Below are 144,179 nucleotides of genomic sequence, written 5' to 3' on the forward strand. Positions count from 1 at the left end.
ACACGCTGCAGTTGATAGTGCAAAGCTCAGTTGATGTTGTAAATCGTAGTCTGGAACGTTGTAGCGTTTGTAGTAACGGCCATGCCCGGGTCAGAGGGACTACTGGAACCTGGAGTCTTCACTTCATGCGTTACAGCTCATGTAAGTTTGTACTGCGGCCTGTCTGCACTGACGTTGAGCAAGTCAATCCCTGCATATTCATATTAAATGGCGCGCGTGCCAGGGAGATAGGAGTGGTGTCCAAAACGTGACAGACGGCGCCGCGAAGTGGATTCTGAGTCTAGGAAAAACATGGTTTAGCGGAAGGTGAAACTGAAGAAGTTATTTGTTTTCGCATATCATCCAAATATCTGTAGCTGTGCGATTATCCCCTACCTCTACGAATGCCGACTACACCACTGCATGGTTTGTGCACAGAGCCCGGTGGAAAAAACCTTTCCTAAGAATGTAATTATAATCACGTCTGACAGTGCTTAGCAATACCAAGAGTTGTTAAACTCGTTATGCAGCTAGTCAGGCTGGTGGGCCCACAGTGAACGGCCTGCAGCCGAGACACTGTGCCATGCAGGGAGACCTCAGAAGGTGAGGAAATGGAAAAACAAACTGGACCAGCAGTGTCCCTTCCAGTAAGCCGGACGTGGATCCTATTTCCAACATGCATGTTATTTATAAAGAAACTCTACGTTTTCCGTCAGCACAGTGTAATAGTATAGGGTATTGGCCAGTATACCTTGGGCGGGGAGAGGAAAACCTCTACACAATGGATCTTCCTCTCCTAATCTATTCAAGCGAAGCAAACAGCGCTCTGCGCCTCCTCTCGTATGCTGCCTGACGATGCTCAGTAATTGCCAGTGGCAATATCATACCAATATGGCGACTAGGTTCCACCAAGAGATGGGTATGTGCTCCGCTAATTAATCTTGTCGGCTAACCAGGGACGGAGAAAATTAGTTATGGCTCCTCTGCTTGGTGGGTGCGTGTCACACCACTCACACGTGTAGGACAAATCAATTGGACTCATTGTACCCAACGTTTGTTCCCCGTCGGGGCTACATCAAGTTCGGGGCAGGTTGTGACTTTTCGCCGACATGAGTGTATTCAAACGTGATTGTATCGACTTAACGATGTACACGGTCACTTTCAGTATGTCCGCCACGTGTGGTGCAGACCAAGCCACTATGCACTGTGCACTGTGGTGTATGTGATCAGTGATAACCGTCACTGCTAGCCGAAGTCAACGCTCGGGACACGCACAGCCACTCAGATCCACCCCCAACTTATCGTGAGAAGACGACGTGGAGGTTGTGAATTACAAAGTGTACGTACTCTTGATCCGGGTTGTCGTTGCAGCCATGTACGAACGCTGTTAACGTTACCACTGATGGCTTACACCATGTTTAGCTAAGCCATGGTGTTTGCAAAAAGCGATAGGTTCAGTTTGCACGACAGACCTGCATGGTAGTGACGTTGGAATTGGAGGCTGGATAGGGGTTAAGAGAGTGTGGAGTTCTACTCTAAGTCTAAATGCACTGTGTGAGCACCACACGGATTACTGGGTGCTGGGGAGACGTCCCTCATAGGCGAATCTCTTCGTCGCTGAGCGGCAGATAACACTGCTTGAGCGATAGGACCGGCCGTCGACGGCGCAAGCTTCGTACATTGTGCGATAAGCCTACCTGTATAGCTGTAGTGTTCCTATAGGACGATGGTATCTGCAGAACGAGGCGCTGATGGACCCTTCCTCTGCTGAAACCCTGCCAGCTTGACGCTTCAAATGCCCATATTGCGACTGCTCCGCCAGCGACCCGAAGGCTATGTAGGTGGCCTGCGTGGCATATCGCGCGAGTCATAAGAAGAGGGTGGAGCCTTTAACGGGCAACCGTAGCACCCAACCCATAACCTGCGGTCCTTACGTCATTCCCGACACCCACATGTACATTATGTACACAGTAGATCTACGTGACGCTTAGCGAGTGCAGGTAAGACTAGAGTAGAGAGACGATAACATAGCGCTATAACAGCGGGTGTTGACTTGCATGCCGTAATTTATGCAGTGCTTGGTAAGCGTACCATGGCTCAAAGCAGAAAACAGGGTGTGACAGAGCGCAGGGCAGACACAAAAATAAGCTGAAAAACTTACTCAGTGCGTGCATGATTAGTGCCATTGCCACCCACCCTCTCCGTAAGGGTTCTCCTGTTAGTGTTAGACCGACCAATACCAAGCAACGATCGACGAAGAGACGGCTTCCACATACGACATGCGTAGCATTGCGAATCCTGTGTCTTCATCTACGTTTGGTCTTCCGTGGTGTGGGTGCATTGCACATCATTGCGCCTCGCTTCGGAAACTTACATTGCCATTGGGAGGAAAAAGAAGTCGAATCATCGATCATTAAACATGTGTATGTACAGTGTATGTGCATTGTTCCCAACCTCTCCACCTACCCATGTATACGTCTATGCACATGTTTTCCCAATGCTGAATGTCAAGAATAGAAGAAGTTGCATTCAGCTATCCGCTCGTACCTCCCCCCCCCCCCCCCCCAAACCCCCTATGTCAACGGCTGTCAAACAAGACGCACCGCGCGGTCTCCTGCGCATAGCCGATGGCTTCCCCTAATGTCCTATCTGGCGACGCGAGCTAGCTCTGAAAGATGGAAATCGAACTCGGAAGCTGCGCCGACATTTGTGGTTTGGCGATCGACGGGGCTCTGACCGACGGCAGACCGGTCGATGGTTACTTTCTTCTTCACGTGTGCAATCAGCCCCCGCTCGTGTTCCATTTGCACCTGTCCCAACCAGCCAATAGCGTCTAGTTGTAAGCGATCGTGCACATGGACGTGCAAGTGAACAGCAAGTGTAGATACAAGCTCTGTTCGAGAGAGGAGTTGTGTTCCCGTGTGCGTGTGTGTGTGTGTGTGTGTGTGCGTGTCTGTATGTGTGTACGTACGCGTATGTCCCGGAGCACCGTAGCCGTGTAGTCACTTAACGCCACCCTGACTATCTTATCAGCTAACGTTTAGTAGGACATCATGTAGTTAGCTGAATGAGCGTATTGTGTTCTGCAGAATACGCGCTGCGTATGTACATGTACGGTGTACATTGCATGCATGGATGTAGCACTTGAGTGAGGGTGTCAGGTAATGGCCCATGCATGACTGGTCTCTGCACAGGAGGTATGTCTTTTGAGCGAAACAAAACTGAATAGCATATTCACGCTTGGTTAAAGCGACTGACAGAATCTCGCCTCTGCTAGTGCACTTTCCACACCGGTAGGGAGGAATTACGGCTGAAAGCCTCCCTTTGACTGGAGCGACAGCAGAGGAGAGTTGGGGGGACAATGAAGGGCGGCCATTGAAGATAATTGTGTTCCACAGATTTAATCGTGTTGTGTTCCCATTTCAAATACACGCACGGCTCTTGTGAACGGATCTTCGATTCTGCGCATGCCTGCGCGAGTAACACACGCACGTTCACTCGTCTATTATGAGTACGCAGTCATTGCTCCAGCCGAGGACGGACATAATAACATTGTGTAATCTGCACGATACGCAGCAGTAGACGTCGTGTTTCAACAGCGATATCATCGCACATCGGACTCAGCGAGGATCGTCCAGACCTTGTGGAGCTCTGCAACAGTCACTCTCCTTCTGGTCGGCTCAAGCTTTCATTCACCGCAGAACACCAGCAGATGTGCAGCGGAAAGTGCTCGCGACTGATGAAAGCACACCCATCAGGATCGATACGAATCAATGCAGTCGCAGTGTACGTGTGTGTCTTGGGCAGTAAACACTCTCAACCTTTGAAGAAGACGGGCAGCGGACTGGATTGCCAGGTCTATTAAGGTCCCTTCTTGGCAGGGCTCCAGACCTTCTTGATCTCAGTCGTGATAGTGACTCTACTGTGTTGAACTTGAAGGTAGTCGGTTCATACACATTATTAGTCTTCAGCGGAACCTCCTCACCTCCAAGCCTGGGTCTATCTGACGTGTATACGTGAGCCAAAGCCTATCGCGTAAGAAATCCTTGCGATACATATAGACAGCAACCTAATGCTAACATACTCTTGATTGCTTGGATGAGTGTGACATTGGTGGGCGATACAATACTCAATAGTGCTGGGCAAGGGCATCATGTTTAGACCATCATGATCTTGACTGGAACACTGCGACTGCAGTCAACGAGTGTGAGGTTTGAGGATAGGGGTTAGAATGTGATCATAAGCTGGGAATAGTATTATGGTGTACAGGGTGAATGCATCTATGTGTACTACATGTACATGTAGTATAAAACTGCCATGCGCTGGTAGATATTATCTTGGTACAACAGGACTGTTGGTGAGTTGCTTCTCCCCCGGTAGAGCTTCACAGGGCTGGGGTATTTCCGCTTTGTCTATGCTTTTCCACATGGACTGAGTACAGTGCACTAGTGTATCGTTGCATCATGTCGCGGCAAGTAAACATTTTCCTGTCTGTTGAATAGGTTCACCTCCTCCGGACTTACCCTTACTTCGTCCAAATGCTCAGTATTTCGTGGCTGGATGCACTGTTTCACTGCCCCTATCAGTTCAGGCTACAATCAGTACAAATGTGCATGTAGGTTGAGGGTCTCTCTGGCTAATCAGGCTATTCTGAACTGACACGGAGCACAGTGCATGTACAATGTAGGTCTTCCTCCAGTATAGGGAGCCAGCAATACTCATCCCTTCACGGCTCTCCTGGCCCTAGGCCCTGGAGTCTGGGTCAGACAGTCTTTGTTCACCCTTTCCGCCTTTGGTTTCGTCGCGTGCCGCGCTACAATGCAGAAGCAATCGGAATGTTTGTGCATGAACTTGTGTTAGCATTCTTCCTCCCCCGCGAGCGTGCACGGGAATCGCACAGCTTTGAACCATGCTGGTGGCCTGATCTCATAATGGTTAAACCACCACCACCTCAGGCATTTCGCAAAGTCTGCAGTGCACGGTAAAGATTAGCTTGCGTAGGTTGCGCTGGTTTTCACGTATTACCATCATGCGTACTCGGAGTCATCTTTATGGTGATGGTAAACTGCAAGGGGACCCTGAAGCCGTCTGTGGAGGTTTACTGACATTAGCTGTTTTCTCGTTTCCCATGTTTTGTTTCGTGCAGGACTTCACCCTTGCTGAGTCTGCAGCAGATATATACCGTAGCCGGTGAGCTATGCAAGTGTTAGATGCGTTCTCGTCCAGTTGCTCTCACAGTGGACCAGCAGGCATGCATCACTATACGGACAGAGGCAGCCCTCCAGACCTGCCACGCCATTTCAAGTATCCCGGTGACCTCCTGGATCAGCCCGCACAGCCTGCTGCTGCTGCAAGTATGATGTGCTTGCCACCGCCTCCTCCTCAGCAAGACCAGCAACTGCAGCAGCATCAGCACACCAGTGCAGGAGTAGCGATGCGTGGCCAAGACGGTCATCACTCTTCCCAAGCCCTCAGTGCCGCAGCTGCAGCGGTCTCCTCCGTTCCGAGTTCAGCAGCCACCGGAGCTGTGACAATGGCTACGCCAGCTCAGCCCACAAGTCTGTCCATAGAGCAGACCCACAGCTCTAGTAGTGATCTTCTGTCGCCGTTGACTCCGGCTGGCGATAGCCTGGGTTACTGTCAAGAGGTAGTGCGGGCTTATGATCGAGAAGTGAAACCCAAGAAGGGTCGCTCGGCACAGTCCAGTACCAAGCCACCATACTCGTACATTGCCCTCATCTCCATGGCAATCTCTTCGACTCCTGACAAGCGCCTAACACTGGGTGAGATATGCGACTTCATCATGGACCACTTTCCCTACTATCGCGAGAAGTGGCCCGCCTGGCAGAACTCTATTCGCCACAACCTCTCACTGAATGACTGCTTTGTGAAGATACCACGCGACACTAACAACCCAGGCAAGGGTAACTACTGGGCCCTAGACCCAGCCAGCTCCGATATGTTCAAGAATGGCAGTTTCCTGAGACGCCGCAAGAGGTACACCAGACGTCCGACACACCGGATGTTCCTGGGTGACGCATCAGCCTACAACAGTGACATGGCCATGTACTACGGTGCCCTGGCTGCAAACGGCGGCGCAGGGGCCATGCCCGGGTTTCCACCGCCTCACCTCTACCCGTGCCACGGTATGCCCGGACAGCAAGGCACTGGCGGACCGGCAACAGTTCACGAGCACTTCGCGCAGATGGCCCAGGGGCACTGTTCGGAGTGGCCTGCGTCCGTGCTGACTGAGCATGCTCAACGTCGCCTCGATGCCGAGGCGTGTGGACCGTGCTATGACCCTAGCGAGTGGGCTGCAGGACATACCGGGTCAGCTACACAAATAGTGCCTGATGCTGCTGATAGTGCTCTGCCAATACTGGTGGATCCATCTCCTGCTCATCTGCCCGCTACCAGCACCAGCAGTGATGTGCTGTCCTCTCTGATGTCAGGATGTTCGGAGGGATCACCACCACCACTGAGGCCACTGTCCAACCACAGCCTGGTAACGGCACCTGATAGCTATCATTCGGATCTGCTGCTGCAGGGGATTACATCATCGAATAGCAGACTTGACGCCGGCAGTGCTGCAGGGCCACTAGGTCGTCCGGAATTTCATCCTGCCAGTGTAACGTCTGCTGCTCAGCTGCATTTGGGCACGTCTGCTGCTGACATGATGCCCTCCACAGCTCCGACCAGCGTGCCCGCCTCGTCAGCAGCAGCAGTCGCGGCGGCGGCGGCGGCTGCTGCTGGCATGTCCAGTGGTGGCCTGCCCGCGTCGATCAGCCAAGTCATGCACCAGCAGCAGCAACAACAGCAGCAGAGCATGGCGCAGTCGTACCGGAGTGTATGTCTGACGCCTCCGACACCGCTATCGGCAAGGGACGTGTACGGCGTTCCAGAGTATCAGCTACCGGTGTCAAGCAGCCACTCTGGCGGTTTCCACGGCGATCCACTGCCACCCTACCCTCATCTCCACCACTGCACCGCCTAATGCAAGTGTGTTAGCACCGCGTACGTGTCCGCTCTACTCAGCCTGCCTGGAAGACCTCACTAGTCTTGCTCTTGTTTTCATTGACACAGCTAATGCAAGAGTGTTAGCACCAAATACTAGTACTTATCTCAGCTTGCCTGGAAGCATTCAGTCTTGCTCTTGTTTTCATCGACACAACCTTGATCCCACCCAGTGTTTTATATGACAACATCGCACTGCATGTTGTGTCCCTACAGTCCTAATTGCCTTGATTGATTAGAATGGTGCGCTTTCACTTCGACTTTCCTTTATCCATGCCACCACGCACCCTGATGATAAACACGTTTGAAGGTAATGGTGAACTTTTTGAACTCAAAATGACATCATTAGTTGTAAATGATGCAATTTGGGAGATCCATCAGACTCGAACACATTGACTTCACTTCAATCATGCATTATTTGACCATTTACCGTGACTGTTGATAACGTTTACTGCGGAAGCCGCATGTGAGTAGCTAGTGATTCCGCTCACGACACCAGCTAGCCAGTGTCAGCATCATTTTCACATACGAGCACTGCGGCCTAGCCTTGCGTGCATGCGTCATTTGCCTCCTCCTCCACCTGCGACTGCACATGCCATACGCAATCCTATCATGGCACTGATATGATGCATCCGACAATCAATAATCATTTCCACCGCGACGCAGCATTCCGGACCCATGGCGCAGTACTATTACTGTATGATGATTGCAGTCACCATGGTCACAGCATTCGCTCAGTTTGATTTTGCTAAACTTCCTCCCTACCCCGCATCTTTACCTGTATGATCACAACTCATGCCTGATACTGCCATACCAGCCAGCCTGCTGAGTGAGAATAACCTGCGACTTGACCCATCTGATCAGATCAACACAGTGATGGAAGGACAACAGTCAACACTGCTTTACATGATAACTCGGTGCACTGATAACTGACGTCGTGTGGTGTCTCCCGGGTGTCCTGGGTGAATGATAAGTCAGTGGGAATGATCCAAGGCAAGCAAGAAGAAAACACATGTGTGTCGGAATGCATGCGGACAAGCATAATAATGTATATTTTGACACTACTAGTGACACAAGAGTCCATGGGGGAGGGTATTGATTCTTGCGAGGAACCTTGACTTCAGATCACAGACAGTGCTAAAATGCTTTGGCAGGGTGTGATCATCACACGGCCATCCAGTGGACAAAAACAGGACCATTTCCCGATCGCTGAGGCAAACACATCGTTATGCTTCTCACGGGAACTGATGATAACAACAGGTAACAGTGGCACAGAACACACTGTGTTGCGAATAGTGTTCCTGACTGCAGCCATAAACCGGTTGATAGCGTTGCTTTAGTCTATAGTACCGGTCTTGTGACCGGTCGGAATGGATGCATGCATGAACGTATGGGGTCAAGCCCTGGGAGCAGGTCCTCTGTAATCTAGGGAGAGTAGGCCCTCTCAACACAGACTCAGTGTGCCCTCCGCCTTGTTTCGTATCTAATATTGACTGAGTACGAGGTCAATATAGGAAATAAAAGCCGGGTAAAAGACAGAGGTGCAGTCGAGGTCTTTTACGAGGTTTGTATTTCCTATATTGACCTAGTACGAAGTCAATATTAGATTTACCACGACTAGCCAAAGCATTGTGTTCAATCCCTAAATAGGAGTCAAATATAAGCAGTCAATATAGCCCTAAGCAGGGCCGGAGGCTGCTTTCCGCGGGGCGGTGCGGCCGAAGGGCCATCTTTTTTAAGGGGGTCTGGGGGTCCTGCCGCAGAAATATTTTGGAATTTAGACGGCAAATCCTGCACTCTGGGCGACTCCCTGTACAAAATCATACATCGAAACTTTTTCTCCCCGGTTTTGGACGTTCCACGTGGACCTCGTCAGGTTGAGCATCTATCCGTTTTCATGGTTTTTGTTTCGCTCTGTAAAGAGCACTTAGGGTTCCCTGTAACAAGACTCTCCCGCATCATACAGGGAAATGCCTCCGGCATGCCTACGGTGCTACACCTGAAGCGCGAGGGGTATGATCTGTCTACAAAGTACGGAATTCCTGGATCAACTTGTCATCCGCTATGGTCGGCAGCCGCTTGCCCTGCCAGCGCAACGTGATGGTTCTGGGAAGCCCTTCTCCCTTCAGCATGGCCTTGACTGCCCGAAAGGTGGGCTTATCAACTACAAGCGAGGCCACAATGATCTGCGTGATAGCGATGCAAAGCTAGATGACAATAATTATGATGGCATTCGGTGGTGTTGTCGTCGAGCCGATCATGGTGCCGGAGGGTGATCGGACGGGGCAGCCTGCTCTTCGGGCAGATTGGCTTGCCCGGGGTGTGTGGGAGGATAACAGGGTGGCGTTTTTTTTTTTATAGCCGCAGCATTGATGCCAACGCACCCACTCCCACTCATCCTGGGAACCTACTTCCAACCGTGCTGCCAACGCCAAGAAGAGGAAGTGCAGGCCTCCGAGGACCTCTGTGGGTCTTTCACACCATTGGTGCGTTCCACGGACGTGGTGCTGCATCGAGAGTATGCAAGCTACCAGAAACGACTTACTAGTACTACTGTAGTCAAAGAACTTTATTCGAAATCCAAGATGATCCGGAGAAGAATAAGAGTAGTGGTAGCAGCAGAAGCGACTTGCTGGTCGCCTCGCCCTCAAGTGGGACAAGCCCGCTTTTCAATCATAATGGCTAGGGTGCGAATTCGTACCCGATTCGCAGTGTTCCACGCAGTCGACCTCCGGCTACACAGGTCCAGAAGGCGCCTGACTGGCCTGGCGATGCAGGATCGATGGTGCTGGGGTAGGCGCGCGCTAGGCATGGCCCATTGAGAACTGAATTCCGGCTGTTTTACGTGGAATTTCTTGGAGTTTTCCAATGTACCTGTACATCATGCATTGTACTGAAATATTAATTTTTATATATTTATATTTATTACAACATCTCAAGACTCGGTGGAAACACCGGTCAATATTAATGATTGCCAACCACGGCGAAAAATAGAAGTAAGGAGGGGAAACAAAAAAGTAGCAAATCAAAGCAACAACAACTCAGTAAAGAAAGAGAATGTCAAATAAAAACAGTGAAAAGCAACAGAGACGCAAAGGACATGTGGATAATGACCTACTTTATGTCGTAGTAAATAAGGGGCGGCACGGATCTCTTGGAATTTTTCTTTGTATTGTACTGAAATATTAATTTTTCTTTTCTTTTCATGGTGCTTTTATTTTATCACATGATTCACATCTATAGACTTCATCTTGCCCTGAAAGAAGCGGTTACCCGAAAAAAAAGGAAAAGAATAAAAGTCCACTGTACCCAGTCCACTGTCTGGTCCGTACCCAGTCCACTGTACTCAGTCACTGTACTCAGTCCACTGTCTGTACCCAGTTTACGGGTGAACAAAACACGATTTGCCATGGCGGAGGATTGGAAAACAAGTCACACATAATGATGACGTCACACGTGATCAGAGAGCAAGAGAAGCATAGCATAGTCCGCACAATCACGGGCCAAGGCTCAACGGGACACCTTAGCCTCCACGACAGCCAGGGAGGCACAGCCATCCATCGGAGGCTGCCAAACTCGGCGAGCTCCACACAGACACATGACACTCGAACGCAGCAGGGTGAAAGCCAGCCTACAGCGGAGGTGGGCAATAATATGCCTCCCTCCCACGTAGCGACTGGAGGTGTGCAATCCTGCTCACCAGTGCAGCAGCACCCTTGCCGCATCCTCCGGTGGAAGAGAGCACAAAGGGGAGAAAAGTGGATCGCTCCACTTCTCGGACTCTCCGATCGTATCGACGCCGTTTCTCTAGCTCGTGGTGCCGGTACCAGGCGGAGAGAGAGGAGGTGCGGGTCGAAGAGACGAAGACGCATAAGGGTTGAACACCCGTACATCAATAAAAGTGGGTTCGAACCGAACCCCCCCCCCCAAACTCCACTGGCCACCACATCCAAACGAGCTTCAACGGATCCTCGGTTGATGCTGACCGGAGCTGGAACTGCTCCCCAGTCAGGGGTTGGAGATGTGGCTCCACTGCGACGTAGTGGGCGACACCCTTCAATGAGCTTGCCAGTATGTCACGCACCTCGTTATGGCGGATCGAGGGGAACCCACCGAAGGGACAGGACAGGACGTGAGCAGTGGTGAATGCCTTCTCACAAACACACGTGGTGGGCAGGCGAGAAGGGGTCCAACCGTAGCGGAGGCAGAGGCCATCCCGGAATTCCCCCTTCGACACTTGAAGCGAAGCCATGGCAAGCGATGGGTCGGCAGGTGAGCCAGCTTGATGCTCCCTTCTCCTCTGCCAGACTGATAGCGAGATCGAGTTCGCTGTGCTCGGTGCGGAACGTGTCGGCAGCAATCTTCAATGCCTTTCTGGCCTCAGAGCGAGCCTGACTCTTGGCCCTGCGAACACAGGCAAGACCATCATCGAGGTGCTCCTCTTGCGCCATGATCTTGTCTGAGGGCAGTGGTGATTAGCCTGGAGGTGCCGTACTGTGAGCCAAAGGTGGTAGGGTTGGCCACGCCAAGGCCTCCATGCCGGCAGGGGAAAGTGAGCAAAATGCACTCAGCTTCACTGGGCGCCGTCTGTCCACTAATGGCAGGGATAAGGCGGCTGTGGATGATGTCCTCCAGGGGTGCCAGCTGTTCTGCAGCACTATCGAGAACCCGACACAGGGAGGACCACCGGTGTTGGAGGCTGTTCACCAGTGCAGAGTATGCTGCTTGAGACTGTGATCGGGCGAAATCCGTCAGCTTGCACAGCTCCTGTGACCAGTTGGCCACCTTGGAAGCCACAAACTCCTGCACGAACTGATCAGTTCCGATGGCTGGTCCAAGGTGGCCCCGTCAGTGGTGATAGACACACCCGTGCCGGCGAAGATGGTCTCGGCCGCCTCTTCTTATCTAGCTTGTCCAGCTTGACGACGAGGACGGCCAGTCCACTGACCACTATACCCAGTTCACTGAGTGACGAGTCCCAGGCCCGGCGGAACTGGTCCGGTTGGTCAGGCCCGGATGATGGCCGGACCAACATTTTGGCCACCAACGTGTGTTTATTGCTGAGGAGGTCATGTGTACACCCTCCATATCATACACAACTGAGTAGCATTATGAAAGGTTAGGGTGTGGCCGGACCAATCACAAACTGTTTCCGCCGGTCCTGCTGACCACTGTACCCAGTCCACTGACCACTGTACCCAGTCCACTGACCACTGTACCCAGTCCACGTACTGTATCCAGTCCACTGGTCTGTACCCAGTCCACTGTCCACAGTGACACTATAATTGTAACTCCGACTGGCCTGAGACCGGGCCGCTCTACCCTCTCTTTCCTGTTCGGTTCACAAACCAGGGAGTCCACAACTTCGCACAATACAAGACATGATAAAAAAGTTTTTAAAAAACAACATGCATAATTATGACGTCACAGGTCAGGCAGCACGATTATTTTTGGGCTTCACAAAACAATCATTTTTCAGTTTGAATCGCGCGATATTGTATTGAAAAGAAGAAAAGTGCCAGCTCACTGGAACATTATTGGTGGCTGCAATTATTTGTAGAGGCCTATACTGGACGTCAGCTAGCTGGACCTCTCGTCGAGGAATGTAGTCTTCAGTTTACGAAGTATGATTTCTAATGCGGATAGACTTTGTAATAATCGTAATAACTACCTTTTCAACGTGCGACACGCAGATATGCGTTTGACTACCTACAATTGTAAGCCCATTTAGGCCAGAGCTTCTTACATTTGTTTCCCTCTTGCCGCCGGAGAATGCCAGGCAGCAAGAAGAGAGTCTCCTACTTCTATGACCCTGATGTGGGCAATTTTCACTATGGTACGTACTACCCCCTGAGCCAGACTGTACCCAGGTTGTATACGGATGGTGTACATGTAGGATAGGTGGAGCCCACTTGCAGTTTCTCTTTCATACATAGTTCACAGTCTGTATCGGCTATAGAGGGACCATGGTACCAGGTGCAAGGTAGGATATATCGGCTAAGGTGATATCAAAATAAAGTATCAAAAGCAAAGTGCATATTTTTACCATTCAAAATTTCACTATAACCAATAATCGGTTGTAGTACAGTCGAATGTCACTTATCCGACCACTTCGGGAATCAGGCATGTTGGATAACTGGAGATGTTGGATAACTGATATCATTTTTATGTGCATATATGGCTGGATTTCACTGATTTATGTACACAATACCCAAATATATTCATGCATATTCATGAATTGCTCCATGTACACATACATGTTAGCATACTTGATCAATTGACCGCATCTACTTCAAGTAAATGCATATTACACCGTATAATATACAACAATTTAAAAAAAGAATTTTACTGTTGAGAGTCATAAAATTACCACTCCCGGGCTTGTCGGATAACCGACGTGCTCGGATAACTGGCGACCGGATAAGTGACATGCAACTGTACTGTATCGGATATTACAACGGTGCACCGGAATCAAAACATGCATTACACACTACAATAACGACAGCTATAGTGATAGTAGGCGATACGTACTTCCTCTATTCCCTTTCGTCTTCATGCGGTCCGGTGTGGCAATGGTCCATCCATGGTTATCCACGTGCATATGTGTGCATGACTGTGCACCTGAAAGGAGGTACAACGTGTCCACAGTACAGTACAGTACATGACTGTGCAGTGCATGTACAATGCCATTTACATGCACACATCTACACACAGTCATGACCTTGCTGTTGATGTGTGTGTGTGTCTCATGTACTCGTACTCGTACGTGTACAACCTTGTACATGTACAGTGCATGTAGTATCAGTTGTTGTGATGGATCAGATATAGAGTTGCGCGTCAGGTGTCCGGCCCCCTCGGAACCAGACACTGTTGGATGAGAGAATATGCTGGATAACTGAATCTGCGTAGCCATCTTGTTTTTGACCATCAACAGAACAGTGAAGCATGCCTCTACGATATTCCTCTCTGTATGTTTTGATGCTCTCTTACTGGCATCATCCTGAGGCAGTCACCATACTCGTCTCTAGAGGCCGACTTGTATACTAATGTTACATACCGGCAACGGTCATGTTGCTCACTGTCCACATTTACTAAGCTAGGACTATACATATGCAGTGTATGAGCTGTCAGTGCACTGTTGGATAGCAGGCGTTTCAGATGACTGAACGCCGGATAAGCGACATTCCATGGTAGTGATAAAATCGCAGAAAACGAAAAGGGTATGCTATAGCTGATACGGACTGTAGCAGTCTACATGATACTGTATGTCTGTGTCTGTTTCGATGAGAGTCCGTATCTTTCTTACTGTACTTGTGTGTGGTGTGTGTGTGTACGTGTGTGTGTGTGTGTGTGTGTGTGTGTGTGTGTGTGTGTGTGTGTGTGTGTGTGTGTGTGTGTGTGTGTGTGTGTGTGCATGTGTGTGCATGTATTGGTGATACACGCAACCCTGTAGGCGTTGGGCATCCTATGAAGCCACACCGCCTGGCACTCACCAATACCTTGGTCTTCAGCTATGGACTACATGAGAAGATGGAGGTAGGGAGGTTTGAACGCTGCTTGACAATTGGCTGGGTGCCTTTAGATGATGTATAATCATACCTCGGATATCCGGACCCCGAAGTTACGGGCACTTCGGTCAACCGGTGCCCTTTGGGCAGGTTTCAGTGGGAGTAGTGACGTAATATGCCACATCTATGACCTTTCCCCATCAAAATGTATGTGATTCGGAGTTACGGACATTTTAACCCTTTACCGTTTTAGGTATTTGTACAGCAAAAACCGACCGTCACTGTTCATGCCGTAACTTTTTTATTTTTCACTTTTATTATGTACAAAATGGGGTGATTCTGAAAGTAAAAACCCTCAGGAATGCGATGCAACAACTTTCAAGTCCAGAAAACGAACACAGATTTCACTATTTAGCACTAATAATTATTTGGATGTATTGCCGATCGGGCAAACTGTTGCAATATGCAATAAATCAGATCCTTGCACTGGAGTGGCTCTCTCAGGTAAGTGGATACCAGGTTCGTTCTCTGGGTGGAATGCAGGAGTGTTACCAGTCACAGCGGTGTCAGCATTGTCCCAAGTATTGCAAATATCGACTAGTGCAGATTGCACCGCTGGCTATACATAGTACCTGTACACCACGACCTCTACCGTGACGACGGCCTATTCCAAGGCCGAATCCTCTCTCTCTGCCACGTCCCCTTCCACCATTAGTGGCACTCATCTCAGCGACACTGTCGTCGTCTGTGACATCCATGGCACTCTTACTGGCGCTGCTTTCACTCGCCATGTCATCGTCGCGGTCGTTGTCAGAATAAATATTTTCAACAGGATTGTCTGGCTCCACAAACTCATCTTCGCTGGATGAGGCAGCGACAGAGTCGTCAGGAAGGGTCTCCAGAAGCGAAAGAGCTTGCTCCGCGTCCATGGCTTGCACAGCAGGGCAGACAGTCGTGAGGCCAGCTCAAGCAAAGTCGAAATAATCTGCAGGCAGTACCAAAAGTCGCAGGGTACGCACTTTTCCCCAAGCGCATTTTTCAAGTCGCGATTTTCGCAATTTTTTATATTGCATCACGCAAAAAAATTGTCGGCACCCTCTGCGCGTACATCTTGGCTACCAGTAGGGAAAATCCCAGCTCTCTGCGGTGAACCAGTCCAGCGCTGTGCGCATAGAAGTCATCGACCGCGAGCGGTCGAAATTTGTACGTACAAACGGTAAAGGGTTAAAGGGGAAGTTAAGGCAAAAATTAAAATTTCACCAGTTGTAGTCTTCGGGGTGCTGAGTCGAATGGTCGTGGTCCGAGGAAGCTGAGACGCTCCCTTCCTACTTGAATCCCAATCGAACTCGCGCACTTCCACCGAAACTGGGTGACTGCGCCCTACTACATGGGGATTTGTATACAAAATGTCACTAAAAGCGCCATTTCGTTCTTATAAAAGCATGGATGACCGCGATTGGCCCATATGTTGTAGTCTTTTGGACGCTGAGTCGATTGGTTTTGGTCCGAAAAGGCTGCGATGCAGCGTTCCTCCTTTATTCCCAATCGAACATGGTTGAACAAGCGGTCACGTGCTCCTGCGTACGCCAGTCACCTGGTCACCGTGCCTGCAGGGTACAACTTACTAGCCTGTTTGACCTTTTTTGGGTGCAGTCCTGTCACTCGAGTTGAACTCGAGTTGAACCTTGGTGTGAAAGTTGTCGCCTGCTGGCGTGGTGACCAGGTGATTTGGGCACCCAGGAGCACATGACCGCTTGTTCAACCATGTTCGATTGGGAATAAAGGAGGAACGCTGCATCGCAGCCTTTTCCGACCAAAACCAGTCGACTCAGCGTCCAAAAGACTACAACATATGGGCCAATCGCGGTCATCCGTGCTTTTATAAGAACGAAATGGCGCTTTTAGTTACATTTTGCATACAAATCCCCATCTAGTAGGGCGCAGTCACCCAGTTTCGGTGGAAGTGCGCGAGTTCGATTGGGATTCAAGTAGGAAGGGAGCGTCTCAGCTTCCTCGGACCACGACCATTCGACTCGGCACCCTGAAGACTACAACTGGTGAAATTTTAATTTTTGCCTTAACTTCCCCTTTAAAGTTACAGGCAGTGCTCGGTCCCGGACTGCCCGGATAACCGAGGTATGAGTGTACACTACTGATTGTAGTCACATTGGCAGTACTTTTCAGCAGTACAGTGTCAAGTGTACACGATGCGCATACATTTCAGTTCATATAAAGGTGCACAGTTATGTGGGAAACACAAAGAGACCTTCTGTTTATGTTTGCAATGTGCCACATTCCATCGCTGCTGGGGTGACACAAGCAGCTCTAATGTTGCACTGGCTTTGTGTGATGTGAGATACTCTAGCAAACATCAATAGTAATCTCGGTAGCACTGCAGTGTATATGTACAGTGAGTGGATCAGGTGTGAATCTAGATGCCTGGCCCAGTGGGTGGGTTTTCTCAAGAAGATGCTTGGCCTCATTCATTTCCTATGGCTCCATGGGCTTTTCTTCCCACCAACGCTTCAGTTTGCCGTGATCATGTGGAAGTTGAATGCCATGGGTGTATGTTTTAGTGGTCTTTGTTCTACCGCCCTAGTGTTGAAAATTGAAATACATGACGACCGTTTCATGTAGACTCATGTGGTGGTAAAGATACACCTGGTGAAATGACGGTAAATGCACGCCTGCCCACACGTGCTGTCTCAGCTGCGAAGTTGCAATCTGGCACAGAGCTCTCCTTCCCACCAAGCGCTACCTGATGTACCAGCCCGCTATGTCAGATACCACTAGCCATGCATCAACTAGGCGCCATGCACAAAGCGATCGTGGTGGTGAGAAGGAGAGCTCTGTGCCAGATTGTAACCTTGTACCTTATAGAGCATGCGTGGACAGGCGTGGATTTACCACCTTTTCGCCAAGTATATCTTCACCACCTTAATGAGTGTACCACAAGTACAGCTGTAGTGGAGTATTCGGCTTCATTCTCCCTGTTTCATGTAGAAGGACGTCTTAGTCACTCTCAGGCCTTGTCTTTTAGGCTAGTTTTAGCGTATTATATTTTGCTGGGAATGCAGTAGTCTCCACCACTATAATGTAGTATGAGGTATTGCCTGTTAGTGCATTGCAGTATTCCAGGGCTGTCAAGCTACTCGTCAGTTATATAGCTGAGGGTATGATGTGTTATCACGTAGAGAGGTGAAATTGCTCTGTGCTCTCAGGTTCATCCAAGTGCATTCATTATAGCATGGCTTCCACCACCAATGCTGCTGCAGTAGAACTAACTTAACTTGCTAGTGTGAGGGGTCCTTGCCCGAGTTATTGGGCTTGCTTGTAGTTGTGCTGTTGCTTGTTGGTCCTCGCCATAGTCAGCTCAGCTATTACTTCTGGCATAGCTGTGCCAACACTGCTTGGCCAAGACAGACTGCTTCCAGCACTTTGTTTTTCAAAGTGTGCTTGTAGTAACCTTGTACTGATGTGTGTGTTGGTTTGTCTGTGTATGATTATTGCTGTACTTTGGGGGTAGATTTGCCGGCCCTACCACGCCTCCCAGCAGGATATGTGTCGCTTCCACGACTCTGACTACATCAAATTCCTCCAATCGTGAGTGAATACGATGTTCTTATTCTTGTTGGCGAAGACAATGTGTGCTGATTGTGCTAGGTACCCAGCGGCGGCGTATGCTTTGTTTTGGGGTATTTTTGTGATGATATACTCATGATGCTGTAGGCACCACTACAGCTGCGCTCGGTGACATCCGACCCAACGTGCAAAGCCGCCGTCCTGGACCAGCTCCGATCACATCGCTGTGCTTGTACATGTGTGCACGTGCGGTCGCATTCGTATCACTTCCAGGGCGTCAAGGGCCGTGCCAGTTGAGGGCACCGAATACTAGTATGCACTTTGGGTCGGATTTCACCGAGCACAACTGTAGTATGTGAGCATGTGTGTATATGTATTTATAAACAGTCTTTTCTCGTCTTTGTTGCCTGCTTTTTGCTATGTTTCCATTTTGTGGTGGTGATGGTGGTCGTGGTTGTTGTTGTGGTCGCGTGGTGGTGGTGGTGGTGGTGGTGGTGGTGGTGTGTGCATGTGTGCATGTGCATGCCCACGTACGCACGTGTGTGTGTGTGTGTGTGTGTGTGTGTGTGTGTGTGTGTATGTGTGTATATGTGTGTATATGTGTGTGTGCAGCATAACACCGGATAACTCGCAAACCATTTTGAAAGATACCACCACGAACTTTTGTGTCGGCGAAGACTGGTAAGATGCTGTTGGATTCATACAAGTGTTTTCCCAGTACTTTATTTTAATGTATGTAGCTTGGTATTTAACAATTAAAATTATTTTCATGACTTGATGTCCACTAAAGATATGGTCATGGCATTTAGAGCTAGGTAAGAGTGATGTCGGGTACCAGAAGCCAAACAATGTCATAGTGCTTGTTTCGTTGAGGACCCAGGAGAGAATCTCTGTGGCAAGTAGGTGCAGAAAACAAACACATTGACATTGTAGCCACCACGTGCCCTTCGGCAAGTCTGTTGACACGAGCTACCTCAACTAATCCAGTTGGTCTGGGGTTCATTAGAGGAGACAGACAGACAGACAGACAGACAGGTAGATAGAGAAAGACAGAGAAAGACAGAGGCAGAGAGACGGGGTAGTTTCTAAAGAGCTGAAGTGACGGCCCCGAATGTATTTTCAACAAAATCCCCAGACTGCATGAGCCACACTCATGAACGTTGGACCACAAGTACATCCACTTGCATGTGGCGTGTGTTTCCAGAAATCTCATGGACGCAAGTTTTCGTGACTGGCTTTGTGCTAAAATTATTTTCTGAATTCCCAGAATGTGCAAGCAATCTGGAATTCTCAGATTTCGCAAATGCGCGGAACATAATATACGCTAGTATCTTCGTGCGTATGGATAGGGGCTTGTCTTGGAAAATAGACTTCTGCAAGGAGCCAAAAACACTTGATACCTTAGCCAGCCGCACTGCTACCTCGTCATCCAGTGTGCCGGTATCGTGAGGAGAATCATCGAGGTAGGTGAAACTGGCCACTCGTTCTATTTCTTCACCGCCCGAACAAGATTGAGAATACGGTGGTGCAAGCCTTCCCCGCCGTAGCGAAGGAACTCTGGAGCAATCTTGAACTCCCCCGCAGCTGTGCCCAAGTTCAATTTCCGCATGGCATGTGATAGTGACGAACCGGGAGCCCAGTTTGCTCACGACAAAACTCACACGACGACATTGATCTTTTCTTACTCTCAACTAACTTTAAGAACTCATCGCGAAAGCAGAGAAAATTCAAACCTTTCACAGCTGAGGTAAAATAGAACTGTACTTGTACAAAAAAAACTCTTTCTAAAACTCTCTACTTGTTTCTGTTGTGGATCTGGATCCATATTTGTGATAGTGTTTTGACCTTTGTCCATACATAAGGTCACTAGACTCACATAAATGTCAATGGGAGTGATCAAGGGGTTCATATACGACAGCAGGGTTGGTAACTTTCTACACTACGCTACGGAGGGGAAAGGGGCAGCGGCTATTGCTATCGAATCTGTGTATGTTTGTGTCTGTGCATGTGTGCGTGTGTGTGTGTGTGCATGTGTGTGTGTGTGTGTGTGTGTGTGTGTGTGTGTGTGTGTGTGTGTGCATGTGTGTGTGTGTGTGTGTGTGTGTGTGTGTGTGTGTGTGTGTGTGTGTGTGTGTGTGTTTGTTTGTATGTATGTAACGTCATGTACAGTCCCATCTTCTCGGGTATCTATGAGTTCTGTTCCATTTACACCGGTGCATCTCTGGAAGGAGCAAGCAAGCTCAACACTGGGGTAAGCTAGCTGTCTTTTTACAACAATCGTATGTTCTGACAATGATCCTCCAGCCTTGCCTAGGTGTACACATATTATGTCTACACCTAGGAGGTATTTTTACAGATTAGTAGCCTGTACAAAGAGTTCCAATTTTTTTTATACAAAAGTCCACTATATTCCCGAATATGTGCGAGAAGTGGTGGCGGGGCCAGGCTGCTCTGCCGACCTTAAAGGTCTCGGCGTCTACGCAGACAAAAAGCGCGCCATAATGCAGTAAAACCATGAGGCGGGGAGGAGGAGGGGAAATGAATAATAGTGAGGAACGAGGACAATGGGTAGATGGTCGTGAGAGAAGCAGAGTGAAAGATAACAATCATCACATTGTGGTAAGGAGGGAGGGAGGATGCTAGTGAGGTGCTGGTCTAAACCGTTTCATAGGGCGTCGGTGGCTGTTTGCCAGTTCAGGTGCAGCAGATACTTGCTGCACTTTCCTTGAAGGACTGGAGCTGTCTGGGTTGTGGCCGTGCTGGTAGAATGGTCGCTGGTAGGCTGTACCACAAGGGAATAATGCAGTTTGGGTAGGAACTCTGGAGGCTGCTACGAGTGTGCACGGGCAACGTTGACTTGAGCTGGAGCGGGTGGCAGTGGGCAGTCTCCGTGGCTAACCTAGTGGATCGACCACCCACTGGGCGGGGGTTGGGTGGAGGTGGGAGGATGGGCTTCAGGGGGCTTGTTGTTGGAAGGTAGGACAGCTTGAAGGTGAACGAAAGCGCAGCAACCAGTCGGCGGCGTTTCAGGTTGGGGAGCCAGGCGCCTGGGCCAATAACCTTCAGTGCCTTGTGCTGGATTCTGTCCAGCCTGGATGTGCATGAACACATCCACACCAGGCAGCAGTATTCCATTGTTGGCCGCACGAAGCCTTTGTAGACTGCCGTGCGGACGCTTTTCAAGAAGTGTAGGCGTTGGGCAGCCTTTGAGGCCACGGCCCGGAAGTGTGCTGAGTGGGACAGTTGCGAATCGAATGCTACACCCAGAAGTTTAATTTCCTTCTCTTCAGGAACAGTCACGCCATTGAAGAGCACCGATGGGAGCGCTGGGGGAGGCTTGCGGTGGTCAATGATGAGGGCCTGAGATTTGGATGGCTCGAAGGTGACCTTCCACTTGGAACCCCAGTGGGAGACGGCGCCCACTGCTTCCTGGAGTTGTGTTGCAGAGTCGGATATGCTGGCGGTGGCAGAGATGCACAGATACAGTGTCGTGTCATCTGCATAGGTGGCAAGCTCAGCCCCAGCAGGCAAGGTGTCCTCGCAGTCAGTTACATACAAGAGGAATAATAATGTAGGTCCAAGGATGCTACCTTGTGGTACCCCTGCTTGAATATGGTGCAGGGAGGACTCTTGGCCGCCCACAACAGCCTGCAGGCGCCGGTTGTGCAGGTAGCTTTCCAGCCATCCGAGAAGCGGGCCGTCTAGGCCTTGTGCAGCAGGCCAGCATGGCTGACTTTATCAAAGGCGCCTGCTATATCTATCGCCAAAACATGGGCGGCTCCTCCAAGGCCGGCTGCTCTGGACCATTCACAGTGGAGCTTGGTTAAGACGCCAGCTGTGCTCAGGCCCTTTCTGAGCCCCGAACTGTTTCGCAGAGATGACATTGTGGGACTCCAGGAAACTGGTTATCTGACGATTGACGATCGTTTCCATCACTTTGGATATTATAGACAGCAGAGACACAGGTCTGTAATGTTGAGGCAGGTTCTTGGATTTCTTCTTGTGAATGGGTGTGCCTCTAGCTGTCTTCCGGGATGTCGGCATAATCATGCCATAGAAGCTAAGGGAGAACAGTTTGGAGAGTGGCTTACTTTGGGGGTCAGCACACATCTTCAGAACTCGAGCGGGAATGCCGTCCAGTCCAGTAGCTTTCGATGCATTTAAGCGCCGGAGTTCTTTCTTGACCGTGGCAGGGTGGAACCGTACCGTTGAGAGCTTTTCAGCCGTGCGCTGAGCAACGTGGGGGAATCAGTCGCAGGTTGGTTGGCGGGGAAGTCGTCGGCGCCCAGGCTGCACTTGAGGCGAAATACTGCCTAAAACACTCAGCTTTTTTGGCATTCGATACGCATTCCAAGCCAGGCTGCGGCGTGAGAGTTGGGATGGAGGTATTTCTGCTGCTGCTACCTGCTTGCTTGGTGGCAGATCACCACGAACGGTCACTCAGGTTGGCTTTGGAGACCTTAGTGCGCAGGGTAGCCAGGCGGGCCACCTTGGCATGCTGGAGGATGTCATTACAGCGTAGAGTTGCTGCCGAGGCTGTCTGCCGCGCTGCTGTTGTCTTCTGCCTTATGTACTCTCTGTACAGGCTACTCATTCCGTAAAATTACTGCTGGTGTTGATGGCCAATGGCCGGAATGTTGGGACTATAGTAATAGAGCAAGTAGTAATTGTAACTCCATTGTTTACCATACTTGTGGAGTGTGTTGGCTTACAACTGCACTCAAACTTCCCAGAATTGTGTTTCCAGTGCTGTTCTATGCATGACTTGTTGGTTGACATTGTACAGGCATGTGATACTGTGTACATGTATTGTTGGTTGACATTGTACAGGCGTGCGATATTGCTATCAACTGGTCTGGTGGACTGCATCATGCCAAGAAATCAGAGGTGAGGCTGGTATTCACTTGATAATGATTCGATTGGTTGTCGTTTGATTTCTTTACTTCGCAAATTTCGAACGGGGGATGCCAACCCAGTAAAGTGTTGGCCAGGGAAATCATACGCTAATGAGAGATATACCACAATGAGCATGAGAGTGTGCATGTTGACAGTGGGTGAGGTCTAAGACGCTCTTCAGACTACGCACAGACACGCGTAGAACATCCAGTAACAAAATCACATGTAACCTAAACTGCAACCTTTTTCCCAAGTCTGCATTCCGACTACATTTTACTTGCAACACACAGTAAACTTTGCGGCGTAACGCGCGACCAGGCTAGTGCGACAAATTTTCGTTGCGTTCGTAACGCGCGTCCGGCGGGGTGCGGCGATCTTTTCATTGCAGTGCAAGGCTGAAAACTGTGAAAGCACGTGTACCGCGTGGTGAAAAGTTCAAAACTGGACGCAGCAGGAAGTCCTGCAATAGCAAAAAAAGGACTGCGGCAATATAGAAACCTGTGTAACGGCTCCTGTGCGACTTTGCATGTAACGCCCTGCGTGCGGTAAACATGTGCCAATGTAACGCTTCATGGCCTCACTGCGACCATATAATTATATTGCCAGTACGGTACTGTTCCAAAACCCTATGGTTTTACCCATGTGTGTGGATGTGGGTGTGCGAATCCCCTATTAGTGAAAAATTGAAAATAGCTTTGTTTTGCTTTTTTCTGTATTCTGAATATTTCCGTGACGTGTGTTGTGTGTTCCACTGTGCTATCACCTGTAGGCATCAGGTTTCTGCTACGTGAATGACATTGTGATTTCCATCCTGGAACTTCTAAAGTGAGTAGTAATAACGTTTTGATTGTCTCGGTGTGTAATGCCCACTGGCAACTACAGTTGAACATCGATTATCCGACCACCTCTGGGCAGACAACTGTCAGGCGGTGTTCAGATAAGGCAAATGTTCTGGATAAGAAAAAACTGTCACTCACACACTTTCAGTGGTTATTACTAGCCGCACGACCTTTTTACTTTTTACTTTTCAAAATTTTCGTATTTTTTGAATGGCTCACTACATGCACAGTGCGTACTCTACGTCACGTGCGCCCAAAAAAACTGTTACGGATAATCGAATGGTCGGATAATCGATGTTCAACTGTATCTACAGTCCATTTCAAAACTATAGACGCGTAGGGTTTTTGAAATATTTCAAATTTGGCTGGACCTTTTTGAGAATAGTTTTCGGAATATTGCTCAGGACCGCTCCACAATTACTCTCATGTAGTTTCTAAACGATTAGATAACAGACGCCCAATTTGGAAAAAATTATGCACAAAGTGATCACAGATTTTATGTGGTATAGATGCTGGCATAACGGTTTTTGCCTAGGTACGCGTCTATAGTTTTGAAATGGACTGTACACTGTATTTGATTTGCTGAGTACATGTACTATATGGTTGTACCCTTGTGCAGTGCCAGTAGTGCATCGTCCCCCGATTAGTCCACTGAGTATAGCACTGATTCTAATGTTATGCCAGTTAGATGTTGTCATGTAGAAATACTAGAAATCGACCAAGGAGTGTGTTCTGCGACTGTGTGGCGCATGAGTTACTGCTGTCTGCACTCTGTCCACATTTCCTGGATCTATTGGCGCGTACTGGTGGCCATGGTGCAGTTCTGTCCGTGCTGTGTACTAGTACTTGTTCTCCAGTTGTAATTGCATTGTACTCTCGTGCCTACATGCTTCCCCACAGAGAACTATACCACCCTGTGCCTTTGTTTTGCCAGCATGCGTAGCTGTTAAGTTTGTACCCGCTGGCCATCATCAGAACCCATGTCATTGCATTGACTGTATTGTATGTACACATACCACATTGTAGAGTGTAGATATCATGATGTACGATCACTTCTGTTGTCCTGACTGCTAGGTACCATCCCAGAGTGCTGTATATAGACATTGATATTCACCATGGCGACGGTGTACAGGTAAGTCATGTGACAATGGCAGCTGGTTGCTAGTAGTAATGATCACACACTGCACATGGATGGAGCATGTTTTTCAACTGAACATGTTTTTCAACTGCTGGTCATCAGCGGTTACACTCTGCGTGGTGACTGTTGCATGTGCTGTGGAGAATGCGTGTACATGTACTGGTGCTTGCTTAGCTAGTAGTGTTTGGGTTCTTTGTGCCACTGCAGTAGCTCTGAGATTGTCGATTCCCGAAGCGGTGCAGTAGTAGCACCTGGTGCTAGCCAGGGTCCACAGCGCTTTTTTCCCCGGAGCTAAGCAAAGGACGGTACGAATAGTAGCGTCTGGTGCTAGTCTGGGTCCACAGCTTTATTTGTATCACGTGACTCGCCAACTGTGTAGACTCTGCATGTATGCGACATGCATCGAGGGACTGCATGCATGGCAAAAGTGCGGATTTGAATCCGATGTTATGCGTGGAAAAAAATTAAAAAGGAAACAAGTTAGGATCATAGTTTGAAACGTTTTATGCTATGATCCTAACCTATTTTCTTCCCTTCCTTTTCTAATTGTTTCATACTATGATCCTAACTAACTAGAAAAGGAAAAGAAGAAGGAAAGTTAGGATCAAAGCGTGAAGAAACGAGAGTGTAGAGAGCTGCCAGCTCAGGGCCCTCGCTGTGCTTCATTTTACCTACATGTACAGTCGTCTTTTTCACAGTGTGCAGACTCCACTGCAGCCAATTCATGTTAAAGATCGCTCAAACACACATACATGTACATACGGTCTCTGAATAAGTCTCAGTTCAGAGAGCGTACGTGTGTGTGTGTCTGAGCGATCTGTACAGTCGTCGCCGAAATAATCCGGCCAGTATTGATACCATGGATACTGTACAGTGGTGCATGTATGATACGCGTCCACGGCGGTGCTTCATGGTGGCATGGTAGTGGAACTTGGTAGCATGCATGCGTTTACTGTACCAGCACTGACTTACTGAGTGTATGCAGAGGGACATAGTCATTGCTTCTGCAGTGCACTACTACTAGTGGTAGTGCATGCGCACGGCCCATGTAACGTACAGCTAGCATAGCATTGGCCAGATTGTTTGGCGACGACTGTAGTTCATCATGCGTGTTATTCGAACTGATAGAAACGTCTTTGCATAGCGGTTATCGGGTACATGTTCTTGTTTTGCAAGGACGTTTCTATCAGGCCGAATAACACGCATGATGGCCTTGATAAAAATGAAGCATAGCAAGGGATTTGAGCTGGTTTCCTATCTGTGTGTGTGTGTGTGTGTGTGTGTGTGTGTGCCGTCTTTGTTCGCACGTCAGGTGTCACATTGTTCGTCAGTTTGAATAAGTCTTATGTTATGATGACCATACGGGGCTGGCTTCAACTTCCGGCAGCTTTGGGTTTGAGACCCCATTCCCGAACTTGTTCAGCAACGTAACCAGCTGCTTCGATCTAGCTAAGTGGTGTACAGCCACTTGGTAGGGCCACATGTTTGGGCGTCAAGATCTGACCCGAGGTTGCCGCATACACGATATCCTGCCCAATGGCAGACACTTTGGCTCGCATGTGGTCAGGAACATGCATCCTTGTGGAGGCGCTTGAGTAGTAGCTCTGCACCTCTGACCCTTCCACTAGCCAACAGAGCAAGTTGTGGAGCTCAACTGGTACACGCTGATCAGCGGCCTTTGTAGTCAGACAACTCTCTCCAGGGTAGGATGGCAGGACAGGCTTAGAATGGATCATATGACCTGGTGTAGCCCGAGTGGCATATGGAGCGACTCGCTGGACTGAGCAGTCTGAGGAGCAGCTGAAGGATGGAGGAACACGGCGTCGGCACCTTCCATATTCTCATCACCATCCAAACCCAGTGATTCCTGGGTAGTGTGCAGTGTACCTTCGATGACCCGTGCAAGATGGTCTTCACCGCTTGTTATCGGTCGCAGGAAGTGAGCTTGGGTGCATTCCTTGAGGTGAGATGTACGGTACTGCGGGTAAACTGTACCTCGTACACTGAGAGCGTGCACATATCTGTGCCTCAAGTCACGCGTTGACAGTGCTGCCACTTTCCTGTCATCATTGAGTTGCTCAGATATCTCTGATGCCAGCTCCTGAATTGTGAGATGGTAGGACAATGGCTGGGGCTCACATGACTTCGTGCGGGTATCACTAACAAAGTGGCGGTAACACGTGAAGTGGTACTTGACCTCCCCAGCAATGCAGTTGGGTCCACCACTCTCCAAGGCAATAAGGACAAGACTCTTTAATGGCAGATCCTTGAAGCGATGGGTGGCTTCCAGAATATTCTCACCCGCCTCGATCGAAGGTGCTGCACTGTGTGAGGTACTCATCTGCCTTTCGCCTCCTACGTTTCCTTTGGTGCTGGCAGAAAAGGCATGCATCCACACATGACCCTGTTCCTTGTCATGGGCCTTCTTTCACTGGTCACGGGCTCCGGCTCGGCAGAGTTGGAGCTACTATGGCTACTGTAAATCATGAATATGTAACGAACAAGTAAATCTAACGAGTTAACGAGCAAAGATTTGTCGTTATTTTAAAATTCGTTAGCAAAAGTCGTATGATTTGGGCCTCGCACGATTGAAATCGATCATTTCACATTATGGCATGCAGTGCGTGTTCAACGGATCGTAACTCGGTCAATTCTCAACGGAATTCAACAATCGAAAGATCTAGATGATAGCAGAGACGCTCAGCAGTCGGCTCAAACAACTCCGAAGTCTCTCAGATGAATTTGGACGAAGCGGCAGGAGATCGACAAATTTGAATTGTTTACGCTCTTACGCAGGATTAATTTCATTTTCTTTATTCTCCTGACATCGAGGTATACTGTGATGGACAACAATGAATGTTCTTGACGAGCATTCCTAGTATTATTGCATCTGTCTGAGAAAATCGTTAACTTTTCAAACCGTTAACCTTCGAAAATCAGAAAATCGTTAACTTTGCGGGTCGTTAAAATAATATGATTTACAGTACCTGTGACACCACCTTCCCGCTCACACTTTTCTGATCGGCTCTCAGTCTCGCAATGGTTTTGTGTGTGTGTGTGTGTGTGTGTGTGTGTGTGTGTGTGTGTGTGTGTGTGTGTGTGTGTGTGTGTGTGTGTGTGTGTGTGTGTGTGTGTGTGTGTGTGTGGTGGTGGTGGTGGTGGTGGTGGTGGTGGTGGTGGTGGTGGTGTGTGTGTGTGTGTTTGTGTAATCCTGGTAACAATTTCGATGATACCAGCCTTGTGTCCGGTAAAAGCGACCTAGGACTCTGGGTCCTAGGGCACGCAGGTGTGGCATAAACAATCTTCCCATGTGATGGTGTTCACCTGAGCAACTCTGTTCAGCGTGGTCACAGCCAGTGAGTGGCACAGCACCAGCAACTTTTCATAAAACGCGAACGGAGTACAGTGATATTATACTAAGTGACAAACACATGTGTCGGATTCTAAGACTATTCCAGGTGGAAATTAGAGGCCACATGCCACGTACTGCTCTTTTCTCTCCGAAACTCAACACTTGCAAGCCAGATATGAAACTTTGAAATTCTCCGTGAAGTCCAAATTTGAAATTGTATTCCAGGTGGAGTTTTTGAAATCTAAAAAAATCCAGCCTTCATGGTGGTCTTACTTACCATTCCGGTGCTAGTGTGGTTGTGTCTTGGTGCTAATGTGGTTGTCACTGTAGGAGGCATTCTACCTGACGGACCGGGTGATGACCTGTTCTTTTCACAAATACGGACGCGGCTTTTTCCCAGGCACTGGTGAGTTCAAGGTATTCCGTGCCGTTTCCTCCTCCTGCACGGTTATCTCTGCTGCGGTGTGTCTGTACGCATACGTGTGTGCGTATGTGTACGTGCGTGTGTGGGTGGGTGGGTGGGTGTGGGTGTCTGTCTGTCTGTCTGTCTGTGCTTGCGAGTATGCATGATTGTGCGTAGTGTTTGCACTTGATATGATGCATTTATAAAGTGCATGATCTGGTGCTGAGGGGAGCTAGCATGTTTGGTGGGCCTACCTTTTCGGCTTACAGCTTTGCCAGTCTGGCACAATACTGGTATAGTTAACTGCACACACTAGTGTTGAGGTGGTGATCTGGCCAACGTCATCTCATCTTGCCTGGTATATCAGACCTGTCGCAGCCCCTTTTTGATAGGTCCGGCGAGATTCAACCTCGATGAGCCCTGTCACACACAGATACCAGGCAGAGTTAAGTCATGTGTTGATTTCAAATAACAGCCGAAAGGGTAATGTTAGCCCAAATGATGATATAACATACCGGTAATTGCAGCCTTAACTATTAAAACCGTCAGTACCGTATTTCCTTGAACACCCGCCGCCCCTTGATTACCGGCCGCCCTTGAATAAGCGCCGCCAGTTTCTTTGAACTGAGGGTTATTTGTACACAAGTGCAGAGCAGTTCACAATTTATACGCAATTTCACAGCTACGAGATGACTTTCGGCTACGATGTCTTGCTCCTTCACATGCAGCTAGTGCTGCTCTCGGTACGGACAAAGGACTCAAAGGCGATCTAAAGAAGGGAACAAATCGAACACGCCATGATGATGACCTCTCACAACGTAACGAAGAGCAAGACGAGTGATTTTATCGACCACCAAAAAAGAAAATAGTACGCAAACAAAGTAAACGGATGAAACCTAAGACGCACTGAAGATTGTCAAACCTGCAAAACCAAGAACTCAGATCGGAGAACTTGTCTAGGAGAAAGTGGACACTGACGCTGTAAAAGGAACGATTGCAGAAACTGAAATCAAACGGGAGAGGACAAAACTTGCGGCGTCCATTATTATTGCATCCAAAATTTTCAACGTCGACGTCTTCTTGACTCTCCTCTACTTCATCCTCGTCGCCATGAGGGACTGCTGCTGCTGCTGAACATGCAACTAACATGCTAGTCGAGCCTCGAGCTCCTTCGCCATGATATTCTTTCCAGTGCAACACGAAAAGAAAAGAAGATGCACTAGCCTACAGTGTAGCTGGACAACACGGGTTCAACAGTGCGCCTCGTACGTGAACTCTACGCATACAGCACGTACATTGCGACGTACAAATATTTTTCAGGGTCGCACCCGTCTTGCTAGTTTTGAATACAGGCCGCGGCGGCTGTTCAAGGAAATACGGTATATATGAAGAAATTTCGTCAAAACACATGAAATAATTATGCCACATCAATGGATGATTCCGTCACGCCAACGAAAGCCTTCGTAGAACTTTCCAAAGCCAGAGGTGTGAATGGGGAGAACAGGAGGCTCATCGAACGGGCCAGCCGTATGCCCGCGCTCACATTCCTGGCGGAGATAGTCGTCGACTATTTCTACATTGTCAGCAGGGGAGGACAAATTACGTGACAAAAAAGACTCAGACAGACAGTTGCAAAAAAAACGATGCGAAAACCAAATTCAAGATCATGCAATAAAGATGCGACCAACTGATCATCAGGGTGTGGCTCTAATTCTATTTTAAGCGTGCTAATAATAATGGGTGTGTGGGGTTTATGTGCAGATAAAGGAAGATGGGAGGAAGGTGTACTCATGGACCTACTTGCAGGATTGGCATTCCTTGGCCGGGTGGGTGCCAGAGCAGAAGGAACAGCAGTGCTTGAAGCGGCATTGGTTGAAAGAGCAGCTGCCCACGTTGAACTTGCGGCAGATGGTGGACTGTCTGGGCGCGTGAACGCTTCCTCCACCTGTTGTGCCCGAGCCGGAGGTGGCAGGGAGCGTCCGGCTGTCGGAGCCACAAATAAGACAGTTGTTGGCCGCCCACCTTCCGGCACTTGTAACATGTGTGCAGTGCCTGGCCCATGAAACACTCTGTGTAGAGCACCATGTCAGGCGATGAGAGCGGGGTGCGTGCACGAGCCACCGATTGCCGAACCTGGATATCGTACTCAAGTTCCGCAGTCAGGCGGTACTTTGCTGCGGCTTGCACAATCCGTAGCTGATGTTCTGCCAGGCTAGCAGCGCAGGCCGGGTCGTTTGTGGCTATGATGGTGAAGATAGAGGCAGAGATCAACAGGCAATCGCCGTCCTCTGCTAACTTGACCCGCTTGGAAAGAGGCTGATCGTCAGAGGGCCTCTCATACTTGACGGGAAGCAGGAGCGCCAGATCAAAAAAATGACTCTGCAAATGTTTGCTATGGCTTCGTGGCTAACATGACATACGCATGCAGAGAGTGCGGGGGCCGAATCTAAACTCGCCCGCATATCAGCATGAACAGAATTCAGATACGTACCAGCTTGGTCTGATGGCCCATCAGACGCTCCCCGGTCAGGTCCTCGAGTCGCGGAGTGAGCTGACAACGCTGACGTGCCCGAAACCGAAATCATCTCAGCAAGAGACCACTGCTGATCAGGAGTGAAGGCCATCCTGAAATTGCGAATTCGTTCACAGGAATACAACTGTGGAAAAGCTGACTATGCTCCTCGGCAAACTAAGGAGACTAGAGGAAAACAACTGGAAAACAAGTTGATGGTCGAAAACAAATTGATGGTCAGCAATGACAAACTCAGTTGCAGCGCTTTCTCATTCTTGCCCACAAACTCATTGGAGACAGCAACGCGATCCAGATGGTCAACTAGTTCCTTGTACTTCAAAAGAAGTAGATCAACAGACTGTGGTATAGTTCAAGCAATCATGCCGCATAGCACTCCTCAAGTACGCCTTGATGTGACGCAGGGTTGAGAAGAAACACTTCCTAACTACGCTTGTAGCAGGCATGCCAAGTAGTAGCTGGACAGTACAGATGATTTCACAGTAGAATATCGGAGCCTCAGTTGACGAACTGCATAGATACCGAATTCAGTCCTTCGGGCGTATACCAACCAGTGAGTTGCTTTCAAAGTGACTTGCTAGGGCCTTGAGCTGAACAGTAAGAGCACCCGTCCCCAGCTCGTGATAGAGACCCCAGGGCCTTGAGCTGAACAGTAAGAGCACCCGTCCCCAGCTCGTGATAGAGACCCCAGGGCCTTGAGCTGAACAGTAAGAGCACCCGTCCCCAGCTCATGATAGAGACCTGTCACTTGCTTCAATGCTTCCATGTAGTCATCACCACGTGGAGCTTGAAGTAGTAGTTCCTCGAGGTTGCGGTACGTTGCGTATCCAGGCTGATCAAAACTCTCCTGTGTACTGGACACCGCAAGATCCAGAGCTTCAAAGTGTGCCACACAATATAGATCTTCAGCAGATGCCGGATGTGTACCGGCAGCCTGGTCGTCTTCAAACCTTCGAGGCACCTTCCGTCGCCGGGGAGAGTACACCCTCATCAACATCTAGCTTTTCCTGCTGTGCCGTTCCGAGAGCGTACAAGCTGGACCAGCACTCACCAGATCTCGCGTCTTGCACGGTCTTCACAGTTAAAGATGCCACATGTTGAGCGTCTGCTGCTTACATTGACAATGCTCAGATTGTCAGTGATCTTCAAGATTGTCTTCGATGACTTCAATCCAAAGGGGAACTTGAAGTCGCCCACCACTGCCTTCACCCCAATGATGCGAGCCTTCACTTTGGGCTCCAGGTGAGCTACAGACTCTAGGCACTCATCCCACAGCTGGACCAATGTGGTGTACATGTGGTGTGTTACAATTAGATCTTAAACGGTCACAACTTTTGCATGACCAGGTATCCTCTAAAGTAACGGTCGGATAACCGGTTATAACCGGTTATTGAACTTCAGCACATATACACAAACATGAGCCACACACCATTTTATTTTATTTTAAACACGATTAAGACATATACATTGACATCAAAACGAGGCTTCCTCAACTTCAAGCTGAATTGTGGTGACTCTCAAGGGGTATCACCTTGCACTGTCCGGCTGCGTGGCCGAACGGCAGTTGGGTGTGGTGTGTCGTCGTTCTGGCCAGAGCGGGTATTCTCAAATGCTGCTGTTCTCTTCGGTGAGAACTTGATCAGCCGGGTGATGTTAAAAGCCGTGTGAAGAGAATCGAATCCTTGCACAGCTTGGATTTCTTGATGGTGTCAGACGCAGCGAGGTTCTATGCGTGTCCGCTTCAATATGTGCATGGCCCGCGACTCTCTTCCGCGGTGACTTTGCTTGCTAACCCCAGTGCAGGCACCGCTCATATGTGAAGCTTTGTCGAACCATCGTCCACGGTCCTTGTTCCAAGGTTAAATTCAAGCGAAGCAGCACATCCTTGATGGCAGAGTAAAGTGAGGTGGCATCAATTGTGTCTACCTGCTACAGGCCAATGAAGTCGTCATGCTCCATGAGATCGTGGTCAACCTAGCGCAGGGCACAACTAACAGCCTGTTTGGGTGCATTCCTGTCACTAGAGTTGAACACGAGTTGATCCTTGGTATGAAAATTGTCGCCTGCTGGCGCGGTGACCAGGTGACTGGTGTACGCAGGAGCACGTGACCGCTTGTTCAACCATGTTCAATTGGGAATAAGCCCCGAACGCTGCATCGCAGCCTTTTCGGACCAAAACCAGTTGACTCAGCGTCCAAAAGACTACAACATATGGGCCAATCGCGGTCATCCGTGCTTTTATAAGAACGAAATGGCGCTTTTAGTGACATTTTGCATACAGATCCCCATCTAGTAGGGCGCAGTCACCCAGTTTCGGTGGAAGTGCACGAGTTCGATTGGGAATAAAGGAGGAAGGGAGCGTCTAAGCTTCCTTGGACCAAGACCATTCGACTCAGCACCCGAAGACTACAACTGGTGAAAATTTGATTTTAGGCTTCCCCTTTAAGGTCATAACATTGATAAACTCTTTTAAAATGTGCATTTTCTCATTCCATATTTCATGACCAGTGTGCTGTGGATGTTTGTGTGATGTAGATGCATATGTGTTGTGTGTTGTGTGTCCACCCAGGGGATATGTATGAGACCGGCTTCGACTTGGGAAAGTACTTCTCTGTCAATGTACCACTAAAGGACGGCATTGATGACAACGGTACGTCCATGTCGTGGTGTTGCCGGACGGTCCTTGTTGTACGGTGTTTCTTTCTGGTATTGTGTTTTGGACATTTTCTTTCTGTGTGGGTGGGTGCGTGCGTGCGTGCGTGCGTGCATGTGTGTGCCCCTTTTATTTTCAAAGTATACTGGCACATACCTGATACTGCCGTTGCTTTTAGATCCGTGATTCCGTGAAGCACCCATTTCGTCCTAACTGTGTGCATATGAGATCACGGTGGCATTTTGCTGCACATTGCCCTTTGGAATGTTAGCCACACCTGCAGTGATGTTGGTGTTGGCTCGCACGAATAGCAACTGTGCAATGGTCCGTGGGCGTGCAATGGTTCGTGGGCATGCAATGGTTTGTGGGCGTGCATGTGTGAATGTGTTGCCTGCAGGTTTTCTGTACATCTTCAAGCCTGTCATCCAGGGAATCGTGCAGCATTTCCAGCCCTCCGTTATTGTTCTACAGGTCAGTGCAAGCTGCAACCAGTGTGTGTCTCTCCATAGTTGTTGTACAAGATGTGATTGCCCGTATGCAAGCATTGTGTCTTTGTCTCTTTGTGTAGGATGTGATTGTCTGTGTGGTCGGGTTGCTTTTATAGGCAATTATTTTTCATTCAACTCGTTGTCCATGACCAATTGGCACACAAAGTGCGAGAGAGGGGTAAAAGCCAACCTTCAACACTATAATGCTGTGTCAGAATCTCCCAACCGATGTGTTAGCTTAGGTTGGGTGAGATTGAAGAGGCTCACGTGAAGCACAAAGGCGGGCAGATTGCATGGTCATAGAACGTTCATTTGTGTGTTGGTCGGAAGATGTGCACGAAATATACTGAAGAGAAACACACTATGTTTTACCAGCATACATGATCACCTGGAGGCTTGGGTCTCCTTGAAAACGTGGCTCAATTCCGTTGGTTTGGACTGTTTTCCCGGGACACCAATCTGTTGGCGTATCCATCATTAGCAGGGATATGTTTCACTCCCCCTAAAGTGAAAATGCATCATGCATTCTTAGTATCCACATACTGGTGCTCCATGACTGCAGCTCAAGTTTTCACAGAAACGGATGTTATTGCATTGAGCTGTAGCGGCACAAGTAAAATATGAATAAATAACTGTGCAATATTAGTACGCGGTATTCCACCTGTCTTCTATCTACATCATGAATAACGAAAGGAGAATACGGTTAATAGTAGGGACCTTTCGCATTTGCTACGAATTGAATGCGAAACGAAAGTTTGACTAGACTCGTAATCGTTTCGTTGAAAACGGATTCAGGTTTCGCAAGTCGTCATGCAAATGTGCATGGCAACTACGAATACGGCCGGTAGCTTGGCGTACGGGTGTTTTCGCCCACACGTGCATGGATCATGGAATCAAGGGAAAAATGTGTACCTGGCAAAACATGTGTACCTGGCAAAAACATGTGTACCTGACGGATTCGGAGTGTGCCACGAATGAAGAGGCTTCCATTCGTGAAAACGAGCTCTCCGCAGGGACTCTGACGAATCCTCGAACCCAGGTGACGAATCAGCATTCGTTTCGTATCCGTACGCGTGGTGCGAAAAGGTCCCTAGTAATAAGAAGGAAATGGTGTAGAGCAGACTCGCTCCTACCCATTCACTCTGCAATAGTGTCGAACTCCTTTTTTATTTAAAATGTAAAAAAATCCTTTTTATTTATTCGGATGGAGAGCCAAGGATATATTAATTTTATAATAATAATAATGACAGTTCGCATTTCACTCATTGCATGAGGTCAACGCATCTGTTAACAATTTCGAGCCAAGCAGCTCTATCAGAAGCAGATTGCACAGCATCCAGAAGCGACAGATTAATGCATTGTAAGTCTTTCTTGACAACGTCGATCCATCTCAGACGTGGCCGTCCTCGGGGTCGTCGTATGTCTGTTGTGTTGATCGACATTAGGAGGGCTTGGAAAGAGGACGATTCTTCGCCTTCCCTCACTACATGGCCGAACCACAGCAGTCTCCGTTGCCTGCAGACTTGGGATAGTGGGGTCTGCTCGGTTCTGGCATACAGCGCTGTGTTCGAGATTCGTTGTGGGTACGTGATACCAATGATGGTACGTAGTTTCTTCCGGTGCCATACATTGACGACGTCGGTTAATGTTTGCGATAAGGTCCAAAGCGCACAATTATACAGCAAGACAGGCAATATCAGGCAGGAAAACATACACAGCCTGGAATTCAGGTTGTGGCGTTTCCATGGAATGCCTGCAAATGCCCGATTTGCAGCAGACACTCTGGCTGCTATGTCTTCTGCTGTGCCTAGCATACTCCCCAGCAGCTTCACCGATTTCCAGGAATCATCTTCCTTGTTCACAGTGAAATATTGAGTTTTTGCCACGTTCAGCTTCAGATTGTCATCCGAGAAAACGGGTTCACACACACTTTTTTATAGTAAAGCAAAAAGGACCAAAAAACTACAAGTTACGCTATAATGTCCACTAACACCACCAGTTACTAAACAATCAGCTCATGCGATAACACGGTCAGTGTCGTGCAATGTTATCGCATGAGCTGATTGTTTAGTAACTGTGGTGTCAGTGGACATTATAGCGTAACTTGTAGTTTTTGTCCTTTTTCTTTACTAATTTTTTATTTTATTTTTTTATTCACATCACGTGGCACTAGCCAATGAAAAGGTGATGTGGGCGATAACCAGCCATGGCGATAATACAGGGAAGAAAGAAAAAGAATGAAAGGGGAACTGAAAAGTAAGAGAAGCGCGGGGGGGGGGGGGGAGAGCTAGGGCAGGGCTGGATGTCAACTAGTATGTTGCATTCTGCAGTAGCTGTGTGAATGTATTGTAACTTTGGCAGGATTTCAGATTTTGTGGAAGAAGAGACCAGTGGCGGTAAGCAAGGAACAGAGGCTCCAAGTGCTCTTTTAACTACAAGCTGAATATCACCACCAGAGAGTAGTGAAATAGGTACTATTTTCCTACTCTCTCATACTTGCGTGCATCGTAATCGTAAACGTAAAAGTCTCGTGTGAGCGTGCTAGTACTTTTTCTCGCTCGCCGTGCAACCTTTCTCGAAAGTTTTTATCGTCGTGTGAGCGCAACCTAACCCGGCACTTGAATACTTGAACAAGCCTCATGCATGCATGTGTGTGTGTGTGTGTGTGTGTGTGTGTGCCAGATAGTGTTGGGCCTGTTGCCAACGGGCTTGGCTGCTTGAAGGTGTATTGTTGTACCTACCACCTTTGTTGGTTTCAGGGTTCATATACTTTCTATTTGAAGTATACATACCTGTTAACCATGGACTGCTTCTGGCTAGATTAACTCTTGTGTAATCAATGGTGCTAGTGAAGCTTGTATCAGATCCACTCTGATTTAGCCACCCACACTAGTACCAAGTATTACCTTCACTGGGGGCAGGGGGTACCTGCAGTTGGATCCCGGGACGGATACCCTGATGCCGTCAATCCTTTTTCTGCACCTTGTCCTCACCCACTTACTGAGGTGTAGTGAGCCCATAAGTGGGATCATTTCAAATCCACCCTAGTTTGGGGATTTCAGGGGGTGTCGGCCGTTGGGTGGTTCAATGGCCAATTGAGTCATCTTTCCAACATTCCTTTTGAGTCTCCCTCCCCTCTCCCGGGGAGACCCACGAGACCAGTTTTGGCAGTGAGCAAGTACAAGTGTGTGTGTGTGTGTGTGTGTGTGTGTGTACGTACGTATGTGCCCTTTGCAGTGTGGGGCAGATTCTCTGGGGTGTGATCGCCTTGGCTGTTTCAACCTGACGACAAGAGGCCACGGGTCAGTCCAGTTTCCATACTGCTCTACCTGTACTAGTATATTTGTGTGTGAGTGTATTCTAGTTTGTGCAATCTATATTCGGTGCTCTTGGACTGCAAGTTTCTAATCTGGTCCTGCCTTGGTTTTTCCAACGTACAGTGGATATCATTCATATCATTCCGTTGGTCTCCGTTGCCTATGTGTTTGTTTGTCCCCCCTGCACTGTAGAGAATGTGTGTCTCTTGTGAAGTCATTTGGAATTCCACTTCTGGTTCTGGGCGGTGGGGGCTACACTGTCCGCAATGTTGCTCGCTGCTGGTAAGTACGATACACTTCCATAAGAATGTGCTTGTCCATTGAATGGTGTTTCGGCCTTTTTCCTTCCCAGAGGCTACATGTACTAGCCACCAGTTTATCGTCAGTGTATACGTGTGTCCAGCAGCACCTGCAACACTCCCCAGGCTTCAAGGCCAAGTGCATAATATGCACTTTGGGTTGGTTTTCACCAAGCACGACAGGACTTTTCTGAGCATACACAGCCCAGAAACATCCACTCTGGCTCTTGGCATACTTGTGGTGACAGTCCTGTCAGTGAAGTATTAAGTTTGGCCTGCAACACCACGGGCGATAGGGAAACGAAACCCTGCTAAGATGAATTGAGTCCTGGCCATTAAGTGTTCTGTCCACAAATCAGGGCTTCCTAAGGTGGGTGGGTGGATGGGTGGATGGGAGGGTGGGTATACGATTATGCATGCCGAAGTGTATGCACAGTGTACATGATTGCATGTACATTACTGTATCGATTCATGTGTGTGTGCATGTGTGTGTGTGCGTGTGTGCGTGTGTTTGTACATGTGCGTGTGTGTGCGTGTGAGAGTGTATGTGTGTGTGTGTGCACACTAATTCGTTGCATGGTGTGTTGACACGTGTTGTGCCTGTTTTGTAGGACTCATGAGACCGCACTGCTGCTTGATCAGCCCATTGCCAATGACCTGCCATATAATGGTGAGTGGTGACCTGGTGTACAACAATACACATAATTTAATTATTTGTTATAAGTTGTCCCATGTTCATTTGGCATTTGGTTGTCATGGTTATACTCATAGAAGAAGGTAAGCGGCAACATTCGGCAGTTGATAATTCTCTGAAGTCGCCAGCAGTGCTCATTTTCAATATCACCGGCTTTGTGTACCCGGACATGTCTAATGCTACCTACCCATTCCAGCTGTACGTCAATCATGGGTTCTTGATCAAACACATCTGGCAGCTCCTGGATCTTGCTTACATGTGATGTACTTGCTTGCCGTTAGACACATTTTGATTGCTTAAATATGTCCTGGATTTGTGTGTGTGTCGTTTTGTGCAGAGTACTGCGAATATTTTGCGCCTGACCTGATGCTTCATCCGGAAATCGGCAGTCGCATTGAAAATCAAAATCCGCGACAGGTACGTGTGTGTGTGTGTGTGTGTGTGTGTGTGTGTGTGTGTGTGTGTGCGTGCGTGCGTGCGTTTGTCTCTCTCTCTCTCTCTTTCACTGCTATTCAAACCGTAGCTGTTATGGGTTAGGATAGGGTCCATTGATGGCCAACATCACCCTGAGAAAGAATCCAAAAATTTGCTTCCCATCAACTGGATGCTGCATTTTGAGGGTGTGCTTCCTGCTAGGATGTAGTTTTGATGTCAATAGTGCGCTGCCTGTGCACAGGTTGGATGGAGTGCATGAACAGCAAACCCGTTTCGCCCCGATACATTTTCTTCGCCAATTACAATGGATGTGTGACACCTTTCAGCTATTGGTATGTCGTTCTGGTCACTTAGTACAGAGACCTTAGTTCTTCTCGAGTATACACATACTTGTACTTGGCCATTGTTTCCGTGTAGAAGCCATGATGTCATGATCCACAGGTCAACACATCCTCGAAATGTGATGAGGGAAAAGCATTTTTGGAATGTTTCAAGACTGGCACAGTGCAACGTAAATCCTGGGAAAATAGATCAGAAGAAGAAAAGAAAAAAACATCTCAAGCTTTCTCTAGGTGCTTGGTCACACTCTCGTGAAGAAAACAGGGTACCGTCCTGAGACAAACACCGAGCATGCAAGAAAGATGGCCTTCTCAACTTAGAATCCAACCTGCGGTCTCTTTACCCTGAACACATTAGTTGAATAGCTAGCTTGGTCACACTCTCGTGAAGAAAACAGGGTACCGTCCTGAGACAAACACCGAGCATGCAAGAAAGATGGCCTTCTCAACTTAGAATCCAACCTGCGGTCTCTTTACCCTGAACACATTAGTTGAATAGCTAGCTTGGTCACACTCTCGTGAAGAAAACAGGGTACCGTCCTGAGACAAACACCGAGCATGCAAGAAAGATGGCCTTCTCAACTTAGAATCCAACCTGCGGTCTCTTTACCCTGAACACATTAGTTGAATAGCTAGCTTGGTCACACTCTCGTGAAGAAAACAGGGTACCGTTCTGAGACAAACACCGAGCATGCAAGAAAGATGGCCTTCTCAACTTAGAATCCAACCTGCGGTCTCTTTACCCTGAACACATTAGTTGAATAGCTAGCTTGGTCACACTCTCGTGAAGAAAACAGGGTACCGTCCTGAGACAAACACCGAGCATGCAAGAAAGATGGCCTTCTCAACTTAGAATCCAACCTGCGGTCTCTTTACCCTGAACACATTAGTTGAATAGCTAGCTTGGTCACACTCTCGTGAAGAAAACAGGGTACCGTTCTGAGACAAACACCGAGCATGAAAGAAAGATGGCCTTCTCAACTTAGAATCCAACCTGCGGTCTCTTTACCCTGAACACATTAGTTGAACAGCTATTAGCTACAGTAAAACCTGGCTTCTGAGCACACTTCGGCCCTGTTGCAGGGCGAGCACACAGAGAAAAATGTCAAGGCCCTTCCAAGGCCCATTTTCCCATCATTTTTCACTCAAGCTCCACAGTCGTATCAGCCTTCCGCTTGCGGCTCTCAGAGGCTACTGCCTTCTCCGCCTCGTCTCTCAAGTACTGCTCGTAGTTCTGCCGGCCAGCTTTGGCGGCAGACAGCAGATCCTCGGTAAGAGGGACCTTCAGAGGATTACCATCATGCAAGTGGAGAACAGTCCGTTCGGCCACCAGCGTTCGTTGTGACATGTTGTCGGCCAAGGTCAGCTTGTTAGCCGAAAATCCACGTTCCACAGATGCCTGACCATGGCTCAGTAGTAGCAACACACGGACAACCTAGCAGTGTAAGAGAATACAGAAAGGCACACACACCGACCAATCATAAAGGGCTTGTCAACAGTGTTAGATCGCCCAGGAAAAAGAGATGCATTAGCAGTATAACTAGGAAAAGCTCATCAATAATGCGAAAAGCATGCCAATAACACTGTCCAAGAAACAACAAGAAACCCACTCACCTTCCATAAATCCCTGTACTCATTGGACCCTGCCAAGCGAGAATGGAACAGGACGTCCAAGCGAGAATCATCGCTGTCTCCAAAGTGGATGAACTCTTCCTCTTCCGAGGCGGCACGCAGGAAGGAGCGATACTGGCAGACAACGTTGTCACACTCAGCTGGCAACACGTGATTAGACTCGCATAGCTGGGACAGGCACCGCTTCAAAATGGCAATCAATGACTCGTGCTCCGATACAGATGAAATGCGCGTTGGCACGAGCCACCCAAGACATCGCACAAGTGGATAGTTAAGAGGGCATTTGTCCTCCAGCTTCTTAACTATGGCAACAAGGAACTCTTTCATCTCAACACGCAAACCAGGATCTGCTGGTCAGTACATGCCTCAGCTTTCAGCGTCTCCCTAGTGCTGACGAATTGCACCAACGTTGAACTTGGAGCAGCTGATGCTGCAGCAGCTGCAGTAGACGACTGCGACGACGGCTGCTGGGGCAGGAACGATCTCATGCCAACTGATGAGCTGGCGCAGGAACGCATCTCACGATGTTTTTTCCAGTCAGCATGGCTGCTAAGGGCAGCTTCGCCCATGGCGGCGACTGAGAAAGTTCTGCACAGCTTACACCAAGCACGGTGTTTATCCGAATCGCCAGCCAGCCATGACTGGTACTTCTGCTCCTCGAGCCACTTCGCTTGAAACGAGCACTTGCCCATTTTCTTGGTGTCACAGGAAACAAAACAAAAGTGATTGATGGAAGCCCGAGTCGACCAAAAACTGTTTTCAATGTTCGACAAGCGCGACGTCAACGGAAAAAGTAACCGTTTTTAGAAGTCCCGCCAAAGACATGTGTGACCGCGGTCTGAGGTGTCATTTTTGAACAAAAACTGTTTTTCAAGGCCTTTCAGCGCTTTTTTCCAAAATTCAAGAACTATTCAAGAGCCTTGAAGGAGTTTTCAAAATTCAAGCACTTTCAAGGCTTTCAAAGCCCTGTGCGAACCCTGCGCCTTAGGGCCAGGTTCCACTGCGGCTCCCCTGCTCCGCGTCACTTGGCTGCATGCAGCGGAGCAGCATGGTTCCACTGACACTCGCCATTCGCAGTACCGCGGTCATACTCCATGTTTTTTGATGAAATCAAAAAAATTCTCGTGTTCTGCCTCGGGCAACGAATTAAAATTTGAATTTTTAAATTCTCGCGTATAAAACAATGCAAAGTACGGGGAAAAGGTCAAGCCGCGACAGCGGCTCGTAGTTTTTGATCAAGAATCATAGCAAAAGCTCGTTGCGAGCCGCGGCCTCGCTGCACCAGCTCGAGCCGTGGTCACTATGATGGTAAAGATGACATTTCATGCCGCGGATGAAGTGCATCGGAGCAGGCGAAGCCGCAGTGGAACCCGGCCCTAACCCAGGTTTTACTGCACTATGTGTGCTGTCTCGCCTATCGGAGCATCTACTCTAGTACTAGTACCTGTGCATTGGTGTGTGTTGGGAATGCTAACTTCTAAACTGGTCGATATTCCCTTGTCCCTACATGACCATAGTTGAAGTCTGTGTTTTCTGTGTTTTTCTCTCTTTCGTGGAGGCTTGCTTGTTGTATCCTTGGCTTTTGGCCGTTACTTTATCGCCATCATAATAATATTGGGCGCCATTGCCCGTTTGGTCTGCGATACAAAATAAAATTTCAACAACAACAACCACCATGATGACTGTAACATTCTCTTTTTCTGTGTTGTGTGTGGAGTGCACACAGTACCTTGGCCCTACAGGACGGTAACACTCTTTGGATTTTTTCTGTGTTATGTTGTTGTGCACACACGCAGTACTTGGATCAAATCAAGAGTATGATACTGGATAACCTGCGTATCCTGGACTGCGCACCCAGTGTGCAGATGCAGGTCATTCCACCGCCCCTGCTACCTCCCAAGGAAACCGATGACGAAGACAGAGACCCGGATCAGCGCGAGAGCACCGCCGACAGGGACAAACGAGTGGTTCCAGAAAATGAGTTCTATGCGGAGAGTGGCGATGGGGACAGGGAAACCTTCCCGGTCGATCTTGCTGCGGCTACTAAGAGCAAGTAAGCCTACACACAGCTGCTGCTCTGTATATGATTACGTATATGAAACGAACAAAGAACAAATAAGCAACAAAGAGCAAATAAGCCTAGCTGCTGCTCTGCAAGTGATGATATGATGTATATACACGTGTACCATCATGTATATCTACTACATATGTGCACTGCATTCGTTTTTCTTGTAATGCTTCGGAGCTGCATCCCCAATTGCACATTATTTTGCATGTCCCGCAAGCAGATTTGTGTACATATTTTGATCCCAAGTGTCATTGTGTTCTTGTGTTGTATATTGTTACTACTTTTCTCAACCGTATTCGATTATTTACTCAGCAACTCTGCTTGTACATTTCTACGTGTAAGTACTCTTTAGTGGAGTATTGATCCCCCAGCCTATTGTTCACCCTGAGATCCAGTGTGCGACTCCCCCAGTGTGCTTGACTTTATTTGGATTCTATTCTACACATGCTTTGAGTATCATGAATGTGTTTGTGTATTATATGTGTGAGTTTTCTATTGCTATTGGTTTGGATTTGATTCGACTCTTTTAGCAGCACTGCTTTCACCGTTGTTGATGGCGGTGGAGTTTGTGAACAGTACAGTCATGCTGTAATTTCCTTTCCACTCACTCAACCCTTTTTTCTTCAGGTTAACGAAGCGGACATTTGAACGTTAAAATAGCACTGAAATGCAGTGTAGAGTGCCCATTATCCCCACCCCTTGGGGCGCAGGGCTGTTTCCAAGCCGTTCGGAAAAGGTAGCGGTCACACATCCATCTAAAACATGCCGATCTCCTTATACAGTAGGTATCGGTTATAGCGTGGGTGTACGAAAAACTACTTTCCATTCTCATTTCCGATATTTCTTACACACGATAAATCCAGTGTGACATAATGATTATTATCATAATCATGCATGTGCACAGAGGCAGGAAGATCATCGTACATGCCGTTACGTAGTGCTACTGCATCGTACATGCCATCACGTAGTGCTACTGTTCATGTGGCTGGTCATAGTCAGTAGGCTTTTAATGTGGCTATGCAACATGAGTTACATGACCACCACAACAGTTGAACCTGCAGCACTACGACCCAACGCGAGTCAGGTCGGAACTGCATTGGACGGATGTTATTACTACAGGCGATACACTTTGTACTAATCTGGCATGTTTCGCTACACAAAGTCCATTCTTAGGACCGATCTATTCTACTATGCGATGAAATTGCTTGTAAGAATAAAATTAACGTGCACTTGAAACCCATGTTCTGATTATGAAAACATGAGACTTCATTCTTGTAGGCAGTATTTTCTTTTACACGACCACGCTATAACCGATACGCACTGTATTTCCATCATTTCTCATTCTCTTTGGCAGTACCACAGAAGTCCATTCAGAAAAGGATGAGCGCTGGCTCTGGAGAGCTCCCGATGATTTTTCGTGATTTCATGGTACACTCACTGTGCAGTGGCGCGAGATTCGAAACTTGAACAAGGGTCCAAGAAAGGTACCTCAACTGGGGATCGAACCGCAAATGTACTGTTATGCAAGTGGAGTGAACGGCCTGGATTTTCATGGTTTTTCCCCAATTTCAGTGCTTTGGGGGCAAAACCTGGCCGAAATCCTATTCCTTTTACGGCTTGCTCTTTGGAGAAATAGGCTTCAGAAACATACTACTTGTAGTAATTGGAAGAGCATTTCATGGGGATTGCCAACATGTGTGTCACAAAAACTCAAAATTTGACCCATTGGCCATTCGTGGCCAAAAGCTAGGATATCATCTTTTTTTTCTGAATGGACTGTAGACACACACTTTTGGTGATTTTTTTGTCTCCAACCTGTTGTGATACATCTTGTGCACTGTTTGTATGGTGCTTCAGGTAAGAAAAACTCTACAATTTGGCCCTTCAATTCAATGCAAACTGGCAATTCGGATAGTTGAGGTCCGGATAATCGGCATTCTACTGTAGTATTATAACTACCATGTGCGGTTCATCCACCGTCCGTCGAGGGTTCAATTTGCCGAAGGCAAAGAGTGGAATACACAGACAGAAGAACGAGCAGTTGCAGCTTTGTAACTCCGAGTTTCACGGACTGAATCGATCATCAGACGAGAATAGTATTATTATGAATGAAGTTCTGATTCATGAGTTGATTCAAGTTATTTATAACTGCACATGAATAATGATTTCACCTCCAGTGTTCACAACTAGTTATTCACAACCCTCTATGACCACCAAGCCTATTTCAAACTTAGTAAGTTTGCATGTTATCACCAAATCCTAGATTTTTGTAGCATGGGAAATTGTGGGCACAAGTCCACCAACTAAACCAGATTTTGAACAGTCAGACGTGGACAATCTAGCACAAAACTGACAGGAAGTACTGAGACATTCCACGGCATGAAAGTCTTTGGAATTAGCCCTAATATCCATGAACCTTCCACTGAGTTGGAAGGCCGTTGGTTAGCGCTATCAAGCAGTGCTCAAGCTGACTTTCATGCCGTGGAATGTCTCAGTACTCTCTGTCAGTTTTTTTGCTAGATTGTGCACGTCTGACTGTTCAAAATCTGGTTTAGTTGGTGGACTCGATCGCATAACTTGTGCCCACAATTTCCCATGTTACAAGTTTTTTTCTTTGGCTCACCATCTGAGTTCTAAATCCTAGATTCTTTACACTTCACACTTTCTTTGCGTACCTTTTGCTGTGTAGCTGGACATACATGTACAGTGCTGCTCAATGAAATCTGGAGAGATTTAGACAGCCATGCAACGCTGAACACTGTGAAGCCCCTGGCTTATGAACACTGCGTCATGGTCATGGGCTGTACATGGGTGCAGGGGTGCATGGTGCTACCTTACTCATGAGATTGCCGCTGGGATTTTATGGAGCATAACTACAACATGTAAGCCTGGTTGATAATGCCCTGCCTCCGCTTTTCAGCTAGGTGGCTATGTGTCTGAAAATAGCTGTTCTGATTCAAGAAACTCTAGTAAGGCCAAACTAAAGAAGGTGTGTGGTTCGACTAACATGGACATTTTTTTTACGGGCGGGCGGGCGGATTTTTTTTTTTTAATATATTTTTTAGTACATGTAAATACACTGTATACGCGTATCGAGTAGACTCTACTACCAGCACAAGGCAGCAGTCGTACCACTCACTGCACTGCACTGCAGTACAACTACAAGTCAAGTCCAAAAGGAGCCGCCTGCGTCCGCAGACTCACGCCGCACAGCACGTAGACGTGGACGTGTTCAGTCCACGTACGTCAGTCACACGATAGCCCGCCGAAAAAAAGTTACGGTCGGGCTGAAATTGTACGGTCGGTCGGGTGAGTCGAACCACACACCTTCTTTAGTTTGGCCTAACAGCTATTATTTCTAGGGGTCAAACGGGTGTACCTTTAACTAACGAAGGGGTAATTTTCTTAACGAGCGGGTTAACGGGTACCCTTTAGCACCCATGCGCAATTTCACGTAAATCATGATAATATTTAATTTATCTGTTCTCAGGTTGAATTTTGATATCACATTATGATTCGCAAATTGATTTGTGTCTGATAGTTGCAGAGGTAGATCTACTAGGTTCACAAATGCAACAACAATGCAAACATCCAGCGTGGAGTTGTAAATAATTGACTCTCGCCTGGAATGCTCAATCCCAGCAGTGTCGTTCCGTACTGACTGGATCACCGAAATCCAAACGGGTACCCTTTTACTAACAGTACCCGAGATTAACGGGCGGGTACCCGGGTACCCGGAACACCCCTTTTGACCCCTAATTATTTCCCTGGTGACGACCCAACGGCATTCAACTGTATCGAATTTCTTTTAAATTGACTCGCCCTGTAAACCTCCAACCACAATGGCTGGTTTGGCAGGAGCCGTCCCTGTGCCATGTGTATGTGTCACTAGTATGCCCAGTAAACCAAAGCTACGTGTTAGGTAATGCAGTATGAGCAAATACACAGGGTTGATAGTTCATTATCTTCAGACTTCACTCACCTCGAAAAAGAGTCAGGACTCAAGTCGGCTGTAGAGGTTATGCGGTTACATCATCGGTTGAAATCATCGCTTATTTGGCAAAGTTGTGGCACAGTGCTGTCCTGGTGCCTCACGCTGCAAACATAGCGCCCACGGCCACTTCCGCCGTATACTTATCCTCCATAAGAAGTTCCGGCGCTGACTCATCCCCATGAAATCATTCGCATCACATCTACTGACTCCGCTGCATGGCTGCATGCTAACTTGCATGTTGTTCCACACCACATGACATGAAGCGGTGACATCGCCGGACAATGACACTGATAGTTTAGGTGATGAAGCTATGATACCGCCAGGACATTGGTTGTTAAGGTGATCATGGTGACTACTCTGCGCCTGTCCACATACATGTCTTTTTCCTCTGCTGTTGCCATGGGGACTGCTACCGCTCCGGAACACGAGCTTTCTTGAGACTGTTGTGTTATGTTGTGAACGCGACACTGCCCTCGCCCTGTCACTAGGGTCAGTCACGAGTAGAGAGTTGGTCCACACTGATATCGGAGAGCTGAGTAAGACGATCATTTTGTCCTCGAGCTGCTGCACAATACAGTGATCAGTTTCCTACACGAGAGCACGCCCTTCCCAGTCTCAGCATTGTCTTTCTGCCGCTACCTTCTCACAAGTGCTCCCTCCACCCCAATACTCACTCCGTGTTCACTGTCTTCGGTCACCTCGCTAACTGTCTTCGGTCACCTCGCTAACGGTCTTCAAACGTGGCCGCTGCCAGTGGTCGTCCGACAAAGGGCCTGGCGCTGTATCCGTATAGCCGTGAGCTGGGAACATAGACTAAGACTGAGCCAAAATGTCTCTTTCAAGTCTTTGATACTGTACTTGAAATAGAGATACAAAGCCACGAAGTTAGCCATGGTAGAGGTGGTCTGAGCATTCAGTCGACGAAGCAAACGCATAATTATTATGACAGCACCACTCCGAGACTGAGTTTCCGAACGCAGCGTGCGGAGTATCCAATAATGACAGTTGCCCAAGGAAGAGTTACTTCAGCCTGCTTGACACGGGGCGAACAATTCCTGACTGGCTGTACTGGTGAATAAGACTGCATCCGCTAACTTTTAGTTCTCTTCAATCACTGGTAGCGAGCAATAAACGTGGCACCTCAACCTGGAGCGCAAATCAACAACATTCACTACGAAATTTAATACAGTGCAAACTGAAAGAAAGAACCTGATTTTGACGTGTGATTTCACACTTCCCTTCCGAGCTGTTATCACTAGTGTTAGAGATCGATGTTAGATGCCCTGGCGAGTACGGACTTAGTTGTGTCATGTGTAGATTTTACATTGTAGCAGGCCTGACGCGCTTCCTGTCGTTTCCCACCGCCAGTACTAGTAGATCTACTAAGCTCATTAGAGTACGAGTACTTCCCAACACTATGAACACGCGTTGGGTGATATCTTCTCAGGTTTTACTGCAACATGGACACGGAGGATGGTGATGAAGTCTTTGACAAAAACCGCTCCTTTTTGGGATCCGACAGCACACTTTGTAGGTGTTTGGTGGCATAATGTGCACACATGTGCTGACAGCATGGCCTGCTGGAGTGCTGATCACCTCTGAGCATGAGGCTCAATGCAACCTACAGTACATTGCTCATTGGTAATAGTGGCAATACTAAAAATTAAAATAGCCAGCAAGGCAAGCTGGTGTGAGCATCAGTACTGTAGTGGGTTAACTGACCCACACAACTTTTTACCACGACCATGCCAGCCTCATTCTAAAAGCCACTCTGTCAGTTTTTAACCAGCATTAACTCGGATACTGAGGCAATAAGTCTAATTAAATGATGAGAGAGAGAGAGAAAGGGAGAAAGAGAGAGAAAGCTCAGAAAGGGAAAGAGAAAAACAGAAAATATTTTGTTTACACTCGAAAGCAGGTGCATTGTTTTAACAATGCACCTGCTATGTAATAATAATAATGATAGCAGGAGGTGCGGAGAGAGCCTGAGAGAGAGAGAGCCTGAGAGAGAGAGAGGTAGAGAGAGAGAGAGAGAGAGAGAGAGAGAGAGAGAGAGAGAGAGAGAGAGAGAGAGAGAGAGAGAGAGAGAGAGAGAGAGAGAGAGAGAGAGAGAGAGAGAGAGAGAGAGAGAGAGAGAGAGAGAGAGAGAGAGAGAGAGAGAGAGAGAGAGAGAGAGAGAGAGAGAGAGAGAGAGAGAGAGAGAGAGAGAGAGAGAGAGAGAGAGAGAGAGAGAGAGGAGAGGGAGGGAGGGAGGGAGGGAGGGAGGGAGGGAGGGAGGGAGGGAGGGAGGGAGGGAGGGAGGGAGGGAGGGAGGGAGGGAGGGAGGGAGGGAGGGAGGGAGGGAGGGAGGGAGGGAGGGAGGGAGGGAGGGAGGGAGGGAGGGAGGGAGGGAGGGAGGGAGGGAGGGAGGGAGGGAGGGAGGGAGGGAGGGAGGGAGAGAGAGAGAGAGAGAGAGAGAAAGAAAGCGGGGGGGGGGGAGTTCTGAATTCATCGATCACAAGCAGACGCACGCCATGAGCATATGAACAAAGGTGTAAACACCTGAAATACATCACATTGCTGTCACTATGATTGTTATTATTATTTTATTAAATTTTGAATAGGGCATTCCCACAGTACAGGCCCACGGCTTTCTTACGGGGTACCCTATATGTTTTGTACGGATGAGCGAAACTCTGATAGCGTGGAGCACAGACGTACAGAAGCAGAGAGTGAATTCCAGCGATTTGCACCAAAGAAGCTCAATGCATATAAGCCATAGTGGTTATTAGCCGAGGGAAGAGCAAGAGACAGAGTAACCTGCGAGCGGGTGCATGACGCTGTGTGTGTGGCATTGACTCTAGTCACAAAACAGTCTGTTAACAGCGGGCTACACATCTTATGCAAAGATCTATAATTAACTACAAACAATTTGAATCGCAAACGTAAGGAGATAGAAGCTAGGTGGTACCTAGCTAGAATAGCGGAAATATCACAGAACCTAGGATAGCCAAAAACAGTTCTAACTGCATGGTTGCTAAGACGGGTCAAGCGATCTTGTTGCCCAGCCTGTAGACTGTGAGAAAACGCATTAGAACCGTACTCTAGTTGAGCTTGTATGAACGAGCAGTAGAAGATCCTCTTTGCATCAATAGTTCGACGGTCACGGATTCTACGAAACGCAGCTAGCTTGTCGCCTACCTTTCGCTCAAGGGCACTAATGTGGTCGGAGAATGCCAGGTCCTGGTCAAATGTCATACCAAGGTACTTGATGGTGGTCAATGGTGCAACTGAGATATTCCCGATGCTGAGCCGGAGTGAGGAGCATACTTTCTTTGTTCTCGAGTGAAATACAATGAACTGAGTGTTGCTGGCGTTCAGGACTAGTACTCGTTCATTCAGGAAGTCGCGGATACGGCACACTGCAAGTTTTCCTTATTGATACAGCCGATGTGTTGTATTTCTTTGTGCCATTGCTGCAATTGCAGGCCTTGTCCTCTCACCAAACATGAACTTCCGTATCGACAATGTACCGGTATTGCTGTAATTTTGAAGTTGACCTTACTCAAATGTTATTGTCAACAAGCATTCACGACTTGGTCATGTCAAAAAGCGTCCAAGTGTCCATCCAGCATGGAGATAAATCTGGGCAGGGATCAATACTGGTTGTACATCATCATGAAGCCAAGGGTCTCCGCACTTCCCAACACTGCTTTCACTTCTCTGTTCTTTCTGTTTGCTCCGAGGTTGCCCTGGACATACTGGGCTTGGATCTGGAGTTCAACCCTGTATTTAGGCGGCCCGGGTACTGGTCGTATACGGAGTGATGCGACTGCGAAAACGTTCACCAAGTGAAAGAGGCCGCGGTGGCAGCCAGGAGAAATCGTCGATGCGTCTATCCTCCATCGGAGTGGTCATCGTAACACTATTCCATGCTATACAGTGTGGATTTCAGAACTTTCAGCGTCTCCAATAACTGCTGGTTGCAGGGCGTATCCCAGTTAGAAATCCAGTGTTTGGCCTCTTGGAGCTTCGCTAGTCCCACACTCAAGAGGTGGTCCCGCATCTCGAGTTTGCACACCGTCCAGTCATCGGGAAAGATAGTTGTGACCACACGAGGAGGCATATTTGGGAAAGTTTGCAGAGAAGTAATTTAGTTTGGAAGAAAAAAAGAAGAAGAAAAAAAGAAGAAGAAAAAAAGAAAGTCTTACCGATCATGGAGCCGTTCCCTCACATTAGCATGACCGACAAGATACCACCACGTAATTTCCGCATGCAGACAACATTACAGGGAGGACCTGGTCCGGATCCTAAGCCATGAATGAACCAGTCCTTGTGTCGCACACGAGAATTGAACCCACGACCTGCAGACAGGTCGGAACTCGGCAATTCCAGAAATTAACCGAACCGGCTACACCGGATTGCCAGACGAAGGAGGTCTTAGCTGTGTAATAATACTAGTAATATGGTTGATTGACCCTTCGACCTTTGACCTATCCCAAACATAGTGCGGCTGCGCGCAATCGTGAAGTAGGAATCTACATACCGGTACTGTCTACATGGTGTTTGGGAAACAATTTGGGCCAGTGGGGCCTGGATATCATGGAGCCTATATATAGGCTATAGGCTACTATAGCCGTATAGGTCTCTCTGGACGTCTAGAGAATTTTCCTTACTCCGCCTGTTCCTGCCTCGTGGCGGTATGACGCCCTTGAAGGCTTGATGTTACTGGTACATGTACAAGAAGAAGTTGGTGCGATCACCAATCACTTCCGCGTGCCCTCCGTACACCAGGACCTACTGGAGAACTCTGGCATCGAAATTCAGGGTGTCACTGCCAGTGATAATCATCAGACCAACCTTTCCTATCTACTTTCAGCCCCCGTGACAAGTATCGGTAAGTATCAGTAGGGCAAACATCTGTCGCATGTCGGGTTCGGGTCCGTAGACACACGAACCGGGTCCTTTCCCGGACAGTTACAACATTCTACTTCGAAATATGAACATCCAACACTTTCGAACTCAGCACCATTACTATGGCATTGGTAGTATGCGTGCATTCCCTTGTCATGATTGGCAGTAGCACACACTCGTAGACCTAACCGGCCCTGATCATCAGATCAGGCAAGCTTGCTCAAGCCCCAAACTGGGCTACAGATTATTAGTAACACACGCACTGAGTCAATTGCTCCATAATCATTGCCGGAAATAACACTAAATGTACAGAGACTATTTGCACGGTGACTCGCCACTTCAGCGCCGCTGTTTCAGCGCGATACATTTCACCGCCGGTACTTCAGCGCATGATTTCACAGCGCCAGCTTCTTCAGCGCCGTGACTATCAGCGCGGTAAACTACAGCGCCAGCATCTCAACGCGAAAAAGTAAGGCGAGGTAATTTACAGCACGAAGAAGTTCAGCGCGATCAAGTACAGCGCGATCAAGTACAGCGCGATCGAGTACAGCGCGATACAGTAGAGCGCAAAGTCAATACTTGTACAGACATAGTCACGATGTTCATACGTGCATTGTATAATAAAATGGCGCTGCCAGTGAGAAACACAGCGCTGAGATCTGTCGCACTGAGAAAGGTCGCGCTGACGTATTCGGCGCTGAAATATATGGCGCTGATTTATGTGGCGCTGATTTATGTGGCGCTGAGATATTCGGCGCTTATCTGGTGGCGCTGAAGTATATGGCGCTGGAATGTGTGGCGCTGTAAAATTTCTCTTAGGTTCACGGCAATGAAACGGTTACGCTCACCTGGTTGGCGCTGAACTCGAGGGCGCTGAAATGGCATGGAATAATTTGCACTGCCCATAGAACGAGTAAGAGACAAAAATCGCCACTCGGAACAACCGACAAAATGAAGAGGCTTGTGCTCGTACTTTTTGAAGAGGCTTTCTACACAGGTTTTCAAACCGTCGAACCCAGATAATGAACGAGAATTCAACTTTTGCTCATCTTGTAAGGGAACTTGTATGAAGGTATCTCTACATCATTATTATTAATACACAGACAGAAGAACGGGCAGTTGCTGTTTCGTAGCTCTGAGTTTCACGGCAAACTGAATCGATCATCAGATGAAAATTGTCTGATGATCGATTCGGTTAATTCGTGAAACTCAGAGTTACGAAACAGCAACTGCTCGTTCTTCTGTCTGTATACTAAGTATTCCGTTCTTTGCCTTTTGCAAATTGAGCCCTCTACGGACGGCGGATGAACTTCACATTTTTAAAATTATTATCATTGCATATTATGGAAAACTCTGCACCACCTGAACCCCAGTTTACAATAACGGTACAGCTCCAGTCTCTCCGGAGGCGTGGGTTCGAATCCCACCGCTGCCACCAGTGTTAGCTGCTCCCGGCCTATGACGTCATAAATATCCAACCGGAACTTCACAGCATGAAAAAATAAAATCACGCAACCACATCACTACAGTTGCCTTTTTTAGTGAAGCGAGACTACGGATATGTGACAGGAAAATATGAATCATTCCCAAAATATCCACCAACCCATAATGGGAGGGCGGGTGGGACACTGTTATATCTCGCTCTCAGCTCCTAGCACAACTCCCACTTCCCGTCACAATGTACCATTGCTAGCGAAATGGGAAATTGCGCATCGGAGCTTCAAGCTTCGATATAACAGTGTATACTTCAAAGCGCACACGACACATAAACACACGTGGGATAAACATATTCATTCCCATGCATGGATAACATTCTAGTCACGGGACAGGCACCTAAGTGTCCTGATAGCAGCAGGTCAGGCTATAGCCCAAACCCCGGAGCTGAGAACGGCTGCACTGTAAGTGGCTGCTGCCGCTGATGCCAGCCCCCCCCCCCCCCCCGGAATGACCCTAAGAGGGACGGCTACGTGCTGTCCGCCGTACGCCACGATGCGGAGCGCGAAACCTACGTCAACACACATGCTGTACCGAGCAGAGCTCCGGTACTGGAAAAGGCGCGAAACACACCTGCTAGAGAGGCAAAGCCCAGTCTTGAGCCAATACGATGAACAGCATCCGCCAGTCCAGACCTCCTCTGGCACTAACATCCACACTGCCGCTATGCTGAGTAGCTGGTGTCCGGTCCTTGACCGTCCTGTTGATCTGGTGGGGGAAGCATCTGGCTTCGGTTAGCATAGCCACGACCGGCTCGACTATATTGAGTCTGGTTGTACGGGCTGGTGTAAGGCTCGTACCGGGAGCCACCCCCGTACCTGCTGACCCCAGTACCTCGGAAAAACTGGCGTTCACCCGCTGACGCCCCTCCAGAGCCAGACTTGCCGTCGCTCGACTGCGGAGGAGCTCGAGCGTCCTTGTATTGTTTCACAACCAAGCCCCCTCACACCGGAACGCAGGGGTTTTATATGATTGGATTATAGAAGTATTCGACAAGAGTGTAGACAGGAGAACAGGACAACGACCACTCAAGACTAGACTAGAACAGAACAGAACAGAACTGAACAGAACTGAACAGAACTGGAGACCCACTGGAGCATGCGCTCTTCATGTGAGTGGCTCTCATCGCCAAGGGGAACGAGCGGGAAATACGAATAGTGAGTATACAGGTCGTAGCATACATACACCTATTACAAAGCGTGGCATTCAAAGAAGAAGAATCCCTGAAGTTTGCCCAAGGAGGACGTGTGACACCTGGAAGGGTCCAGAGCACTTGATTGGGTGTCCTTAATAATAATAATAATTCGCGGGATTCGCGTTGGCATCGCTTGAATGTTCAGAAACACACAAACTAGCCTTCGCTTCCGCAGGCCACCACTATGCCTATGCCTTGCACACCTGAGTGGCGAATGCAGACCTCACAAGTGAGTCAGGGGAGAGTAGGTGAGTCTCTCAACCAATCGGGCGTGTAACGGCCCATAACCCTGTAAACTGCATCCTTGTTACCCTCACTCCGAGCTGTGAGTACCCAGTTGACCGTGGGTGTCGGCGCAGTTCACCACGCATAAAGAGTCTTTACTCACGTAAAAAGTCTTTACACGCTCCCTGCTACCAGCGCGGGTCTCGAACTCGGGACCTCATGATTCGCAGGCAGGCCTGCAAACCAATCGGCCATATGCGTTGGCCTTGTATGTGTGAATGTGTGTGCGTGCGTGTGTCAGCGTGTGAGTGTGCCTGAGCCAAGCTCCTAATGTGCTCGATGCATGAACCAAGCTCCTAATGTGCACGTCTTGATAATTTTCTAAATCAGTTGCCTGATGAACGTAATACTGTAGAACGGGTAATTTTAGCGACTATAAATTTTAGCGTTTTCCCATTGTCAACCGGTTAGCGACGTTTTATTTTAGCGGTTTGCAGCGATTTTACTCACGGATCACCAGTGCACTACCATGTCTCAGCGGATTAGCGACTTAAGCGAAAATGAGTCGATCGCTAAATTCGCTAGGGTTTTTACGTCGCTAAAATTACCCGTTCTACAGAACGTGAAACTCAGAGTTGCGACACAGCTTCCAATCTCTCTTGCGTAATTTTCTAAATCATCGTTTCATAAAACACATACTTCAAGTACACGTACGAGTAATAATTATTATTCCATCTTCACATTATGTTTGCATAGGATATGTGGAAATGAGCAGTGAGAACCAGTGAATCAATCCCAGCCTGATCACCTTGAATACAATCATGTTCTTGATGATAAAAACACGTTTACTGATTTACTGACAGCAAATTGGATAAATATTAGAGCAAAGCTGAAAATGGGATGTTGTCTATTGGTTTATATAAGATGCTTGGAACTCTGAAATATCGCAGAAAACAGTAATCATGTCAGCTCTGGTGCCTTGCTAGAGTTTTGAAAATTTGAAATTGTAGTTCTCAGAAGCATAAACACAATCCACAGTACATGCATGAACAGCAGCAGGGTTTGAGAATCTGCTGTGATGTCATACATACATGCACCACGGCCACATTCCACTGGACCAAACAGTCAAACATCAAGTATCATTGTAAAAATACAGCTCAGGTACACAGAGATCCTGAGCCGCCGCGGACCCAACCCAACACAAGTCTAGCTACAGCATTCAAGCGCCCTGGCTGTCAAGTATGATTGAAGATGACGGAAATGACCCCGTACTACTGTTGAATGCCGGAAGCCGAAACTCTCCATTGCCCCTGCACTCTCACAATGCAGCGCATGGGCGGTGACAGTGGTGCATGACATCAAAATCGATAGCACAGCTGCATTCGGTACTCATTGCCTGCTGCTGTTGCTACTGCTACTGCTGCTGCTGCTGCTGCTGCTGCTGCTGACGGGCCGGGGGTAATGCTGCTAACGGGCCGGGGGTAATGCTCACTGATCATGTTCTATTCTCCTGGACTACTGACCAAATCTTCACTGCTGCCAGTGTTCAGACCAATGGGTGGCTCAATGGACAGATTGAATGTGAGTGACGACAATCTCTCCAAGTCCTTCACAACGCTTTTCAAGGCTAAAGCCACAGAACAGACAGCGTAAATCGAGACAATAACACTGGGTTGATGACATCACCTATAGCCGTGTTAGCAACGCCCGCATGTACACGGACGGTGTGCTCAGAGTGTGGTTCATCCAGGCTCAAGACGCAAGCTTCCACAATAGACACCAATCCAAGTCGCATTCAAGTCATGCAACGTCCATCGGTTCTTTTTACCCCGCCAGTCAAAGTGACCGTCGTGTGTGTGAGTGCGAGCACGATCACATGCTGGAATTTCCAACTCGGCATGTTTCCATATGTACATCCCCCAAACCCCTCAACATATGCACAAATGATTGAGGTGTGCTTCAGTGCTAAGTACTGGAATGATAGTGAATGAAATTTCCCCACCTAGAAGATACACGTTGTGGGTTACACATGCATACATTGTGCCATGCTTCACAAAAACCAAACACCAATTTGAGCATCGATTGATCACCTATAATCACTAGCACAGCTCCAGCATGACTTGCAGCAAAATGTTCGAAGCATCGACATCTGCTAAGGCTGGGGAGTGTGCATCCTAAAATGACAGTGTAAATTAAACCACATTGGCATCAACTACACACTATCATCAAAAGTAGTCATGTTTCAACTAAACTAACTTACACGTGCGAATACATGCCCAGGGCTGATAATTTCGCTGAGTCACCTCATCGGACGTAGCCACCATGTTGCACCATGCCGCTAGTAGGCCGTGACTAAACAGAAATCACAGATGGAACGTGCAGACGACAGCACAAGGAACAAGCATCAATCATTGAGAAGTGGACACACGTTTATCATTTCCGGCCCTCATTACACGTTGGCATTGCACGTGCACGTACATACACATGTTACTCACTCGGTGCTAATTGTCATTTCACAACCACTTCAAGAAGTAGTTCTTTGCCATCATGGTATGCATAGCAGTATAACATAGCAATCAATACACTCAGTGCAGCGATTCATTCACACCTAGCCACGTCACTTACTTCATACCAGCACACACCAAGCTGCGGAACTGAAAAGAGAAAAAAGCAAAGGTCAAAAGAAGACAGTTGGCAGGCAATCGTTTTGTAAACACCACAGATCTATGCACATGTAGAGAACAGTTCATGGCACACAAGACATCATGCTCACCAGTATGAACAAAGCAAGGGCTGTTGTATACTTATGTATACTTATCTAAACCTCCGACGGGAGAATTCCACATAATAATTATGATATGGTTCAACATGTTAGCCAATCAAGTGGCACAAAGCGATCAAAGAGTTGTATGAAAATCAGGTTCACGTGCCAATTTTTATCTCTGTCATGTGGTGTGAAGCTCTGCCGTGAAGACCCGCCCAACATAGCTACCAATTATGGTGGCAAGTTTATACCACATCATCAGTTCCAGCATACAATACGGTGACAGCAGTGCTAGTGTTCATGTAGCATCAGTGTGGCAGCACATTGCGTACTTAACAATGCAGGGACCTGACAACATCATAAATTGGCCACTGCCACTCGTTCTTACCTTGACATCAGGTGACTTGTAGGCTGTTTCGTGTGTGCGCTGTATATTCATCATACAGTCGAATAACCTCTGTAGGCATAGAAAAGAATACACCGAGTCCACGCCGGTATTACTGCATACCGTATTTTCCGGGGTATAAGCCGCACCGGGGTATAAGCCGCACCCCCTTTTTGAGGCAAAAAATTGACTAAAAGTTGGTATTCGGAGTATAAGCCGCACCCACAAACCAAGATTTTTCACACTCATTGACAATGGCCTTTCTACAAATTTATTATGGTTATGGAGCTAAATACCATGTTAGATCAGATTATGAAGTGTTAGTGCACCACAGGTTGCTGCAGAGATGTTGGTGTATTGCTGTGTTGACTACAGATCACTCCATGTCATCTGCACTATCTTCAGTCTCGCTGCCACTGATGTTGATCAGCAACACAGGCGCGAAGCTGAGTCGAATGACATGTCACATGACGTCAGCATGCATACTGATGTATGCTAAGCATTCATTCGCGCAAGCATATTCGGTGTATAAGCCGCAGGGGCGACAATGCCCTACCCTTATAACAATATTGCTATAACGATATTACCCCTATAACGATATAAAATGGCCTGACCAATCAACATTTTCCATTTTATAACAATATCTAGCAGGGAAGATGTAGAGCCCACTATCCAGGTAGGGCAAGCTTCACTTGATAAGTCGCTGGGACATGACGAAATGCAATGGGGGCACCAGTGGGCACCTTGCTGTGTACATAATGTGCATGTATGTCAGTTTTTCATGCTAGAAAGAGTGTAAAAAATGAACAAAATCCATGCATTATGACGTGTATGTATGAAATGAACCAGTTACCCATAACAATATTACCCTTATAACAATATTTCTTGGTCTGACGCAAATATCGTTATAAGGGTAGGTCGACTGTACTGACATGCAACGACCTGATGTTTAGCTACATCTAGTCTTCCAAATCGGGAGGTCCTTGGTTATAAAATATGAAACATCCGAGAGCGGAATGTATGCAATCAAGGTGAAAACTAGCAACACTGCCCATCAAACAAAGAATGTTAGCTATGGTGGTACAAGAAGACCATGGCGCAGCAATGGCACGGCTCACGTCATGGATGTGGGAAAAAACGAACCCTCATGTTGGCTTCGTGCTACTGTTGCACGTCCTGATTTTACTTTTTGTCCGCAGATCGAGTATCTTGCCGGTTACGATTGGTTGACAAATAACTATGTATAACCTGTCAGCCGTAGGTGAAATGTTGAAATTTCTTTTCAATGAAGTTGAAGTTTTCATCTCATTGTTACATGTCCATGATATCATTACCGTATTTTCCGGGGTATAAGCCGCACTTTTTTTTCGCTAAAAATCGGGTCAACGGAGTGATTTGGTTTGGCAGAAAAATATCGTTTATTAATTAATATAAGGGTAATATCGTTATAGAGGTTATTGTTATAAGGGTAGGTCGACTGTACCAATATTCTGTCAGTATAGTGCTTGCCGTGGCATGTTCTACTTGACTCATCTCAGAATCTTGGTTACGTTAGAGGTAGACAACTACGCCCTGGATTAACTTTTAAACTATCTGTATTCTCTATTTTAATTAGAGTCCTTGCCTCTTTATTCGAATTCCATTTCAAACAGGGCCTGGACTTCAATGAAACACACACAGGCATTACAACTGGATGATGCAGACCATTACATGCACAATCATTTTCTGTGTACCTGTCGAGGTGTAACCGCAACACCTCCTTCCAGGGGCATGTTGAATGCCGACGATAGTGTTCTTGCTGGTGTGGAGTTGTACTCATGTCCTTTCTGTAAACAAAAGTAGCACCATAACACCAACGACGACCGCAACAACAACAACAACAACAACAACAACAACAACAACAACAACAACAACAACAACAACAACAACAACAACAACAACAACAACAACAACAACAACAACAACAACAACAACAGCAGCAACAGCAGCAACAGCAGCAGCAACATCATTATTGGCAACAGGTCATAGTGAGAAGAAAGGCTTGAAACAACAATAGGAGGTCTGCAGGCTTTGCAACACCGTCAGTGGTTGGAAAACATTGCCAGAATGAACTACACTCAAATTGAAAATTATACTCTTCGCTAATGCTCATTGCTTAGTATCTACTTCGAAGTAGAGTATTGACATAAAAATTGGAGACTCCCCGTCGTGTTCCTGCAGACGCCGCATGCCGTATTACATACAGCTACTATAATGTATTCTCACTTGCCAAAAGAGAGATACGTGCCAATGTAGGAGAAGCACTAGATTTACCTTGAGAGCGTAGAACTGCTCGAAGACCTGCCAAACATGGTGGCGATTTCTTGGTGGAATGTTGACAGTCTCACTTGGCACAACTGTGCAGCTGAGGGTGTGCCAGCCCGGTACTAGACCAGTACCGACCAGTGGCTGTAGAACACACACACACACACACACACACACACACACACACACACACACACAAGCACATACACACACACGTGCATGCACACATGCACACACACACACAATCACATACACACACGTGCATGCACACATACACACACACACACACACACACACACACACAGACACACACACACAGATACACACACAAACACTCTCTGGTCATGGCTGGCTAGAACACACTCTCACCACCGCAGTCAGTGTTCTCACTGTTCCATGAGCATGAGAGGTTAGATATACCGTAACTCAAATTTAGACACACAGATGCATGCACAGAGTTGACACTAATATCCATGTAGAGCCTATAGGTAGAAGCGACTTCTGCAGCCTCACTGTTCACAGTGCATAAACATTGAGTGATGTGTATGTGTGTGAAAACTGAAAGGCACTCGCACATACCTCAATCAATCCATAGTGGAACACATCCATCAGTGAGCTGCCAAGGCGAAGACGAGCCAGCTTCACCAGTTCAATGGGCGGTGTTCGAATGGCAGGATGGGCAAGCTAATGTACAAAGAAAATGAATGCATATATAAACACATCAGCACTAAAACATAGCATATGTGTCTTGCGTACCCACCGGTATAGAAAAACACAATAGTCACACTTTGTGTGCAGCACAAAGCTGACTGGAGTGACAAGTTGAACGTGATGCAAAGTGGGTCTAGAACCCAGGTTACCCCTTACAGTAACCCTCGGGTCCAGGGCAGTTTGTGTACGCACTGCATGCCATTGCTGGTCGTCCAGAGGCACTTGGGGCTAGCAGGTTGCTACCTTGATACGGTATGCCCCCACATGAGCGCGACCCAAAACAGCGCCGTTGACTTCAGCGCCCCCCCCAAAAGCCCCATCCCCATAACTGGACATCCCCAAAACAGACCACCCCGTCAGCGCGCACGCTCAATACAGGTCGACTCATTTACACTCAAACCCAAAAGATGGACACTCGACTTGTCAAAGACTCAAATCATGATCAACTCGAAATGGCCAGTTCAGTATTGAAGGGCGATATTGCCTGGACTCAATTTATAATCAACTCTAGAAAGCAATGATGAACTAAAAAAAGCAATTATCGACTCAAAAACACCAGTTCAGTATTAAATGGCGATATTGCCTGGATGGACGTTAACAGGTCCAGATACAAATAGGTTGTAGTCCACGAACCACGAACCTTCCAAGTTGGAAGGTTGGTTTGCGCACTGGAGATGTGTTAGAGCTAGGTCTCGGGCCGCTGAATGTCTCAGTGGCCTGTCAGTTTCGTGCCCTATTATCGCACAGTCACTTTCTGACTGTTTATCATCTTGTTACAGTCGTGGATAGTTGCTGCACAAGTTCTAGGCCCCAGCGGCAAATGCTAGCACCCAAAGTAGCATAAAAGGGCCTTTTTGTGACTCCACACGATGCTAGCATAAACAGCAGCTTAGACAAAAGATATCATACTAAGTCCATATTCTTCGTGTTCCGTTGCATCCACAATATCTGCAGTTCACTCCTCTCTGACATGTTCTCCCTTCGCCGTGACTGCGCTCACACAGACAGAGTAACCCGCGGCCAAGTCAATTATTCCCTTTCCTTACCCATTGTGCAAGCTCAAGCTGGATACAGATCTATTTCATTCCTTGGTGCTGACCGCTTTAATGCGCTTCCCGAATCCCTTCGCACAAATCATATCCCCAATTCATTTCGCCAGGAACTTAACACTTTCATTCATCTTGGGCACCCTGTAAGAAGACCTTAGGGTCCGTTGGGAATGCCCAAGTAAAATAATAAAATACAATACAAAAAAAATACAGCAGTTTTTACCGGCATCCGATACATTTTTGGCAATTTTGGCATTCTGGATGTGGAATTCGGTCTAGATTACACTATGAAACTAGTATTACGGTACTACCACATTGATAATTGCATGCACTACATTCAATTTGTTTGCATTACCTAGTTGTGACCAAAACCCACATTGCCATTGGTACTTCTTGGTATTGGTATTTGCTCTTTTGTATTGCAAATATTTCCATAGCAACATGATGCCAACATCGCACCTTTAAAAACTCTTTTCACATACCTGCTTTGTGAGAATTCATAAATAGCACGGAACACCGTTTTCAACCCAAATGTTTCACCATTACCATTAATAGGTAGCATAATTCGTGTTGTCTAGCATCCAAATTAGCATCTTTCTGAGTTGTCAGCTAGCATCCCAAAAAGCATCTTGGCAACATTTAGCTAGCATCTGCCGCTGGGGCCTATGCAGCACAACTCGTTCTCATGTGTTTCTTCTCTTTTTTGCATATCTTTTTTAAGAACGGGTTTCCTCCTGATATCCACCATGGTAATACTAACATCAAGAGTACATAAAACTGGTTATGCACGCTTGCTAACATGAGCCTGCACATTATGGGTCACGTGTGTAATGAGCTGGCTTATATTCGGACGTTAACGTAATTGGTCGCGCCAAAATGGGGCGTGCAAGAGATGAGACGAGCTGTAGTGACACCGTGTCACATTAGGTCGCGCTGTACTGGGGGTGCTAATATGAACACGCGCCGTTTATGGTTGCGCTGTTTTGGGTGTAAATCCTTGATACGGCGTGCATGTTGCAGATCATGCATCACATACACTGTAGGACCTCCAAACTCGGGATTGAGGCATAGCCCTGGGTACTACGGACTTGGGTTATCTACCTGTATGCTAACAGTTACCAGTCACCCATGTACAGTGCTGGCAACTGAAATCCAACCCCTGAGCGGTGCACTCACATTGCAAAGACCCAACACGGGATAGTAAACTACGAAATAGAGACCGGCACAGAATGTGAAGCGGGCATCGCTCAGCCGGGTTGGATTTCAGTTGCCAGCACTGTACATGTACGCTCACCACATCATCCTCCGGACTGCTGTTGACCTCACTAGCCACCAGTGTTAGAATATCATCGACAGCCTGCTTCACTTTCTGACACAGTGCCCTGCAACACAATGTACACCCATACACGCATGCACACACACACACACACACACACAGCACAGTCATTGTGACACACACAGCACAGCACAGTCATTGTGACACACACACAGCACAGCCATTGTGACACACACACAGCACAGTCATTGTGCTAAACAATACAGACCGGTAGAAGTCAAACAAGATACATCAAACACGGGGGGGGGGGGGGGGGGGGGCACCGCTCTCCAAACTCCAAGCCAACACAAAACAGTATTCGATATTCAACATCAGCTGATGGGCATCACAACTCACCGACAAGCTTCCTTTCGCAGTTCATCACCACGTTGCGCTAGTCCAATACCACAAAGGAACCGAGCAAACCACTGGATACTACTGCAGAGTTACACAGGACAAAAGCACAGCAGCCGAACCTAAAAATCGCCAATGCCCTATCGCTTTCTTCCTTATTTCTAATTTCCCCTATTGTTGAGCTTTCCATATAATTCCTGCTGATCTTGATGCTATTATCACTTCCTTTCTCGACTTCTCTTCTCTGTTGTACTAGGTTGGCCAATACCATGCTCCTCATGTTGGCAACGTTCTCTCTCTCTCTCTCTCTCTCTCTCTGTGTGTGTGTGTTCACATGTTGTAATCGATGCAAACACAAGTTTTCGCTACGTGCAAAACGCCCACCCCTCCCCCCCCCCCCCCATACTCCGAATATTAATTTCTCACTCTCTCCCATGCCCCAAGACTTCCTGGACTAGCAATCCACTGTACAGTAGTTGTCACAGACATACAAAACAAGCGGAAACCTACCTGACGGCTGCATTCCTCAGGATTGTTTGTCCCTTGTCATTCAAATACTCGCGCTTTTGGTGCTGTGCAAATACAACAAGCATGCAGCATTCATTGCATACAACACCTAAGCCAAGGTAGGTTGATTCACCGCCTAGCCTTCGTTAGAGCAAGCATGAGTAAAACCCTGACTAACAAAAACAAGACGGATAGACCATGAAAACGTGCAAATATGGCTACAAGAAACGCGATGCCGACCTGGAAATAATGCCTCAGTCACACAATTCATGCACAAGATAATCTACACTTTGTGCGACGTAATAGCCACATTCACACATGAATGTACACTTATAGCATACATTTCTGTCACGCAACAAGGTTTCTTCCGTAGCACCGTCCACCGCTTCCTCATCCTCATCCTCGTCCTCTTCTACCAACGCACAGGGAACGTGCTTGCGATCCAGTTGGCCGACCCCTTCATTCCGCGTTGCTTTGCCTTTGGTTCGGGCAGCAGGTTTACTGCGTGTGGGCTCTGTTCTGACAACCTATGGCACAGCACAATGGCAGCAGTGGATAAAGACAACCTATGGCACAGCACAATGGCAGCAGTGGATAAAGGTAACTTTGTAGCAATGCAGTAGAACTATCTGTTATTAACTAATCAAACTGAACACTGTGAACAGGCCGATGTTCCGACCTCTAGCAACCCTGGATGAATGCAGACAAAAGTTAAAGGTAGGTGGATTCTGCAAGGAGCAGAACCACCGTGCATGCACAGTGGTAGCAAGTCAAAAGCAACCCCAGGAGCGGTGCGCTCGCTCTGCACCAACACAGCACACGGCCTCACCAACCTCAACGCATATGCGGTGCATAAGCGTATCTACAACTGCTGTACTGTACGCACGACGCATCTTGCAGTTCCACCATGAACACGGGGAGCTCCGGAGGTTAACAACAGTACAACGGTACACACCTATGCCGTTGTAAGCGCACACACGCAAGACCAGAGAATGTATCAAGGAGGTATTCACGCTTTGCTGGCATCCATACAGCTCGCTAGGATTAGTTTTAGCCCAGCGGCATTCGTACGTACAAATCCCGGGATCGCATTTCATTTGCCATCACCAATGTAGCAAAGAATAATAATAGTAGAAAACATCAGCAAGTCAGTAGCTCAGTACTACAGTGACTGGTCTTACCTCGTGATTACCAACTGGAAGTCCAGAGTTCTCTGCCGCACAGTAAAAGAACACGAGACCAAGAAAAAACATGGTTCAACAGCTGCCATCCTAACTCCGAGTCTCTCAGTCAAAGAAATCTCAAATACGGAAATAGTAACTCCAAACGGTCGCGTCAACCGATCAGCCACAGCCAGAATTGGGGGTCATGCAATGGAAATTGTTGCTCACCACTGTAATCATCATAAACACATGACGGATCAACGGATCAGCCACAACCAGATTTGGGAGTCATGCAATAGAAATTGTGAGGTGCATGCTCACCACTGTAATCATCATAAACACATGAAAGTGCAAGAGGTTGAAGAGGTGCTGGTGCCAGGAAAGAACTCATGATACAGTCCAGAGTGGGAGAAGTAAGTACATATGCTGCAAGAGGAGACTGTCAGTTGTAAGTGCTAAGACTACAACACAACCAGGCGAGAATGTACAAACCAGCAATAGTGAGAAGAGTACAATAGTCAATATCTACATGTGTATGTATATCAATCAACACAGGCGCCGGGTATGGTGACAGTGAGCATACTGTTATATCAATCAACACAGGCGGGTATGGGGATAGAGCATACTGGCATGAGTCGACAATCTTGATAGCAGCCAATACAATGATATTGTACATGGTGTGAAATGCAAGCTCCAGCATATTTCAGCGCTTTGCCAAGGTGCACCTTCCCACATCTATCTACCTGGGACAGTACCTTTCAGAAACGCCACATATCTCTCCAAGTCCTCAACCTGACTGGCAAGAATCCGAATCTGCTGCTCCTGTATATGCACAGTATGTACAGGCATAGCAGAAGGCAGGTTTCAAATTGCCAATGACTGTTGGGACAGTCTTCCAAAACATGACAACACAGAATTCGTAAAAAAAAAGACAACTTTTGTCGCAAGCGGCTATGTTGTCCCTGCCCTTTTGGCACGTGTGTGCCCCTTTTGGCACGTTGGTGCGGACCGCGCGCGGTCTGCGCCGGTTTCATGATTATCGTACATGTTCTTGTTGTTGTGCGCATGCTTGCATGCTTATCGTGCGCATTCTGGTTGTTTTGGGTGCCTTCTTCCTGAGACTCTCCTTGGAGTAAGACGAAAATAATCTGTCCTCTGAGTGTGGCGTGCGTGTGATGTATGACTAAGAGAGTAATCGGAAGGGCTATCGCCGAGGATTAAAACCCCCCGACGAGAATTGGGGGTGGGTTTTAATCCTCGGCGATAGCCCTTCCGATTACTCTCTTAGTCATACATCACACGCATGCCACACTCAGAGGACAGATTATTTTCGTCTTACTCCAAGGAGAGTCTCAGGAAGAAGGCACCCAAAACAACCAGAATGCGCACGATAAGCATGCGCACAACAACAAGAACATGTACGATAATCATGAAACCGGCGCAGACCGCGCGCGGTCCGCACCAACGTGCCAAAAGGGGCACACACGTGCCAAAAGGGCAGGGACAACAGCTAGCCTGTCGCGAGCTGCGCGGGCTCGAGCTGCAGCAAATGCGAAGCGCGACCCACGAGCACGATCCAAACTGTCTCACGTGTGTGTGACTAGACTGTGTGTTGAATCTGTTGACATGACCTGTACCTACATGATCTGATGATCGCCCCCTTCGATTATTTATTTCCGTTCTACTCGACAATTTCAAAAATCAGTGCCATTGGCTTTGCCCTTGAAATTTGAAATCTCGTGCCTTATTCTTTCCTGGGGACTGGTGTTGGATATTCAACGGGCAGGATGATGGATGAAGGAGATGATGGCCTAATCTTGGCTGCGCGCATTCTCATTTTCGCGTGGCCTGCCACTAGCGTTTCGCAGATTCACAAAGGGTGTCACAGGCATAGCTGGAGGAAGAAATGTGGGAGAATCGGTTGCACAGTGCAGATCAACCCAACCATTTCGTTGTTTAATGTTTACTTCGCACATTCAAATGGGATGACCACCCAATAAAATTTCCGAACGTGACTTCATTTTATTGATTTTTCCGCATTATACCACAGTTTGTTCTTCACGTTATTTTGCTTCAACTTTTGAGGTATGAATTCCTTAAAACTGCAGACGCGACATGCAACCTCCATACTGACCAGGCTGTGTCAACATCAGGTGCTTGTTTGACTTTGTCCGTTAGGCCGAGTTTGCATAGATATTGTGATGGCGTCAAAGACAGTTAAAGATTTTGTTGGTCATGTGTTGGGGGCATTGTCCCAGCCGAAACTGAATGCAAGTTTAAGAAGGACTAGGCCTACAGTCCATTCAGAAAAAGATGGACTTCTAGCTTTCGGCCATAAATGGGTCAAAAGTTGAGTTTTTTTAGAATTTGTTTCTGCAATCCCCTATGGAATCCTCTTCCAATTATGTTTCTAAGTCTATTTCTCCAAAAAGCAAGCCATAACGAGAATAGTATTTCGGCCAGGTTTTGCCCCAAGAGCACTGAGTTGGGAAAGACAATCAAAATCCAGGCCGTTTGATCCTGCCTGCAACAGTGCATTGTACGGTTCGAACCCCAGTTCAGGTACCCTTTTTGGACCCTTTTTCAAATTTCAAACTTCGCAGCACTGCACTGTATACGATAAAATCTTGAAAAATCGCCAAATACGGGAGCTCGCCAGAGCCAGGGCCCATCTTTTTGTGAATGGACTGTAGTGAGTTAGGATCAGAAGTGTCCTGTGGGTCTAGCCCTCTGCCCCTCTGCGGCAAGCGCAAGCCTGAAAGTCCGACGGAAAGTCTGCACTGCATTGCGGACGCGAGCACTGATGACACCTGTAGTCGGTCAGGCGCGCCGAAAGTGCTCCGCAAATTGGGCAGCGCTGCTGTAACAGCTAGCGCAAACGATTGTGCGCACCAGGATCTGGTGGAGAACTGTGCTCTTCACGGATTTCAAACAAGAAATTCGCCAAGACCTCACGACTATCGCAGAAGAACTGGTCCAAGCTCTAGACAAACGTCTCACAGTTGCCGAGAAGCTCCTCGCGGAGCACGCTATCGACCTCATTCGTCTAAATGCAAAGACACGCAAGCTGAAAAGCACTGTAGAAAGACAGGTCCAGAATGTTTCACAAATCGAAGATGGAGCTCGTTCCGCCATTACAGAACGTGAGAAGAAACTGCATGACGTGACGTCTGGACAGCCAGACGCCAGCACTGATGCACAACAGCAAAAAAATGGCAGGTACTGCTAAAACCATACGGGATCTGGTCGAAGAGGCAAGTGAACAGCGAAGATGTGCTAATAGTGTGATCCTGCGCGGGATCACGGAGAACGCATGCGAAGACCTGAAACGTACTGTTTCTCACCTGGTGCCGGATTTGGACATCGGTGATCTCCTTGCGGCAGAGCGCATCACTCCCAGACGCCAAACGGAGTAGTCGCTCCTGGTGCGCGCCACCCTCACCAGCCAGGGCAAAGCCAAACTGATGCGCAACAAGACGAAGGCTAAGCACAATGACGTAAATGTGTACGTGTCACACGACCCGACCAGGGGAGAACAGGAACGCCGACGTGCTTTGGTACCCCAGTACAAGGCCCTGCGTTAAAGGCATTACATGCCATCTGCCAAAAGTCACAATAACCCAGAACGATAAGAGCCTCACCCCCAGTGAAGTTGAAGATCTCCTAAAAGACCAAGAGGCTACTCTCGTCTTGTGTATGAATTTGCAGCTGCCTACTCCGTCTTTCCGTCAGCCGTCTGTACCATCATCATCGCCCCTGAACCAGGTTGTCAATGTCATGCAAGATAACTTCTACGGTGCAAAGGTAGGGGTGAAAAGATTGCTGAAAATTGCTTATCAATTACCGATATTTGTTAACATTGAGTTGTTGGTTATACAGAACCGACTCTGTCCAGGTGATCACTTTTATGGAAATAGTGCTAGATTCCTGCCTTTTGTGAGAGAATAATACCGAATCACGTCAATAGAATGAAGCCACAGGGCACAAGAGTAAGTGACAAGTAATCACCTTCATTGTTTCACCCCGTATGCACAGGTGATTTACCTACAACAGCCTTTCTGCCAGTCGATGATTAATGGTAGAGAAACAAGTACCGCCTGCACACTGATCTCGGCACTGAACATCTACTATTGGCTTAAAATGAAGCAGGCGTTTCCAGCCTCCACCTCTGACGTTGCCGATGCATTCGTGCAATGCATTCGAAGCGGCGATGCTGCATACGACAAAGCAAATGTTGGCGGGAAATTCCTCAGTCTATGATGCTATTCATCTGCTGGAGCACACTGGCATTCGACCTCGTCCGCGTCCAGACTTCGGTCTGAGAAGTGTAGAATCCTTGGCTGAAAGGCTATCCTCGTGTTGTGAGGAAGCACAGAGCAATGTGTGTGTTCTTGGTGGCGTTTTGGTACAGAATCCATTCTCTGTGTCAATTGTGTTTTATCGTTGTGGCACAGTTGTATTGTTTGACAGTCATATTCATGGTTCCCATGGTGCTGCTGTGGCTATTCTCCCACACACCTGCATGGCTTGACGCATCAAAGTTTGATAGTGCACAGGACGGCCCAAATCAAGGATTGCTCATCTTTGTCTGTTCAGTATTTACTTCAAGTAACTGTACACCTTTCCTTAGCCATTACTCCTCCCCCAATAGCTGAGCTGTGTGTACAGAAAAAATGTGTTGTCTCTGCTAACTGTTTGGTGCTGTTCCTCATCAAGGTGTGAACAATGCCACATAATCTGTTCACTATGCTGTGGTCGTTGTTATAAAAATAACGAAAATAAATAATCGAAGGCGATCATGTAGGTGCAGGTCATGTCAACAGAGATTCAACTGTCACTGTCAGATTCAACACACACAGTCTAGTCACACACACGTGACACAGTTTGCGTCGCGCTCGTGCTCGTGTGTCACGCTTCGCATTTGCTGCAGCTCGAGCGCGCCCATGAGTCGCGCGCACGCGCGCGCGCAGCTCGCGACAGGCTAGCCGCTTGCGACAAAAGTTGTCTTTTTTACGAATCAAGTCTATGATGTCATGTTTTGGAAGAATGTCCCAACAGTCATTCACGTTTCAAATTAAAGTGATGAATGTCTCATTACTCATTGATTGATGTGGGAAAGAAACGAGAAGTGTAAAATTGTGAAATTTCCCAAGTAACCAAACCAGTTCTGCATACATAGCTAGCTATAGAGTATGCAGGTAAGGATGAGTCCAGGAGAGAATTTAGAGGTCCTGGATTCCTGGAGAGCCTGTAATGCAGCACATGGGATAGCCATGCGAAGACCGGCCTCTGTGGCAAGCGGTCCCAGGGACCTGACAAAACCACGTGCAGTCACTCAGTGTGTACTGTAATGGGTTGCGCCGACAGTTTGTCCTTTCATAATGCTAACTTGCCAGAGCTGGCAGGTATGGGTGACGATAGAACGCAAACACATGTCATCATAAGTTCATAACACACAGCGGGGTGAGCAATCACATCACCCTATATACAAACATACCTTTGACCTTGCTGGCCTGGTAACCTGTACAGTGAAAACATACATGAAACGCCAATAGTGACCGTAGTGAGCGACACAATCATACCAGTGGTGTAAACCATTTTCAAGAAGGCAAGCCTTGTAACTCCAAACTGCTGCTAACCCATAGGCCAAACCTGTACATTGTACCATATCTATGGAAGAGATACTAAGAATTTTTGTGGAATACATCATCAGCGGCGCTGTCCTTGAGACCAACAAGTCCAAAAAAAACGTTGCCGCAAGGGATGCAGTGTGGCTATGCCACCCCAGCACCTGCTACCTGTTGCACTGCTCTGCTTGGTCAAGTACACATGGATATACACCGTAAGTAGTGAGCTATCTACTGTTGTTTTTACCTCGTGTACCACCGAGTCGACACTTTGACGAACTTCATCGACACTACCAGCAGCAAAGCACACAAACAGACGCTATTGCGATCATGCACAACTGCATGCATAGCGATACGCATTTTGATTTGAAGATGTGGAATACACACAGTAGGTACAGTGTACGGTAAGAACTTGGCCTTAGCATGTTTCCTAGACTGTTCATGAAGTTTATCACATGGCCTCATCTGATCAGGTTTTACATGCTGGAACTGATGTGAGACTAACATGAAGACACACAGCATGCAGGGGATCAGGTAACACATGTACCATACATCTACCGACAGTGTGGCAGCGCATGTGCATATGCACATGTGCATGCATGTCTCACCTCATTGCTTCCATTATGTCAATGTTGATGTTGAGTTTCGACCTGACAACAAAAGCAAATACACAGCAGGGCAGCTGGAACTTTCAGAAAAGCCGAGCCAAGTATCCAAATAGTGAGCGATGCGAGTATGGGTGATGCTTCACACGTAACTTCAGTCGCAAGAACGATTAGTCAAGATATAACAATCCGGATACGAAGTGAGAAAGTCACCGCTGCATCCTGCATCTGACGGGGCCCTTTCGTACTTCTACATGTATAATGCTATTCATTTAACCAGTACATGACTAAGTTGTAATCAAGCATGGCACAGTCAATTTATGGAGCTTTCCTTGGCGGTGGCATTGGCCAAGAAAAACAATTCTCTGTCCAACACACCAAGGCAATGCTGTCCGTGATGTGGGCACAGCAAACTACGCTCCCATGCCATGATAATACCAACAAAAGACTCCCGTCTTCAGCCACATCAAAACTCCACAGCTGCAGTTCTGGCCTTACAAAAGAGTTCAATAACAATGCATACGCTATTTCACATGCCTGTGATATGCACACCGCAACCTTACTTTAGCCCATCGATGAGCGCCCGTTGGCGTTCCGCCAACTCAGGATCAAACTGTGTTTGCAAATCATTAGCTCTCTGCTGTGAGTCCTGCCGGTTACAAGTAATCAAGAACAAGAAACACAAGAGCAATATATTCTTGTGGGGAAGGTGAGCGCACATAAGATGAAAAGAAGCTGAACATCATAGCGAACTAAGAATGTTAGCTTTGACAAGATGGTGACGAATGACAAAGGACCACTAAATAGGACGGCCAAGGTTCACTTCAAGAACGCAAAACACCAACCACCCAACTTGGGAGGCTCATGTCATCAAAAAGAGGGGAAGTAACTACTTGTTATTGCCGTTTGTTAGTCCACCACAAATTCCATTCTACATAACTTTTGCAGTATACAAAGAGATAGCGCCGTCCGGTCTATCTCACTTTGTGTTTGTAGACAACAACACACACATTCACACACAAACGGAGCCGGGGCCAATGAGTAGCAGCTGTCAGTCCTTACCATTGAGTGGCGCTCCAGTTCGTCCAATTGGAACTGCAGTTGCTGGATGAGATGCTGCTGGGTTGCCTTCTGGTCACGCAGCCGCTCTTCGTAATCTTTCTCACTCTGGATAATCAGCCGGATATTATGTGGAGAACATGCCACTAAACACCCTGTACTGCTCTTCACTAAACACACACAGGTACATGAGCGAGTACACTAGCGAGTACACTAGCAGTACAGTCTGTCTGGAAAGTTAGGACATAGCACATAGTAACCATCACAAGGTCATTGCTAAGACAACATCACACCTCCTTCATGCATATAGGTTCAATGATTAGGCTCACCAGTAGCTGGAGCAAATTGGACGACTCCTCTCGGGTCCGCACATCAGGACATCCATGTGAGGCCACCTCTTCCAGACTCATAAGCATTTTCTACACATTATCAGAACAAATAGAAGACATGCAACTCCTATTATAGCTAAGTCAACCCACCAAGAACACAAGACAGAAAGAGCCCTGCTTTGGTGCACACGTGATGAAATAAAACACGTTTTAAAAACTCCAAACACGTTGACATGTGGCATGGTTATGTCTGAGCCTCTGTGGCACTAATATTGTTTATAACTTTACATGATGAAGCCTCCACAAACCTCTCCTGCCAGTAATATAAACATGTATGTGTGTGTGTATGTATGTATGTGTGTGTGTGTGTGTGTGTGTGTGTGTGTGTATATGTGTGTGTGTGTGTGTGTATATATGTGTGTGTGTGTGTGTATATGTGTGTGTGTGTATATGTGTGTGTGTGTGTATATGTGTGTGTGTGTGTATATGTGTATATGTGTGTGTGTGTGTGTGTGTGTGTGTGTGTGTGTGTGTGTGTGTGTGTGTGTGTGTGTGTGTGTGCGTGCGTGTGCGTGTGTGTGTGTGTGTGTGTGTGTGTGTGTGTGTGTGTGTGTGTGTGTGTGTGTGTGTGTGTGCGTGTGTGTGAAGAAGCAGTGCTTACCTCCCTGTCATCTGGGTCTGCAGCAACAATTTGCTTCAGTCTGAACTGAACCTAAGCGAAAAGAAAAGAAAGCATATTTAAAATAGAAGACATCATTAGGAAAGCGAATCAGTCGCCGTAGCAATGCCCGGGTTGTCATGGACATACGGTCACTCTTTGCAAAGGAGTGTATCATCACGACCATGGCGTGCATTCAAGGTAGCGTCCAAAAAATAGAACTGTAAAAGAGAAAGAGGAAATTGTGAACATCTTGTCAAGGAAGGTCGTTTTGTTGTATGGCACCATGAACTATTGGGAGATAATTACAGTGAAGCAAGGTACAGGAAGCTAAAGGAGCTTCATCACTTCACCGACACTGCCGCATGAGAAGAATATCAGCGGAGTCATATGACGGTTACTTTGTAACACTGTTTTTATTTCGATGCAGGTTGTATGCGATCTGCACTTTTTCAGTAGACAAGTATATCATTTCCACAGCCGACAATGCAGTTGAATCAATTCCTACCTGGGCAAAGTGAGTAGTGAGCGACAGGAGAGACCGTGTGAGCTCGGCGTGTTCATCCTGCAGCTGCTGAATACGCTCTGCTCCTTCGCTCTCTGGTGCCTCGCTGACACTCAGCACCTCCAGCGACATTTTCAAAGCAGCGCTCACAGCCTGGGCAGAAACCAGGATAGGAAGGCAAAGACTATAACCCAACCAACCAATCACTCGGCCCTGATCGTCATCTCCGTGCGTGCATACTAAACTATACTCCATTTTCCTCTACCAGAAATTATTCCCGTAACTATGCAGAAGACGTTACTTCAGTAACATCTGGCGCTAGCCAGGGTCCACACAGCTTTAATTTGGTGTTTGTTTGTTTGTGTGTTTGTGTCACGCCTGGCACTATCTTGTATCTGTCCCGTACCGTACCGTACCATCAAACACAGCTGGCCACATACAGCTGGCCGCAATATTCAAATAGGGCTTTCAAACGCAAGATCATAACGTGAAGCAACTTGGAAGAATGGGTATGAATGCGAAGTGTATGGGGGAATGCATGTAGGGCGATAGTGCGGGTTCGAATCCCAGGATATGCCTGAAAAAATTGGAGAATTGAAAAATTTATAACATCCCTATGCTTTTTTGCCATCATCAAGGCGGTAGACGGTGTCGTATTACCCTCGACCGTACCTGTCCCGTACCGTACCATCAAAGACGGCTGGCCACAATGCATATTCAATTACGGCTTTCAAATGCAAGATCATAACGAGAAGCAACTTGGAAGAATTAGTATGTATGCGAAGTGTATCGGGGGATGCATGCAGGGCGTTAGTACGGGTTCGAGTCCCAGGTTATTGTCTTTTAAAAAAAGGAGAAATTTATAACATCCCTATGCTTTTTTGTCTAGGTCATCAAGGCAAAAAAGCATAGCGTAGGGCCCTGAGCTTCCAAGCTCTCTCGTTTTAAATTAATTGACTAAATTTCTACATACCCCTCCCCCCTCCCAGTGGAGACTTGCCAGCGTATGTACCGGTATGTGTGGAAACAAAGAGCACATTTTTACACACTGAGCCGACACTGGGTAGCGAACCGACGGTACCGTACTACTAACATTAGCACATAATGTCATTTTATCGTTGATACATGTACTCTGGTGATAGTGAATACGTACCAAATCATTGTGCCATGGATCTGTCTTCTTCATAATTATAATTTAAAATTACTATGGCGGTCATTCAACCGCTGCAATGCCTGCAGTAGTCTGGACGCTCCGCACAAGAGCACAATTGCACTCTTACTGGCCCAGAGAAATATTCCATAGCACCACTAATATACGAAGAAGTTGCGGATATTAATTCCCAGTTCACAATTGCATTCACAAGATGATTGAAACACATTAAATTTGTACTATGATTTTAGTGACATTGGAGGATAATAGACTGTCCACAAACAAACTACACGAGCACAATTAAATCAAACACTCACTTGCTAGTCACACAGCTGGGTGCGCTCACACCAAGTTGTCCGTATCCGAAACGTTGGATAGCGAGCGACTCTCCCTCTCCGTGTTGACAGATAGCGCAAATGCCCAACGAAGAAGTGGACAGAACTACTCAGCCATGTAGCATTTTACAGGATGTTAGACTTCACAACACTCTTCCGCCTTAGTTGTGTCATGTGCATGTGCCACGACAGTCGACAGGCACATGACTGCGACCCACCCTGCACGCCGCGCCGGAATGCCACCGCGTACCGGTCCAGCCGGGTACGCGTAGATCTAAAATACAACACTCAACAGTACTACAAGTCAGGCGCTGATTACGATTGATGGCGCCGGCGATGCAGTGTGGACCAGGCCAGGGAGTCGTATTTACCGGTAGCAATATACGACTCCCTGGTGCCTTTGTGGTCCACTTTCACGATATCACACACACACACACATGTCACTCGTCAGAAGTCTCTGCTGTGAGCACGGTGGCTCTGCAATGGCGAAGTAGAACTGATGGTCTTCATGACTGGGCTTCCAAAATCGACAAAATAATCATCTCGAGTGCCTTGCCCTTGGCCTGAAGCTACACATTACGGAGTACTGATAAACTGTTTTTTAGTACTCCCTGATGCACACACTGTGACACAGTACAGTCTCGTTGTCCATTCTGTATTAATTTTTAGAGGATCACAGTCATGTACATGTACATGTAGTATCATTGAATTATTTTTTCTAATACAATGTTCGAACGCAGGTTACTGATCAGAACTACCTCTTATCTCACACTAGCGTGCATTTGCACACTGGCCAAAAGCACAAACGGCATGCGCTTGCAGTCAGGCAGCAAGGGAAGAAAGAACACGTGAATCCATTAGCACACTGTTCCACAGTGAATCAATTGGACATTAAAATAGAGATATAATTATCGTCTTTCAAATACGTACTAAGGAGGGAGAAGATGTCAAGGATCCGAATATTCTGTATTGGCAGAAAAACGAGTAACGTTGCAGTAACGGTACTGACCATTGTTAGCACATTGTCAGATGACCGAAATGACAATACACAGCTTCGGTCCTCAGGCGTGTATTATAATTAATAAAGTGTGTGTGTGGATGCATGTTTTTTAAATGGCATAAACATCCAGACCCAACCGTTCGGCCATCGCCGGTCCGGATAAGAATATCTGTTTGAGTTCCGTTTTGGAAGAATATCATAGAGTTAGGGGTAATAAATATTAAGAACGAAATGTTCACTGGTTTGAGGGAAAGATGAGAACAAAATGGTTTCGAATTCCTAAACAGAACTCAACACTAATAAATAGGGAATGTCTTTCAAACTACCAGAGACAACAAAGGAACCTACATGTATGCATAAGTTTACACCATGGCTGCTACCCTTTTGCGAGGCAACTCGTCCTAAGTGTGGCAAGTGCAGTCAGCTCTACTACATTTTGCGAGCATGGCTGTACGACATCACATCACCATCGTTCAGTTTTTCGACATCACAAAAACGAATTTTTCATCCAGCGCATGCGGCGATTGTGAATAGCAACTGAAAAGAGCAGTTGTCAGTTGACAAACCCCCTTTCCTTTAGGACTGCACGAGCCCGTACATAGCTCACAACTGCCTATCGTGTCGGGGCCGCAGTGGTGTTACATCACGTGCAGGTGAAGTGGACTTGACACGCACAGCCAGACGGTGGGAGGACTGTAGTCCCATTACTAAAGAGTTGCCATAGAGCAGTAACTGGAGCTGGCAGTAAGTGTCCAATTCTATTCTCACTACTGGTCTAAGGTTTTGTACTTCATTGCAGAGAAGCCATACTTTTTGACCAGATCCTCGACAAACTCGGCCTTGAGCACCTTCAGGCATTCTCGGTAGTGCTTGCTAGAACGGAACTTGGCAATGTCCAAAGACGGTGCGTGGGGCATGTGGATAATGAAAGCATTCGGGAGCACGTAGAATTCGTACTTCTGTGCATCCAGCTCCATGATGTGGGAGACCTTGTTCCAGCCGAATCCAACAAACCGCAGGTCGTATCGTGTCACGTTAGCCGGCACAACGACGTACGGCTCAAAGTCAGCAGCCCACTTCACCTTGTACGGCGCTGTACTCGTTCTCCACTTGTCAAAGTCAGTTGCTGCATGACCCCTGGGCCAGACGTGGAAACGGAATGTGAACACTTTCTTGTCATCGAGCATTTGAATCAGCGATGCTTTGGACTTTGGGAAAGGCATACGATACAGCAAGGTTTCAAATGCAGGCACGACCAGCGCTTTCCGAGAACGCGATGATGTCTCGAATTTGGAGAGAGTTGTCTTGATGTACGCATACATATCGTACATTGGCAAGAAGTCAATATCTGATAGAAAGGCATATGGCTGCTTCACCTGGTTGAGGGCCACGTTCCGAAGATAATTCACTGGATAAAAGCCACCGGCCTTGTAAACAATGTGAAAGCCAATGTTGGTGCGGCTTGAGATGACGTCTGACTCACGCGCGTACTTCAGGAACTGCTGGGCTTCGCTGTCAGAAAGAAAGAGCGCCAAGCTCATAGGTCCCTTCCAGTGGTCACACAAGGCCTCCAGAACTTGCAGGCGATCCATAGACAATTGTGTGACCAGTGTGACGTCATTTGACTCAAACTCGGGCCACTCGTAATTGAGATAGTATAGATGCGTCCGGTAGGTCGTTTCCCTCGCTTGCCGAAAGTCTGCGCATTTCTCTGCATCATCCGCCGGGTCTTTCTTTGCACCTTGTCCAGGTGCAAGTGTGCCACAACCAGATGGCAGACGATGGCGGAGAAGGTTACCGTCGTACTCGAGGAAGGTCGTGTACAGGTTGCGGAAGAACTCCACGTTGTTGGCCTTGACGGCGAGCTTCTTCGGCGAGTTCCAGTGAATGACCTTCAGCTCGGACACTTTCGAGTAGCAGTCCTCGCTGAGTGTGTGCTCACTGAGCTGCAGGTTCCATGTGCACGGCAGGGTCATATGCATGTCAGGGTGATCCTTCAAGACTGCATTGATGATATCCTGGTCCGCTAATGACACGCTAGAGTAAGAGATGAGGTTCTTCTCGGCCACCATCTTCCAGAGCTGCATCCAGGCCAGGCGTCTCATTTCATCCAGCCTCATCAGCATCACGCCGGTGTTGAATCCTCGCCCCAACGCCGGCCATGGCCGATGGTTCTTCCAGATGTTGCCCAAATACCAGTCACTCTGGTTCTCTACAAGACCAATCGATTTGCCTTGCTCTATTAGCTTCCTGAAGAGCAGCCAGAGCTCAGCAATGTCCGTGGCAAACGTCAAGTCGGTATCCAGAACGAGCACTTTCTCCAGGCTTTCCGGCAGCACAGATGTCAACAACAGCTTCATCATGCCAAAATGCTGCGAATAGTGGCGGTTGGGAATCCACTCCACCTTGCTCTTCAATCCCTCGGCTGGATAGTAGGACACTTCAACTTCCGGCAGCGCCCATGTTTTGAACAGGGTATCCAGAACAACACGGGCACTCTGATCCGATATGAAATGGAAATGTATCGGGTTGTGCGAGTAGAACAGAATGGACTTGATCAGCGGCACGATATCACGACTCGCTCCAAACCCCGAGCAGACTATTGCAATCTGCAGCTGCTCACAGCGCGATAGAGAGACCTTCTGGCACCCTGCAGCGTCGTCACGGCCATCTTCCCGACTCTCCACCGCCGGCACGTGACTCTGCGTGCCCCCTGGTGACTCTGTGCCTTTGGACAGCCTCACACTGGCCAATTCCTGCTGAAGCTGCTCTTTTTCAGCGTGCGTCTTCTTCAGCTGCAGCCAGAATTTCCGTTCTCTCTCGCTCAGACCAGCCACCTCCTCTGACGTCAGCTCAGCAAATTCGGTGCTGTTGGCCATTGAGCACCATAGCTGCAGCGAAATCCTCAGCACCAGTATGATCAGAAACACGGCGATCACGTAATAGATAGGTCCCCTGGCCTTGGTCAACACTCGGAAACGTCGCAGCATTCCCGAATGCATAGCTCCTGTCCGGTCTTAGTGGGCCGTCTCTCCGACACTGACGACGCGCTCGCCGGACAGGTGTCCTCAAACGGCCACGGCTCGTAGAACGGGAAAACCTGCTACCGGACGTGGACATCAGGAGGACTGAATGAAACACAGGTCCAGCAAAATAATCATCTTGCTTTCAAGCTGCTTTGATCGATCATCCGCAAATCAGCACCGGCTAAACTCATGGGACACTACTGAGACGTAGAAACGGCGAGAGCACTTCTGTAGTACAGCTAAGGCCGAATTCTGCTGAGCTGAGGATGACGCGTTGGCTAACCTAACTAAGTCCGAACTGGAGCAGCTGTACTGCTGCAATTGACTCATCCAAAGACAAAAAGTGGCCCTGTTATGGACGGATAACGTGTAAAACCCGGAGTGAGCGAGAGAGTCGACTGCACCTAATGAGTGATGATGTATCAACAGATCAATGGGGAAGACAAGTACAATCAAAGTCATGTACATGTACTAGTACATGACTTGCGCCCTTATCGCCCACGGCCCGGGAACGTTGCGATGCGAGTGAGTCGCTGAATCATAATGATCATCGGCTCACAATTATTATTTATTACTATACTTACTTCAAATGCACTACAACAGTACGAGTTATGGACAGGTTTCATTCACTATCAGCAAGTACCTATGAACACTCTTATTATCTGTGAAAAGGGAAGAACGCCAAAGGCAATACTGTAGTAATACTAATGCATCAACGTTGAACCTGGTCCACCAATGTGCCATCCGATATTCAGTACGAGGCTTTACTTATCAAGTTCCTACCGGTATCAGCCCAAAGAGGAGTCAACGCCAGCGCCAACGGGACGACACTTTTGCAAAGGTAGATCTACATGTATGATGTAACGCACGTGGATGTACCATCGCGTGCCTCACCGCGCGGACACTGTCAAAATGTGTCATTCCGCAGTCTTCAGATTGACATTCAGGTAACACAGTCTGGTTGTGTCGAGCGTCACACCAGGGAGTCCCTGGCCTGGTCACAGTGGTGTGACACTAAGCTAAAGCCTGTAAAGGTCAGTATTCATGATAAACAGTGTGTGTTACTTTCTCTCGAACTCTTCGGTCTCATCAGCCTCATGCCGTCATGCCGAAACTACATTGCAACGTTGCAGCGGAGTGAAGCAGTAAGTACATTAATTTTGTGCACATCTACAGTACATGTATGTAGTATGATGCAATTGTCAGATTGACAGCATGAAACAAGGTGGAGGACACTGTGTTCGGAAACAGTGACCTTACTACAATTGCTTGAACTATAAGTCTATAACTAGTAGTAATACTGGTTTTTAACCAGTGTTCTGTTAGGTTATAATATTATCATGTATTATGCTGACCTTTCATACAAACTTCCAGTCAACTTGCCCATCATGCTGGCGGCTTATACGGGGCATATAAACCTCATATAAACCCCATACAAACCCCATATAGACCGCCACCATAGAAACAGGAAGAAGTTGACTGTCAGTTTGTATGAAGGTCAGCATAAGTATAATACATCCCACTAGTACGCTTGTACGTGAAATATAAACCATCATACAAAACCTCGGCTTCGCCTCGGTTTGTATGTCGGTTTATATTTCACGTACAAGCGTACTGTTGGGTTGTATTATATACGTATGATCTACTCATGCACGATCATCAGAGTCACTGATAAGGACTGCTCATTTTTAATTGAAGTACATGTATCCAAACGAAACATCTGCAGAAATTAGCCACAGACAGTACATGTACTGGAAATAATGTGGAATACAAGCAACAGTTAGTTAGTCAGGAAGATTCAGTAACCCACCCACCCATCCCCCCCTCCCCGGCCTGCTGACTCAGTTACTGTAAGCCTGTGGTTCTGAGCACTCATCCTTGCAATGGCTGCCCATAAAAAAGCACCCTACCTTACATACAGAAGCCACAAGTGAAGGTTTGTAGGCTGGGAATGGTGGCTACAGGCCACATTCACCGCTCTCAAGACCGACTCAGACAGCCTGTCTTGGAATCATAGCAGAGTGAAGATGATTATGGTATCACTGCTTTCAAACTTTCTCAAATATCATAACTCTACATTCGCTTTTTTTTTAAATGTATTCATCTGCCACAATCAGCATAATAAGTATCACGTAGGTCTCACGAATTTAACTTTCTAAAATTAATAGTTTGAGAGTTATAATTACATCTTTTGTTAAAAAATGCTGAACGTATAGTGTACTGCATTAAAAAAAGTCATAATCAGCTGAGACTGGGCATGACAAGACAAGTAAAGGGCGAAGGTAGAACGTTGAGGAAGGTTTAAAAAAAATGTGTCGGTTCAGTCGACACATTGATCGATGGTGAACTTGGTAGCATGCCGCACCGGATACTTCATGACTTATCCAGTTTCTGACGCTCAGCAAGGACTTTCTGCAGCTCGGCGGGCAGAACTCCTCTGATGCTCATGTGCTCGTAGCTATCCCCCGCCCCATCGTCCTCGTCGTCACTCAGGAAATGGTTAATGCCCGATAATGGCCGCAACTGCTGGTGCCGACCAACTTGCGTAATGCCCCACTGTATTTTCTTCGCAGCAGCTTTGAACTTTCCAGAAGAAGCAGGAAGCATCTCCTCGTACGAGTAGCGGTCTGCTGTGGACGCAGTTGCACTGGTGTCAGTCTCCTCTTGCACAGCCTGTCCAGTGGTTGCAATCATGCCACGGCTTGGTGGGACTCCTGTAGAACGCGATGACTGGCCCCCCTCTACTTCCTCCTCGCTGCTATCTTTAAAATCATCATCTTCATTATCACTGGTATCAGAGGGTGATTGCAGGGTCAGTTTTATTGGTGCTGTCTTGCAGAATATGGTCTCAAATGAGCTCTGAGATGAAGACGAGGATGACAAGCTGTATTCTTCGGCGACTGCAGTGTTCTGGCTTACACCGGCAGTGCAACCCGTGCTAACAACACAGTGAACATTCTCCGCACCATCATAGATATTGTTGTCAGTGAGTACGTCTCCAAAGTTTTCATTGTCTTCCGTGTCGTGTAACACTGACTGGCCTTGCTGGACTTCGCTGGTCATAGGTTTAGCCGGCTTCCACGTCTGATCATCAGCCATTCTTACAGGCTGCTGCCTGTGCTCATCAAGAACGGTATCATCGTACACGTCTTCATCGTACACGTCGTAATCGTATATGTCTTCAGCATCGGACTGCTCATACACTATCTCCGTGTCTTGGTACGACAGCTGAGCTGGGCTGATTACTCCGGCATCGACATGGCTATCACTGGCCATTCTAAGCTCTGCTGACTGAGCACAGTGTGCATTACTGGCCATGACAGCAGCATCATAGCACGCGTAGTGACCGACACCAGGCCGGTAACAGGCATCTTCCTGTTGTGGTGTTCTTCCTGGGAGGGTCTGTTCCACCCCTTGGTGTTGCCCCCGCTGCGTGCTCTGTTGGACTGTGTGGGCTAGTCGAATCTCACCGCTGGCCGTAGATGCACAGATGCCCTTGCTTCCCTCTTGTACATGTAGGTCAGCACCAGCATAGATATGATCAGAGTCGCCAGATGCACTGCCGGGTGTAATGACATCATTGCCATAACTAGCCTCCTCAGACTCCCGTACCATAGCCATCGGCATGTCTTGCATAGCGGCACCCATCTCATCTGTTCCTGCATAGATCTGTTGGCTAGCATTCTTCACAGGCAGGCTCTCATAGGTAACATCAACATCAGCTGAAACAAATGAGATGTCAGGCAGGTCGGAGGTATTTTGTAGCGATACAGTGCAGTCATTGTTGCTGAAAAGAAAAGGAACTGGGCTCGGCGATGGGGATTTGAACGCCAGAGAGTTTGGATGACCGAAAAGGGAATAGTTGGCATTCAGGTGTGTGGCATCCGAAACAAAGCTGGACCGGGTGCGTGCTGATGATGTACTGGTCAGTCTTGTTCTGTACATTTCAGCAGCAGCAGATCCGTCTAAGGCTTGCTCTAGATCACGAATTGCATAAGAATTTCCAGCTGGCATGAGTTCCGATGTGTCCTCAACTTGCAGCGCAATCGCCATCTCCATGTCCCGGATGCTTTGGGTCACGTCATCGCTGTCTTGAGAACCGTGCCGGCCCACTCGATGGCGCTTGGAACGTATCACGTGGCCCACGACGCCAATAAAGCCAGCCAGGACCACCAGTCCACCAATTCCAGATATAACGAATACTGGAGTGCAGACAGTAACACACAGATAAAGAGATGTCATCAATAGACTGATCGTGCACTCTTTTTATCTTTTTTATAGGGATGGCAGTGAAGGATGATCTGTCCTGATATGGAAGATTTTTTGTCCGAACTTGACTTGGTAGATTTTCTGTATGGGTGGTCACGTGATGGATGTTTGAGAGCCTCACACAAACAATCTATACAATGTGTTGCAGGGTGCTGTACTGATAATTTTGAATACATAGCAAGGTTGTTGGAAAAGGGACTTTGATCTACTTTGCAACCGTTGACTATTTACCGTGTTGCATAGTGTGGAAGAAATTTCCTAAGCAGCTGGGGTCATGGTTCAAAACCTAACCTTTACTGCATGACCTTTCACCTTCCCCATGCTGGAGAGTGGACGGGATATCAGCGTGCAGGCCAGGCATAACCAGTCACCAGTCTTGCACCTGCTGACAGTGGCTGTACGAGAGCATGCCCAGTGCACTACATTGACTTACCATATCTACATGTGCATGAGTTCTAATGGCTGCCAAAGTGAAATACAGGCAATGTGGTCATTTGTTAGGAGTGTTTTTAAAAATGTATGGGACTGCACTGGCAAGCAATTGAACTCCCCACCTGGTTATCGTTCTTTTGGGCCCTGGCTTGGAACTTAGCACGTGGGAAACATGGATGCAGCGAATGAGATTTTCAGTCTTTGACCTCTTCGGTGATGGGTCTGATCTACTCACCTCCCACCACTTTACGAGCTGCATCTGCGCCTTTATCCTCGAGTGTATGGCATTCATACAGATGCGGAAAACTCGGTCTAACCGAGTTCCACGTGAACCGTGAAACAGAAAAAATGTACATGCATGACGTGCATGTGCTCAATCTCTGAACAGCTAGCTGATTTCACCTTGTTAGATGTCATAACATAAGCGGAGCTCAGAATTTCAGGTTGAACCGATCTCAATGAAGTCCAGTGAACAACGAAGCATTCTAAAACCCGGCTCAAACCATCAAAATCACTGTTCAGAGTGCTCTAACTCCGAAAAACACAAGGGCAGGTACCCTTGACACCATCTAGAAAGGGTGCTCAACTAAGACCAGGCAAAGTGAGTACACATGCACATGTACTGTGTTACGTTATGTGCACAACACAGGGCTGCGCCAGACCTACCTGTAGGTTTTGACGTTGTGTCATCTCTTGGCAGGACAGACACGTTAGCGCTGGGTGACTGGGAAGAGTTCACAGCAGCAGCCGTAGTGAAGCTGAAGTTGGTGGACTGAGCTGCTGCACTGGTCTGCGGTTGCATGGGTTCGGTAGGTGCCGTGGTCGGTGTGGGTGTAGTGGTCGGTCCGGTGCTCATTGTTATCACGGTTTGAAGAATTTCACCTGTCGTCGCCATGTCGGTTTCCACAAGTCGCGTCGTCATGGCCGTGGTGGCTGCTTCGTCCGGTGTAGTGGTGGGGCCTGTGCTGACGGTGGTTGTGGCAGCAGCAGTGGTTGTGATCGGCATGCTTGTAGAAGTCGCAACGGCTGTCGTGTCCACAGGGTCCGTTTCCATAGCGTCGTTCGGATTGTGAGTCGTTGCCATAGCAGCATTTGTACCTGGAGGCAGAGATGTGACGGTTGTCTGCTCCACTTCAATGACCTCAGTTGCATTGGGATCTACAGCCGGCAAAGTGACGGCAGCCTCTACAGTCGCTGTGCTCGAGATGTTCCCAGTCAATTGGTCATTGCCAGGTACGGCCTCGGTTAGTGGTGCTGCTGTAGTCGTAGCTGGTGATGTGGTGGTTGTGAGCACCTGTCCTTCTGGATTTGTTGTCGTAGCGGGTTCTGGGGCCTCCGTGGCTTGCCGTCTGACTCGTCTTAGATTATGGTGACCAGTGTTGTCTGCACGCCTGCCGCTGTGCATGTCAAACAAGCCATCATACACCGGGATACATAGAGTATAATATCAACACACAGTGTGTGCGGCACATACACACATGCACACACACACACACACACATGCACACATGCACACACACACATGCACACACACACACACACACACATGCACACATGCACACACACACACACATGCACACATGCACACACTCATGCATGGATGCACACACCTACTGTATAATAGTGCACATACCGTGACAAACAGCTAACACTGGATAGTCATATAGTACATTGGGAGACAACACGAGACCATAGTACCCGAAACAATGTGCATTTCGACCCTGCGGAGTTGGAAGTCTTACGTGATCCATGGACCATGGCATAATGCAATGCCACGATCATGGCTGTAACCTGCTAATCCCAAATGCAGTCCAGGCCCGAAGTGCCATACACCTCATATGCAATTGACCCTGCCCCAAAGCTGAATGCAACTGAAATGGGTTTCGAGGGCGCGCAACTCACATTGCTTCACGTTCTACTTACTACATGTACCAGTAGTTTTTTACGAGAAACCACGAATCTCGAAAACAGAATACTGCATGATAGAGGTGTTTGCAGACGCAACTGTGGTGGTGAAACTGGAGCATCTACTACAGTCCATTCAGAAAAAAATGAACTTCTAGCTTTTGGCCATAAATGGGTCAAACGTTGAGTTTTTTTAGAATTTTTTTCTGCAATCCCATATGGAATCCTCTTCCAATTATGTTTCTGAAGTTTTTTGTCCAAAAAGCAAGCCATAGCAAGAATAGGATTTCGGCCAGGTTTTGCCCCAAAAGCACTGAATTGGGAAAAACCATCAAAATCCAGGCCGTTTGACCCCGCCTGCAACAGTGCATTCTGCGGTTCGAACCCCAGTTCAGGCACCCTTTTTGGACCCTTTTTCAAATTTCAAAGTTCGCAGCACTGCACGGTGTACGATGAAATCACGAAAAATCGCCAAATACGGGAGCTCGCCAGAGCCAGGACCCATCTTTTTATGAATGGACTGTAGTACTTGTGTTGTCTCCCTACATCAGCTGGACTAGATGATACGACTCCCTGGTTGACATCTACTGTGATTTGCGGTACATGATTGTATACTAAAAGCGTTACTGCGAAGCCTGCTCCTAGTTCACTGTATCTACCCGCCACTGTTCTGTTAAAGGGGAAGTTAAGGCAAAAATCAAAATTTCACCAGTTGTAGTCTTCGGGGTGCTGAGTCGAATGGTCTTGGTCCGAGAAAGCTGAGACGCTCCCTTCCTACTTGAATCCCAATCGAACTCGCGCACTTCCACCGAAACTGGGTGACTGCGCCCTACTAGATGGGGATTTGTATGCAAAATGTCACTAAAAGCGCCATTTCGTTCTTATAAAAGCACGGATGACCGCGATTGGCCCATATGTTGTAGTCTTTTGGACGCTGAGTCGACTGGTTTTGGTCCGAAAAGGCTGTGATGCAGCGTTCCTCCTTTATTCCCAATCGAACATGGTTGAACAAGCGGTCACGTGCTCCTGGGTGCCCAAATCACCTGGTCACCACGCCAGCAGGCGACAACTTTCACACCAAGGTTCAACTCGAGTAACAGGACTGCACCCAAAAAAGGTCAAACAGGCTAGTAAGTTGTACCCTGCCGGCACGGTGACCAGGTGACTGGTGTACGCAGGAGCACGTGACCGCTTGTTCAACCATGTTCGATTGGGAATAAAGGAGGAACGCTGCATCGCAGCCTTTTCGGACCAAAACCAGTCGACTCAGCGTCCAAAAGACTACAACATATGGGCCAATCGCGGCCATCCGTGCTTTTATAAGAACGAAATGGCGCTTTTAGTGACATTTTGCATACAAATCCCCATCTAGCAGGGCGCAGTCACCCAGTTTCGGTGGAAGTGCGCGAGTTCGATTGGGATTCAAGTAGGAAGGGAGCGTCTCAGCTTTCTCGGACCAAGACCATTCGACTCAGCACCCCGAAGACTACAACTGGTGAAATTCTAATTTTTGCCTTAACTTCCCCTTTAATCCTTGCCTCTAACTTGATTGTCGCTACAGTCCATTCACAAAAAAAGATGGGCCCTGGCTCTGGCGAGCTCCCGTATTAGGCGATTTTCAAGATATTATCGTACACAGTGCAGTGCTGTGAAACTTGAAATTTGGAAAAGGGTCCAAAAAGGGTACCTGAACTGGGGTTCGAACCGTACAATGCACTGTTGCAGGCAGGGTCAAACAGCCTGGATTTTGATGGTTTTTCCCAATTCAGTGCTCTTGGGGCAAAACCTGGCCGAAATCTTATTCTTCCTATGGCTTGCTTTTTGGAGAAATAGACTTCAGAAACATAATTGGAAGAGGATTCCATAGGGGGTTGCAGAAAAAATCTAAAAAAACTCAACGTTTGACCCATTTATGGCCAAAAGCTAGAAGTCCATCTTTTTCTGAATGGACTGTAGTACAGTAGGGGCAAGTTGAGAGTGTCCTACGTGAAAACTGATGGAATCGTCACTCAAGCCATGGTGAAGATTTACCACATGCGTTACCGATAAGACACTGGTGAACAAACATACCACCTATCAAAGTGAAAACGAGCACAGTCGGTTCACAGTGCAGTGCAGTGCCGACAAAATACTACGGTATGTCATGTTTGCCTCGTTCTAAATTCTAATAATTATAGTAATCGACGGCGCTGCCGCGATCAAGTCACACTACCCTACAGAAAGTAGCCGGACTGCGGCTAACCTTGCATGGTCTCGGAGGATGGTCAGTCCGGCTGTACCCGTGTGAATTGCTCTCCAAACCACGATCACCCAAACTGTTAGCACCAAGAGTCCCAAGCTTTGGGAGAAGCGGGGCGCATCAGCCATGACGAACTGAGAGAGAGAGAGAGAGCGTGAAGTTAGGCCTGGATGTCGAACAGTAAGAGCTGGGTAACTACTTTCAAGGGTGAGGTTGAGACAAAGCATGGAAACTCGGACGAAATTCCGGAACCCCAGTAGCAGTCGAACCCTCCACACGACCTTTGACCCCTAGTTTCATCATCCACTTTGATCTTTTTCTCGATGCGTAGACCGTGTGCTGTGATGCCGAGACACCTGTCGGCTGAGCACTTGTTGTTGTTGTTGTTTGGCTTTATTTAAAGTGGAGTTCCAAAACAGGCCTAAACCTAATGACAATGGTCCCACTGATAATAAGAGACTTCATACACCATCACCACTGCTATAGCCAATATACCCGGTACTAGGCCCTTCATTGTCCGATCTAGCTCTGTAGATCTACATGACTATAAGGAAGACGATATTATCGTCTTCCTTATGGTTTGTCGGGGTTTTGGAACAAGAAAAAACATGTACAAGATCTACCGGTAGCTCTACATCAGATCAGAGACAGAGATGAGAAAACAATTTTTTTTAATTGTTCGGCCGGCAGATCTAAAATCAGGTACTAGTAGTCGTAAAACTAAAAGTATTATGACGACTCCTCATGCGCAGATATCATTGCAGATCATGCCTGATCTGGAATCCCGGGCGCGGCCGGGCAGATCGAGAGATGAGAGGACGCGATGACGAACAAACGGAACATAGTCGACCAGGCCATGACCATTATGCATTGTGATTGTGAGCTACATTGCAGTGCTACAATGGAACACCGGTACCAGAAATGCTTCTCAACAATGCTCAGAAGTCATCAGCACAGCGTTTCTTCTCCTATCATTATTAACAGAGTTTCTCTATGACATCCACACACGACATCTGCTTCTAAAATGACAAGAAGAGCCAAATCCTGTCGATTGTACCACAACGCAATGCGGGTCAGCATGTCGCTGTCCGCTGCAACCAGACAGAGCTTCCCCCGAGTCCAAGAGCATGGTAACTCGGCGTGACCCTTGATGCCGCTGTGAACATGGTGAAGTGGGACTAACTTACATGTACCAAGTAACAGTGACGCGATTGCGAAGAAAGTTGTGCAGAAGATTGGAGCACTGTGGCGGTCCCGCAGATGTCTCTGCCCCAGCAGTCGCATCCAGTATGTTAGGTCAGTCATCATGTCTGACCTCCTATACGGGTTTAACGCCTTCTCTTCCTCCCTAAAGGTTTCGCAGCTTGATCGCCTTCAGGTCCTGCAGAACCGAGCGGCGAGAGCGGTATACGGTTTGCCGGCTCACACCTCTGCCCACTGCCCAGCCTCTGCTCGAACGCATGTCACTGTACAGAGTTCGCGAGTGTTACGCCCAGAAGCGGCTCGTCCTGGTGTGGTGCTGTGTCAATGGGAAAGCCAGCAGTGTCCTCCAGCCTGGACCTACTCTCACCATCAGCTGGTAACTGTTAGCACCACCCAGCACCAGGTTTCCAGGGGCCTCACTGCCCCTCGGCACAGTCAAAAGCCGGCAGATCTCGCCTGGCCTTTCAGGCAGCCTTGGCCTGGAACGCACTCCCAAGCCAAGGAGTGTAAGGGAGATCAAGGCTACCCAGCAAGCTTGCCTCCATCCCCTACACCTTGCAATGAATGCTCTGTCTGACTTTGCCCGTCCACGCACCACATCAGTTTACTCTTCTCTGCGTGCTTGTGCACCTATGAACTCTTTGTGTTCCCTCTGTTGACGCTTCAAAAACGCACCCTCCGATGCCCCTAACCTCACTGCTTCCCTCTCTGTGTCTCGCTATCTCTCTCCCCCTTTCTCGCGCTCGCTCGCTCCCTCCCTCTCTCTCTATCTCTCCCTCCCTCCCTCCCCCTCCCCCTCCATCCCTCCATCTTGCTCTCTCTCTCTCTCTCTCTCTCTCTCTCTCTCTCTCTCTCTCTCTCTCTCTCTCTCTCTCTCTCTCTCTCCTCCCTCCCTCCCTCCCTCCCTCCCTCCCTCCCTCCCTCCCTCCCTCCCTCCCGCTCTCCCCTTTGAAATTCGCTTCCATAGAATTGGGCACCATTGCCCGTTTGGCCTTGCGAAGTAAAAATAATAAAAATCAACAACAACATGACTGCATGAGGCATGAGTTGGCCGCTCAGCACACATGTACACGTAACACTGTAGTTTGCTGTCAAGAACAAACATAACATACCGGTAATAGCAAACTGATGAGAAGTTCTTAGTCACTTTAGAATACATTGATGATAGAAAGCTGTACAGTATGGTAGAGTGTTGACTGTGTTCAATGAGGCAAGAAAATGAAAATCCTTTTTTCCTAAACCAGAGCAAAAACGCAGACTTCTTCAGCATGACACTCAATGCGATTGCAGTGCACAAAACACAGGCATACGATACTGGACGGGACCACACACACACTCAGGAGACGGGACAGGACAGCAAAATAACCCACAACATCGAGTTCGCATCCAGGTCGGACCTACTGGCCAAAACGCCGGCAGTCACAGCCAAGCAGCTAATGGACGGCAGGTGAACTGTGATTACTAGCGCAGATTATTTTTTTCAAAGACATGCACACGCCTTATCTCAAGGGTTGGCACGAGAAGCTGGGGACGGGGGACAATGTTGATTCAGGGATCACCGGGAGAGAAACAGCAGGGTGGGTTTTGTGGTCCGTATTGCTTCCTGCTGCCGAGGATCATACAGCGGATTACCGGAACTTAATATTACTTGCTAGTATAGAGAGACTTTAACATGAGATGGGGCTTATAGGACAGTTGAATTTAGGTCGAGGCACCTAGAAGCGAGAGGGAACTATTGTTTGGCTGCGCGTTGAGTATTGCAGCCGCTCCGATCAGCTTTACATCAGTTGTTTTCTAGTGCAATATACAGTTAGTAGGCACTGGTGAGTTGCGAATTGTGTGCCAGCCAACAGCCGTTGCTGATTGAATAGATTATCAGCCGGGGCCCGATAGTCAGCAATGGCCAAGAACCGGCTATGTACATAAACTGCCATCTCTCCAGTGGCTGTCCTGACTCCTCAGCCACTACCGAACAACGTCCAACAAGGACGCCCACAGCACACCGCTGAGCACTGCATGCTGCTGTGTTGTGGCATGAGTGCCGCACTGCATGCACGGCTAGAAGAGCGTACCGGCTTCGTCCGACGGCACATAGCGCAAGAGCTTGACGCGTATTAGACCGGCGGCTTGGCGCAGTACATTGACTGCATCGCGGTGTGTCAAATTCTCCAGAGGAATGTTATCCAACTGAACAAACAGGACACAACAACAAATTAACTACTGTAGTTTCACAAATTCTCGGTGTACTTTTATTTTCGGTACTTTTGGTGCATCTGTTTCATACCGAAATTTCAATACACCGAACAAATGCTAACACACATAACCCAATAGGGAACTTTTTCTCTGTACCGAAAATTTCTGTTCACCTAACCTGGCCTGTTGCCCTCATACCGAAAATATTGAGCACCGAAAATTTCTGAAATTAGAACATACTTATAGTTGTGAACCAAGGACTTCAAATCAGTAGGGTGTCAGAACACACCCCAACTCTGTGTGAAAATGCACTGCACACTAGGTCATCAAGCAATGGCCGGGTCAGATAATGAGTTATAGAGACAGATAGCATTCAGAACACATATCGAGACCTAAGACATGGCAGCCAGTTGACTGGTCAGGCTTTGGTTGCACCGCTTTCCTTCAAACAAAAAAGTAATGTACATGACTGTACAGGTAGAGATCGACTATAGGGTTGGCGGTTATAGTAATAATCATACCGGTTTATGATATCAGCTTCAAAATTCAAAAGCAAAATTATCTTTTCCACTCAAACTACACCTATTATAAGAGCAATCGGCTATGCTGTAGCAATATATCGCCTATTGTGATCAAATTCTCACTTCAAAACCACTCAATTGCATACATTATGGATCGTTTATAGTAATAATGGTATATGTACCTACAGGAAGCTTTGGGAAACTGAGATTGTGTAAATGCTGTGCACTACCAGGTCATAGACTAGATGCAGGTTGTTGCTATTTCGTACCTTACCAAGTCTCGGTATAGTATTTACATGTATGATGCACGTCTGTTTGTGTATGTCATCATGACTAAGTCGTAAAGTTATCACTTACTACCCTGTCCAATCGCGCATGTAGTAATAATCGTCTATAGTGATCACATCACATTTCTTCAAACACCAACGCTATAACAGATCTCTACATATACTTGGATGACAATCTTACAAATGACATAATATGGAGGTGCCTGGATCAGTGGATACATCAATTATACTTGCAGTAATACCAGTACCATTAACATTTGACAGCACTGACAACAAAAGGACCGGCAATGGCCAATGCAATAGGCTAGGCTCTGGCCCAACAACTTACTGCCAATAGCTTATCTCCTTCCTTGACTTCTCCACTGACACACGTACTACGGTCCAGTACTTCACTGACAAATACACCCTGTATGTAGAGATAGAACAAAATAGAGAGTGAGTTAAAATCGGCCACAAACACAAAGACACGCACATGCACCGGCACACACGTACAAACACATACACACACATCACTCAAACATTATAGTGCCGCCATTTCATAGATCGAGTTTCAGCCGACGTCACCATTGCCTCATGCATCCGCTAGATTGTCATCCTTGATAATATTGGTCACTGTAAAGAAGAATTTTTTTTCAGTTTGTCATGGGCAATTTGAGAGTTGCTTTTCACTTTGTCAAGGTTGTTCACCCCTCTCCCCGGCTGTGCCTGCGGTTTTGCCGCACCTCATCCTGTTCATTGCACTCACCATATTTTCCAGAGTATAAGGCACACTTTGAACACTCGTAACTCACCTAAAAATGTCAGAGCTACTTACATGTATGCTATGATGGTCAAATGAACCGTGAAATACAGGGTAGATTTCTGTATTTCGTGACAAAAAATAGGTGCTCGGCTTCTATTCCAGTGCGGCTTATGCTCCGGACAGTACGGATAAACATAAATTTTCTGTATTGCTCACGTAAATTCGTTCTACTACAGACCCAAAGGGCAATTCGAACACAGAAAATCGAAGTGCGCAATTTATATTCTGTTGTGAAATTTCCGATACACTAAACAGACACTGGAGGGCAGAGTGCTTGAAGGTTATGCTCTACTCCACGTAGGTTCACTCTTGTATTTTCTATTGTTTCCTTTTGTTTTTCAACATGCGGGATGAATGATTGTGTGCAATATGGACTGGACTTTGACAAGGATCTGATCGACCACCGCAATGTTTGGAGTTTCAGAGCTTATTATATAAGCTCTGAAACTCTTTTCAACTTTGAGGAGGTGGAGAATGCCGCTACGTTCATCAAGGCGCATGCTGCCATGTACGGCATTCCCCATCCCGCACCACTTCATGGCCGTGCTGGTGTGCCGCCAGTGTTCCTTCCAGCTTCGCAGACATTCACCTGCGTCCACAAGGACTACGTTGCTGCGTGCGCCAGCATTGATTACCGTGCTCTCGGGAAGTCATCATTCTGTTGAGTGTGGAAGCAGTGCGTCCCTCACCTGCAGTTTATGACCCCAAGAACAGACGTCTGCGACACATGCGAAAATCTGCGTCGCAAGGTTGTCACATCCATGACCGAGGCAGACAAAGTACTGGCATGTCAGCAGCTGACGGAACATGTCCACTATGCACAGAAGGTGCGAGACCATTATCGTGCTGCTACTGTTGCTGCTGCAGGTGAGCTGGACGGATTTGATGCAAGCATCATTCCTCGTCCCTGTCCCCCTTGCTCCCAGCCACTGACGAAAGTGCACTATACGTTTAATTTCGCTCAGAATGTCTGTTTGCAGCAGGAGGCACGCCAAGTTGGCCCGCTTTATTTTAAGAATCCCAGCAAGGTGCAAGTGTTCGGTGTAATGAACGAAGCTGTACCGCTGCAGGTGAACTACCTGCTGGATGAGTCGGACATGATTGGAGCAAACAGAAGCAGAGCCACGGTCCGAACATAGTTGTGTCATTGCTGCATCATTTCTTTAGCCAACATGGTTATGGTGAAAAGGCTTGCATCCTCCACGCCGATAATTGTGGAGGGCAAAACAAGAACACAACTGTGCTCGCTTACCTACCATGGAGGTGTATTCTTGGCTTGCACGAGCGTATGAATTTGCGTTTATGATTGCTGGGCATACCAGAACCGGCGCAAGCGAAAAGGCACCTTATCCTGCTGCACGTGATTTTGAGAAAACCGAACTTGAAGTGAATCAGCTGATTCTCAGCTGTCACGTTCGGATCGAACTTGAAACTGTTCGTTTTTGGCGATACGCGATTCTTTGGAGCTCAGTCATTCTTTCTATTGGAGAGCCAGTATCTTACAGCTCCCCTGGCTAAATCGACCCACGTACCACCGATCGGCGATCAAAATCGATCGACCGTGACACCTCCGCTGAATAAAATCGCACACGCGAGCGGAAAGACAAAACGTTGCTTTTACAGTTTCAGCGCAGTTGTCTTGCCGTCTTCGCTTTCTGCTAAGTCCTTGGGTCGGCGTAGCTGTTCACTATGAGCCATCGTAAATGTTTCACCGTGAACGAAGTGCTGAAATCTCTCCTGGAAGAGGACGAGGCTGAAGTTTTTGGTGAGGAAGAGGAGTCGGACGCCAGTGACGTTTCGGTTCAATCTGACGACGGCGACGATGATGGCGATGACGATGACGATGGTGAACACTTTCTTGAGCAGCGAGTGGATGTCGACGCAGCAGCAGAGCTGTATATCCGAAAGGCAGAGCCCAAACCTCCGCAGGCTAGCTCCGCAGCAGCTTGTGCAGCGACCGTCGCGCCGACAGAGGAGGATGACACTGTTCGTCAAAAAGAGAACTGTGGATGTTCAAAAAATCGAGACGTCGACCCTGAACATGAGAGAAATGGAGTCGCACGAGAGTGAGCTGGTGGTCCTGGGCCTTCTTGAGCTTTGAGTCATCCTGAAACAGTTTTTGAGAGTGGAGAGAAGCGCAAGAGGGAGCGTTTTACCTACACATTCAAAGGACTGACTGTTTGTGTGGGTGCGTTCCGTCACGTGTACGCACTGTCTGGCCAGAGGCTGAGACGGTACAGAAGCCACCTGGAAGAGAATGGGCTTGTGCCACTAGTGCACGGCAACACAGGCAAACGGCCACACAATGCCCTGGAGCTTGCTGTTGTGAAGAACTGCGTGGAGTACATCACTGGGTACGCGGAAGTGTTTGGAATTCCACATCCTGCGCCACTCCGTGGCAGAGACGACACACCACCTATCTTCCTTCCAGCGTCGCAAACGTACAAGTCCGTGCATGGAGACGTCTGCGACTGCTGCCACAAGGAGGGTAAGAAGTATGTATCCTTGTCGACGTTCCGCTCCATCTGGCACCAGACATTGCCGCATATTAAGTTCATGACGGCTCGCATGGATGTTTGCCCTGTGTGCGAGGACTTGCGGCGCAACGTGATGGCGGCTGGGAGTGAGGAGCAGAAGACGACCGCATGCACTCAGCTGACTGACCATATTCATAGGGTCCAGAGGGAGAGAGAGCTACCAGCAGAGAACCACAGATACTGCTGCTGAGATTCAGCAAGTTTCAGCTATGTCTCCTGCTGATCGCCCGCCGTTAACAAAGTCCCACTACACGTTTGACTTTGCTCAGAGCGTCAGCTTGCCGTATACGGCCAGACAGGTAGGACCACTTTACTTCAAAGTGCCTCGGAAAGTCCACTTGTTTGGTGTATGTAATGAAGGCGTTGGCCAACAGGTAAACTACATTATTGACGAGGCAGAAACCATCGGTCCTGACGGCAAGAAGAGCCACAATCCGAACACTGTAATTTCTTTGTTGCACGACTATTTTTCCACTTCTGTTGCTGATGAGTATGACTGCGACCTACATGCAGATAATTGCGCTGGACAAAACAAAAATAAGTCTGCTATAGCTTACCTTGCATGGCGTTGCATTGTCAGTTTGCACAGAAGTATAACATTGTCGTTTATGATAACCGGCCATACCAGATTCCTAGTCGACGGTATGTTTGGCTTGGTTAAGAGGAAATACCGTCGCTCTGACGTGTTCAGCATGCAGCAGTTAGCAGATGTGATTGACTCCAGCACTACCTCCAACATCCATCGACGGATCCCTGGCAATGTGACCTGGTTTGAGTGGGATACGTACCTCGCCCGGCTCTTCAAAAAAGTCCCCAACATCAGCCAGCAGCATCATTTCCGGTTCTCATCCGACGAACCTGGAGCAGTGGCAGTGATGGAGCTTGTGGATGGGATGAAAATCAAGGTGCAGCTGTTGAAGACCACACCTGAGTAGGTGAGTGCGGCAGGCCTTCCCCAAGTGTTGCCCCCAGCAGGTCGGTCACAAGAACGCCAGAAGTACCTGTTCAAGGATATCCGGCCGTTTGTGTCAGACCCTTACAAGGATGAGCTGTGTCCGCCTGTGCCGGAGGAATGACAAACTTGCGTAGTGCAACACACGTTTTGAGCCTGATAATTGCTAGAGTCTGGTGCTGTGTCAAAGCTACATGCCTCAGAACATTCTATTATTCCTGTTGTTAGATCTAAAATGCGGCGTGCCTGCGTGGTACGGAAGGACGTGATGGCCCATCAGACGTCACGCTTGGCACTATAAATTCCATCACAGTGAAACTTATGCCAACTGCCAAGTAGCGTGTGTATACTGTATCCTCCAGCCCTTCCGCTGGTGACTCGAAGGCTTCTGTAAGGCTTCTATGGCCAAATTATTGCAATTTATGTAAAGATTATTCGTGAATATGTGCGATGTTTTGGTGAAAACAGTGTTGATTTAAACGTCCGAAACTTTGCTATAATAATATTATGTTGATGGATTTTCATTCGGTTTTTTTATCTGATTCATACGTTCTCTGGCTACAAGAATCCGTTGCTAACTCAAAATGCCCAAAAAACGGATAAGGTCCCTTTTCGCTTGTGCTGGCTATTATTTTATTTTAGTCTGTCTGATGTTTAGTGGATGGCTGCTTCGGTTTGTTAAAAAAAAAGTATCGCTGCAGTGATGTGTACACGATGCAGCAGTTTGGCAGGTGTTGTTGATGCAAGTGCACATTGCAACAAAGCGCGGCTTATACCAAATTCTGGCATGCAGTGGCGTGAGTGGGACAAGTGTTTTGTCCAATTCTTCAAGCCAGTGCCTGGAGTCTCCAAGGTCCATCATGTCACTGTGCGGAAAGAAGAGCCTGGTATTGTGTACGTGCCGGGACAGAGTGGATGGTGAGGAGAGGAGAGTTGATCTGCTCCGGACGTCTGTGGAAGCCATCAGGAACGCTGTTCTGCCAAGGACATTGCCTCCCCGTGGCATCACAGAGGAGCGCCAGCAATACCTCTTCACGAGCGTCCGCCAACATGTTGACAGTTCCACCAGAATTCCAAGATGAGTTGTGCCCGCCGGTACCATCAACTGAGCTTCAACCGTAAATTCCGACTCCTGTCCAGCAATGCTGCTGCTGCTGACGCTCTTTGCTTCTTTTTTTATCGATTTGTAACTTCCCTTGCTGTGCACTTCATTCCTTTGGCCTTACTTATAATCACAGGCAGTTGCTATTCCAACTGTACGCCACATTTTTCAACAAGCAAGTTGTCTGGAGTCACCAGGAAGCACAATGTTACACCCTCGTCCGGCTGTTGTTTTCGACCGTAAAATTCTTAAAAGTGACCTTCACAAAACCTACCGTAACTCAGTTAACCCTTTATGGACGGATTACTAGCACAGTATGCACCAGAATTACAAAATGTCAGTACAATTTTCAACTTTTCCATGTCATAACTTTGGTGTCCTTCACTTGATTTTCACAATCAAGGGCTCATTGGAAAGCTCTTGGCGAGAGCTACGTCAGGGTACCAATCTCCATTATCCAGCCGCCACAAATCAGACGCGGTAACACAGCAAAGTCGTCTCCAAGCCTGATATGCAAGCAAATTCGTCCCATCAACGCCATTCCACTCTCCATCATCGCAGAACGCTCAAATCTGTTTGAGACGATTCAAACTTCAGCCGGCTACGTCATTATCATGTGCTCAGTCGCTCAAAGAGCACACGAAAAGGGATTTTCCCCCAAAATGGCGAAATGATCGATCAAAAATTTGAATTTGCCGAGGTAAGAATACGGCGTGCGATATCTCTGGCGTCCAACATTGTAACTCTTCGGCGATTGTTGCATTGGACAGCTTGGAGTTCCCGCTACCACGTAGACCCTTCGATTGTGGAATTTGCTCAAGAAACGATGGAGTTACGAAGTTACGAAGTTTCGATCTTATTAGATCGAAACTCGTACAGTCCGTCCACAAAGGGTTAATACTTCGTATGTTTTGCTCCGGTTTTCTGCAAAAGATTTCTGCAAGAATCCTGCATCTAGTGATGCACATAACTCGAAATCGACCTCTGACTCTGTTAGACCCCTTTTCGCTTGGAGCGGCTCATTTACTCTTGGTAATACAATCATGTACCTTTAGGGAATAGCCTAACATGGCAACTTACCGGATCCTTGGGAAGGTAGGGGTTTCCCCCAGAGCCGTGCCCACCGGTGACCTTGAACCCCAGGGTTGTGCGCTTGCGCAACACCACATACATCTGCAGTTGGCAAACAAATGGAGCCACGGTTGCAAAAATCAAGCATCAACACAACAGTCAAAACACAGAGTGATATTGTCTTTGTCCATTATCAGCTAAAAGGGCGATGATCACTTCTTCAAAGGAGCAAGCCCGCAGCCAGCAGGGGTGGTGCTGCACCAGGTCCGCTACAGGGCCAATCATTTCCCTATGCCCAATTTCAGTATCATCATACTATCATGGGAGGATGTACTTCTGGCTCTATGCTGCATCACATCTGCTTGTTCAGCTACACATTTCGCTAGCAGCAGACATACCGCTAGAACAACAGTCTTCACTGGACAAAAAGAACAGCTGAGGCGGGAGAGACTCTAGCGAGGAGTGTACAAGCCTACACGGTTAGCTCAATTATTACTTCTACATGCTTAATTACACACCGGACATTCCATGAGCACCGAAATTGGTTAAAAAACTGGTACAGTCATGGTCGTACCAGTGACGCCAGTCCGAGAAGCATTGACATAGGGTTGGAATGTGCATGCAGGACTCTATCACTGTCACACTCGTGAAAAGAAATGATTTTAAACTATCACAACTGGACAGGCTTTCTAGCTCCCACACTTACTACAGTCGGTGTTAGATTGGCCGCATCGATCCTTTGCCCTGGGCTATCACTAACAGAACCAAACACACTGGTGCTGCTGTGGCTGCCCCCATTGCTCGACAGACTGCTGTGTTGAAGAAAGCCACTGCTGCCGCTGCTTGGCTTGCTGCCTGCAGTACTGCGCACACTGGCGCGTGTAGAACCGGGCATGTAGCCATTAGTCGGCGCACTGCTGGTTGCGGAAGAGGAGCTATTGTGGTAGGACCGGTCAAACGTTGGCTCCTGCAAAGAAACACAAAACAATAGAACCAGACAATACAATCATTGTCATGGGCACTAAGATCAGAAAGAGTACGGCAATTGCTTTTCACGACTGCAAAGCATTCTACAATGAAGTGGAGCATAACAACGTGATCCTGATTCCAACAATGAACTGTGATCAGATAACACAAGCAACAATACTCGCTTAGCTTCCCCTTCTATGTTTATTACTTGAACAATACTAGTGGCAAACCTAAACACCTAGTGAAGAGTGGCAAGCCGTATACGACTTCTGCAATTGTGTACGGGCTGCAGGACAGACATCCTACACCGTGCCGTTTTGATCACAGACACTGGTCCTGATAAAAGATAACCACTGCATCAATCCCATCCGAACTGACCAACCAAAAGGAGATCCAGTTCCTCAGGCTTACGCCTGCGTTACCCCGCACCTGAAGTCAAACTTCACCGTGAAACAATCAGTGTATGTACATGTACATGCCCTGAGGCTGATCACTTACTGCAGAAGGTGCTCTTGGCCGTGGATGGTTGCCACCAGACTTGGCTACGAACATCGGTGCTGCTGGTGGTGCCACAGAGCCGGGGAGCGCGCCATGTTGACCCAGCATGCGTCTTGCATCACCTTGCACTGTGGAGATGGAGTGCCGCTGGCCTGGCTCCGTAAGATGCTCAGTGGACGGAAGTCGGAAGTTGGACATACCGGTTACGGCTGACGGCTGGTGAGAGTGCGATGGAGGCTTTGGTGCTACCGGCGGCCTGGTATAGCCCGCGTGATGCAGAGATGGCTCTGCAGACATGGGTCGATTGGCCGGGCCACGCATATCCTGTTCGAAACTGCGAGATACGGGCAGTCGGTGTGGACTTACAGGTGAAATGGTTTTCTGTGGACTGTACTGCTGATCTGAAGGTGGAGAGTGCTGACCATGCGGGCTATAGCGACTAGCTGGTGCAGTTACCGTTGTTACCGGCCTGCTACTTGGCTGGTATTGCGACCCGGATGCAGACGATACCGAATCCGTTGATGTAACACCTGAATTAAGTGCAGAAGGCGGTGGAGGAGCAGGCTTCTGCGGACTGCGAAACGTCTTTGGAGAAACGGCTGGCTTCTTTGCAACGGGTGGCTTTGCCGAAACACTTGCAGATGTGGGCACTTGTGCGCCATGTATCTGCTGCGATGCCGCTGGGTGCGGAGCACTGGAGCTAGTTGATAGCGTGGTTGACGTGGAAACTGATGCCGAACTATATCCAATACTAGTATTGGAAGCAGGTACAGCCTCACCACTGCCGCTCCTCTGCAGAGCTGAGTGGCCAGGACCTGCTGATGACTTCATCATATTGGCAAGCATGGACCGAGCATCGTTGAACTGCTCACCCCGCCTGTCGTCGCCCACACTTTCCTGGCCATGATGGCTGTTGCTTTCCACTCCATGCGCATGCGCTTGATGTCCCACGGAGTCCACGGTGTTCGCACGGGTGCGTGTTACCGGAGACGTCCTCGAGGTATGGTTATGCGAGAAGGACACTGTCGGACCAACCGTGGTATGCTTGCGCTCATCGGGACGTCTGCAATGAACACAGAAAGGGCATTTCTGAATTACTAAACTTTCACGAAGCTAGGTAGTAGCATTGTGTGCACTAACCACTTCTCATAACATAACTGGGAAGCTGAGCTTCAGAACACCACAACTGCACTGCGACGGAGAGCAATTTGCTACAGTGCACTTACTGTGTTTGTTCCGGTGACTTGAGCATTTGTACCCTGCACAACAAGACAATGGCATCGGTAATGGACAGGCACAAGATCAGTGAACTATACTCCCAGTGCACGTCAACAAAGACAGTGCAGATGGAATACTGTACTCCCAGTGCACGTCAACAAAGACGGTGCAGATGGAATACTGTACAGCAGTAACCGCAGTGCACAGGCCCTTCTTGAGTTGATAATACTATTAATATTCAGGGCAACACCAAGCACCAGCTGCTTCTGATGCCGGTGGACAGGGCATGTATAATCACTATTGATCAGTTCTAATTAGTTCTAATCACAAATGTCCTTGTACTGTTGCAGCATGTGTCATCAGTGCAAGATGCTTCAATATCACAGATATAGTTCATGTACAGCATTAGAGAGACTAGCAACAAAGTAACACAGTTTGTTTTTGGTTAGACCGACGTAAAAAGTGTGCAAGAATGCGGAGGATTCTCACACCGGTGCCTTACCTGTTGTAAGATGAAGAGCGGGGTGGTGGTGGCGGCTCAGGGGATACCGAGCCTTCGCTGGTGGTGCTAGGCCGTCTGCCGGAATTTGTCACGACGTTCAGACTTGATGCTCCCCTTCCAGCTTGCGGTGCGCTTGCCACTGATGTCGCTGTGGCTGCTGCTGTTGCTGCATTCGCTCTCCAATCCAGACTGGACGGGTTGGCTGGAGATGATGAGGTAGATGAGAAGGATGTAGTAGGTGTGACAGCTGGAAGAGCGTCTGCAGTTGGACCAGTGAGTCGACTACTGCCGTTACTTCCGCTGCCGGTGGATGATTTTGGCGGCAAAGCAGGAATGGACTCGGCAGCAGAGGCTGGCTTAGGCAATACAAACGGCCGTCGCGCGTTATGGTCTGGATCAGTGATAAACACTGGGTGAGACTGCTGCTGCTGCTGTTGCTGGAGTTGACTATTACTATCCTGTTGTCGTTGGAGACCAGAGGGCGTAGGCGTGCGTCTGGGTTCACCATCTAAAGCCAGCGTGGCCAAGGCGGGTGACAGAGCATCTGAGCGTTCGGATTGCCGCCTCTCCGGCGTAGACTGGAATGGCGATGTAGCCACCTGGTCACTGCTGGTCGACACTTTACCATCTGATGATGTCACACTCTGACCTGCCGCTGTACGTGCTTGCTGGGGTGTGTTCGCATTACTGGATGACAGGGTTGCTCCAGGTGATACTTCACTTCCAAGATCAGTCTTGGAATTGTCCTTGTTGACCTGTTGAAGGATTTGAAGAAACACACATAGCACTAGAGGTCACTTCAATAGGCAAACGTACCAACAAATTTACTACCTCAAGCAAACACAGTGAAATCTGCTAAATACTGTAATTTCAGAAATTTTCGGTATGAGGGCAAAAGGCCAGGTTAGGTGAACAGAAATTTTAGGTACAGAGAAGCAGTTCCCCATTGGATTATGTGTGATAGTAGTTGTTCGGTGTATTGCAATTTTAGGTATGAAACAGATGCACCGAAAGTACCGAAAATAAAAGTACACCGAAAATTTGTGAAATTACAGTACTCTGCTACCGTGCCCGGGTTCACGCGAGTGTCATTGCACAGGCATATGGATCTGCATCTGTACAATCTCAAAGTAATACATGCACCATCATATTAAGCCTGGTGTTCCCACAACATACGAGTACTATGTGCTTTGCACTTAATCATCTTGCATCATCATGAGATATGTGTTGTATGCTGATGTGTATGTATGTGTGTGTGTTCTTGTGTGTCCCATATGGTGCAGTGGTATTGCAGTCGATTTCCAATCGAGAGGTTGCGGGTTCAATTCCCGACGATTATGGTCGCACTCATCTTTCTTCTCTTTCTCATTCTCTAGCTCTTCTTTCATTCTCCTGGGTGGTTACCAACAGCCAGTGTATGCCGGAGTATGTGGTGTGGTGTGTGTGTCGAAAAAGAAAAAAATGAAAAAATGGAAAAAGGAAAAATAGGAATTCACTGGCCAGAAAAAGTCACTTCAATCAGCTGTGTGGTGGATACCAGGCTAAAATTAGTGGCGGTCAATTCATCAGCCTTGCAAGCTGTTGGATGGGGTAACCCCATCACAAGTCACTATGTCTAACATAGCTTCCGCGATGGGCATGTCGAAGTCGGAGTCGGAATGTGTGTGCATTTTCTACCTGAAAGATTGCCCTTATCATCCCATTCAGTTTTGGTTCAATAAGCTGACCTTGTCTTTGTCTTTGTTCTTTTTCGACTTCTTCTCCTTCTTGCCCTTCTTCTTTGTGCTCTGTGCTATCATTTCACGCAGCCTGTCTTCTTCATTTTCATCAAACTCATCCACAAAGCTACGTCGATGTCGGCTTTTCTTCGGCAGATTGGGTAGATTGTCGTAGATGGGCTGCAGAGACAGCATCAAGAGAACATACACAGGCATAACTTAGAGATGACACATCGCCTTACATGAAGGTTTCGAGTATTGCCACAGGCATAGAGCTTGGTCTCTATACCTACACAGCATATGAAGCAAAGTGATGCTATTACGGAAACACATCCCGAGCTACTCGTATCCACACACTGTACTTTCTGGGAGTACTCCAATTTCAGAAATTTTCGGTGCTCAATATTTCCGCTATGAGGGCAAAACGGGCCAGGTTAGGTGAACAGAAATGTAAGGTACAGAGAAGCAGTTCCCTATTGAATTATGTGTGTTAGTGTTTGTTCGGTGTATTGAAACTTTAGGTACGAAACAGATGCACCGAAAGAACCGAAAATAAAAGTACAGCGAAAATTTGTGAAATTACAGTAACCTGACCTACTAGCCCAACAAGGTTTGCTACATACGGATTTTACGATCGGTTACAAAATTAGCTTTACTTGACTGCATGGACTGCGTCTGTGCTGAGTTACGAGTAAAGAATAAATGTGAGGTGCAGTGCAACAGAGACAGAGATACATATTGAGGTGCATACAGATAACGAACAGCGTTACTGGTCCAAGGCAAGACCAAGAGTACTTACATCTGGGTCATACTTGAATTGCTGCACCAAGGTCCATACGGGCACAGAAGCAGAAAAACAACAAATTAATACTAGTAAGTACAGCATCCCTGGGCTGCACTATACGTATGGTGCATGAGCACATACAGGCATGTACAGAAGCCATGCCCACAGGGTATTGACCACTGTATGAGCAGAAGATGGAACCCACTGCAGTCCATTCATTAAAAAAAGATGGACTTCTAGCTATTGGCCATAAATGGGTCAAAGTTTGAGTTTTTTTAGAATTTTTTGGCGATCCCCTATGCTATGGACTGCTCTTCCAATAATTATTATATTTCTGAAGTTCATTTCTCCAAAAAGGAAACCGTAACAAGAATACCGTAGAATCCCGCGGATAAGCCCATGGGCTTATCTGTTTCACAAGGACATTTCGGTGGGCTTATACAAGAACATGGGCTTATACGCGGACATGGGCTTATACGCTGACACCAACATTGTGCTATAGAAAAGTACCAAGGAAGTGAGAAGTACATTGGTGGATGCCACTGTGCAAACAAAAACAACCGATGATTGTGTTGAAGTGTACAAAAACAAGCAAACAAAAATCTACATGTACTACCTACATGTACATGGTAGGACCAAGAGTCCATAATTTATGGACTCTTGGTACGACTTAGGCCCATGGGCTTGTACGAGGAAGCCTTGTGATGGTCGAACTTTCCCTGGGCTTATGCGCGGGCATGGGCTTATACGCGGGTGGGCTTATCCGCGGGATTCTACGGTAGACCTTTTGTGAGTTTCACGATGACATCATTTTCAAACCTAATGTGTGTCCTTGACATGACTGGAGTTGGAGAAGAAGCTAAAGTGGTTTGATTTTATTTTGATAGGTTGTTCATGTTTTGACAGCGTGCTGCAGTTCTGCGTGGATCTGTATCCTGTACAAGCCTGTGTCGTCGTGAACAGCATGCCTCATCACTGCTGTGCCCCCCAGTGTGTTTAAAAAAGCAGAAAACATGGAGACGACGCAGTCGCGTTCCATAGTTTTCCTGACGACAAAGACTTGAGAAAACGTTGGATCGCCAACATCCGTATGGATGCAGGGGCCGCTTTCATCATCATGAAGCACACAAAAGTGTGATCTCGGCACTTCGCGGATGAGGCATATTACGCAGGAGCACACGAGCTACCGTCTGAGCAGAAGAAGTCACAACAGACGCGTGAATGATTCTGCTGACTGCTCATGGCTGTTCAAGTGGGCGAAAAAACGGCCAGTCAAGGCCAGCTGATTTTCCGTTGAGATTTGAATTTTTGGTGAAGATGAAGACGCTCGTGGGAGTCAGCTGTGCGCGAAATGTCAGATAGCCGGCCAAATTCCAAGAGATAACCGTACCAACTCAAACCGGGAATCGGTAAAATCGATCAGGTTCGCCAGGTAAGGTTATGTCCTTGCCGCGATCAAGAGCTGGATCTGTCCTTTGCTTTTTTGCGCGTCTCTCTCGTCTTTTTGATCAGCCCTGGATATTTTGTGACAGCAGCTTTCACTTTGGCTATAGAGCGCTTTGACGTGACTCAGCCTTGTTTCTGGATTTTTGCCTCGGTATCGAGAAGTTTTCTCGTGAAGGTAAGGCTTTTGTGCTGCTTGTTGAGAAGAATCAGCTTGATACCATGAACAGTTTTTTGCTTCCAACCGTCCTCGTGTTGTGTATTTTTTTGATGCATCAGCTGATCAGGATGGAGGAGCACGTGAAGAACCTTGCCCAGCTGTGCCGTTTGTGTGCAGGAAAGCTCCATCGCAGGCATTCTGGTGGAGTAGCGTCAGTGTACCTTGTGAAGGACTATGCTGTGGACATAGCTCGTTGCTACAGCACAGACATATGTTTGGATGACTCTGAAATTCATCCGACACTTTTCTGTGCATCGTGTAGAACTACACTTAAAAAGTTCAGTGCGAGTGGTGTTTCTACTGTGGCAACGGGCTCGTCATCGACGCCCAGTGAACCCAGTGGCAGTGCAGTTGCAGCCTCCAGTGATTACAGTGCAGTAGCTGCATCCAGTGCAACATCGAGGCCAAGGGTTGCCCACCAATGGCTAAAGCACCCTGAAATTGGCCCTTGTACCTCATGTGAGATGGGAGGGAAGTTAGTGCAGGGTGGTCGTCCAGCAAAGAAGAGGAGGGACCAGGCTGCAATCGATGCAGTTGCAGCAGTACAGTCTCACTGGGCGCAGCTGAAAGAGTCAGCACAGAAACTCCAGGAAGAGATTGCTACTCTGCAACAGTCGTTATCAACTGCTTGTGTGGAGAGTGGTCCCTGTGTGTCCTGCTTCGAGACAGTACTCATCAAGCATCGCATCGAGCGGCAGGCATACCACTCTGGTGCCTTTATTGGCAACCACGTCCACAGGGCACTGCAGCAGACGGTTATTGCGGAGCTCACCTCTGCTCCAGTAGCAACGGTCCAGTCATATCTGTCAGACTCTCCGTCGCCGGACGAGACCAGCATACTCCAGGAGGCTCAGGAGCTGCAGTCACGCTACAGCAAGCTGTTTGCAGCGTATGCTAGTTGTCGAGCAGTATTCTCCAAATGCCAAGTAGCAGATGATGATGATGACCTAGCATCCTTGGAGAAGCAGATTTCCGAGTTCATGGCAATGGTGAGGCATGACATTGCAGAACGTCTTGGGAAGTCCATCACGCCCAAGTTACACTTGCTTGAGCGTCACACAATTCCCTGCATGCGAAGATTCGGCATCTCCCTTGGCCTCCTCGATGAGCAAGGTGGAGAAAGTATTCACGGGAAATTCAAACAGCTCCGCTCGTCCCTGGAGAACATGAACCGTGATGTCGATCGACTCCGCGTTCTGGTCACGCAGTATCTGACCACGGCATTGCCTCACTATAACCGTATGATTCTCCAGCCGAAGAGAAGAACGCTTGAGAAGTAGAAAGGTAAGCGTAAATATACCTAAAATTTCAATAACTGAATCGTTGTTACTGATCTTTTGAATCGTTGTTGTTCGTAATTTAGGTTATCCTCCGGAGCCCAGGCCGGCGGACCCGCTAGGGTTGGTTGTCCACACTTGTCCATAGGTATAAATGTAGCCAGAAGGTGTCTAGACAGAATACATGAAGGAAAACATTCTGAAGAATTGGAATTTCTCTCGATCAAATAATCTACTAAAAATCAGTCACACGGCTACAAAAGCTCAACAAGTACAAAAATGACTGAAAAGGTTCCTCGACGCGTCGCGTGCTCTCGAGTTTCCATAGAGATTTGTGACGTAGCAAGTTTTTCGCGGATCCTGAATTTTGGTTGCCATTGTGATAAATGGCCACGCTAGAACAGCCGTGTGCTATGCCTACGATTTTCGCTTTTCGGCCTGAAGTGACTAAGCGCAAGCCACAAGCAGAAAGACATGCGTTGCCCTCAGCAAAGAAGCTAAAGCCATCAGCTCAAGGTGGCTCCAGTGTCATCACTCCGGCTGTAACTGCCACTGACGTTGCCCCTTCTGCAGATGACTCCCCAGAAGTAGTACTAGTTGAACACCAGCACTGTGAATGTGTTGAAATGCTGAGAGCAGAAACGGATTTGCTCAAGAGTGGGAACGGGGTCTTCAAATGAGTCGTTGCTTGGCCACTGAGGACATCGAGGCCAAATTAAATGCTGCAGAGAGACCAATATGTTCTCTATCCACAGAGTAAAAAATAACCCGAGAAATTATTGTCTTTCTACACAGGCGTTTCATCTTTCCTGATGTTCATGGTATGTTTCAACTTTCTGCACGATTCTGCAAAGGTGATGCGAACGTGAATGGGTTCGCGGACGGCACCTGATGACGCGGTGCAACATGGCAGCAAGCCAGGCAGCAAACCAAAGCTAGAGCTGATGGAGCAGTTCCTTCTCGTCCTCGTCCGTCTTCGTCTTGGCCTGAAATAAGTTGACCTCGCCGACCAGTTTAAAGTCCACCCTTCCACTGCCTTGCGCATTGTGACAACCTGGGTCAATTTGATGTACCACAAGTTTCACCAACTTCCATCTTGGCTTTCAAGGAGAAGAATAGACAAATTGATGCCACCTGCATTCAAGTAGTGGTATGCAACAACTCGCGTCGTGATTGACTGCACTGAATTTTTCATAAACATTCCATCATCGTTGGCACGGCAAAGTGCAACACGGTCGGCGTACAAGTACCACAACACGGTAAAATGCCTTATCGGCATTGCACCGCATGGCCATGTGACGTTTGTTTCAAAAGTAATCAAAGGATCTGGGTCGGATCATGCCATCACAGAACAGGGCGGCATAATCAGTTTATTAGAGCATGGCGATTCCATTATGGTAGACAAAGGATTCAACATACAAGATCTTCTTGTTAGCCATGGGGTACACCTGAACATCCCCCCCCCCCCCCCCCCCCCCCATTTCACCAAGGAGGATGCCGAATGACCCCTCAAGATCTTGAAAATACAAAGAAAATGCTGCTGTACGGATTCATGTAGAAAGGAAAATGCAATCAAATTCTTTGAGATCGTTGGCAAGGAATTAGAAGTTGATAATACTTTGTTCAACATTCTAGACGAGCTTATTTACGTGTACGCAGTGTCGACTAAGTAATTTCCAGGGCTCTTTGGTGGCATAAAAACTACATTCAGACAATATTATCACAACGTGTTTCCACAATACTCAATAGTACAGCTTATGCCAGTGATATAATTATACAATTGAACTTATTGATGGCTGTTTACTCTGTCGTGCCGGTACTTGCTGCAATGGGTACTTCTATATAATTATACTGTTATTCTCCAGAAACATCAAAATAATTCTCCAGAATTTCCCAAATCTATCCAACAAACCAGCACGAACCGTGCCTTGCGCATGCGCTTTAGTATGCAAAATGGACGTTCAGGCACGCGGTCACTGATTTACACTATTGCTGTATGCAGGATCCGCTACAGATCTACACAGCTACAGCTGTACTCAGGCTGCATGCGCGTGCGTGGAGGCTAAAGCGCTGTTGTCCAGGCGAGTACTGTTCATCAGATGCACATGTACGTCCATCCAGGGATGCGTGCTCATTCTCTGGCAGGTCAAAATCATTGACAGAATTCCCCAAAAATCCTTCCGGGAGGTTAAAATGGATCAGGCAAAAATCGATAGAATTCCCCTAAAATTCCAAAAAAAATCTTAACGATAGTATTCCCAAAATATTCGCAAAATATTGCGGGAATAATCCGCACACCCCTAACTGTAGGTATGTAACCACAGATGTTCGGGGGACTCACGTCCGTAACAGTCATAACCGTACCAGACGTCGTTGCGTACAAGTGCTGCTCTTGCTTAGCAGTGTTTATGGCAGTAGTGTACTGTACAAGCAGAAATATTCGTCTGGAATTTAATTTCGTCTTTTTCGTCCAAGGAGCTTTTGGACTAAATTAAATGCCGGACTAATATCGATTTGTCCAGCTTTTCAATACACTCTTACGATCCACGTACGAAATTTACAACCGGACGAACTCCCTTTCTTTGGAGGTGGACGAAATTATTGACCGATGAAATTTTCTGCTTATACAGTATGTGTTAGCTGTAAAAAAGTGTAAGCTGCATGGCTATCATAGTCCGACCAAGTACAGTCAACTTCGCGTATAACGACACTCGGCGGGGCATCAGAAAAGTGTCCTTATTTGCAAAGTGTCCTTATACCCAAAGTCTCATTTCTCATTATATGTATTACAATTGGATGGGACTTTGTTCTGAGCATGGAAATCATCTATCGCTATTTGCGAATTGTCGTTATATCCACAGTCGTTATTAACGAAGGTGACTGTATTTTGCAGTTACACTAGGTTCTTACTGCGCACCCTCATGCTCTGACTTGTTCATGACTCGGCACACTAATCGATTTACTACTGGGCTGTGAAGCCTAGGCATAATCATGCTTGCTCCTACATGTACATGTACAACCATGTAAACTCCACTGAAAGACAGTGCAGTGTACACTGTGGAGTGTATAACGTACCAGGGCATTCCCAATGGATGAAGTACGCTTCAGCATCTCTGCCTCAGGACGACCCAGGCGAGTCCGTGCCTCCCTGGGCATAAGCGATGGTGGTTTCACCTGAACATGGCATAGCACACATTGGATATAATTATTGTTGGCACATAAAGAAAAGATCATCTGTACTGATACCAGGGTCATATTCATTTTCGTAAACCCCTCTTTACTACATGATCTTCATTTTAGTACGATTTGACTGTAATAGTACATCGAGTAATAGGATTTTCAAAGATACCCCACACCAGTTACACACATGTCTTATCAGTGTTGAACAGTCGAACGAAAACACACCGCTCTGAATTCACTCCGTGCAACATCAAATTATGCGTAGTTCCAGTCAGCATGATGTTGAAGCTAAGACAACTGCCCCATTCCCATGACAACTTACAAGGCATTGGGGGGGGGGGGGGGGCATAACCTACTCCTCTCATAGACCTTCTACAGAAGGAGACAAAGAAAAATGATAGGGCGACTGGAATCCCCCTATACCGTTTCGAGAAAATGGCTGAAAGGTAGTCTGCTGTGAGCAATGCTTGTTTGACTAAGACAGGTAAGGCTGTGTCATTCAGGGTAAGTCCTATAAAGTATAATACATGATGTATACATCCATCAAGGAAAGGACCGTTGAAGGATGGTATGGTCATGCGAGGTTACTTGACGTACCTCGCTACTGACATCATGCCCAAAACTGATCATGCTTCGGCGTGCGTGACCAGGCTCCTTGTGCATTGCTGCCAGGCCGCCATCTCCACTCATCATCATGTCACCCAACGTATCCTCGTCGCCAATCTCACCATCTTCAATGCCCTCGTCTGCACGATGACAATGCACACATGCACACATGCACGCACATACACATACATGACGTTACACACACCAACACACGTACACACATGCACATATACACACACATGCACACATGCACCAATGCAAATACACACACACACACACACACACACACACACACACACACACACACACACCATGGATATACAGGTCAAGGAGCAGATTTAGCATATTGAAGTACCCTGGGTGATTCGACTGGTCTAACTTTGCTATTCATTTTTTGGTCCCCAACAGCACATCACGCATTGATGCTGGCAGACCGGAGAGCAGACAATGAAGGTTTTGTTTAAAGGGGAAGTTAAGCCTAAAATCAAATTTTCACCAGTTGTAATCTTCGGGGTGCTGAGTCGAATGGTCTTGGTCCGAGGAAGCTGAGACGCTCCCTTCCTTCTTTATTCCCAATCGAACTCGCGCACTTCCACCGAAACTGGGTGACTGCGCCCTACTAGATGGGGATTTGCATGCAAAATCTCACTAAAAGCGCCATGTCGTTCTTATAAATGCACGGATGAACGCGATTGGCCCATATGTTGTAGTCTTCTGGATGCTGAATCGACTGGGTTTGGTCCGAAAAGGCTGCGATGTAGCGTTCGGCCCTTATTCCCAATCGAACATGGCTGGACAAGTGGTCACGTGCTCGTGCGTACTCCAGTCACCTGGTCACCGTGCCTGCAGGTTACAACTTGCAGCATGTTTGAGCAATCTACAGCCGCTCCGTTCACACCATCTCGGTCTCTATCAGCAGCATTTGTGTCTACATCCGCTATGGTCAGCCTCTCGCAGTCTACAGCTGTTCCAGTATCACATGGACATCTCTCTGCCACTGCTGGTAAGAAGAAAAAGAAAAAGCAGCCAGCTGTTGCTGCAGCCAGCATTTCCAACACACCCACTGCACCCCTCAATCTGCAGTCAGACAAGTGTTGCACAGGATGTGCAGCGGATTACCTCACATACCCTTGCTCGAATTGCCCGCACCAGTTTCACATACGTTCACGGAAGCAACTCGCAGAGACTCTCCAGTTCACAGGACGACGCCTGTTTGAAAAGGTCAAGTCCAATACAAAGTCACGGATCAAGTCCAAAGCCAGATCAAAAATTCGATCCAGTCTCCTGAAAGCAATGCCGAGGGTAAAATCTACAACCACCGCCGCAGGCTGAACGATTACTCATACATCTGTGTGTGTGTGTGTGTGTGTGTGTGTGTGTGTGTGTGTGTGTGTGTGTGTGTGTGTGTGTGTGTGTGTGTGTGTGTGTGTGTGTGTGTGTGTGTGTGTGTGTGTGTGTGTGTGTGTGTGTGTGTGTGTGTGTGTGTGTGTGTGTGTGTGTGTGTGTGTGTGTGTGTGTGTGTGTGTGTGTGTGTGTGTGTGTGTGTGTGTGTGTGTGTGTGTGTGTGTGTGTGTGTGTGTGTGTGTGTGTGTGTGTGTGTGTGTGTGTGTGTGTGTGTGTGTGTGTGTGTGTGTGTGTGTGTGTGTGTGTGTGTGTGTGTGTGTGTGTGTGTGTGTGTGTGTGTGTGTGTGTGTGTGTGTGTGTGTGTGTGTGTGTGTGTGTGTGTGTGTGTGTGTGTGTGTGTGTGTGTGTGTGTGTGTGTGTGTGTGTGTGTGTGTGTGTGTGTGTGTGTGTGTGTGTGTGTGTGTGTGTGTGTGTGTGTGTGTGTGTGTGTGTGTGTGTGTGTGTGTGTGTGTGTGTGTGTGTGTGTGTGTGTGTGTGTGTGTGTGTGTGTGTGTGTGTGTGTGTGTGTGTGTGTGTGTGTGTGTGTGTGTGTGTGTGTGTGTGTGTGTGTGTGTGTGTGTGTGTGTGTGTGTGTGTGTGTGTGTGTGTGTGTGTGTGTGTGTGTGTGTGTGTGTGTGTGTGTGTGTGTGTGTGTGTGTGTGTGTGTGTGTGTGTGTGTGTGTGTGTGTGTGTGTGTGTGTGTGTGTGTGTGTGTGTGTGTGTGTGTGTGTGTGTGTGTGTGTGTGTGTGTGTGTGTGTGTGTGTGTGTGTGTGTGTGTGTGTGTGTGTGTGTGTGTGTGTGTGTGTGTGTGTGTGTGTGTGTGTGTGTGTGTGTGTGTGTGTGTGTGTGTGTGTGTGTGTGTGTGTGTGTGTGTGTGTGTGTGTGTGTGTGTGTGTGTGTGTGTGTGTGTGTGTGTCCTGGCTTTTCTTTCATTCTCCTGGGTGGTTACCAACAGCCAGTGCATGCCGGAGTATGTGGTGTGATGTGTGTGCGGGAAAAAAAAAAAAATGAAAAATGAAAAAGACCAAAAAAGGGATTCACTGGCCAGAAAATGTCACTCCAAATAGCTGTATGGTGTAGACCAGGCTGAATAGTGACGGTCAATTCTTCAGCCTTGCAAGCTGTTGAATGGTGTAATCCCAGCACAAGTTGCTATGGCTTCTGCCGTAGCATTGCTATCATCGCCTCCGGCGATGGGCGTCAAAGGTCAAAGGTCAAGGTGTGTGTGTGTGTGTGTGTGTGTGTGTGTGTGTGTGTGTGTGTGTGTGTGTGTGTGTGTGTGTGTGTGTGTGTGTGTGTGTGTGTGTGTGTGTGTGTGTGTGTGTGTGTGTGTGTGTGTGTGTGTGTGTGTGTGTGTGTGTGTGTGTGTGTGTGTGTGTGTGTGTGTGTGTGTGTGTGTGTGTGTGTGTGTGTGTGTGTGTGTGTGTGTGTGTGTGTGTGTGTGTGTGTGTGTGTGTGTGTGTGTGTGTGTGTGTGTGTGTGTGTGTGTGTGTGTGTGTGTGTGTGTGTGTGTGTGTGTGTGTGTGTGTGTGTGTGTGTGTGTGTGTGTGTGTGTGTGTGTGTGTGTGTGTGTGTGTGTGTGTGTGTGTGTGTGTGTGTGTGTGTGTGTGTGTGTGTGTGTGTGTGTGTGTGTGTGTGTGTGTGTGTGTGTGTGTGTGTGTGTGTGTGTGTGTGTGTGTGTGTGTGTGTGTGTGTGTGTGTGTGTGTGTGTGTGTGTGTGTGTGTGTGTGTGTGTGTGTGTGTGTGTGTGTGTGTGTGTGTGTGTGTGTGTGTGTGTGTGTGTGTGTGTGTGTGTGTGTGTGTGTGTGTGTGTGTGTGTGTGGTGTGTGTGTGGTGTGTGTGTGTGTGTGTGTGTGTGTGTGTGTGTGTGTGTGTGTGTGTGTGTGTGTGTGTGTGTGTGTGTGTGTGTGTGTGTGTGTGTGTGTACATGTGTGTGTATCTGCTGGACTGTGATATAATAGACATGGCGGCAGCCGAAGGTGATGACCTGATTGTTGAGATCGTAGAGGATGGTGCAAACTCGCCAGATAGCGCGATCGACATGGATCAAGGAAATGGGGATGGAGGCAACTGGCCATTGATAGTTTTTCCGGATACGGATGATGAGGATGATGACGCTCATCATGCACCACCACCACCACCACCAAACCATGACGCCCCACCCCTTGATGACCGACATCAAGATCATGGAGTTTTACATCTCTACGAAGAAGGTACAGTTCTGAGAAGAGAGCTGCAAGCCGATAACACAGTTACTGTGGTACCGATTAAGACCAAAACTTTCACACATCACAACGGCCACCAAATTACGAAGGTTGGCATGTACATAGGAACAGATAACGAAGTTTTTCTGCAACACACTTCGCTGGGTGCTCGCAAACTTCACCACACAGCCCAGTGCACATCCAACAGTCATTGAGATCAGGGAGAGGATGCCGACGATGCGTCTGTCAACGTCTGCAAGAACAGTTGTCTGACTTGCACTCAGAGCTACCTGAATGACGAGCAATGTGCTGACGATCAGGTTAACACGCGCAAGGTGCTTCTCCACATTGTCACTTTTGTTTTTCATAGCTGCTTTTCGCCGCTTGATTTTTCGCAGCATCATCCTAAGGTGGTCCAGACGGGGTTTATCGTAATCTTCATTGTTGTCCTCACCGTAAATGGAGAGGTGCTTCTGTGCCAATGCTGCTGCGATCAGCCGCCTTCTCCCCGCTGCTGTGCCAAATATCAGCATAAGATTTCAACGTTGAAGCCGTGTAAAGCCTGCTCTCATGTGTTTCATCACATCTGTACTACTGATGAGATTGCCAACAACAAAAACCTGAAAACTTCAAAGGAAAGGAAGCCCAAAAAAACCAGGTGGGTGGCCAGCGCGAGCAGCGAGGCCACACGAAAAGCCACTTCAGCCAATGACGTAACCGTCGCAGACGTCCTATTCCACTCCTACTCGCGTGCCACTTGTCACAAGATGGCCAAGCCCGGGCCAAGGTGCACAACTAGGGATACCTGCACAGGTAGTAGTGTCTGAGTGCCATTGAAGTGATGGGGAAACGTACCTTCAATTGTGACAGTCTCATTCCGTTGGTTCTGCGGTAACATATAGCAGGTCAATACTGATATGCCATCCAGAGCAAAGTCGGTCTGCAGTGGAATCAATGGCCGTGCCTGCATTACACGTGGAAACAAAACACACGCAACGCTAGCATTTTGCTGGCAACCATGTTTTACAGAGTGGGTTACATATCTATATCTATTGTAACTACACCTAAAAGCATTGACGTAAACCAGTGAAATCGGTGGAGGGAGATAGGGCCAACCACGGTAAAAATTAATATGAATGCAGTTGCATGCACGACACAGTTATATGATTACTTGAGACTTAAAAAGGTTTGACTCAAATTGAGTGTCAGCTCCCACGCGATATCTCTAGCAACTAGAGCAGTTGAACCCATACATGCTTTTCCGACAGTTTGCCAAACCTTTCTTTGCACGCTTCAATGCAATGCTAGCGTTGCATGCATTGAAACATATCTCCATACATGTCCCGCCGACATAGCATAATAATGGATACATAGCTGGCAATTAGGACTAGGGTGAGTTGACACAGCCGGACCGAGCACACGGCGAAATCGTCGAGGGTCTCGAGGGTCTCGATGGTCTCGAGGATCTCGATGGTCTCGAGGGTCTCGAGGGTCTCGATGGTCTCGAGGGTCTCGAGGGTCTCGCCAGTGGTGTGAATGTAATACCTGATTGTCTGACATCCAGAGTGCGGTGAGCTTGGGCAGCTCTGCAAGTCCACTGGGCAGGTACTGGATCCTACACACACACACACACACGCACACGCGCGCACACACACACACACACACACACACACACACACACATCACAGAAAAACAGTTGCTAAGGTTCTGGATCCTACATACAGATCACAGAATAACAGTTGACTCCCATCACAACCTCACTGACAGGTGGAAGTAATTCCATCACATAACAACCTCACTGACAGGTGGAAGTAATTCCATCACATAACAACCTCACTGACAGGTGGAAGTAATTCCATCACATAACAACCTCACTGACAGGTGGAAGTAATTCCATCACATAACAGCCTCACTGACAGGTGGAAGTAATTCCATCACATAACAGAAATTGGCCTTCACCACTACCTGGCCTACCCTTGATTTTGGGCACTGCGTCTTCGTCTGCCCTTTCCCAGTCCTCCTTTTACAGAGGACAGTACACTATTTACAGTTTTATTCAACAAGGCATGCTGCCAGAGCCTCTGTGTGCTGTGGAGAAGCAATAGGAAGGAGGTGCACACACGATGCACTGGGCCGGCATGGTGGACTGACACTACTCGCATACACTACAATACCGCGAGGCCACACAACCAACCTGTTGTTGACGATGTTGAGCACCGTGAGCTCGAAGAGATTCTCGATGCTCTCCGGGAGCAACCTCAACTGGTTGTTGCGTAGACTGAGCAATGACAGCTGGTGGCACATGCCAATCTGAACACAATATAAAAACAAATGTACATGTAAGTTCAGGGCTCATAGCAACTTAGCCTGAATAGCGATTACGTGGGAGGACATCTTGGAAACTGATCACTATAGAAACAACCTCACGCGACCTCGCACGTGCCGCTTTGAGGAGCGCGTCCGCGACAGCCCACACGTCAGGGAGCTTGCGCTGGCCTAGCTGGGGCAGTCTTTTGTGCTGGCTTCACAGCCCAGTCACGTACCTGCCGCGTTCAGAAGAAAGGACAAGCGGTGCGTGCAGTAGCGGCTACAAGACGTACATGTAGATCGTGTCAAGCTAAAAATCAAAAACCGAAGTAGATCGTCTTGCCGAGGTGACTTTCAGCTATACATCGACCATGCCGACGCTGCGGAGAAGGGTCTTCTTAGTTCTGTTGAGCATGCGTCTGATGCGGTATGTCGTGCTTGTTCATTTTTTCAGGCGACAGTAGGGACTAGAGCGCATCCTCTGTGCTATAAAATGAAACCAAGAAAGATCGCCTCCGCGTGATTGTTGTTTCGCCTACATCGGTACATCGACGCTGCGGTGGAAGAAGGATACTTAGATTTTTAGCCTACGATGTGCTTTGCTTTTTGCATCTATTTCCAGAGCGCGGGCGTGACAGAGCGCCTTCTGGTGTCCTTCGCCCTGGTTTTTTTTGTTTTCAGGCGATCTACTCACTAGTCGACCGCGTCTACCTCAGCCCTTTAAAAAAGCAAACCAAGATGTTTTCATCGCTAGATGTACCGCTACGGTCGAAGAGTCTTTTCTTGGTCCTCATTTTCTTCCTGTTCAGCCTTCCTTTCCGCTCTGTTTTGGTTTTTTATCGGTGCCCCTCTTGCCCCTCTTGTATTCGTACTTTCTGTTGTCGAGGCAACGAAGTGAGGTATTTTAAAAGCACAGTAAAGCAAGTATGCCCCCGCGGCCGCCGCGGCCATCAGAGACTTTGGACTATGATAAGGTTAAGTCCCAAAAGAGGAAGCCCAATCCAAGCCGCTTTGGTGGTGGCAAGTGGAAGAAAAAAGCAGCTGTTGCGGAAGCCCCCGAGGTTGGCAGTGCCAGAGAGGTAAATCAATCCGCTTGCATTGACATTATGGTAGTTATGCACCAGACAATTGCAAGAAGACGTACAACATCATCATGATAATACATATGAGAAGGTGTAGGAAAGAAACCAGACCCACCCATAATACTTTCGCTTCCACAACTGATATTTACTTCCTGTAGGCCGCGGGCACTGGTCACCACCACACAGCGGGTTCGGTTGCAGATGCTGCAAGTGAACAGCGCAGCCGCACACACTCCGACCCTGCCTCTACCATACCAGAGTACCTCGCAGACCTTTCTGATGTGTCGGATGACTCGGTCGAACTCACTTCTTATTCAACGCTGGAGGCGGGACAAGACATTGCTCGAACCGAAGATGCTCAAAAGGTAAGAGTCGCCCCACTTCAATGCAGAAGTTTATATATAAACCAGCACCCTCTAGCTATAAATCTCTCAGTAACCAAAAATGTCCTCTTCACGCACAATGCAGAAGTAAATCAGATTTATTTATCCAACAGAATTATTTCCGTAACACTGATGGTGGTGGATTATAAAGGGACCAATAGTTCATGATGCAGACTGTATCTGATCAGGGTGTTGCCACTAAGTATAAACTATTTACCTATTGTTTTCCATGTACAACTGCAGGTGAGCAGTGCAGGAGTCGCGTCCGCCTCTGGGGTACAGCACACCACACCCGCACCATTCAGCAGCAGCAGCAGCAGCACAGCTTCCACTGCTACACACACCGTTCATCCGGCCGCTGCACACACCGCTCCTCCCACTGTTGAAGACACGATTCCTCTTGCACATGCAGATACTGCAGCTACTCTGTTACGCACTGCATCGCTCGCTGACGACCCCAATACACAGGCTATGGAATCACTCCAACGTGAAAATGAGCGGATAAGACAAATGCTTAAGATAGCAGAGATAAAATGTGAAGCCCAGAAACAAAAGCTGAAGGAGCAAGCAAATGCACTGCGAGGAGTAAGTAGCGCACATACTAAGCTGCAACAAAAACCAAAAAAGAAACTAGACACGAGCGATGAGCCCACAACGAGTACAACGGTAAAGTGTGCACTAGTGCCCGGTACCAAGCCTGAGCACACACCAGCATTCATGGCACGTGCCAGGTTCATGAAGTTTGCCTGCATCATGAGCAACCAGAAATCTGCCATGGCGGTGTTCCTATCTCATTATCTACTGACTGAGCAATCTCCACCACCAGGATTTGGAACAACCATCTCACCATCCACGTTGGCGGAATGGAACGTGCTTCTCGGAGAAGTCGACAAAGCCCTGCTCCGTGAGAAACTACAAGGAAGCCGCTACAAGGTTCATGTTTTTGCTGACGACAGCAATAAGCAAGGCGAAGACCGGCACATGGTTGGCGTACACACATGGTGTGAAACGAGCGACTGCCCGGTCGGGTACGTGTTGGCGAATACCCTTGTGCAGTCCGGTAGTGGAGCGAACCAGGCATCCGTGGATTATCACGTGTTGCAAAACATATATGGTGTGGCAGAAGTATGCGGAGTCGTGGGAGACAATGCATCTCCCAGTCAGGCAGCAGGAAAGGCCATGCAGCTGAGCTTGGTGTGCTTTTTAAAAGCAACACCACATTTATTTGGCTGCTACCCCCACATCCTCAACATAGCCCCACATCCTCAACATTGCCCCACATCCTCAACATTGCCCCACATCCTCAACATTGCCCCACATCCTCAACATTGCCCTCCGTAATGCTATGTCCGATGGCTTTGGACAGCGTGGCAGCATGATGAGCTTCAACCTGTTCCAGCTCCAGTACAAGGTTGGGTATGTACACCACCAGAAGCCAACCTACTATAAGGCACTGTACGTCAGCGAGGGAGTTTGGCCAAGAGCACCTCCACTTCCACAGGAGTTTGTGGAAACTCGCTGGACGTACATCCATGCAAACTTGGAGTGGTGGGAGAAATACGGCAAGGCATGTCTGCAGCTTGGCAAGCGCATCCTGAGATTCCTTCCAAAGAAAGAATCCCACTTTTCTATCTGGGAGGATATCATCCGAATGGCCTCTAATGAGGTTATTGTTGTCGAGCGGACAATCTTGCTAGAACTACTGAACAGGCTTATCATGCCTGGCCTCCAGAAGTGCCAGAGCGGCGATGATGAGCTGCAATTCAGCTCTGGCTACCTAGCAAGAACGTGGCCATCGTATGTAATCAGAGACATGCGGATGCTGAGCTGATGCGTCGTCACAGCGACTACGCCATGCCTCCGACAGCTGGAGCCAAGGCCAAGCTGGAGCCAAGGCCAAGCTGGAGCCAAGGCCAAGCTGGAGCCAAGGTGGAGCCAGAAACCGCCACACACTTCGCCGCACATGTTCGAGAACCCATGCTGGATGCTGTTCTTGCTTCATTCGACAAACACTCCACTAGGTGGCTTCGCTTTCCTCTGCTTTTCGCCATGGGTGCTGATACAGCCCATAGGCATCTGTTCTGGCGTGCGTATCTCCGGGTACGCGCTATTCCTGTCCAGATTACCACTTTCACTGAAGGCGCACCACCAACTGTCTCCGATGAGCAAGGACCAGCAAAGTATGACCAGTTATTGCAGCTCGCCCTAACTTTGAAGTGTCCGAAGAAGCTGGCTGCAAGCTGCTACGAACAGAACATGCTCGACCAGAAGGCACATCTTCTTGGGCAGGCGACCATGTCCTGGTTTGAGGAGTTTTCTATCCTTGGACTGGTCGCTGGGCAGGTCAAGGACCTCGACACCTGGCTCACCAGATGGCCACTGCCCGCTGACGCTTTGCCGGAGGCAGTTTGCCTTGCACACAAGACAGGTCCGTCATGTCCTTGCAAAGACAGTGAGCCTCATTTGTGGAGCTGGTTTGCGACCTATATATTCGCAATGCCTGTCAACAATGTGATTGCCGAACGGCAGTTCAACATTGCGGATATTTACATCCATCCGAATGAGAGCGAACTGTCAAAGCAGGCAAGCCACTTGTTCGTGGAGAATGTGCTGCACTCCACACCTGCTCGCCTCCACCTGTATCAGTCCATGTCAGCTAGTAGCCGAAAGTCCGTCCGAGTCACACAAAATGTCATGGAGCATGTTGCAAGGCAGATGAGTGAGTATGCTGCCACTGTAACGCCTGAGCGAGTCAAGAAAGCCAGAGGCGAGGTGAAGCTTCTACAAGCCAAACAGTCGACTGCTCGTACCCTCACCGCTGCTGAAACATACAGCGGTGTTTTGTCCAGGCATCGCGCCCGGTCAGCTGATGAGCACGAGCGGAGAATGGCTGCCTTGCAAGAAGAAGGCATGAGGCATGGTGTGGCCCATGATCCAGGCTCACAGCAATCCAGGAGAGGGCAGCGGCACGAAGTTTCCCAGCAACTACGGCAAGCAGTACGAGTACAGTTAGTGAAACTGAAGTCAGTGAAGAGCAGAGCTAGCTTCATGTGAGAGTCACGCATAGTTTTTCTTTCTTTCTTGTGCAGAACACAAAAATAGCTGTTGTGAGGTCGCGCTCGGCGCGCGCAAGCAAGACGATCTTTGCCATTCAAAATGTTCGTTTGTACCCGTTTCTTTGTCGATTTGGACAGTTGATGGCTTAAAATTTTTGTTTTGATCTTGCCGAGAAATTGTCCGAGCCATATTTTCCGTTTTGGCCCCTCATTCAACATCAAGTGCGGCAGAAGCGCACACACTTTTCACTCTCCCGTAATATTGAAACCCGGTCGAATTTTTAAAAAAACTCCCGGACAAATCCTTACAATGGGTATTGAGAGTATGTACCTAACTTTTATAGCTTTTCAAAGGCCTAGCTGAAAGCACTGGTACAAATGAACATTTTGAATGCACCCCACTTTCAAGGCTTTCTGCGATATCTGCCTGAGTGCATGTATACAATTCTGGCATGCTGGCTGGCTCGTGTGATGCCCGAGTAGCAGGGCCCTGTCCAAAATGGCGCCCACGCTTTTGTGTGATGCTGTGAGCCTTGAAGTTATGCACAATTTCCACATGAGCCCACTCACTTTGAAGTCAGATTCTAGAGTGGAAAACGCTGCAACACTTCACCAGGATAGCATGCACTGCTTGAGTGCTCAAGAATGGTTTACGGGGCACATACGCAAGGCAACCCGGTAAGTGCCATTACATGTACTTCCTCCGCGTCATTGAAATTGTCGCAGTTTGACTTTTGATATAAAACGCGGTGTTTACTCACCAGCACTGGTACCAGAGGCAAGGAATCGGACATAGGCGATAGTCATCAGTATAGGGTGACGGCAAAGTTCTATTTTCTGTTATTGGAAGCTGGAATTTTTGAACTAGACGCAATTTCTTCGCTGATGTCGCTGCGATGGTAATTTCGACTCGCTGAGATCAGTCAGGCGTTGCAGCCTGCACATTTCTCGTGCTTATGGCCATTCACTCAAGCCCCATCTCTGTTTTACCTTAGCTGGGGTGAGAATGACTTCGTGGAACAAGTGGCAGCGCTTGGAGGAACATCGAGGGGTCGGCAAACTAAATGCCTGCAACAGCGATAAAATGTGTCGCTCTGGCTGAGACACTCAGTACTACTAGTACAGTCATGATCGTAACTGCAAGAGCCGTGTAGACTCTCTTTTTTCCCAAGTGTACTACTCTACACGTAGTGCTAGTGATGCACGCGCAGGTGCCGTACCATGGTATACCAGTGATGCTGAAAAAGAGGGCGCGCTGGACGTGATACTACACTTACCTGCATGAGCTGTGGCCATGCCACGGCTAAAAAAAGTTCATTTCAAGACTGAGGTGATTCCGCCGACGGTAATCAACCGACCTCGCAACGATCGTGTATTCTTACTAGGCTTCGTTGGTGGTGTAGTAGAAATCATCCAGAGCTAGCAGACGACAAGCATAGCAGCTCTTGTCCTGTTGAGAAAGTAAAAGCGTTTGAGATGAGGCGCGACCAACTTTCAACCTTCCTTGAAATATTTCGGAACGATATTTTTGCGTCCATTGACATCAGCGACGACGAGGACTTCATCTCTGCATGAAAACTCTCGTTCCAATTGTCCTGGAACGTTACTCTAGTCTTCAGACTATCATACTGTGTAATAAGTTTTGAATGGCTTAGTTTATAGAGTTGTCAGTAACAAGTGACAAGTCACTAGTCAAACTGCGACAATTTCGATGACGCGGAGGAAGTACTACAGTCAGTACAGATCATATATATAAGAGCACTTCATGAGTAGCCTTCACCCTCACTGCATGCACACACACACACACACACACACATCCAATAAATCCAAACAAAGGAGAGGTTAAGAGTACCTCTCCATCACTGTAACTATGTACAGTCAGAAAGTGTAATAACTTGGCACAAAACTGACAAGAGTACTGAGACATTCGACGTCCTGACACCTAGCTTCAACACATCTCCGCTGCGCTAACCGACAGCCTTCCAACTTGGACTGGTCTCGTCATTGTCCAGTAACAATCGACATTCTTTGTTCCGTTGGGACGGTAGCTTTTGCTCGTTTTCGTTGCGCTTCCCTTCCCCTCTTTGGTCTTTCCATAACCTTGAACCTTCCAAGTTGGAAGGTTGTCGGTTAGCGCAACGGAGATGTGTTGAAGCTAGGTGTCAGGACGTCGAATGTCTCAGTACTCTTGTCAGTTTTGTGCCAAGTTATTGCACTTTCTGACTGTATATAGTATCCAGTTACAGTGATGGAGAGTTACTCTTAACTCGTATCCTTGTGTCCTTTTCCTTTCTACATTTATTTATGGCTCAACATCCGAGTTTCAAAGGAGAGGTGACAGAGAAATTAGGCAGTACTGCAATATATCATTGACGTCTAAGTTAAACACTTGAAGTAATACAGCACCTGATTCGGAAGCTGTGTCAGCTCATTCTCATCCATGCACAAGGTAGAGAGACGACCCAGAGAGCCTACGGTGCCTGGTAAACTCTGAAAGCACAAGACACAGAAATACGACCCACGATCAAGCTCAGATCATGCAGGTCCTAAGTAACCTTCATCAAAGGCAGCACACCACAAAGGATGCCGCTGCTTTAGTGAAGACAGGCGGGCCGTTCAAAGTGACGGCCGTCACAGCCATATGTTTTTTTCAGTTGAAGCTCACCGCTGCAATACTATAAGTAACACTAGAACAATCGGGGGCAACATGGGGACAATACAGTAACATTGCCATGGAAACTTGATTGACAAGTTTGCCATTAAACAAGTTGTTTTGATCCAACTACAAGTAGCGAGGTCAGGCACGTGACGAGTTGAAGGACTTCGCTTGTCGCGCTTGGCCCATCTAAAATCGATGATGTAATGGCACATGGGCCTCACTGGCATTTTTCGATTTTCGTGGGAGGTGTACAAAACTGGCATGCGTTTGAACGTCGCTTGTGCAGTCTCCTTGCTCTTTTTGGGCAATTTCAACTTTCTAGTCCTTTGCCAAGGATATGGAGCAATGCCTCCTCCCGTTCGCGCGACCTCCAGGCGCTTCTCCGTTGACACGCTGACTCGCGCGTTTTGCCAATTTTCGAGGGCGGGTTTCGGTCCTTGCGCCTCTTGTTACGCCTTAGGTTGTTGCGGCATCGTGCTCAGAGCCCCCTAATCCTTTGGACTACAACATTTCATTGGCGTAACAAGAGGCGCACCGAAGATATGGGACCGAATTTGTGAAGGTATCGTTGAGCGTGGAGGCAGTGGCAGTGGACGCTGGAGGATCGTGTTGTGAAATGACTCCTGACTAACTGGCGTGTGGGATCGTTTTGGGATATGGCGTCTACAGCCGTACAGCCGTACAGCCAGTACAGGTAACTGGGTTGTGGGATCGTATTGTAATAATAATTGCTCAATACTGGTGTGCTGGATCGCCATGTCGAGCGTGGGGCCATGGATAAGCAAGATAAAATCAACAGAAGCAAGCAAATCGCCGTCAGTTCGATGTAGATTTGCTTGCAGCTGGTGTGCAGGTTTTGCCAACTTTTGGTGTATACTCGTACTTGAGGCTTGTGCAATGGCTACTTCTCCTTCACTGGCTTCAGCCTCAGCCAGCTCAGGTACTAGTGCAAGTACTGATTTGGAAGGCTATGACTTTCTTGCAAAGTTTTGTCCAGATGTATGCATGAATGATTTTAAACATGGAAACCCGTTGCCAACACTTGCAGTTTGCAATCATGGACTGGTGTTGGATTTAGTCAAACTCGCCGCAGCAGAAAAAAATGGCAATGACAAATTGTACAAGTGGTTGATGGAGCTTCATGGATTAGCTAGGTCAGAGTTCCCTAGGCAAGAAGAAGCTGCACTGCTGTCATCGCTAAACCGGGTTAAAGAGAAGCACCGCCAATACCGGAAAAGCAAGAACCGACCGGACGGCAAAGAGCAATTTGACAGTTTCATGGCCAAAAAGTATAGTTTGCCAGACATTATTGCTACTACTACCAGTACTGCAACTACTGGAATGCATGCGGCAACTGCAACTAGCGCAAGTTCAACTGATGTTAGTATTACTACCGAGCCGGCTGCAACAAACCCCATGCAGGATGAACAGGACAAGATGCAACAACGGCTAGATGCAGCAGAAGCTACATTACGGAATATGAGAAAAAAGTTACAGCGCCGGGATCATTCCATAGAGGAACAGCAAGATATGCTAAAGGAAGCAAAGAAGAATCTCAAGGAAAAAGAAAGTGCAATCATGAAACTGGATGTGGATATGACAGAGCTCCTACAGACACACCAAGAGCTGGTAGAGAAATGCAGCCGAGCTCAACGGATGTTGCGCTACTACAAAGAAGGAAAGCAAGCGTCCCAGGAAGGCGATGACAGTAGCTCAGGGGCTGAGCAGAACGAGGATTCATTGCGAGATGCACACTGTGCAGCACAGACACAACTTCTCCAGAGTGACAGCCAAATAGCAGCTCTTGAAGATCAGCTGGAAGACATGCAAGACAAACTCGATGAGCACTCCGAGCTAGTAACATACGAGGATGGCAAGTACACGGACAGCATGCGAGAGTGTTGCTCATCGTTGCTCAGCCGCAATGTAGGCGTGCACAATGTTGCACCAGTGATTAAAGATGTTCTCAAGCTTGCCGATAAACAGCCGACTAGGCTTCCAAGCGACACGCTGCTGAAAGACATGATCGCGGAGGGGAGAGGAGTTGCGTTAGCACAGCTTGGCGAGGTCGCAGCAACAGACACCTACTGTACAACACACTACATTATGATGGAACGACAAAGTTTGGGAGGAAATACATGGGCTTCCAGCTGTCGACGGAAGAAGGACAGTATACAGTGTCAGTCAATGAAATAGTGTCTGGGTCAGCAGAACATACATTGGACCTGCTGAAGCAAGCAATACAAGAGATAAACCGAGCAGGCGAAGAGAGAGGAAAGAACAACTTAGGTGAGCAGCTGCTGTCACACGTAAAGAACACGATGACAGATAGAGCTTCCGTCAATACTGAGACTGCCACGCTGCCAAAAACGAACGTCATTTCAGAGCGTGACTTCGCACAGATGGATAGATTTCTTCGTGAAAAGCCAAACGCGACAACATTGACAATTGAAGCTCTGATTATGATGGGCAATAACCGTACTATACAGTGGCTGGGGACAACGTCAGCCGAAGAGAAGGCCGACATCCTTCAGGCGGCCCGGAACTTGGTCTGTGAGCATAAGGACCTGGCACGCCAGAGGCGCCAAGCGATTTCGGACTACCGGAAGAAGAAGCTAGTGGAGAAGCAGGCAGCCAAGAAGAGGCAAGCTGAGCGCAAGGCACAGCAAGTGCAGCGGGCAACAGTGGCGCTGTCGTCTTGTGGTGGTCTCTGGGTTCAGGATAATGACTTCGCCCAGCATTACTCTTCCTTGCCCACCATCACGAAGAAGCGGGAGGCACTCGGCGCCCAGTTGCGTTTCCGCAAGCACGTGATGAAGCAATCTGCGGGCCGGAGCTTGTTTGCTCTTTCCAAAGATGGCAAAGTCCTGCCCCTTGACACAATGCAAGGCAACCTGCAAAGGTTAATGGCACTCAGCGCAGCACTGCCAGCAGCATCCCGGCCAGACTCAGAGTCAACAGCGGCTTCCCCTGCCTCCTCCGACGCATCTGACGGTGAAGTTTGACGTTCAATGTCATAGTTACGGTCATCTTCATAATCAGGTCTGTTACTGGACAAGGCTTTGAAGACTGCGAGTAGGAATTTCTTGTAGTTGTACATACATATTTCTTGTACATAATGCAAACAGATTGTTTATTTTTTGTGCATACATGTATGTGAACACAGATTAATACCATGTGTAGACTGTAGTGTAAAATTAGCAGAAAATCACCTGCAATAGCTGACGTATAATTAAAAATGCCAATACTCGAGACTAGAGTACTTCATCTATACTCAGTAACTCAATCTGATTCTGAGTCAATGACCAAACTTCCAATGTTGTTGGTGTTACTCAATCAAGGCATCACTGGAAATAATTGTGAGGCAAACATGACCTGTGAGAGAGTGAAGCAAATTCACCATCACACAGACCATGTCTCTACTACTAGTCTCTAGTAAAGTTCCTGTACTTCCCCAGAACAAACGATACATAAAACAAATGTAAAAATTCCTGACCGTCTACAGAAATTTGAGAAAGCGCTTCTTCCCGCATCCACCGCTCCCGCTGCCACCAACTTGTCACTAGATCTCTAAATCTCCATACACCAGCCTGCAGTAGTGGTTCACAGCAAATACTAGTACTACTACTAGATGATCTTTCAAGTCAAGACGATTATTCTCTTACTTGCAAAAAAATCTGAACTTCTTTACTCCAAGTCCAAGTGCGATGTCACAGGAGCAGCAGCAGGTTTCGGCCAAAATTTTTCCGTGGAGCTACATTTAAAAATTGTTAGTTTACTTAGTTCAAAAGAGCATTCGCTATCTTCTTCAAATCAGCTCAATCATAAAGACTTTCTTGACTTCAAAGTAGTTCACGCGTCCCCAAACTGAAAAAGTAAAATGGCAAAAGTAAGTAACACTGTACAGTACAGTGTACTCAGTCTGTGTGCAGTCGTGCCGCCGGCATGGCCAAGTATACGCACGTGACCTGGGGGATTACATCATGCACTTTGCGTCGCGACTTGGGACCCGAGTGGCGGGTGCCACTTTTCGAGCTCCCACACATACATTCGCCGCGACAAAAAGATCACGTAGTCGGGCTCCTTTCAACACCCATAACTCTCTTCCAGTTGCTCTAACCCAGCCCAAATTTTAGATTTGAACGCCTGAAGCTCTAAGCTTTCCGTAGATACCCAATTCGATAGGGTTTTCCAAAATTTAATTTTCGCCTGACCTCGCTACTACAAGATATGCTTTCACTCAAACTGTTACTTTGGCCTTATCACCATATTGCCTATTGCTGGACAAGTCTCTATGCACGGCTGCATAATGAGACGGAGAACGAACCACACCAGGCCATAGTTATTGTTGTGAGCTAATCCACCAAAACACGCGTGCACACATGTGCACACGCGTGCACACATGTGCACACACGCACGCATGTGCGCACACACGCACACACACACACACACACACACACACACACACAATCATATTGAAAAAGCGCACGTAACAGTAGATCACTCACTGATATGTGATTGGATGATGCATACAGCTCCCGGATGGCAGTACAGCTGCATGAGACACAAAAAATGCAACATTTATACCTAATTATCTCTCTCTATCTCTCTCTATCTCACGGCTGTTTCAGCCGCTGATTTTTGGCCATGTAACATGGCGCCGGGTACTCGCTGATTTTTGCAAAAAATCCGAAGATTGATCATTTTTTACAATGAGATTAAGGTGAGTTGCTATCATTCTTCCGCGATTTACTGCCGCTAGCCCCACATTTTGTATACTAAGAGCACAGAAAAGTTCAATCCCAGTGGCAGCGGTTGTGGACACTAGTTGGAAGAGTCATGAACCTGTGGAGTGCAGAGTCTGCACCAAGTTTGAAAAAAATCGAAGGGTGGTCGACCAAGAAAAACGGATAAAAACAGCAAGCGGAGCAGCAAAAATGACATCAAGCAGTAGCAGTGCATGTGCATCTAGCAATGGCATGGATATACCTGAAAGTGAGGTGCATGACATATCTGCACCTGATTATCAAGCAGAGTGCGAGTTTTGCCGACAGCTGTGCAGCCGCCGCAGTACAATGCAAGATCTGCCGCAGCATGCCGAGCAACGGTGTTCAGTCACCATGCTGTATAAAGTATTTTGTACGGAATGCATATGCCAGGTGTTGACCAACGGTGCGCAGTATCCAGCCTGCCAACATACACTGCACGCTGCACGCTTCAGAACTGGCAAAGCCAAGCGACCTGTTCTGTAAACTGCTTGGGAACTGGTCCGTCCACTGTGACTTCCATGAACCAGCTCTTCATGGATGCCCAGCAGTTGTTACCCTAGAACACCTGAAAGTTCATGTGTCAAACTGGACATTTAATCCTGCCAATTAATCTACCCCAATACGAGCTATCAGCAAATCCACAGTCGATGCTGACATCCTCACTGCTTTCCCCAGCAAATTGAAAGGCTCTGTGGCCGATGATTTAACTGGCAGCCTTGTGACAGCCAAACTTCAAGATAGTACACTGCAAGTGAAACAGGCAGCCAGGGCAGCCAGGGCAGGCCACAGACGTTCACTCTCTCGATGCCAGGGCAGGCCACAGACGTTCACGCGCACAACTGTGTGTGAAAAGCCAGTGCAAGGACTGTGCGGCGCAGATCTCTTGTGTTGGAGCAAGCCGAGATGACAGCGTCAGGTGGCCAGAAGGGTGCTCGGGTACAGGAAGTGGCTCGCTTGAGAGCGTTTGAGCAGTGCAGAAGAAGAGGAGCTGCTGAAAGAGGCTGGCTTGAAACCAACAGCCCCAGGCGAGGGCTCACTGCTAGCACTGAAAGCCGATCTTCAGCTCCCGTGGAACAGAGTCTGAAAGCTGAAACTTTGGCTGCGTGGCTTTGGGCTGCAGATGGAATCTGAGCGCAAAGCCAGATCATAATTATATTGCCAGCCAAGTACCGCAATACATGCACAAGAGCATACCCATGGCATCAAAATATGGCACCATGGAGATGGTACCCATCGTGTACTTTCCAAGCCTCATCGACATCATCATGGTGTAACTTGATTGGTATGATAAGCATGGACAGCTTACTGGTACCAACAAATGCATCCCCGAGAACGAGGTGTGGATCAAACTCGGTGGTGATCACGGCGTAGGATCTTTCAAGTTTGTTCTGCAGATCGCGAATGTACAGCGGCCAAATTCACTACTCAACACTATCCCGATTTGCATCTTTGAAGCACAAGACACATCATCGAGCCTTGAAACCGCGCTAGGGGTCTATCGTGACGAGGTCAGAGATCTGCAAACAACAGCAACATGGAAGAACAAGTCGTTCAAGTTGTTTTTCTTTGGCGACTATGAATATCAAACGAAAGCGTATGGTTTGTCAGGGTCCAGTGGCATCCGACCATGCTTACACCGTCTCTGTCAGGAGAAGATGGACATTCCACCAGCCCAAAACCCAGATGCCGATTCTACCAGCAGAGCACTAGAAACTCTGTACAACGATTTCACTGGATTCACAAACAGTGGCTCAAATCTAAAGAATGCTAAAAACTGCAACAACAGCATACGTCCAGTGATCTGACCTATTCCCGTGGTGTTATATATGCACTCTGATGTAATATATTATGTACTCTGTATGCATTTGTATATACTCATTGCGCATGCTCTGAATCATGGTCTTACTCTACATGTATCCATGCCGGCTGGTTGACTCTGGTGAGCTGCGTGTGAGACTGCATGTAGGGTGTACGTGGATACACAACAAATGGCGACGAAGATGAAAATTTTGTTTTGAGATAATTTGTTTAGTTGAGTGCTTGCGAGAATTTGGTAAACCATGGCCTCTTCAGGGAAGGCCACCCTGGAGCAGTTTTCTGGCGGGGACTTTGCGGAGTACCGGGAACGGCTTGAGTTTTATTTTCTCGCAAATGACATCGGTGTTGTTTCAGCCAGTGCAAACTCATCGGAGAAAGAACGCGTACGTAAGAAGATGATTGCACATCTAATCTCTTCACTGTCGAAAGACGTCTACTCCACTTTGCGGAACCTCTGTCTGCCGGAGTCAATATCGGACAAGACCTTCGAGCAGATTTGTGACCTACTGAATGGATATTACAGAGTGGAGCGTTCCACGATGACTTCTTCTTTTCAATTTCGCGATTGCAACCAGAGACCAGCGGAAAAGCTGGTAGATTACGCAAATCGTTTGAAACGTGCGGCAGTAGCCTGCGACTTTGGGTCGCATTTAGACAGATCCCTAAAAGATCAATTTATGGCAGGAGTCTACAGTCAGGAGATCAAGCGGACGATTCTGACTAGTCCTGACAGCAAGACGAAGAAGTTTCAGGATGTGCTGGATATCGCTTTACGGGAGGAGCGCGCCATCATGTTTGCTGAGCAGCTTACTCCAGGTACTACTACTAGTACTAGATCAACATCTACGCCGTCCGAGTCAGTCAACAAGATGAGAGCTACCACTACCAGTAAATCCAAGTCAGCAAGTGCATCTAGAAAGCCAAATCACTCGCAGGACCAGAAAGGGTCAAAGTCGACGAAGGGCAAGGTTTGTTATCGTTGTACATCTGATTTGCATATGGCTGACAAGTGTCCTCATCGATCTACTACTTGTCGATACTGCAAGAAACGAGGACATCTCGAAAGAGCCTGCATCACCAAGCAGAAACGAGGTGAAATTCACCACGTGGATGACGAACCTGATGATCGAGGTGAGATCGTTTCTGATTGTGATGTTGATGATATGCCTATCTACAAGATTCGATCGGGTAGTGGAAAACACCCTCCGTATACTGTAATGGCGGAAATCAATGATGTTTGTTCACCAATTTGCATGGAAATCGATACAGGTAGTGCTGTATCCATCATCACCAAATCTGATTACGAGAAATTGGGTGCACCAGTGTCGTCTCTTGTAACTCAATCAGTCCAGCTCATTGGGTTTTCCGGTTCCATCATCCCCTGTTTAGGTGAAGGGAAATTTCCAGTGTCAATAAATGGGCAAAAGCACACTGTTCTCTTGCGCATTGTCGATACAAATGGTCCATCTCTGTTGGGCAGAGATCTTCTCTCACTTTTCAAACTAGAATGGAGGGAAATATTCTCGGTGAAGTCCTTGAAACTGATCACAAACCTCTGGTGAAATTGTTCGGCATGCAGGAAGGTGTTCCGTTCCTGGTTTCTTCCAGATTAAAGAAATGGAAGTTATTACTTTCAGCGTATGACTACACCATCCAACACATTGCGGGAAAGGCAAATGTTCTGGCAGATTTCATGTCTAGAAAACCAATTTCTGGAAATCCTTCTACCCCGGAACTAGGTGAAACACGTGTACTTTTCATTGAGGACGAGCTCATTGATGCTCAAGTTGTATTGAATGCCACTGGAGATGATCCAGTTCTAGAGCGTGTTCGTCACTACACTTTGAATGGTTGGCCAGAGCATGTGAAAGAGGTGGAGTTACAGCCGTACTTTGTAAAGCGCTGGGAACTATCTATTGTAAATGATGTATTACTCTGGAATGAACGAGTGGTAATCCCCATGGCTTTGCGCGCGATGCTCTTGAGTGAATTGCACTCGGAACACACAGGCGCTGTACGAATGAAACGTATGGCACGTCGATATTTCTGGTGGCCAAAGATGGATGACGAAATTGAAGATACCACCAAAATGTGCGCTACGTGTCAAGAACAGGCACGCAAACCTAGTAAATCCTATGCTACCTGGTCATGGCCGTCGGGTCCATGGCGTCGTCTGCACATAGACTTTGCGGGTCCATTCATGGGCAAAATGTTTCTGGTGATTGTCGATGCGTATACGAAATATCTGGAAATTGTCCCGATGACACATGCCACATCAACGGGTACTATCAAAGCTTTGAGACGTTTGTTTGCCACATTCGGTCTACCCACTCACATCGTTAGTGATAATGGGACCCAGTTCACTAGTGCTGAATTTACCTCGTTTCACCAGAAAAATGGAATCGCACACACTCGTTCAGCTCCCGGCCATCCGGAGACAAACGGTCTCGCTGAGCGATATGTCGGTCATTTTAAAGCTAAAATGAAAGCAATGGGAACAGAAGGTGACGACCTAGATACACGACTACAACGATTTCTAATGACATTTCGGTCAACTCCTACGGCGAATGGTAAATCACCGGCAGAAATGCTATTTAATCGCCAACCACGACTACGTTATGATGCTTTGAAAACAACACGGAATGCGGAGGCACAATCTTTCAATCAAAACCAGCATTTGCTACCAGAATACAAACCGGGTGATGCTGTGTTTGCGTTACGTTTTCAAAACCATGGTACAACCTGGGTCCCTGGTGTTGTTCTCTCTATCTGCAGTGCTATGAATTACTCTGTCCAGGTAAATGATGTGGTCTGGAAACGACACCGTAACCAACTCCGGCCACGTTCAATACCACTTTCTCAGTTAGCAGAACAGACACGTTCTGCACCACAGCAGCAACAACTCCAGCCGCAGCAGCAACAACTCCAGCCGCAGCAGCAGCAGCAACAACAACTGTCACCACAACAGCAACAGCCTCAGCCGCAGCAGCAGCAGGTGCCACAGCAGTTGCCGCCTCAGAAGGCTCAACAGCCGACGACTTCACAGCAGAAAGAGCAGCCCATGCAACAGTCGCAGGATGAGCAGGGTCAACAGTCGTTAGCTTCTACAGCCCCAGCTGATGCTGTACCTGTTGACCGGCAGGTGACTCGATCTGGTCGGTCAGTCGTAAGACCAGCTCGGTATAACGGATGAGACATTTTATACATGTAGGATATGTAATTATTATATTATTTGCATGGATTGATTGAGATGATCGTGAATGCATGTACGTGGTTCTCTTGTTGCATTTGTATATATCAGTATAATGCTCTGTATAGTACATACCACACATAGAACATTGAACTTTGATAATTGGCACGTCAGACGATAGTACATTATTACATTGTCTGTTCTATGCTATTGTTCCTTGTCATGAAAATGTTTTGTTTTCGGTGTTACCTCTTTTTGCGAGGGGGATATTGTTATATATGCACTCTGATGTAATATATTATGTACTCTGTATGCATTTGTATATACTCATTGCGCATGCTCTGAATCATGGTCTTACTCTACATGTATCCATGCCGGCTGGTTGACTCTGGTGAGCTGCGTGTGAGACTGCATGTAGGGTGTACGTGGATACACAACACGTGGAGAATGTTGTAATCCCGGCTCTTCATCTGGATCTGGGCATTTTCAAGTGGATGCTGACTGCTTTTCAGGCTGAGCTCAAAGTCATCGACATTGAGCTTGTCAGTAGAACAGCTGCTGCAGACATCCCCGTTCCTGCCACCGTTGCTACTACAGCAGACACCGCCGTTGCTGCTGCCACTTTCGTCCCTGCAGCCGTTCCCGCTGCCACTGCCGTCCCTGCAGCCATTCCTGCTGCCACTGCCGTCCTTTTGCAGCCATTCTTGCTGCCACAGTGGAGAGCGTGACACACCTACAAGACCAGTGGCAGACTGTGATGCACGCCGTACTGCATTTCTTGCGCGGAGACAGTCACTCACCGACCAAATGTCCGCAATAAAATAGAACAAAAGTTTGAGGGGCCATGTTTAGCAAGCATCGAGCCAGTTCTTCAGCGCAATGGAATCGAAAGGCAAGCATACCATGGAGGTGCTTTTGTGGGCAACCATGTGCACATAGCTCTTCAGCCAGCAGTGACAACTGAAATTACCTCAGCCCATTTATCTGCAGTAGCTTCTCGTGCGCCACTGCTGCTCCCAGAGGCAAATCGAGCGCCTGGCCTGATGTCCCTGTATGGTGAGTGCACTGCCCTCTTCAGCCACTGCAGGCCTATGGATGAGGCTACGATATCCAAGCTAGAAAGCTTGATTGAAGCATGTATGGCCGCATGCCGAGATATTGTAGTCAGCAAGCAGCTCGGCCTCATCACGCCGAAATTGCACATGTTGGAGGTGCATGTCGTGCCGTCCATCCAGCGGCGAGGCATTGGTTTCCTCGCAGAGCAAGGGAGTGAGAGCATTCACGCCCGCTTCAACGAGCTGAGGAGACATCACGAGGCCACCCACAATCCCTTGGAGCGCCTCAAGTCTGTTGCACAGACGCATTTGATTGCAACTCTCCCACAACACGAGTCGCTCTGTCCAGTCAGCAGGAAAAGGAAATCCTCGCAGTAAAGCAAGTGTTCCCCTGCATCTTGTTTTCTGGCCTATCTGAAATTCTCGGTCTTCCATCTCGTTTGAGCTCTTTCTCTCCTCTCAAATATTTTTTTTCCTTTATTCTCAATCTCTTTCCTCACCATAATATTTTCGAGGCAATCGAGGACGCGTCGACACATGTCAGCAAGTATAAAAATTCAGTTCGTCATGGCTTTGATGTGAAAATGTAATAGTTCCCTTCGCATTATAAAATACCGTTGGGATTTGTCAAAAACGGCGCAAAAGCCGCCATATTGTTAGATGCCCCCGTGGGAACAGCCGTGATCTCTATCTATCTCTCTATCTATATATCTGCCTATCTATCTATCTATCTATCTTTTATTGCTATCAGGTTTGGCCTCATTTCCTCTGTGCTGCGCTGACGAGTCCACAAAGGACGAAACAGTTCTGTCCGCAGATTGAGTATCTATCTATCTATATCATGGCCAGCAATCGAGGACATCTGAGAGTCGTAATTTTTGTACTCCTCCGAGGTGTGATTTTTGGCGTGCTGGGCCAAGCACAAGGAAGCCATCTGCAAAAAACTGCAGAAAATGGTTGTTGTTTGATCCTTTGGTGTAATCTTTGTTTCTAGTCGAAGCTAGTTGCTGTTTGGAGCAGAAACGCTGAAATTGACTATTTTCTGCATGTACTCATGTACTCAGGCATCCAGTCTCACTCATATTTTAGCTCTTTTCTTGGAATGGATGCTGCTCTGCGCCCCTTGGTGAACCTTTCCTGCGCTCGTGGAGCAGCTGAAAAGGACCACTGGTATGTCTGGTTCCTGGTTTGAAAGTGGAGAGTCGACTTTTGTGCCTTGAAAAAGGAGTAGAGAGCGATAAAGGTACGTCTGTAGCTTATTTTTGAGTGCTCCTCGTACATTTTTGATCGTGATAGAAATTCTCACACCAAAGTCTGATGATGGCCGTACAGTTTTCTTGTGGATTTTTTAGTTGTTTCATCTCGTATCTATGTCAGTATCGTGATGGTGAAGTGGAGAGGGTGATTTTCTTCCTCTAGGCTTCGTTCGGCCGACTATCTATCTCTCTCTCTCTCTCTCTCCATCTATCTATCTATCTATCTCTCTCTCTCTCTCTCTCTCTATCTATCTATCTATCTATCTATCTATCCATCTATCTATGCTCCCTAGCAGTCAGCAATGTCGTTAGGTTGAGCACTCTTACCTTAGCGCGAACCCTTGCCGCTCGCCTTGTGCAACACTCACTGCTCTTGGAGCATTTCGAGCACTATTGGCGGGGTTTGCAGCTCTTTATAAAAATGCTTTGCTTCACGGAAACGTATTTCATTGCGAAGAGCTGCGCTTAGGTCCTCTGAGCTGTGCTGAGGAGCTCTAACAGAGCGAAACAGTTGCTGTCCACAGATTTGAGTATCTATCTATCTATCTATCTATCTATACATCTATCTCTCTCTCTCAAACCTTTCACCCCGATAGAAGGGTTGTGCTTTGCAAACTCTTGGACCAACTAGAGAGACCGGGCTGTTAAAAATCGACTTCCGCAGATGTTGAGTCCTGGGGAAAGGGAGGGGTGGAAGGGGTCATATACCCTTTCTCTATCTCTCTAGTTCTGTCTCTCCGGCTCTCTGTCTTTCTCTCTCTATCTCTATCTGTCATCTATCTCCCTATCTCTCCCTTCTCTCTCTCTCTCCCTATCTCTCCCTATCTCTCTCCCTCTCTCGCGCTCTCTCGCTCTCTCTCTCTCTCTCTCTCTCTCTCTCTCTCTCTCTCTCTCTCTCTCGCGCTCTCTCTCTCTCTCTCTCTCTCTCTCTATCTATCTATCTATCTATCTATCTATCTATCTATCTATCTCTCTCTCTCTCTCTCTCTCTCTCTCTATCTATCTATCTATCTATCTCTCTCTCTCTCTCTCTCTCTCTCTCTCTCTCTCTCGCTGATCAACCTTACCTTCCTAGTGATTCCGGAAGGAATGTGAGTTGGTTTTGGTTCACACGGACGGAGACGAGGCGAGTTAAACTACCTGCAGCAAGACATCAAGTCAACGGAAAACCAGAACGGCAGAAGTCAGTTGTTGCTATACATCACAATGAAAACCAAAGGCCTTTTACTTCCAAGTAGGATGATGAAGCATGAAGGACTGCATCCATTAGAATGAAGTTGCAAAGTTTCAAGCCAAGCAGAACCATCACAAATTCAGCCGCTTACTTATATCTGGTAATGCATCAATGCGGTTGTTGGAGAGTTCTAGGTCGGTTAAATTACGGAGCTGGTTGAATTCATTGGGGATGTTGGATATGGTATTGTTCGATAAGTCGAGTATCTGGAGGCTATCGAGCTGGCAGAAACTCTGTAGGAAACACACACACACATACACACACACACACACACACACACACACACACACACACGCACGCACGCGCCCGCACACACACACACACACACACACACACACACGCACACATCAAGAAGCAAATGAGAATGTCTACATGCATATCCTTTTTCAGAAGAAGTTCTTCTTTATGTATAGTGCCTACCTTTTGTGAATTCGGAGGGCGTTCATGTATGGATCCCAATAGCATTGGCCTGTGAGGCTGTGACAACCATGTCAAATTCAGCCTTCTAGTGTAGTTCTGTCAAAACCAACCGAAATGGAGCTGAAAGGGAAACGAGTTTCAATCTCTATCATTATAGCTAATGTATGTGCTGCCCACACGTAAGAAAAACAAGTGCCGAGTGCAGTTTCTTGGGTCGATGCGTGCACAATTTGTTGGTGGATCGACGCTTGCTTTCAAGGCCTCGCCATTTGCTTAGGAAGATCTCCTCAACCTTGCAGGGTATTATCTATGATACTTCGGTACCCAAGAACCGGGATTTGATTATTTCTTAACTTGACATACCTCGTTCTATCTATTGGCACCCAGGTTTGGGACGTGATTTTTGTTCAGATATGGACTAACATTGTTCTGTCCTTTCGGCAACGATAAGTGTCATGTCCTGGACATGGACCATATGTATGTAGTGTGCATGCTCGCACATGAGCTGGGTCTTTTTCGGATATGGAGTTTGAGATGTACTGAAATCTGTAATGGCCTCGAGTGTGTGTGTGTGTGTGATCGAGCTGGATGAGTCCAAGTAGAACCCGCCCGGGGTAGGACACAACAATAAGTTTGCTGCAAGAAGTGTGGAGACCAGGTATCGCGTGGTTGTGATTGTAGTAGATCCATTTTGACAGTAGTTCACCTCAATGCGGTGTCTAAGGATGAGCCAAGTGTACACCCTGAGCATGTTTGCCTCACATGCAAATTGGCCATAGATCGCAGTGCTACAGCTGAGAGCCACACATTCTCTGGAGGTGGATGTGGGCCGTTCGAAGGCTGGGAGCCAAACACCCGCACAAACTGTCTGATTTGCAAGCTTTCCTAGCGTGGCAGGAAGCCAAAGCGTAATAAAGCACAAATGCAAGACAAATGTGCGGCACGGGAGAAAACCCCATCGCACACCGGCATGAACACATGTAAATCGCCCCCACCGACAGCAGCAGCATCGACTGTTATATCATGAGTGCGCAAATATGGATGGGAGCCTCGGCAAACTCCAATTGGTGGTCTTCCAGTCCCCTCGTAGCATTCACAATCCCTGTGCATTTCAACGAGAAGGATACTCCCGGTAATCTCCACGCAGCGCTAGATATGTACATGGAGCAACTAACAGAGTTGATGGACATGGCCTCACCGGATAAGCGCCTATGCATCTTTCTCTTCGGAGACTACGAATTCCAGTGCAACAATTATGGCTTGCCAGAGCGAAGTGGTGCAAGGCAATGCCTGCATTGCCATTGCTTGAAGAAGGCGGATCAAAAGTGAGCCAAGCCTATAGTCTGTTTCAAAAAGATTTACAATCAGGTTTGGGTCTTAAAAAGTATGAAGATAAGGGAAATTTGGACAACAAAGTACATAGAATGGCTTGTTAGGACACGGCAAATTGTTCTGTGAAGGTTTCGGAACAATTGGACCAACCGTTAAGGAGTTAGAATTTCGGCCAGGTTTCCGGCCTTTTCCCATGGTTTACAATTTGCCCAGGAAGCCAGTATCGATTTTTTATCAAAACCCACGATTTATCCTTTCCTTTTTGGCCTTGTGGTTATGAATGCTGTCTGCTGACCATGAAGTTGTGAGTTCAAATCCCAACCTATCCTCAAGTCAAACTTTTTTTTCATTGTTTTGGTGATCAAGCTGGTACAAGACAAAGAAGATGGCTGCACCAAACGACTTGTTGTTGGAGGTCGCGCTTCCTGCCGAACTGACTGACACTTGACTGGCTCACGCCATGTGAACACACCCACAACACTGCAATGGTGTGAGTGAATATGGAAGTCATCGCGCTGTAGCTTTTTGAGATTTATTTTTAGTATTTCAAGATCGCCAATTTATTTGAATTTAGCAGTCAACGCCGTCTTCTAAGTTCTATCAGCGTTCACAAGCGTCTGTTTTTCTCAAAATGTCGTCGAAGTCACACGGATAGCTTTGCCAAGTCATGGCCTTGGGAATGAGTCCGTGTCGATGTCGTTTTCGTCACACGGTGAGTGAATTGCATCGCAGCTCAAAGAAACTATTTTGGTCACAAAACGGATTGGGACACATGCCGCTCGTCAACATTTACAACACTTTCGTTTAGACATGTCCTCTCTGACTCCATTATCGATACGATGAAGAACTCGTTTGTTGTAAACCAGACGTACGTCCATGACTGTGTCAACGTGAGTGAGTTGTCATTTTCCTGCTTTCGCGCGGAATATTTCTTCGAGTTCACAGTGAGTTTTTCCAGGCAGCGCTCGAGTGCTCATACGGTAAGACGCCAAACTCCGCGGGCGATCGCCAGGGTTGTAAATCTTTTTGAAACGGACTGTAGAACATCAATAATGTTATCCGGCCAATCATCTTGATCATACCAGTTCGCTGATGTTCTTGTTCCAGTTCTGCATCTAGACCTTGGAATATTTGCCTGGATATTTGAGCGTTTGAAAAACTTCAGCAGATAGACGTGAAACTTGCCACCCAATCTACTCCATTTGATGTTGATCAAAGTGTGTTCCGAAAATTAGTGGTTACCAATCAAGAAATGCAGAAGCACCACATCGAGTGTCGAGTATACCACAGTGGTGTATTCAATGGCAAACATATCCATGCTACTTCGAAGCCCACTGTGGTCACTGCCTTGACAGGCGCACCCGTCACCATCATGAAGCAGAGGTGTCCAGTCCTGGAAGCTGGTCCCCAGGCAATCTCCAATCGATGCAAGCAACTGTTTACCAAATAATTATGCTATTCGCAGTGATATTCTCAGCAAGAGCGCTGCAGTCACTGCTGGGGAGATTTTGTCTTCGAGAGCCCTCATAAAAGATGTGTTGGCCTTGCGCAGGCGCGACGTGGTCTCCTGTGGCATTGGCTACATCACCCTCAAACTACACCTGCTCAAGAAGCACATTGTTCCGCTTATGGAGATAATTGGCGTTGGAGTAAGCTTGCTGGGGGAGTAAGCTTGCTGGGGGAACACGCCGCCGAATCCATCCAATCCGCCTTAATTAAACTATGGAATAATTACAAGAACATTCCGGCTGCAGATCAGTGCTTGAAGACGGTCACCATCATGTCCTGCATGATGGAAATTGGCAATGTTGGCCTCCGCCTTGAAAATGAAAGAAAATAAACGCAGTGGGTCTTTCCTTGGTAGGCAATCCTCGTGCGACACTCGTCTCTCAAGCATCTAGCTCAGATCTTCTTCTCCGTTTCCACTTTCTCTCTGCACAGGATGTGACGGGATTTTTTAAAGATGAATTCCTGGATTAAGATTTGTTTGGTATTTGCCTACTTTCTCAAATTGACAGGGGTTTTAAAAGAGAATTATACCTAATTTTGTTCGATTGATATGTCAGACTTGAGTGAATCCTTGGGGTGAACTGCATGAAACGACGCCGTGTCTTTAGTTGACGTACGTGATGACATTGTGCACTGTCTCCCTACACAGTCAAGTTTCTCTACCTACTAGGGCACACACAGATGGTAGTTTGAACATGACATGCTCATCACGAGATGCCCGGACTAGTCATACTTACACACACAGACACACACACACACGCACACACACACACACACACACACACACACACACACACACACACACACACACACACACACACACACACACACACATACCTCTGGTAGTTCCGTCAACTTGTTCTGGTCCATGTAGAGTTCTTGTAAGGAGAACAGGCGTGAGAAGCCATACGGCTACACGACAGAACAACGAAAGCAGTGCAGAATAAAACTATGAAAAATAGGCAAGGCAAATGCATGATGAGCGTGCACGTGTGACAAAAACCATCGCAAAAATACGTAATCAGTGTTAGAGCATCCAAGTTAGATCAACTGCTACGTAAGGGAATCACCATTGTTGCTACAGTCGACTCCAGATATAACGAACACCATTGTGCAGGAGAACTAGTTCTTTATAGCTGTAGTTTGTCAGGGCCGGCGGAACCGGTCAGGCTGGTCCGGCCATGGCCGGACCACTTTCCCAGCTGGATGGTCCATGTGATTCGTGCAAAACCGGTGTAAAAAAATCCAGAGGTACATGACTCGACTGTACTGCTGACGTGTGATGTGCTTCGAAGTAGCTCATGACTCAGGACTCCGTGACCGGCACTGTATGGCTGATATGGATAAAAAAAAGTTGTGTTTGTGTTCTTTTACTATAATTTTCTGCATTTTCTGGAGCCTTAGTCCGGCTTAGAGGTGCCCAAATTCGCTCTATTTCACGTAAATTTTAAATATTTCTCCCGGGGGAGGTCCCCCAGACCCCCCTCAAAGGTTGGCCGGACCACTCCCGAACTCCTTCCTCCGGCCCTGTTTGTTATAACAGAAATGCACTCACACCATACAAGCAGCAAGTCATGACTGGCATGTGGCCCATGAAACTACGAGCACACTTGGTTCACATGTGGCACTACACGATTTAGTTCGTTATAAACGAGAACTGTTCGCTATAAAAGAGTCAATTGTGTATGGGTTCAAACAGGACATGGACAAAGGTTCACTCTAGCAAAAAATGCGCTATATGCGAGTTCGTTATAAGTGAAGTCGACAGCACTTTGAAGTACTAGCACTGTACTCAGAAAACCGTAACAGTCCGTAAATAAGTACATCCTTACTTTTGAATTTAGTGGTCACACCCGTTTTCACTTTCGGGTAGGTACTGATTTTTGGGCACAAACTAACTTTCGGACCCGACTCGTGTGTAGCGGAAAAGAGTCATTTTTCACGTAGATGTAGATGGTACACGCAGAATGTGCGAACCATACAGGTATGTATTTCAGGCAGTATGTTTATCGGGCTGAACTTGACTTCAACGCATATGGCCGATTGGTTTGCAGGCCTGCCTGCGAATCATGAGGTCCCGAGTTCAAGACCCGCGCTGGTAGCAGGGAACGTGTAAAAAGTCTTTTTTACGCTTGTTGAACTGCGCCGACACGCACGGTCAACTGGGTACTCACAGCTCGGAGTGAGAATAACAAGGATGCAGTTTACAGGGTTATGGGCCATTACACGCCCGATTGGTTGAGAGACTAACCTCCTCTCCCCTGACTCGTGAACACGCATAGTGGTGGCCTGGGGATGCGAAGGCTTGTTTGTGTGCTTCTGAACATTCAAGCGATGCCGACGCGGATCCCACGAATATTATTATTATTATTATTATAATTACTATTACTTGACTTCAATAGGCAGAGTTAAAAGTATGAAGGAGGTATTTATTTCGGGCAGGTACCTATTTACGGACGTTTACGGTATCCCGGTGTATCACAATTAAGTAGGCGGTTCTTTGAACATTTGACAGGGCTTATAATTTTAGTTACATTCACACTCTTGTATTATTCTTGAAGGCAGTGACTTACGATTTCCTCGAACCTGTTGCTGCCCAAGTCTAACCGACGCAGGCGTGCAAGATTGTAGAATGAACTGAAAGATGTACACAAACAAACAGAAACACAAAAGCATGAAGTGAAATGAACTGAAAAGTCATCCCAAACACAACATGGAAGATTCTAAGGGAAAACTCATCTGCAATGGAGGTGCACCTGATAGAGGCGCAGCTCTTGTAAA

The 144,179-nt window shown here is 47.7% G+C and overlaps 6 protein-coding genes across 9 annotated transcripts in view; 2 read left to right on the forward strand and 4 right to left on the reverse strand.

Annotated features, from left to right (window-relative positions):
- LOC135828879 (forkhead box protein D1-like) overlaps positions 1 to 7,922 on the forward strand; it is an 8,831-nt gene extending 909 nt beyond the window's left edge. Inside the window, exons 1-2 of one of the 4 annotated variants that reach the window (XM_065341322.1) lie at positions 1 to 141; positions 5,126 to 7,922. The exon at positions 1 to 141 is cut by the window's left edge and continues 281 nt beyond it. In XM_065341322.1, the coding sequence (XP_065197394.1) occupies positions 5,177 to 6,973 (1,797 nt within the window). In that variant the 5' untranslated portion in view covers positions 1 to 141; positions 5,126 to 5,176 and the 3' untranslated portion in view covers positions 6,974 to 7,922. Of the gene's footprint in view, positions 142 to 1,299; positions 1,319 to 2,616; positions 4,015 to 5,125 lie in introns of those variants that run through there. The other 3 variants (XM_065341335.1, XM_065341328.1, XM_065341313.1) reach the window with 3 other exon arrangements.
- A 4,573-nt stretch (positions 7,923 to 12,495) lies between these two features.
- LOC135828910 (histone deacetylase 3-like) lies at positions 12,496 to 43,714 on the forward strand. The gene is made up of 16 exons (XM_065341346.1): positions 12,496 to 12,829; positions 14,447 to 14,529; positions 18,028 to 18,104; positions 18,696 to 18,764; positions 20,253 to 20,334; positions 22,914 to 22,970; positions 23,749 to 23,804; positions 24,893 to 24,950; positions 28,639 to 28,714; positions 33,811 to 33,891; positions 34,292 to 34,365; positions 37,620 to 37,684; positions 37,892 to 37,981; positions 38,610 to 38,668; positions 39,030 to 39,109; positions 42,894 to 43,714. The coding sequence occupies exons 1-16, from the start codon at positions 12,766 to 12,768 to the stop codon at positions 43,152 to 43,154; spliced, it is 1,332 nt and encodes a 443-aa protein (XP_065197418.1). The 5' UTR covers positions 12,496 to 12,765; the 3' UTR covers positions 43,155 to 43,714.
- An 11,957-nt stretch (positions 43,715 to 55,671) lies between these two features.
- Positions 55,672 to 75,975, reverse strand: LOC135828920 (RUN domain-containing protein 1-like). The gene is made up of 22 exons (XM_065341356.1): positions 75,769 to 75,975; positions 74,305 to 74,454; positions 73,800 to 73,850; positions 73,139 to 73,228; positions 72,813 to 72,917; positions 72,314 to 72,399; positions 71,754 to 71,795; positions 71,393 to 71,435; positions 71,016 to 71,039; positions 66,274 to 66,340; positions 65,537 to 65,568; positions 64,697 to 64,882; positions 64,359 to 64,420; positions 63,852 to 63,932; positions 63,474 to 63,561; positions 60,999 to 61,103; positions 60,429 to 60,563; positions 59,849 to 59,941; positions 58,119 to 58,187; positions 57,592 to 57,620; positions 57,227 to 57,318; positions 55,672 to 56,593 (listed from the first exon to the last, which is right to left on the reverse strand). Exons 2-22 carry the CDS (start codon positions 74,431 to 74,433, stop codon positions 56,469 to 56,471), a joined length of 1,734 nt encoding a protein of 577 aa, XP_065197428.1. The 5' UTR covers positions 74,434 to 74,454; positions 75,769 to 75,975; the 3' UTR covers positions 55,672 to 56,468.
- A 664-nt stretch (positions 75,976 to 76,639) lies between these two features.
- LOC135828931 (xylosyl- and glucuronyltransferase LARGE1-like) lies at positions 76,640 to 80,365 on the reverse strand. The gene has a single exon (XM_065341367.1). The coding sequence runs from the start codon at positions 79,786 to 79,788 to the stop codon at positions 77,554 to 77,556; it is 2,235 nt and encodes a 744-aa protein (XP_065197439.1). The 5' UTR covers positions 79,789 to 80,365; the 3' UTR covers positions 76,640 to 77,553.
- Positions 80,366 to 81,834: 1,469 nt separating this feature from the next.
- Positions 81,835 to 88,887, reverse strand: LOC135828942 (uncharacterized). The gene is made up of 3 exons (XM_065341377.1): positions 88,661 to 88,887; positions 85,180 to 85,910; positions 81,835 to 84,014 (listed from the first exon to the last, which is right to left on the reverse strand). Exons 1-3 carry the CDS (start codon positions 88,882 to 88,884, stop codon positions 82,186 to 82,188), a joined length of 2,784 nt encoding a protein of 927 aa, XP_065197449.1. The 5' UTR covers positions 88,885 to 88,887; the 3' UTR covers positions 81,835 to 82,185.
- Positions 88,888 to 90,944: 2,057 nt separating this feature from the next.
- LOC135828952 (erbin-like) overlaps positions 90,945 to 144,179 on the reverse strand; it is a 59,445-nt gene continuing 6,210 nt past the window's right edge. Inside the window, exons 6-25 of the mRNA XM_065341388.1 lie at positions 143,972 to 144,035; positions 142,236 to 142,310; positions 138,229 to 138,370; positions 137,971 to 138,043; positions 129,324 to 129,369; positions 124,563 to 124,646; positions 117,523 to 117,638; positions 116,874 to 116,943; positions 116,184 to 116,292; positions 111,732 to 111,880; positions 111,030 to 111,128; positions 105,030 to 105,050; positions 104,240 to 104,410; positions 102,513 to 103,267; positions 102,019 to 102,051; positions 100,793 to 101,855; positions 100,032 to 100,292; positions 99,335 to 99,427; positions 93,190 to 93,267; positions 90,945 to 92,047 (exon numbers count right to left, since the gene is read on the reverse strand). Of these exons, the coding sequence (XP_065197460.1) occupies positions 91,919 to 92,047; positions 93,190 to 93,267; positions 99,335 to 99,427; positions 100,032 to 100,292; positions 100,793 to 101,855; positions 102,019 to 102,051; positions 102,513 to 103,267; positions 104,240 to 104,410; positions 105,030 to 105,050; positions 111,030 to 111,128; positions 111,732 to 111,880; positions 116,184 to 116,292; positions 116,874 to 116,943; positions 117,523 to 117,638; positions 124,563 to 124,646; positions 129,324 to 129,369; positions 137,971 to 138,043; positions 138,229 to 138,370; positions 142,236 to 142,310; positions 143,972 to 144,035 (3,631 nt within the window). The 3' untranslated portion in view covers positions 90,945 to 91,918. The remainder of the gene's footprint in view (positions 92,048 to 93,189; positions 93,268 to 99,334; positions 99,428 to 100,031; positions 100,293 to 100,792; positions 101,856 to 102,018; positions 102,052 to 102,512; positions 103,268 to 104,239; positions 104,411 to 105,029; positions 105,051 to 111,029; positions 111,129 to 111,731; positions 111,881 to 116,183; positions 116,293 to 116,873; positions 116,944 to 117,522; positions 117,639 to 124,562; positions 124,647 to 129,323; positions 129,370 to 137,970; positions 138,044 to 138,228; positions 138,371 to 142,235; positions 142,311 to 143,971; positions 144,036 to 144,179) is intronic.

The sequence above is a fragment of the Sycon ciliatum genome, chromosome 1 (assembly GCF_964019385.1).
Source record: "Sycon ciliatum chromosome 1, ocSycCili1.1, whole genome shotgun sequence".
NCBI lineage: Eukaryota > Metazoa > Porifera > Calcarea > Leucosolenida > Sycettidae > Sycon > Sycon ciliatum.

Bases quoted from the DNA above. Each gene is read 5' to 3' on its own strand.
- LOC135828910 (XM_065341346.1), top strand. From the start codon at position 12,766: ATGCCAGGCAGCAAGAAGAGAGTCTCCTACTTCTATGACCCTGATGTG. The intron at 24,951-28,638 runs GTAAGTCATGTG...TTGTCACTGTAG, and splicing joins ACCATGGCGACGGTGTACAG to GAGGCATTCTACCTGACGGA. The intron at 37,982-38,609 runs GTAAGTACGATA...CCTGTTTTGTAG, and splicing joins CGCAATGTTGCTCGCTGCTG to GACTCATGAGACCGCACTGC.
- LOC135828920 (XM_065341356.1), bottom strand. From the start codon at position 74,433: ATGTCGCTGGAGGTGCTGAGTGTCAGCGAGGCACCAGAGAGCGAAGGA. The intron at 66,341-71,015 runs GTATGTTTGTAT...GTGCATATACAG, and splicing joins CCAGGCCAGCAAGGTCAAAG to GAGCAGCAGATTCGGATTCT. The intron at 63,933-64,358 runs GTAGGTTTCCGC...GTAACTCTGCAG, and splicing joins CTGAGGAATGCAGCCGTCAG to TAGTATCCAGTGGTTTGCTC.
- LOC135828931 (XM_065341367.1), bottom strand. From the start codon at position 79,788: ATGCATTCGGGAATGCTGCGACGTTTCCGAGTGTTGACCAAGGCCAGG.
- LOC135828942 (XM_065341377.1), bottom strand. From the start codon at position 88,884: ATGCTTTGTCTCAACCTCACCCTTGAAAGTAGTTACCCAGCTCTTACT. The intron at 85,911-88,660 runs GTTAGCCGCAGT...TGACATGCACAG, and splicing joins ATCCTCCGAGACCATGCAAG to CGGCAGGCGTGCAGACAACA. The intron at 84,015-85,179 runs GTAGGTCTGGCG...TCTGCACTCCAG, and splicing joins CACAACGTCAAAACCTACAG to TATTCGTTATATCTGGAATT.